The 137,112-nt window shown below is 43.6% G+C and overlaps 2 protein-coding genes across 5 annotated transcripts; both read left to right on the top strand.

Moving 5' to 3' along the window:
* The first annotated feature begins 17,548 nt into the window (after positions 1-17,548).
* Znf248 (zinc finger protein 248) lies at positions 17,549-34,161 on the top strand. 2 transcript variants are annotated; one of them, XM_045137299.1, is made up of 7 exons: positions 17,549-17,637; positions 19,636-19,679; positions 19,809-19,909; positions 20,008-20,049; positions 23,446-23,572; positions 24,116-24,211; positions 30,151-34,161. In XM_045137299.1, the coding sequence occupies exons 4-7, from the start codon at positions 20,035-20,037 to the stop codon at positions 31,644-31,646; spliced, it is 1,734 nt and encodes a 577-aa protein (XP_044993234.1). In that variant the 5' UTR covers positions 17,549-17,637; positions 19,636-19,679; positions 19,809-19,909; positions 20,008-20,034; the 3' UTR covers positions 31,647-34,161. The 2 variants fall into 2 exon arrangements, with proteins under 2 accessions (XP_044993234.1, XP_044993235.1); XM_045137300.1 differs by lacking the exon at positions 19,636-19,679 and having other exon boundaries at positions 17,562-17,637.
* On the top strand, positions 23,492-99,921 carry Bms1 (BMS1 ribosome biogenesis factor). 3 transcript variants are annotated; one of them, XM_045137298.1, is made up of 23 exons: positions 23,492-23,572; positions 62,391-62,596; positions 64,050-64,240; positions 65,921-66,000; positions 67,719-67,907; positions 68,811-68,953; positions 70,287-70,408; positions 70,962-71,155; positions 72,451-72,590; positions 75,491-76,227; positions 76,418-76,519; positions 76,678-76,835; positions 79,043-79,124; positions 85,496-85,569; positions 86,083-86,259; positions 88,296-88,484; positions 88,561-88,741; positions 89,217-89,275; positions 90,757-90,879; positions 91,661-91,808; positions 92,552-92,727; positions 98,819-98,980; positions 99,414-99,921. In XM_045137298.1, exons 2-23 carry the CDS (start codon positions 62,421-62,423, stop codon positions 99,636-99,638), a joined length of 3,828 nt encoding a protein of 1,275 aa, XP_044993233.1. In that variant the 5' UTR covers positions 23,492-23,572; positions 62,391-62,420; the 3' UTR covers positions 99,639-99,921. The 3 variants fall into 3 exon arrangements, with proteins under 3 accessions (XP_044993233.1, XP_044993231.1, XP_044993232.1); XM_045137296.1 differs by lacking the exon at positions 23,492-23,572 and adding an exon at positions 24,116-24,211; XM_045137297.1 differs by lacking the exon at positions 23,492-23,572 and adding an exon at positions 61,439-61,535.
* The last annotated feature ends 37,191 nt before the right edge of the window (positions 99,922-137,112 follow it).

Raw genomic sequence — 137,112 nt, 5'->3', positions numbered from 1 at the left:
CTTTCCCACAGAGCGGGCGGCCCCTCTCAGAGGGGGACTTCACATAAGGAAGCTCTGGGTGAAAAGAGCCCTTCCTGCCTTCCACTTGGCTGCCGGAGCTGCTTGCTGCCGTTCAGTGTGGAATGAAGACAAGCGTGGATTGAAGGCCCATGTGGATGGAAACCCAGCAGCTCCTCAGGAACCTCCAGGCCTTCAGTGCCAGATTGGGATTGCTGAGCATCTGGCCACGTGGACTAAGCAGCTACTGGTTCCGAGATTCTCAGGCCTGCAACTGCTATTGGACTGCCATAAGCTAATACAATAAGTTCTCTTTTAATATAATTCATTCTATCAGTTCTGTTCCTCTAGAGAACCCTGACTGATGCAGCAGATAAGCGTTTTGAAGCACTGAGCAATCTCCCCAGCCCAGCTTTTCTTGCATCTTTGTGTCTGACACCTGGGGCTCAGTTTATCAGCAAGTAGGCTCTGATAGCTTTGAGAATCCCACTCCCGCATGGACCTAAGGCATATGTCCTTTCTTCAGCCAGTTCTACTCTGTGCCTGTAGCTTTCCTCAGCAGATGTACCATGGTTCTGGTTTCTCCAACACCCTGAGGATTCGATTGGACCGCAATCTAACCTTCACTTTCACATATTTATGCAACAGCGTCTTGGAGCCTCCCTGAAGGAATGTGATTCTGCAACAAGTTGTCTGGCTTCTGTGACTTCCTGGAACTCTTGGGCAATCCTCAGGGACCTTGCTGCCACTCTTGCATCTTTCATGCCTGCAAAACCAGTGCCACGTGGATGATGCTGCCAAGTTCTGCTGAGAGCTTGAGATGTAGTCTGGCCAGTTGGGACCATAGCAGCAGTGGCCCCTGTGTGATTTTAAGGTTGATCCCCGCCGGGCGTGATGGTGCACGCCTTTAATCCCAGCACTCAGGAGGTACAGCTAGAAGGATCGCCATGAGTTCAAGGCCACCCTGTGACTACATAGTGAATTCTAAGTCAGCCTGACCTAGAGTAAGACTCTACCTTGGAAAAAAAAAAAGGCTGATCCTGAGAAAACCCTTCCCTAGGTGGACATTTTGGAGCTGGAATCACCTTTAGTGACATTCTTAGTTGAGGCTGTCCTTCCAAATGTATTTGTGTGGTTGTAAGAAGGAGACACCTTCTCTATTGTCCTAGTACAAAGGAGGAGCTTTCCCTTTAATGTTGCCCACCTCTTTAACTATTACAGCTGTTTTCTCTGCACCCACCTTGTCCACAACCTTTTAAAATTAGGAAATGACATTTTCCAGAATTGTTAGGAAATATATTTAGTACAACTTAAAAATAAAAATAATAAAAATAAATAAAAATAAAAAATAACTTAGGGGATGGAGAGACAGCTTAGTGGTTAAGGCACTCGCCTGCAAAGCCTAAGGACCAAGGTTCGAGTCCCCAGGACCCACATAAGCCAGATACACAAATTGGCACACGCTCTGGAGTTCATTTGCAGCGGCTGGAGGCCATGACACTCATTCTCTGTCTCTCTCTCTGCTTGCAAATATGTAAATATAACATTTTTAAAAATTTTATATAAAAATTTATACATTCCCCTTCCATAACATTCCATTCCCCTCTCCCCTTCCTCCTTCATAGAACCTGCTCTTCTTCCCAACTATCCCCTCTTCTATATTGATGCCTTTTTTTTTTCCTGCCCTCCTCCCTCAGCCATGACAACCTGTTGATGAGCCCAATATATACAAATCTCATGCAGGTAACAATGGCTTCTGTGAGATATGATACAACAACCAACTCTGTGTCTGGAAGCCAGCATTCCAAAGCGTTCCTCCCCATCCTTTGCCTTTTACATTCTTTCTGCCACTTCTTCCACTATAGTCTCTGACCCACTGGAGAGTATGACAGCGATGTCTCATTAAGTGCTGAGTGTTCAACTGCAACTTCTTGTTGAGCCCTGAGTCTCCCCAGCAGTCACTAGCATCTGAAAAGAGAAGCTGCTCTAATCAAAAGTCAGAGCAGCAATAACATATGGACATATACATAAGTATTTAGAGGGCAACTTGGCAGGCATAAAATATCCAGGTAGCCGAACAACAGGAGTAACTATGTGCTGGTGCTTCTGCTCTTCTTAGCCATAGGCTTTTGGCTTTCAGCATCCAGCATGAACTCCCCTGTATGCAGCAACCTCGAATCCAATTAGAGAAGAGCTGGTTGTCCCCATTGCAGACACGCCACTAGTGCAGAAGTGGGCACATCTTGCCTAGGCAGCAGGTGTGTAGCTCTTCTGGTTAAGACTGTTGATGACTCCACTCCCCAGCAGCCTGAATAGCACTTGCCAGCACCATGATTGGTAGTCAGGAAGAAGGCTTGCATCTCAGTGCTAGCTGGATTTCTCAGTGTCCTACATTGAAGCATGTGGTATCTAGCAGCAGGTTCTTGCCAATCTAGTTCTGGTGGGCCTTGACAATACCTGAATCATTTGGGGATTTCAAGGGACCCTTTAATCACAAACTCACTGGGAGGTATCCCATTCCTGCCACTGGAACAATTTATGGCTTCTGGGCACAGCATTTGTACAACAGGTTACTTCTGCCCAAACTGTCTTTCTTAACATATTGTGGGTTTTTTTTGTTTTGTTTTGCTTTTTGGCTTTTTTCTTTTTTGAGGTAGAGTCTCATTCTATTCCAGGATCCCTGGATGACCTGGAATTCACTACATAGTCTCAGAGAGGCCTTAAAGTCATGGTGATCCTCCTAACTCTGCCTCCCAAGTGCTGGGATTAAAAGGCATGCACCACCACGCCCAGCTTAACATTTTTTTTTAAGTTAGCTAACAATTAAATAGCTTTCCATACAGTTTATTTATAACTACTTAAGTTTTGACTCTCTTCCCACATCCTCCTTTCTTTCATCCTCATCTCCTGACCCTACTTCAATCTAGTATTTTATTCCTCTACTTACTTACCTACTATCCTCTCCTCTCAAGTTCTCCCCTCTCCTCTCTCCCTCGTGGTTCCACATGGTAAAGTTTTCAATACCCTAATGCTCCTTTCCTCTTCAAACTGAACATTCTTCATATCCGTATAAGACTTGTTTCTTTCTCTCTCTCCCCGCCTCCCTCGCTGTAGACCTGCATAAAAGCAGTGAGAAGTCACAATGACCCAGTCTGAAGATTATCCTGCCTTGAAAATTCCTCAGCCATACCAACTGGTCCATTATGTTGAATTCAGTCTCACTCAATTTCTCAGAAAGCTGGCAGAATGAATCCAGGTGTTTTTTGTTTTTTGTTTTTGTCAGAATTTAACACAAGTGGCCTCTAGCAGTTCCTAAGGGCATCCTATTCCCCCTCTGGAATACTATGTGCCAGGTTTCCACCTGTCAGCATTTCTCTCAGCATTCTGCTTTCCCAAACTCCCACTAGAATGTCCCTCAAGCTCTGCTTATAGCATTCTAGACTTTCTCTAGCATGCAGCTCTAAACACTTCCACATTCCTCTTACAAACGAGTTTCAAGGGCCTAAGAACAACATGCACAGGTTTATCACAACAAAAGTCTTATGTTTTTTTCCATACTGATTTTATGTATGAGTTACTTTTCCTGCTGCTGTGACAAAACACCGGACAAGGGGCTTACAGGTTGAGTACGCAGCCCATTATGGCAGGGTAAGCGTGTCGGGGAGAGCAGCTCTGGGAGTGTGGTCTGGGGAATACACGGCAGCTGAGCTACCACATCATGCCTGCTGTCAGGAAGCAGAGAGGGATTTTTTTTTAGTGTGTGACTCCAGCACATGCAGTGGTACTATCCATATGTCTTTCAACCTCAGTTAAACCTCCCTGGAAATGCCCTCAGAGACACATCCCAAACATTGTATACTAGGTAATTTTGAAATAACCTTCACAATTGCCTTCTCCATAACTTTTTTTTTTTTTTAGGTAGTCTTGCTCTAGCCCAGGCTGACCTGGAATTCATTAAGTAGTCTCAGTGTGGCCTTGAACTCATGATAATCTTCCTACCTCTGCCTCCCAAGTGCTAGTATTAAAGGCGTGTACCACCATGCCTGGCTCCATAAATGTTTTTTGTGGGGAGGGGGGCAAGTGGGAGGGTTTGAGATAGGAACTCACTCTAGCCCAGGCTGACCTGGAATTCACTAGACAGTCTCAGGCTGGCCTAGAACTCACAGTGATCCTCCTATTTCTGTTTCCTGAGTGCTGGGATTAAAGGCATGCACTGCCGCGGACTGACTCTCGGGGAGATCAGGACCGAGGGAGAACAAGGGCGAAGGCTCAAGGAGAACTCGGGATTCGGCGAGGAAATGACAGACAGACACACTCTAAGTTGAATATGCTGCTGCAATTTACTGAAGGTTTCATGAAGGTTTTATACAGATTGAACAAGGAAACTTAGCAAGCCAACAAGTGATCTCAGAAATCATTAATCTAAACAATCTTAAGTATTGTTCTGTTCTAAGCACCCATGTAACATTTATCAGGCAGGAAATGTACCAATTTTTTTTTTTTTTTTTTTTTAAGGAGGACGTCTTGCATCACTGACCACAGCTTTACATGAATAGAAGCTTGGGGCAGGAGGTATAAGGTGAACAATAGGTTATTTATTTCTTATAAACCGAGCAGAGAGCCATCTCTTTCCACTTATTAGATTATTTATATAATCCTCATATTCATTATAAAAGTGTTTCTATCCAAAAGACCACCAATATTTTAAGGCTGGCTTAATGCTTTCCAGGAATTCTTTTCTTTCTTATCTAGAGTATAAGCACCAAGGCTTACGTGTCCTTGCTAAGCGTTCCATAAATGGAAGAGAATGCCATAGCCTCCTTTTCCCTTCATAACTTACCCATCTGTCACCGAATTCATCATATCCTCCCTCATAAGGGAGTGGATCTAGGTATTTTCCAGCTCTGGGAGTCCACCTTGGTGGAGTCCACCATCTGCCTTTGATCAAGTACTGAACATACCCCCCAGGAAGCGTTCTGGTGGGAATGCCCAACTTTTGTAACTTCTTTTTTGCAGAATCGTCATGCTTCTTATGAACATTACCGATTAACATTTCTACTTTCACTTTCTCAGGATCAGTATTGTCTTCAGTCATCATAAGCTGTTTCTACTCTACACCATCTAAAAACTGTCCTAGAGTTAATTTTTTATTCCTAGTAGAGTTATACATTTTCTCCATTGTCCTAATCATAGGAGGGGCACATTCAATACTCAGATTGTTCCTTGTACTTTGATTGTGTGCATGATTACCAGTAAGCGTAGCGTAGAACTAGCTGTTCTTTGACAAACAACCAGAAGAAAGCAGAAAAGAAATAAAGCACAGAAAATAGCCCACTGGCGCCAGCAATTAGGTCGTCGTGACTTCTTATAGGCAGCAGGAACCACGACAGTAGCTGACTGCCAAGGGGTCACCGGGGGCATCCCTCCGAGGAGTGCTGGCCCTCCGTCCTCAGCTCTCTTCCAGTGTAGAGGCATCTTTGCTACACAGGCGAGGTCGCCGTGGACGTAGCAATGCACCACCATAACCAGCTATATAACTTTTATTAAGCTAGTGAACATGAAATTAAGGCACTCTCTATCCAGATTATATTATGGTAAGTCCACCTAGGGTCTATTTTGTGGCAACTCAGTCTTCTCTCACCTGTAGCCTCCCATAAATCTTGTGCATATGTGCCTTGTCAGCACACTGCTCAGTCAGTGATCAGATGAGTCTTCTCATAGATATAGAGAAAAATGAATATATCCTACATATTAGGTCAAAGGAGATGGTGAGGGCCCATATTTAGTCAAGGTGAAGGTGTCTTGCTAAAAGAGCTGAGTTTGGCTTCTATCTGGGCAAGGTCAGACTTGGGCAAAGGGAACGTGAACTCTGGCAGCACCCAATTTTTACCTGGGACCATATAGTGGAGGTTGATAAAAGTCTTCTTTGAGCCAAAAGCTGTATCTGGCTTTTACAGGCATTCCTTAAGTAGAAGGAACATCAAGGCCCTCTGGATATAGGGGAAGGTCTGAAGCCCCTTGGGTAGGTGGGCTTGGAAAATGGCCCGTGAAAGAATGTGGTATGAAGGAGGGGCTGTCCATGATCTCCTGGCCTTCTGAGAATGCCCTGGAAATCTGCCCAAACACACATGCCAGATTTTCAATAGAGCTGGATATAAATGCTCTGACTACCAGAAAGGTTGTGATAAGACAGGTGGCCCACACTGACAAGCTCTGTGGCTAGCTTGAGGTGTAGGATCACCCCTTTCTATGGCAGCTGCCACAGCCTGTGTCTTTCTGCTCCACCTGCTGCTTTTACTAGAGATCCATGTAATCACAGTGAACAGTAACCATGATACAAACTGAATACTATCCTGACTTGAAATTTCCTCCACCAAACATATTAGACCATTATCTGATTTTTGTTTGTTTTTCAAGGCAGGGTTTCACTCTAGCCCAAGCTGACCTGGAATTCACTATGCAGTCTGAGGGTGGCCTCAAACTCATAGTGATCCTCCTCCCTCCACCTCCCAAGCAGAGTGCTGGGATTAAAGTTGTGAGCCACCATGCCCATCTCTCTCTCTTTGAATTCAGCTTCACTCAAGTTCAAATTCAAGGAGAAAGGGGTTACAGTGGAAAAGGGACATGCAGTTAGTATTCTCCATATTAGCCTCTGAATTGGTGGATCAATTGGATTGGTGCTGTAATTAAAGAGTGTGGTATAAGACCATGTAGTATGACTTACAAAATTTTTTTTTTTATTTATTTGAGAGTGACAGAGACAGAAAGAGGCAGAGAGAGAGAGAGAGAGAGAGAGAGAGAGAGAGAAGAAGAAGAAGAAGAAGAAGAAGAAGAAGAAGAAGAAGGAGGAGGAGGAGGGGGGGAGGGAGGGAGAGAATGGGCGCACCAGGGCTTCCAGCCACCGCAAACAAACTCCAGACACACGCGGCCCCTGTGCATCTGGCTAATGTGGGTCCTGGAGAATCGAGCCTCGAACCAGGGTCCTTAGGCTTCACAGGCAAGCACTTAACCGCTAAGCCATCTCTCCAGCCTGTAGTATGACTTTTATCTCCAAGCATAATATAATCACACCATGCTATTTTCCTTCTTCTTCTTCTTTTTTGAGAAAGGGTCTCACTCTAGTCTAGGTTGGCATGGAACTCACCTTGCATCTCAGACTGGCCTCAAACTTGTGGCAATCCTCCTAGTTCAGCCTCTTGAGTACTAGGATTACAGGCATAAGCCACTATGACTTGCATTCACTGCTATTTTAGAAAGGTTGCCTCAATCTGGCAGTCATAAAAACAAAATATAATGCACTGAAAGTTCAGATTGAGACTGGACATCTTGTGGTGTCAGAAGTTGAGAAGTACCTTTAAAAATTGAGAGGGGGGGGTTGGAGGGATGGCTTAGCGGTTAAGGTGTTTACCTGCCAAGCCAAAGGACCCAGGTTCGATTCCCTAGGACCCACGTAAGCGAGATGCACAAGGAAGCACATGCATCTGGAGTTCATTTGCAGTCACTGGAAGGCCCTGGCACACCTATTCTCTCTACCCCCTCTTTCTCTGTCAAATAAATAAATAAATAAATAAAAACATTTAAAAAAATTAAGAGGGGGCCTGGAGATATGGCTTAGCAATTAAGGTGTTTGCCTACAAAGCCAAAGGATCCCAGTTCAATTCTCCAGGACCCATGTAAGCCAGATGGACAAGGAGGTGCATGTGTCTGTCTGGAGTTTGTTTGCAGTGGCTGGAGGCCCTGGTGTGTCCATTCTCTCTCTCTCTCTGCCTCTTTCTCTCTCTCAAATAAATAAATAAATTATATTTTTAGAAAAAAATTAAGAGGGAGGGCCAAAGAGATAGATTAGCAGTTGAGGTGCTTGCCTGTAAAGCCAAAGGCCCTGGAATGCCATTCTATCTACCTCTTTCCATCTCTCTTAACTAAATAAATAAAAATTTAAAAATCAATAAAAAAATTAAAACTGAAAAGTTAAAAAAAAAGTGGTCCTAGAGTTAATGTGTTTGAGCAACAGAGTCACACAGTGGTCTTTGATAAATGAAGAGTGACATGGAAAAGAGCTGACCCAAAAAACTGAGTAACAGGCCTAGGGAGATGGCCCGGTGGGTAAAGGCACTTGCTTACAAAGCCTGCTGTCCCAGGTTCAAGTTCCCAGATGTATAACATGGCACATGCATCTGGAGTTGGTTTGCAGCAGCAAGAGGCCCTCACACATTCATCCTCACTCGTTCACTCACTTTCTCTTTCAAATAAATACATACTTTAAAAATAAATTTCATTTTAAAAACCTGAATAACATGAATGGCTCTTCAGTAGATTTTGATAAGAAGTCAAATTCAAGGACTTCTGGTTAAGATGGCGGCGTAGGTACCACGCCAAAGCAGCCTAGGGGGGAAAAAGACCCAAAAAACTCAGCAAAATACACACTTTTACTAAAAACTGAGGTGTATAGGAAATTGAAGTGGCAGTGGAGAAGTAGAAGAGTTATAGAGCATCCAGAGCCCGCACAGGCGGGAAAAGCGGCTCCGGCAGCTCGGCCAACCGCCACGGCCGCGGCGCAGCAGAAAACCGCCAGACTCGGCTCGAGCCGCAGGTGAAGCCAGGTGCGGGATTTTCCCCTCACACCGCGCTCTCCGCAACTCGGAAACGTGAGGGGAGAGCGGCAGCGAGCAGCGGAGGAGAAGACCGCGAGGTAGAAGAACACATGGAGCAGCGAGACAACCAGAGCAGCCGCGGCTCCCTCCCCTCCCCCAACCCTGAGCCCAGCTCCAGTGAACACAGCAGCAGCCCGGGACCCGGCCACGCCAACTTGGGCTGACAGCGGGACCCAAGCAGGAGCAGAGTTTGGCAGCAACTTCAGCGGCTCCAGCACCGGTACCAGCGGCCCCAGCAGCAGCGGACCCAGGAGCGGCAGCGGCGGCAGATCCCGCAGCAGCGGCTTCGGGGGGAGCAGCAGCGGTGGACACGGCAGCGGCAGCTTCAGCAGCGGTGGTGGCTCCGGTGGTGGCAGCTATGGCAGCAGCAGAGGCAGCAGCAGCGGCTTGGTTTGCCCCATAGGAAAAGCAAGTGGCCAGCTCCAGAAATCAGAACAGCAGCCCGACGACCCAGGCAGCAACTTTACTGAGACCAAAATCCCCCAAGGTAACTGGGATTACACCAGGGAAGGGTCTCACTTGGTCACAAGCTGACTTGGATCCCTCAACAGACCAGAAATCTAAACCTCTTTGTTGATAGAGGATCTGGTCATTATAATAACTACTCTTGCATACATACTCAGGGCTGTTTTTGATTGAATGTGTACAGTGTTTAGTTAAATTTTAGAATCTACCTGTATTTTATTCCACTCAGCCTGCTTGAATACTCCTATAGCAGGGAAACTCAACCCCTAAGAACATCTTTGTAGATACTCTGAGAGTCTTAAGAGCCACACATAATAAATTAAGGTCCTACCCTGAAAATATATTACATCAAATCAATTGATACAGCTAAGAATACACAGCTAGCTAGAAAATCCAAGCATTAACTTAATCCAAGATGCAAAAATATATACATTATAACATAAGAAACACTAAAAAGCAAGACGATATAAATCCACCTAAAAGTATTAATGCATCAGAAATGTCCTCCAGTGAGAAAGAGTTAGAGGAAATGCCTGAGAAAGAGTTCAAAAGAATAATTATAAATATGTTCAAAGAGGTCAAAGAACACATGAAAACAATCAAAGAAGAAATCAAAGAGGAAATCAAAGAGGAAATCAAAGGAATCAAAGAAGAGGCAGGACACCAATTTAATGAAATAAAGAAGGCAATACAAGACATAAATAGGGAAATAGAAATAATAAAGAAAAACCAGTCAGAATTACTAGCAATGAAGAACACAGTTAATGAAATAAAAAACTCTGTAGAAAATCTCACCAGTAGGATGGATGAGGGAGAGGACAGAATATCTAAGCTAGAAGACCAGGTGGCAGACCTAATGCAGTCCAACAAAGAGAAAGACAAACTTATAGAAAAATATGAGTGGGAATTTCAAGATATTCGGGACACTATGAAAAGATCCAATATAAGAATTCAGGGCATAGGAGAAGGAGAAGAACTCCACTCCAGAGGCATAGTAGGCATCTTCAACAAAATCATAGAGGAAAATTTCCCCCAAATTGGGAAAGAGGTGCCAATACAGATACAGGAAGCCTTTAGAACCCCAGCCAGACAAAACCCAGAAAGAACCTCTCCTCGCCATATTATAATCAAACTTCCAAACACACACACCAAAGAAAAAATATTGAAAGCAGTTAGAGAGAAAAATCAAGTTACCTACAAAAGCAAGCCCATCAGGATTACAGCAGATTATTCAACACAAACTTTTAAAGCCAGAAGGGCTTGGAGTGATATATTCCAAGTTCTGAAAGATAACAACTGTCAACCAAGGTTACTTTATCCTGCAAAGTTATCCATTCAAATAGATGGAGAAATAAAGACATTCCATGACAAAAGCAGGTTAAAGGAGTATTTGAAGACAAAACCAGCTCTACAGAAAATACTTGATAGAATCCTCCATGCTGAACAAAAGGAAAAGCACACATATAAGGAACCTAGAAAAAACAAGCTATACTCAAATACCAGTTAACAGAAGAGAGCACAGGTAGAACCAGAAACACACACACACACACAAATGGCAAACATAAATACACACCTTTCAATAATATCTCTTAATATCAACGGTCTCAATGCCCCAACGAAAAGACATAGATTTGCAGACTGGGTTAAAAAGCAGGATCCTACAATTTGTTGTCTCCAAGAAACTCACCTTTCTACAAAGGATAGACATTATCTTAGGGTGAAAGGCTGGAAGACGGTGTTTCAAGCAAATGGGCCTAGAAAACAAGCAGGGGTTGCTATCCTAATATCAGACAGGGTAGACTTTAGTCCGACGTTAGTCAAAAAAGATAAGGAAGGTCACTTTATATTGATTAAGGGCACACTACAACAGGAGGACATTACAATCCTAAACATATATGCACCTAACATGGGGGCTCCCAAATTCGTCAAACAAACACTATTAGAACTAAGGTCACAGATAACACCAAACACGGTGGTGGTGGGTGACTTTAACACCCCACTCTCAGCAATTGACAGGTCATCCAGGGAAAGAATAAACAGAGAGGCATCTGGACTAAATGAGGTCATAGAAGGAATGGACCTAACAGATATATACAGGACATTTCATCCAAAGGCTGCAGAATATACATTCTTTTCATCAGCACATGGATCATTCTCTAAAATAGACCATATATTAGGACACAAAGCAAATCTTAACAAATTCAGGAAAATTGAAATAATTCCTTGCATTCTATCTGACCACAATGGAATTAAACTACAAATCAGTAGCAAGAAAGGCTATAGAGCATACACAAAATCATGGAAGCTAAACAATACACTACTAAATGATGAGTGGGTCAATGAAGAAATCAAAAAGGAAATCAAAAAATTTATAGAGTCAAATGATAATGAGAACACAACATACCAAAATCTCTGGGACACAATGAAGGCAGTTCTAAGAGGTAAATTTATAGCCTTAAGTGCCTATATTAAGAAATTAGAAAGGTCACAAGTAAACGAACTAATGCTTCGCCTTAAAGCCTTGGAAAAAGAAGAACAAGGCAAACCAAAAATCAGTAAACGGGAAGAAATAATAAAGATTAGGGCAGAAATTAATGAAATAGAAACAAAAAGAACAATCCAAAGAATTAATGAAACAAAGAGTTGGTTCTTTGAAAGGATAAACAAGATTGATAAACCCTTAGCAAATCTGACCAAAAGAAAGAGAGAAGAGACACAAATTAATAAAATCAGAGATGAACAAGGTAACATCACAACAGATTCCAGAGAAATTCAAAAAATCATAGGGACATACTATAAAAGCATATACTCCACAAAGTATGAAAATCTGAAAGAAATGGATGATTTCCTTGATCTATATGACCTACCTAAATTAAATCAAAATGAGATTAATCACTTAAATAGACCTATAACAAACATGGAGATCCGAACAGTTATCAATAATCTCCCAACTAAAAAAAGCCCAGGCCCGGATGGATTCACTGCTGAATTTTACCAGACTTTTAAGGAAGAGCTAACACCATTGCTTCTTAAGCTTTTCCAGGAAATAGAAAAAGAAGGAATCCTACCAAACTCCTTCTATGAGGCCAGCATCACCCTGATACCAAAACCAGGCAAAGATAGAACAAAAAAAGAAAATTACAGACCAATCTCCCTCATGAACATAGATGCAAAAATTCTCAACAAAATATTGGCAAACAGAATACAAGAGTATATCAAAAAATCATTCACCCTGACCAAGTAGGCTTTATCCCAGAGATGCAGGGATGGTTCAAATACGCAAATCTATAAATGTAATGTATTACATAAACGGGTTGAAGGACAAAAATCACATGATCATCTCATTAGATGCAGAGAAAGCATTTGACAAAATCCAACATCCCTTCATGATAAAAGTCCTACAGAGACTGGGAATAGAAGGAACATATCTCAATATAATAAAGGCTATTTATGACAAGCCTACAGCCAACATATTACTAAATGGGGAAAAACTGGAAGCTTTTCCACTAAAATCAGGAACAAGACAAGGGTGTCCACTGTCCCCACTTCTATTTAATATAGTTTTGGAAGTCTTAGCCATAGCAATAAGGCAAGAGACACACATAAAAGGGATACAAATTGGAAAGGAAGAGATCAAGTTATCATTATTTGCAGATGACATGATTCTATACATAAAGGACCCTAAAGACTCTACTAGCAAACTGTTAGAGCTGATCAAAACCTACAGCAATGTAGCAGGATACAAAATAAATACACAGAAATCAGTAGCCTTCATATATGCTAACAACAAACACACAGAGGATGAAATCAGAGAATCACTCCCATTCACAATTGCATCAAAAAAAATAAAATACCTTGGAATAAACCTAACCAAGGAAGTAAAGAATCTATACAATGAGAACTTTAAAACACTCAAGCGAGAAATTGCAGAAGACACTAGAAAGTGGAGAAACATCCCTTGTTCCTGGATTGGAAGAATCAATATCGTGAAAATGGCAATCTTACCTAAAGCAATCTACACACTTAATGCAATCCCTATCAAAATTCCAAAGGCTTTCTTCATGGAAATAGAAAAAACAATCCAAAAATTCATTTGGAATCATAAAAAACCTCGAATATCTAAAATAATACTGAGCAACAAAAAAGAGGCTGGTGGTATCACCATACCTGATTTTAACCTATACTACAGAGCCATAGTAACAAAAACAGCATGGTACTGGCACAAAAACAGACATGTAGATCAGTGGAACAGAATAGAGGACCCAGATGTAAGCCCAAGTAGCTATAGCCACCTGATATTCGATAAAAATGCCAAAAATACTCATTGGAGAAGAGACAGCCTCTTCAGCAAATGGTGTTTTGAAAACTGGATAAATATCTGCAGAAGGATGAAAATAGATTCTTCTCTCTCGCCATGCACAAGAATTAAGTCCAAATGGATTAAAGACCTTAACATCAGACCGGAAACTTTGAAACTGCTAGAGGAAAAAGTAGGGGAAACCCTTCAACATATTGGTCTTGGCAAAGACTTTCTGAATACAACCCCATTGCTCAGGCAATAAAACCACAGATTAACCACTGGGACCTAATGAAATTACAAAGATTTTGCACCGCAAAGGACACAGTGAAAAAAGCAAAGAGGCAACCTACAGAATGGGAAAAAATCTTCGCCAGCTATATATCTGATAGAGGATTAATATCTAGGATATACAAAGAACTCAAAAAGTTAAATAATAAGGAATCAAACAAGCCAATCAAAAAATGGGCTATGGAGCTAAATAAAGAGTTCTCAAAGGAAGAAATACGAATGGCATATAAGCATCTAAAAAAATGTTCTACGTCACTAGTCATCAGGGAAATGCAGATTAAAACTACATTGAGATTCCATCTCACTCCTGTCAGATTGGCCACCATCATGAAAACAAATGATCATAAATGTTGGCGGGGATGTGGAAAAAAAGGAACCCTTCTGCACTGCTGGTGGGAATGTAATCTGGTCCAGCCATTGTGGAAAACAGTGTGGAGGTTCCTAAAACAGCTAGAGATTGATCTACCATATGACCCAGCTATAGCACTCCTAGGCATATATCCAAAGGACTCATCTCATTTCCTTAGAAGTACATGCTCAACCATGTTTATTGCTGCTCAATTTATAATACCTGGGAAATGGAACCAGCCTAGATGTCCCTCAACAGATGAGTGGATAATGAAGATGTGGTACATTTATACAATGGAGTTCTACTCAGTGGTAAAGAAAAATGAAGTTATGAAATTTGCAGAAAAATGGATGGACCTGGAAAGTATTATACTAAGTCAGGTAACCCAGGCCCAGAAAGCCAAGTGCCACATGTTCTCTCTCATATGTGGATCCTACCTACAGATGACTGGGCTTCTGTGTGAGAATGAAAATACTTAGTAGCAGAAGCCAGTAAGTTGAAAAGGAGACATAAAGGGTGGAGAAAGGAAGGGAGGAGGGTACTTAATAGGTTGATATTGTATATATGTAATTACAATGATTGTAACGGGGAGGTAATATGATGGAGAATGGAATTTCAAATGGGAAAGTGTGGGGGTGGGGAGGGAGGGAATTACCATGGGATATATTTTATAATCATGGAAAATGTTAATAAAAATTAAAAAAAAAAAAAGAAGTCAAATTCAAAAGCTACCTATCACCTAGTCTCACTTGTTTGGCGTTCTGAAAAAGGTAGGATTATAGTACATACAGCAAGTCATCAGATGCCAAGATCTGGAGCAGGTGGGCAGAGTAATAATACTGGAATTAGAATAAAATCACTGAATCTATAAATGATTGATTGAATAAGCAAATGTTGGTAATGAAATTTTTCTTACACAAAGAGGTCCAAGTGATAAATATCCAACAGTAAACCGGGAAGCTGGGCAGAAGGCTGGCAGCTGGGACCGGAGCTTGGGTTCCCAGCAACCACATACAGCTAACCCGACAGCAGCGCATGCGTCTGTCGTCCCAACACATCCACAGCAGTGGGAGGTGGCGGCAGGAGGATCTTGACACTCATAAGCCAGTTAGCCTGGCATTTTCAGTGGCAAATAACAAGTGAGATCTTGTCTCAAACAAGGTGGAAGGGAAGGATAAACACCCTGAGGCTGTCCTCTGTCTCCATACTCATGCTGTGATGCACGTATGTATGCACACATGCACACACACACATGCACACCACAAACATATACATACTAAAAGAATTTTTTTTTTTCCAAGGTAGGGTCTCACTCTAGCCCATGCTGACCTGGAATTCACTGTGCAGTCTCCCGCTAGCCTCGAATCCACATCGATCCTTCTACCTCTGATTAAATGTGTGTGCCACCACACTCGGCTTCATACTAAGTTGTCTTTGTTTTCATTTTCATTTTATTTTTTTAAAGAATAAGTGACTCAAAAAGCCAGACGTAGCCGGGTGTGGTGGCACACGCCTTTAATCCCAGCACTCGGGAGGCAGAGGGTAGGAGGATCACCCTGAGTTCAAGGCTACCCTGAGACTACACAGTGAATTCCAGATCAGACTGGGCTACAATGAGATCCTACCTTGAAAAAGAGAGAGAGAATAAGAAGTGATTAAAATTCATAATAAATCACGACTAAAAAGATCAGGACCTGGGTGTGGTGACGCATGTCTTTAATCCCAGCACTCAGGAGGCAGAGGTAGGAGGATCACCTTGAGTTCTAGGCCACTCTGAGACTACCTGGGCTAGAGCGAAGCCCTACCTTGAAAAACAAACAAACAAACAAACAAAATGATCGGGAGGTTATGCACATAACAGAATGTATTTGGTTGTAGATAAAGTATGGTTGATTCTGAGAGATGAGAATACTTCCCTCAAGTTTGCCAGAAGTTGTTGACATTGACAGTTTCCTTAATTTTTGTGGTGTTGGGGATGCTTCCTGCTGTCACTGAGTAGGCATGGATTTAGATATGTGGTAACTAAGGAAAACTAGAGCTGCATCTTGGTAGCTGTGAGTCCAGGCTTGGCAGGTAGATTGGTGTGAGGGAACCAGGTGGGCTGTACCTCTATCTTTATAGCTACGCCTCCTCGTGGTCAGAATACCTCTTCATGGATAAACAGACTTGAAGATCAAATTAGCTGCTTCCTGCTACATCAGAAAATAGAGTGCCAGGACACTTTTCCCAATAGCTATAAACAAATACAACTCTGACACTTTTTATCATTTGCACTGTTGTTTTGGTGTCCCCTCTTCACTTGTGGACTTTGCAAGAGGACCACAGGAAGAAATATCCCAAAAAGGTCTGGTCTACCTTGGCTCAGGGAGGAAAAAAGGTCACCTTATCTCCAGGAACATGCTGCTCACCTCATAAGTATCCACAAAATTGGAAACTTCACAACACAAAACCCCAATGCTACCTGCCTCCCTCCCTCCTTGGGCAGCCCACTCCAATCATCTCCTTCGAAGGTGTGTTCTGTTTTGCTAAACAAACTTCTGCTTTATCTGTGTCTCTGGACTGAATTCTTTTTTTTTGGAGGGGGGAGTCGTACTGAGGAGAAATCAGCATATGGCAATTAATAGTGCATGCCAAACGAGCACCCTACCACTGAGCTATACCCTCAGTGCTATTTTTTTTTTGTTACTTATTTATTTGAGAGTGACAGATACAGAGAAAGAGGCAGAGAGAGAATGAGCACGCCAAGGACACCAGCCACTGCCAACGAACTCCAGACGCGTGCGCCCTCTTATGCATCTGGCTAACGTGGTTCCTGGGGAAATCGAGCCTCGAACCGGGGTCCTTAGGCTTCACAGGCAAGCGCTTTACCGCTAAGCCATCTCTCCAGCCTTCAGTCCTATTTTTATCTCATTGTATGATTTAGATCAGGGGACGACGTCTGAAACCGGTGGCTTGTGTGTTTCAGAGGATAACCACAGCAACTTCTCCCACTTTAGATTACTTCTACAGTTCCAGATACCTGTTCCACACCCACCAATGAAAACTCAGGCAACTCCTTGCCTTCCCGTATGGGTACACTGGTTTGGGTCCCCCAGCCTCAGGGCACAATGACACAATACCAACCACAGGCAAGAGAGATGCAGTCTTTGCAGCTCCTAATGAGGGAACTCTGCAGGTGCTTTCCGGAGGGCCGTGCTTGTTGCAGGGGGGCGGCGGGGGGGGGGGGGGGAGCCAGGCTGAGCAACGCGCTGACCCGTTCATGGAAGCCCTCCGCCGCCCTGCGTTTATAACTTAACTCTTCACGGAAGCCTGCCAGCTGGATGCCACTGCGAAGTGACCACCGAGGCCCACGCAGGAGAGGCAACCCTCCCCCTCCCCCGGGGGAAACGCTCGGTCCCCCGATCCCCAGCAGCGCTCCTCCCAAGCCCGGGGCCGAGGGGACCCCCCACTCCTCGTACTCCGATGGGCGCCCCTCCCTCTGCGCATGCGCACCCCCCGCATTCCTTCAGCGGCTCCTTCGCGGTCCTGCGGTCCCTCCTGGGAAACCATCCTTGGCCTCGGGGGTCCGCGCGGTGAGGCAGCGTCCGGTGAGCCCCGGCGGGCTGGGCGAGGGCCCCGGCGGGGGTGGGCGGGTGCCCGTGGGTCTCGGGGCGGATGGGTGTGTGTCGGAGGGGGTGGGGGAGGAGGAGGGGGAGACCGGCCGGGATGCAGCCGGTGCCCAGCAGTGGGGAGGAGTCCCCCCGCGGACTCCGCCTCCGCACGACCTGCCCGGGAACCGCGACATCCCTCGTCGGGGGAAGGGGGCTCGGGACGGGCGCGCGTGGCCCCTGCCGCCGCGGCTCAGGACTGGGCCACCTTGGCGGCGGGCGGGCGGGCGGGCGGGCAGCGGCGTGCCCAGGTGGAGGCTCCGCAGTGCGCCTGCGCGCGCGGGGGGCGGGGGCGTGGGGGAAGACGCGGGGGGCGGGGCCGAGCCCTGCGTGACGCGCGCAACGTGGTCGTGACGTCACGCGCGCGTGCCCCGCCCCCTCCCGAAGGGGCTGGGCTGCGGAGTGTGCGCCGGGCGCCGGATCGCCGGGCATTGAATGACTTAGGAGGCGGGCGAGACCTACGCGACCCTCCATGTCCCGTCCTGAGAAATCCGAATATCGAGAGCCTTTGCCACCGGGCAGGGGAGAGCGCTGGCCGCGAGCATCAGGGCCTGGGCAGGGCCCAGGCTACCCCCCCCCCCGGACAGCGAGTCCACCGCTGACCTTGGCCACGCAGGCTTGTAAACCAGCTGGGATTTGCTAGTTAGCCAGTCTGGACCTAACATGGGCAGGACTCAGGGAATGACTCCATCTGAAGAAAACGTGCAGATGAGAGAAAAAGAGGGCACCTCTGGGCTCCCCAGGGGTGCATGCATCTGCACACGTGCGTGCACCCACCGCGTAAAATCACCTGACACAAGCACATTGCCGCACCACACATCCCCTCCCTCGCAAAAAAAGAATAAATGTCATCTTAACTACTATATTTTAAAAATTGTTTTAAATTTATTTTTATTTGAGAGAGTTGGCATGCCAGGGCCTCTAGCCACTGCACACGAACTCCAGATGTATGCACCACCTTGTGCATCTGGCTTACGTGGGACCTGGAGAATCGAGCCTGGGTCCTTAAGCTTTGCAGGCAAGCCCCTTGACCGCTAAGCCATCTCTCCAGCCCCTTAGCGTATTTGTGTGTGTGTGTGTGTAAAGAATTCTGTGGATGATCCCAGGAAGATCACCTTTGTTGCTGGCCTTTGGACTGGTCGCTAGGGCCATGGTATTTGGAATGCAAAATGCTGGCCCAGCCAGGCTCTTAGGCCTTCATCTGATCCCCAGACCAGTTATTCCTTTTTACTTGCACATGTAGTTATTATGTGTAATGACACAATATCCTGAAGAGGTGGAAGACTTCTGGTGGAAGATCTGGGACAAGTTTAAGGAGAGAGAGATGAGCTGGAGCTGAGAGGAGTGGGCGTCCCAGGCTTCGGAATGTGGTTGGGTGTGAAAGGCTTACCAACCACAGCTCAGGAACTGTTGTCAGCACCCCTCCTTAAACACCCTGCACTCTGACCTCTTTGAACAGGGAATACGTCCCATTCAAGGACGGCATCTAGAGAGATGCTGGCGTTTGTACTCTCCCTGACAGGTCCTTTTGAGTTCATCAGCTGGGACTTTGAAAGATTAAGAAAATAGAACTGAGAAAGTCGTTCAATTCATGTTTATTTTAATGGCACAACCAAAGTGTACAGATTGCTGTCATTTTATCTCTTTTAAGTCAAATTTAGTTTCTTATTAAAAGATCTTTCTGAGAACTATAAGCAAGCTGTAACAAACATTAAAAAAATGTATCAGGCCAGATATGGTAGGAGGATTGCTAAGAATTCCAGGCCAGCCTGGGCTAGAGAGTGATTTCCAGGTCAGCCAGAGCTAGAGGGAAACCCTACCTTGAAAAATAGCAAAAAGAAAAAAAATATATATATATATATATATATATATATATATATATATATATATATGTTAAAAGTATCTTTCCTTAAATACCCCTATCCTTTTTTCCCATAGGTTTCTTGAATCTTCTGACTTCAAGCTATCAGTGGTGTTAGTTGGTAAATAGATAACAATATATTCTGAGATTCCCCCATATTTAAGCGTCAGTTTTGAAAACTCCACAATATTTCCTCCTCTAGGTTACAGTTATTTGTGAAACTTATGTTTTTAATTTCTCTGTATCACAGAACCTAAATTGGTAATAAATCAATAAGGGACAAATGTTTGCATTCACTCAGTGAACAGTACCATGTCTAAACTCAGCATATATTGGAGCCACACGGGACCTGTAAGTATCTTCTGTGTAGCTATGTAGGCAGGTGATCCCAGAAACTAGAAGGCAGACAAAGTCTCTCCTAACATCCTTCTTCCTTCCTTCTCCCTCAGCTCTCCCTCCTCCGCTAAGAGCAGAAGATGAAGAGATACCAGGTGAGTTTTTGGTTCATTTACTCTTTGTTCTAAGAATTTGTATTTTTTTAAGGGAGAAAATCAAAACAGGTGGAAGTTCACATAAAAGGGAACACAGCTACGTTAGAATATTCAAAGTAGGGCACTTGGCACAACTGCAGATTAGATGCAGGATTTTTAATTATATATATATATGTATTTTTCAGATTATTGTAAAATTTTCTCTATGCCCCTTCTGATACTAGCCCTGAGATAAATATGATATAATGCTTTTATTTATTTAAAGTCTTTTGGGGGTGTGTATGTATGTATATCTGTGTGTATTGGCATATGTATGCCATAGTATGTGTGCAGATCAGAGGTCAGTCTTTACCTCATTTGAGGCAGTCTCTCATTCAAGTTGTTCACCACTGCCTGCTGTCGGCATGTATAGCAGACAGCTTCAGGTTTGCCGAGACGAACTTCTGGACCAGGCACAGTTATGGAAGAAGGGATTTATTGAAGCTTACAGACACAGGGGAAGAAGCTGGCCTGCCTTCACAGGTTCAAGCAGAGAGGGAGAGAAGCACAAGTCAAATAGCCCAAAAGCCATACAGACCAGCACAGGTCTGGAACTCCAGTTAGGCACACTTTGCATATCTTTAGATTGGAATTGCAAACCCACCACCACACCTTAAGATCTGCCCACTGACACTGCCTCCAGTCAGGCGGCAGCAGAAGCTAACTACAAACTAATAAAACAGTGACTATATTGTGAATATGTCTATTCAAACTACCACAGCATGCTAGAATCCACTGAAACCCGCCAGGCTTCCTGCTTTTACATAGGGTATAGGGATCCACACTCATGCTGGAGAGGCAGTCTCTGTCTGCCCAGACCTTGAATTGTGTCTTGGTAGAACAGAGCAAGAGCAAGAGGAAGAGCAGAGCCTATGATTTCAGGGCTCCAGACTCTGAGGATGGAGCAGACCGCCCTGGTGTTTCTGTTCAATCTAGGAACAAGACATCAAGGATGTAGAGAAATGAAGGGTTACATGTTCTCCAAACAGCTCCTGGATATTTATGCCGGCTCATAGAGGTTTCTTCATAGACACGCAGGCACTTCTAGCTTATGTTTATAAATTTCTCATGTGCATTGTAATCTGAAAAAAAGAATATGGATTTATCAGCCGGGTGTGGTGGTGCATGCCGTTAATCCCAGCACTTGGGAGGCAGAGGTAGGAGGATCTCTGTGAGTTCAAGGCCACCCTGAGACTACATAGTGAATTCTAGGTCAGCCTAATGCTTGAGTGAAACCCTACCTCGAAAAAACAACAACAAAAAAATAGACTTATCCCATCCCCACCACTCACCTGAATTAATTTTAGAGAAAGGCTACAATTCATGGTTTAGGGCAGTGGATGTTTGGTCTTCGCCTCACTTGACTGTTGAGCACATTTGGTGGTATTAACCGTGGTCTGATTTGAAAATCTCCCTGATGCTGTGCTCTCCGCCCAAGGTTCCCATTCCTAACTGACTTCCTCTCTAACCTCGGCTCTTTGTCCCATGGTTTCCATTTCCGACCCACTGCTCTTTTCGTAGTAGGATTCTTGTGTGTTTAGGTAATTGATTATATTTTTGCATGTGTGTGATTGGTGGTGAATATGTGTATGTGACATAGGCGTGTATGTATGCAGATGTGCACGCCCCATGCACACATGTGCAGAGGCCAGAGAACGTTAGGTGTCCCTCTCTGTCACTCATCCGCGTATGTCCTTGAGGCGCAGTTTTTAGCAGCTGCTGAAACATCTCCCATAGGTTCTGCATCATTTTGCATTCCTGCATTTGCAGGTCATCATTTCTGATGACCCACGTAAGAACCTGAAATTAATGGTTTGAATAAATGTGTCATGGCGTCTTTAAAAAAACTTTATTATTATTATTTTTTAACTTTTATTTATTTATTTGAGAGCAACAGAGAGAGAAAGAGACAGAGAGAGAGAAAGAGAAAGAGAGAATGGGCACCCCAGGGCCTCCAGCCACTGGAAATGAACTCCAGACACAGGCGCCCCCTTGTGCATGTGGCTAACGTGGGTTCTGAGGAATTGAGCCTCGAACCAGGGTCCTTAGGCTTCATAGGCAAGTGCTTAACCGCCAAGCAATCTCTCCAGCCCTAAAAAAAACTTTTTATTTATGTTTTTATGCACGTATATAATTATTTTGATCATAATCCCCATCTCCCTTTCACTGACCCCTTCTTCCCAACTAGTCTCTCTTGTACTTTGATGTGTTTTATTAATTATTTGTTTGAGAGAGGGGGGGAAAGAGGCAGTAAGAGAGAGAGAGAGAATGGGTGTACCAGGGTCTCTAGCCACTGTAAAAAAATCTCCAAATATATGCACCCCCTTGTTCATCTGGTTTATGTGGGTCCTGGGGAACCAAACCTGGGTCCTTTGGCTTCACAGGCAAACGCCTTAACTGCTAAGCCATCTCTTCAGCCCCCTGATGTCTTTTTTTTTCTCTTGTGTATGACCCACTGATTTTAATTAGTTTTGCCTACATGTGCATGGATGCGGGATTATTTACCAGAGCATGTGAAGTTTACCAGTGGCTATACCAGTGAAGAAATTCACTTTGAAATTTTTGTTTATTAAGGTCAATATCTAGCTGGGCAAGATGGCATACGCCTGTAATCCCAGCACTCGAGAGGCAGAGGTAGGAGGGTGGCCATGAATTCAAGGCCACCCTGAGACTACATTCCAGGTCAGCCTGGGCTATAGCAAGACCATACCTCGAAAAACCAAAATAAATAAAGTCAATATCTGATTCGCACATGGGTCTGCTAATATTGCCTATTTTTTTAAAAAATTTGACAACAGGAGATGTATTGTTTTGGTGTATGCTTCTATAGTATTCATGGCAACTAGAACGGTTCCAGACCTGTAATGGAATCCTAGTTTGTATAAGGTATTCTGTATTACTCTGCACAGTGTAGCACATAAAGACATGCTGAGGAGATGGCTCAGTGGATAAAACACCTGCTTCTCAAGCTGGAGCACCTGAGTTCAGTTCCCAGACACCGTGGGAAAAGCTGTGATCCTAGCTGACACTGTGGGGTCAATGGGAGGCGAAGACAGAATTTCACGCAGGTCATGGGAAGCACAGCAAAGAACAGCAGGGCTAGAATCCACAGTAAGAACTCCTGCCTCAGATGAGGTGGATAGGCAAGGACCAACCCAAAACTTGCCCTCTGATCTCTCCGTATGTGCTGTGCATGAACTTACACACACTGATACGAACACATACATAATAAAAAATTTTTTAAAGGAGGTATCCGACCTGTCATTTTTTTTTTTTTCCCAGAAACTAGTTCTCCTAGATACTTTTGATATTGCCCAGGTTGACAACTCCATACAGTAAAAGAATGTTGTGTTTCAGGATCAAGTGTCATTCAAGGATGTGTGTGTGGATTTCACCAAGGAAGAATGGTGTCTGCTGGACCCTGCTCAGAAGGTGCTGTACAGAGATGTGATCCTGGAGAACTACAGCCACTTTGTCTCAGTAGGTAAGGATTGTTTTGTTTTTCAAGGTGGCTACCAATCACATGCATTCCTTAGTTGTTAAAAGGGAATTCCCCGGGGCTGGAGAGATGGCTTAGTGGTTAAGTGCTTGCCTGTAAAGCCTAGGGACACTGGTTTGAGGCTTGATTCCCCAGGACCCATGTAAACCAGATGCACAAGGTGGTGCATGCATCTGAAGTTCATTTGCAGTGGCTGGAGGCAGTGGCACGTCCATTCTCTCTCTTTCTCTTTCTCTCTCTCTCTTTCTCTCTGTCTGTCCCTCTCAAATAAATAATTAAAAATAAACCCAAAAAATAGTGTATAATCTGAAGCTGGAGATGCAAGGCTCTGAAATGACGGATCCCTTTTTTGCTGTGATCATAATGTGTTCTGACATCCTTGGAGATTAGTTTGTTTGGGTGCCTTCTTTGAGAAGAAACTGAAGATACACCTTTTTTTAATTTTTTTTTTTATTTTTAACCCTCCATTTTTGCAGAGTTCTCAAAGCTAAGCTCTTTAGCCCCATGCTGTGGTACTTTGTCTTACAGGGTACTGTGTTGCTAAACCAGATGTAATCTTCAAGATAGAACAAGGAGAAGATCCCTGGATACCAGACAAGGGATTCCCAAGCCAGTACCATCCAGGTGTGTTAGTGACTCTAGAGGCCAGTGAAAGCCAGAGAAAATTAATATTGTGTCACTGATTTAAGGTTTGTCACCTTTGGACGATTTTTCAGAATGCCTACTTTTACCCCAGACCTTTGCAAATGACCAAGGACAATTTCCCACACCCTGATGCCTTAATAGACTCTTCGATGTTTCTCTTATTCATAAACACTTTTTCTTGGGCATTTTGGAGTGACTTGTGTATATTCATAATCCATCGTCAGGTGGCTTCATCTTAGAGTTTTCTTGATCAGCTTCTCTTTTGTGAATGGGGGTGTGATGTGGTGGTGGTGTGTGGTGCCCCATGGCCTCGCATACATATATGTTCCACTCCATCAGTCTTCAACCTGGTCTCGTCGTGAACCAGAGTCTTGTTTTACTGATTCCAGAGCTTTCAGGGCTCCAATGATTCTCAGGTCTCTGTCCCCCTGCAAAAGTTGGGTTTCAGGCACACATGGCCACACAGCTGTTTACATAGCATCTGGAAATTTGAACTCTGGAGTTCTCCGGCCCCCTTGGGCCCTCATCTTTGTGCCAGAAGCCCACTCACCCACTGAGCCATCTTTCCAGCCCTGACTTTTATCTTTTGAATTTGTATGCCTTCTTTATATGCCCTGTGGACTTCTTTTGTCAGCTGGCATATATCCATGCATTTCTTTATATATTCCATTTAGCAAAGAAATGATAGTGAGCACTCACTGTGACCAGTTATAGTCTAGTAATTAACAGTAATAAGTAAATACCAGGCCTCATAGGATACATATTACAATGATTTACAAAACCATATATATTTTTTTCATACATACTATTAGGTAGTGGTATATACGATGAAAAGAGCTCAAACAGAGGGAAAAAATGATATGTACTATTTGGCAAGGTCAGAGAAAACTTTTTGAAGAGGACTGTGTTGTATGCAAAACTTCACTGGAATGAGAATGAGCTATATGGGTTAAGATGTTAAGCTATTTGGGTTCTAGGCAGAGAGAAGGAACATCAGGTGTCAGGCCTCTGGTGCGGGCGTGTTCTTGGGCTGTTCACGCAGTGGCAGAGAGACCAGTGTCTGGAAGTTAGGATACGTGGGCAAGGCCGGTAAGAGTGATGTTGTAGACAGTAGCTCCATGGGTCATAGGAGATCGAGTAATGTTATTTTGAGGCATGTGAGGAACACTAATGGGGGTAAATGTAGATCAGATTGAATCAGGTCTGATTTATGGCTGAAAAGGATCTTTCTGGCTTGTGTAGTAGCTGGTTGGTGGGTGGGTATGAGCAAGAAGAAGGCACCAGTTAGGAGACTGCTGTAGACTTCAGAGTAAAGAAGGTAGTGGCCAAGACCATGTCAGAGGTACCGAGTAATGCTAGGTTTATACAAACGCCTTGAAGATGGAGCTGTAAGGATTTGTGCTGGATAAAGCTTATGAGAGAACAAAGGGCTGGAGAGATGGCTTAGCAGTTAAGGCATTTGCCTGCAAAGCCAAAGGACCTTTGTTTGATTCCCCAGGACCCACATAAGCCAGATGCACAAGGTGGCGCATGCATCTGGAGTTCGTTTGCAGTGGCTAGAAGCCCTGGCGTGCCCGTTCTCCCCCCCCCCTCTTGCTCTCTCAAATAAATAAATAAATAAATAAATTTTAAAAAAGAGTATGAGAGAACAAGGAGTCAAGCATGACTCTAGAGGTTTATCTCAAACCACTAACTAAATTAGGAAGTCATTTAATGAAATGGAGAACACTATACATACAGGGAATGTGATTAGCAAAGGAGTTACTACAGATTTGATTTTGGACAGGAAAAGTTGGCAGATGTCTGTTCAAATCTAGCCTGTGAATTCACTGTGGGGCTGGAGGTATATCCAAAAGGTAGATGCCTCACTGGGGCTAGAACTTGATGTGTCTATTTGAAAGATATCAGTTTTCGATGGGGCTATGGTATGGGGATAGGTGAACTCTAGAGCCGAGGTTTGCAGATTTCTCTGCAAAAGATCACATACTACTTGTGTTGGGTGCAGTGGCCACTTAGCATCCTGGTTGCTACTACTGTCCCTCTGCGTCTCTCTACTCTCCTCATCCTTCCTCTTGTCTATTTCTTCCTCTCTTATTGTCTCTCCCACATTTTCCCTTTTAAGAACAAAAGAGTAACTTGCTGCATTGTCTTGTGTTCATAATTTGCCAGCTTCTTTTCCAAAGCATAGTAATATGTAGGCTAGAACAGTCCTGGGATATTTCCACATCACCAAGGCATTAAATACATCCATTAGAGGAGTGTCAGAAGGGAAAAGACAGGAGCCATACAAAACCCTGAGAGCCCATTTTCCAAGATCAAATATAGTCTGTTTCCCATCCTGCTAGTAACTTAAGTGGCAGCCATGGAGTACCTGTATTAAGCCTGTGTCAGCTGATACTGGCCTTGGCATACTTTTGTTATTTTGCTTTTAAAACCACTTCCCCCTGTTCATATGTTACTTTTCACTGGTCACACTCAGAAGCAGACTTATATGTACCTTCTCTCAGTCTTGACGTGGTCTGATTCCTAACTGACTGTTTTATTTAGGTATTTTTCACTTTTTTAAGATGAGGTATCCAGGTTTTCTTTCAGTAGCTTGACAGTAATTTATAGAAATAGGTGAAATTTAGGCTGAAGTGATGGCTCAAGGGTTAAAGGCATTTGCTTGCAAAGTCTGCTGGCTTGGGTTCAATTCCCCATTACCCACATAAAGTCAGATGTACAAAAGTGGCGCATGAATATGGAGTGTATTTGCAGTGGCAAGAGGCCCTAGTGTGTCCATTCTACCTGTCTCTCTCCCTCTCTCCTTCTCTCTGTCTCTCTCTCTTTCTCTCCCCCTTTGTCTTCTCTCTGTCTCCCCTACAAATAAATAAAAATATTTTTTTAAAAAAGAAGAAGATGAAATTTAAAGTCTTTTGTCATTGACCATTCTGACTCTGTTCTGCCCAGAATTTATAACAAGCCTCATATTTTTCTATATCATAAAAATATTTCTTTTCTCTCCTTTGTCTAAAATTTTTGTTCTTCTTTAATCTATTTTAGATAATACTGTATATGTAAATTATTTATATACTTAATGATAAGGGCTTGATAGTATTTCACTTATTTTAAATTAGAACACAGTTTTGCTATTACTAGTCCCTATTTTATGTCCACAGTACACCAGTGGCTTTGGCCCAAAATTTAGACCTGAACAGGTGACCGTTGCTTAGTGTTTTCTTTCCCAGCTGACATTTTGTTCTTTCAAAAGAAATGTCTCTTACTTTTCCTGTTCTGATAGGAATTGCAGTGTTGCTCACCTGTGCAGCCACATTTAAGAGTATCCTGAAGTAAGCTTCCTAAGTGCATATTGCCATACTCTGTTTTACATATTCCAACTGAGGAAGCAGAAGTTAGACATTCCTATACTCTGTTCTACGTGTTCCAACTCAGGAAGCAGAAGCTAGACATTCCCATACTCTGTTCTACATATTCCAACTGAGGAAGCAGAAGTTAGACATTCCTATACTCTGTTCTACGTGTTCTAACTCAGGAAGCAGAAGTTAGACATTCCTATACTCTGTTCTACATATTCCAACTGAGGAAGCAGAAGTTAGACATTCCCATACTCTGTCCTATGTATTCCAACTCAGGAAGCAGAAGCTAGACATTCCCATACTCTGTTCTACATATTACAACTCAGGAAGCAGAAGTTAGACATTCCCATACTCTGTCCTATGTATTCCAACTCAGGAAGCAGACATTCCCATACTCTGTTCTACATATTCTAACTGAGGAAGTAGAAGTTAGACATTTCTATACTCTGTTCTACATGTTCCAACTCAGGAAGCAGAAGTTAGACATTCCCATACTCTGTTCTACATATTCCAACTGAGGAAGCAGAAGTTAGACATTTCTATGCTCTGTTCTATGTGTTCCAACTCAGGAAGCAGAAGTTAGACATTCCCATACTCTGTCCTATGTATTCCAACTCAGGAAGCAGAAGCTAGACATTCCCATACTCTGTTCTACATATTACAACTCAGGAAGCAGAAGTTAGACATTCCCATACTCTGTCCTATGTATTCCAACTCAGGAAGCAGAAGTTAGACATTCCCATACTCTGTTCTACATATTACAACTCAGGAAGTAGAAGTTAGACATTCCCATACTCTGTTCTACATATTCCAATGCAGGAAGCTTAAGTTAGACATCTGCATGTGAACATTTCTCTGATCTCCTCAGAGGGTGCAGAAATAACAAGACTAGTAAGTAATTCTTGCCAAGGGCCAGACTCCAAACTTGACAGGGGCCTAGCATTAAGTCCAGGGTTTGTTTCATATTATAATGAATAAGATGGGCAGTAACTTCTTCTGAAGGACAGAGCAAGTAAAGTCTTACAATGGCATGCATGTCATAGCAATTTTTGCCTTATTATTACTATCACTTTTTAAATTAAAGAAGCATTTCAGTTAAGAATGTCTAGGTTCCAATGAGAACTAAGGCTGTAATACTTGTAGTTGGGGGAAGGCATTGTGCTACAAATCTGGTCCCTAAGTAGAGTTCCACAAAGATGGTTCATGGACATGTAGAATGTTGGCTTAAACACGTGAATCAATGAATGAAAAGTTTTATTTGTTTGCCTGTTTATTTTACTAGTTTATACCAGAATTAACAACTTTGATATATTGATCTTTGCAGGCAGTAGACTCAGAGCTGCCACATACCTAAAACAAATATTTTAAAATATGTGATTGGCATTTTTGTATTGGGTACCAGTAGTGAAATATAGCCTATATTTTATGATAAAGTGTACTGAGGGGTGGAGAGATGGCTTAGTGGTTAAGGTGCATACCTGCAAAGCCTAAGAACCTATGTTTGATTCCCCAGAACCCATGTAATCCAGATGCACATGGTGGTACATGCATCTGGAGTTCATTTGCATTGGCTAGAGGCCCTGTCTCCCTCTCTAATAAATAAATAAAATTAAAATATTTTTAGCGTTCTGAAGGTCTTAGTACCAGATACAGGAACGATTTTTTGATGGTCCCCACATAAAAGGCACTGGTGACGTTAAATGTTAAAGCAGTATATAAACGAAGAAAACCATGAAATAAAGACAGACTTAAACACTTAGATGTAGGGGGGAAAAATCATTGAGGGACTCATAGTAACCAGGATGTAAGATGATGGTTTAAGCCATTTTCTATCTCTGCCAAACCTGATTCTTCCTTTGTTAAATGACAGCTTAATCCATTCTCTGTGCATTTTCCTGTTCCAATTCAGATCATCTACACCTGCCACTCATCATGTGTTATGTTACCTCCTCTACCTTGCTTTCCTGTCAAGAAAACTTCTACACTCTGGGCCATCAGACCATTATTATGCACCTGAGGACATAGATATTTACAGAATTTTAATTTGGTATGGATAGGTAACATAGAAAAGCACAGAGTCAGGTGAGAATCTGCCCCAGTGTCTAAGTGTGAGGCATCAGGGCCCATCACTTCTGTTCCCACTCGGTCCAGTTCATGATCCAACACCTCTTGGCTACTATTAACTCTTCACTACCTCTCTTTGCAAAGTGTTCATGGTCTCTGGCGGGCTCACCTCATTGTCCTGACTATCCTCACTTCTAAAGCAGCCACTCTTTTTCTCTGTGCTGTTTATCTGACTTCACCTTTTGTGCCCAGTTTTGGTGTTTATATTTCTGAAGTTTTAGTGCTGTATCCATTACCCTGACCCTGCCTCCCCAGCAGCACGTTTGTGTTTTCCACTCAAACCAGGAGTAAATGACCATCTTGGATTCAGTTCACACCAGGAAGCTGAGTCTGAAAAAAAAAAATTGACTATAGGATAGGACATTTCTGTAAAAGTCAGAGTCCATCAGAGATATATTAAGATTCATAAGCTGTGGTCATTTTTTTTTTTCATTCTAGAAAGGAAATGGAAAGGTGGTGGCCTGTTAGAGAGCAGCCAGGAAAGTCAAGATGAACGCTTTTGGCAGCTCGTTTTCACCAACAACAAGAGAGTTTGTACAGAAAGTAGTGATAGCGTTAGAAAAACTCTAGGTCTGGACTTAGACCACATCTCTTCAAGAAATTTTCCCTTCAAAATATGTGACTCTTGTGAAATGAATGTGAAAAATATTTCAGGCTTTCTCATTAGTAAAAAGAACTATTGCAGAAAGAAGTCTGATAAGTTTAGCAATGTATGTGAGAAATCACTCCTTGATATTAGGCATGAGAAAATTCCTACAGGAGAAAAACCAAGTGAATACAATCAAAAAAGGAATGTTGTCAGTAATTGCCAGGATCTCACTCAGTCAATTCTTGACCAACCTTTTGAATATAGTGAAAATGGACAAGAGGAAGCCGCTCTCTTTACAAATCAGAGGCCTGAGATGGAGGAGACACTCTGCAAATTCACTGACTATGGAAGAATGTTCATTGACAATTTAAAGCTCAGTGTCTCTCAGAGAGCTTATTTGGAGATGGAGCCACATGAATGCAGTATTTGTAGGAAATCATTTTATATGGATTCACAATTTGAACATCGGAAAAGTCTTACAGAGGACGGTCCTTATGAATATAATGACTATGGGGAAATCTTCTGTGGCAATTCAACTTTTGTTATCCATCAGGAAGCTTACCAAAAAAAGGCTGAACAAGAGCATAAAGTGTGTGAGAAAGCTTTGGAAAAGTCAGCCCTCTTTAAGCACCAGATTGTGCATACGGGGGGCAAGCCCTCCCAGTACCACGAAAGTAGGAGTTGTTTCAGCAAGAAGTCCCACCTCCCCCAGTCTCGGAGAGCTCACTCAGGAGAAAAAACCTTTGAATGCGGTGAGTGCGGTAAGACTTTCTGGGAGAAATCAAACCTCACCCAACATCAGAGAACACACACAGGGGAGAAGCCCTATGAATGTTCTGAATGTGGGAAAGCCTTTTGCCAGAAACCACACCTTACCAACCACCAGCGAACACATACGGGAGAAAAGCCCTATGAATGTAAGCAGTGTGGGAAAACCTTCTGTGTGAAGTCCAACCTCACTGAACATCAGAGAACTCATACTGGGGAGAAACCCTATGAGTGTAATGCTTGTGGAAAATCCTTCTGCCACAGGTCAGCCCTAACTGTCCATCAGAGAACGCACACGGGTGAGAAACCATTTATATGCAGTGAGTGTGGAAAGTCCTTTTGTGTGAAGTCAAACCTCATTGTACATCAAAGAACTCACACAGGAGAGAAACCCTACAAATGTAACGAATGTGGGAAAACCTTCTGTGAAAAGTCGGCTCTCACCAAACACCAGAGAACTCACACAGGGGAGAAACCCTATGAGTGTAGTGTGTGCGGGAAGACCTTTAGTCAGAGGTCAGTACTCACTAAGCACCAGAGAATCCACATGAGGGTGAAAGCTCTTTCAACAGCCTGAATGTCCAGAAGACTTCATATACCTGTCCAATATGTACATTAAAAAAAATGAGATTAGAAACTGCCAAAGAATGCCACAAAGTTCTAGAAAATGCTACTTTATTTAAATATGTGAAGGCTTTCAAGAAAAAAAAAATAATAAAAGTTTTTCTTTAGAAAGTTTGTATTTAGAGGAAAGTATTCATTTAAGTAATGTGGTAAAACACAATGTCATCTTCCAAATGTGATGCCAAAATTGTCTTGCAATAGGATGAGTCACAGTCTATGTAGTCACAGTGGAGTCTGAAGCTAAAATTAATCTGAAGGACAGTAGCACTAAACATGCCTGTGACAAGCTTCTGATGTTTGTACACCTTATGTGAGTAGGGTGTTGTAACAGATATTTGAGGTGTACTTGATTTATATATTGGAGTCCAGACATGGTTGTGAGGAAAAAAAACAAGCCCTTAGTTTAGTAACTATAGTGATATATATATTAATATTTTCCATACTAAACACTGCCAGTATCTTTGTAGATTGATAGGATTATATATGTGTATATACATATGTGTGACTGTGTGTCTATAGATATGTATGTATATGTGAATATATTTGTACACATGTACCTACATCATATGCCCATGTCAAAATGTCACCTCACACTGACTTAAAAAGTGCTGCTGACTGTTAACCTTTCAGGAATTTTGTGAGCCACTTATGTTGTTTAAAATTCTATAAAGTTAAATTATATTGAAAACAAAGGAAGAAATAGCACACATAATCTCCTCCAAATAACTAGCTAGATTTCACTGCCGTCTCTGTTGTATATGATTGGATGTATCAAATGATATGCTGCTGCAGAGTTCTTTCTGACTCACGTGTCATCAGGGCCATCATGCTGTTAGGTTGATCTTAGAATATTTATACCATGAAAACTGACAAGATATGTATCTGGGGTTTTATTTTCTCAGAGAACCTGTTCTTAAATATTTACCAAAACACCTGTATATATAAAAAATATACTCAGAAAATTTGTAGTATAAGCTATATATCCTTTTTTTTCCCTATTTTCTAAAATAAGGAAATGAATATGGCCATTATTACTAAACTGCCTCTTTAGTAAAAAAAAAAAAAAAATAGCCAAAAGATGTTTTTGTGAGCCTTTTAATTACCTCAGAATAGTTCAGTTCTAAATATTATTAGTCTCTTGATAGCTTGGCCAGTATAAGTATTAAGTGAAATATTTTACAAAAATGTATCACCTATTTTAGACAGTTTCCTGGTATATGTAAATGAGAATGGTCATTAGCAAACTACCCTTTTAATGAAGATGTCAAACTATTTTTCTAAGATTTTTTTTCCAGCTACCTCTGTGTCAGACATATAAATGCTGTTAATAAGAATGGTATTTACATGAATTATGCAAAGGTTAACATTGCTGTAAATAGTAATAGTCACCACACTCTACAAATTAACAGTGGTGGTATGTGAGAAAATTCCCCTTTTGTACTCTTGGTATTTCATTGTGGCTGTATTTAGGAATGATATACATAGCCCTGGTTCTTGTACTCTAGGAACTGTGAACTTCTATTTAGAATTTAGGGTATCCTAATAATGCCTCTGCCTCTTTTGTGCTACTGCTCCTGGGGACCCCTGGAAACACACAGGGAAGCAGTTTAAGAGGTACTTAGCTACTCCTGGAAACACATGGGGAAGCAGTTTAAGAGGTACTTAGCTACTCCTGGAAACACACAGGGAAGCAGCTTAAGAGGTATTTAGTTACTCCTGGGAACACACTGGGAAGCAGTTTAAGAGGTACTTAGCTACTCCTGGAAACACTGGGAAGCAGTTTAAGAGGTACTTGGCCACCCTGGAAACACACTGGGAAGCAGCTTAAGAGGTACTTAGTTACTTCTGGAAACACTGGGAAGCAGTTTAAGAGGTACTTAGCCACCCTAGAAATACCCTGGGATGCAGTTTAAGAGGTACTTAGCTGCCTTCTTTGCTGAGCTGACGTTTGTCTTTTGCCTTCCTTGCCCCAGGTGATCTAGGGACTACAGCCAGATTAGCCTAAGGTAACCACAGACACCCCCATCTGACCATTTTGTTAGGATGAACATGTGAGCAATAAGATAAACACGCGGGAATGCTGTGCAACTTGCAGAATAGATCTCATCAGTGAATATTGTCATAACGTGAGAAGATGTGAGTGAGAGACACGAGAAGAAATTGTCCTTACTCCGATGCACTTTTGCATGTGTGTGTACATGCATCCTGGTTTGTCGTTGAGATCTGGGAGGGCAGTAGCCTGAAGAAGGCAGGGCACACAATGGGAAAAACTGACCCAAATGTGCTGTCCCTGAGCCCTCTACAGCTACACTGTTCTGGGACCTGTTATTATCGACAGCAGTAACTCCTTGTTCATTCTTAGGACTGCCTGATACTTAGAGCTGAAGGCATTCAAGCTAACAAGAGAGGAGCAGTTTTCTAGGAGTTAACAATCTGCACAGTGATTTGGGTGGAAGAATTTCTTTCTTTCTTTTTTTTTTTTTTTTTTGTTTTGTTTTTTGAGGTAGGGTCTCACTCTGGTCCAGGCTGACCTGGAATTAACTCTGTAGTCTCAGGGTGGCCTTGAACTCACGGCGATCCTCCTACCTCTGCCTCCCAAGTGCTGGGATTAAAGGCGTGCGCCACCACGCCTGGCAAGAATTTCTTTTGATGGTTTGATCTAAGGATGAATGCCTGTATAAGCCACGGTTCTTTCTGGTAAGAAACAGAATTGACCAACTAAAAAGATGGTAACAGTCGACTTGCTGCAGTGGTAATGTCCAGAAACAAGAAGATGTTGAACACCAAGAGACTAGTTTCTGCAGGAAGCCTCTCACATTCTGCACCCCCAGGGGACAAGGATGGAAACAACATGACGAGATCCCCATGAGAGCTGCTGTCATGGCAGACTTGTTGTCACTATCAGAGTCACTGGCACCGACTTGCTAGTAGCTTCCTTTGAAGAACCCAACCAGATGCGCCTGCGGGTGGAACCCAGGTAGGCCCAGAGCCGGGTGGAGGGAGAATCTGGGTGTGGAAAATGGAGACTACGCAGCATAGTGATCTTCATTGCTGTAAACTCTGTAAAAGTCTCGGCATTAGAAATAACGTTGTTGTGCTAATTAAAAGTTAAATGTTTCCACTTTGCTGTGATTTACTGTTGACATCAGTACGTTCCCTTTGGAGCTGAGTCCTGTCGCATGTGTGTCTATTTTTTTTTTAATATTTTTTGTTCATTTTTTATTTATTTATTTGAGAGTGACAGAGAGAAAGACAGATAGAGGGAGAGAGAGAGAATGGGCGCGCCAGGGCTTCCAGCCTCTGCAAACGAACTCCAGACACGTGCGCCCCCTTGTGCATCTGGCTACCGTGGGACCTGGGGAACCGAGCCTCGAACCGGGGTCCTTAGGCTTCACAGGCAAGCGCTTAACCGCTAAGCCATCTCTCCATCCCACGTGTGTCTATTTTTGGCGTGCAGGAAGAAGGCATTGTGTTGATTGCACCCACCGCTTTTCTATTTCTGTGGTGCTCCTCGGCCTGTGTGGTGTGAAGTAAGCACTTTTGCATTCTTCCAAATGTACTACACATTCGTCTCTGCACTTCTCAACTGATTCACCCTTTTCCTTGTTGGCTTGTGATGGCATGCTTATGTTAAATATTGCACTTACACGTATTACGTGTGGGTATCGCTTTACTTTACTGATTATAACTTTGTAGCAATAGAACCCGTTCTTGTCCCCTCAGAGTAGGCATCTGCCGTAGCTGACCACATGGGCATTGATTTGGGAATGAACATTTGTTCCAGAACAAGCCAGTGAGAACTCCTCCTAGAGGACCTTGGTTGGGAGGGGCCGCCATTGATCAGACGGTTTGTGGACTTGGTGCTGCCCGGAGTTTTGTCAAGAAAACACACTTGCATTGCAGTTGATTCAGAGTCATCTACGCACACGTGTACACCCACAGTGCATCTATGCACACGCGAGCACTGGAAGGATAAAAGAGAGGAACAGACCTCACTGAAATGACTACATTGAGTCTCCAGGGAATATCCGGAAGGATGAGTGTGCGTGCGTGTGGGTATCGCGGAAACCCGTTACCAACACGCTCATGAAATTTTCTGTTTCATCAAATAATACCCTAATTGCCTGTAATGTACTCCGATGCTTTCTTTTGTGTTCTAGGTCCCATTAAAATAAATACTTGTCCCCATATACTAAACTGATTTCACAACCAATGAATAATAGGTCGTCCCCTAGTATGCTGGGTGTGTGTGTTGTGGGGGGCGGGCAAACCAAGATAGGAAGTGCTTTGTCATAGGTTGTGCCTTCTGAACTCACTGAGCAGTTGTTTCAGTGCCTGGAAATTGTTTGCTGAGCCCAGTTTTGACCTGTTTTCTGTCTTCCTTCATCTGGTGTTCCATAGTATTTCCCATGAGCTTGCACTTGGCAGGTGGACGTCGAAACTTCTGGGCGCGTTCAGCCTCTGTGTCCTTCCTAGGTTTCTCCATCTCCCCCCTTGCTGGCTCTGCTGTCTCCCTTCTCCTCCCTCCCTCCCTCTCTCTCCTGCCTATCCCTCTTCCTGCATTTCCTCTTAATCTTTATCTGTCACTCAGTACCAGGCACTGCACGTTCTAGCCTCTTGCCTGTGTCTGCTGAACTCCACCTCCCTTTCCCAGACTCTCTCTTCTCAGACCTTACTGTGTCCTCAGCTACGGATTCCAGATAGGGCGAGGAATATTAATATCTTTGCAATGCTAGGCATACAGTCGAAAACTGAGCTATACCTCTAGCCTTCAGACACCATGTGTTGAGTAAGTTCTCCCCATTGTGGAGGAGGTGGCAGAAAGAATGGAGAGCCAAAGGAAGGGGAGGAGTGCTTTGCAATACTGTCTTCCAGACACACAGTGGCCGCGGCATTCATGACCTCGCTGTGGCTGACACTCCTTACACAAGGCCTGCATAATAGGTGGGGGAAATTATAACAACAAAATAGAAGAGAGACTAGTTGGAAAGAAGGGATTCAGTGGACGTAGGGTTTGGAAGGGGCAAAGGGGAGGGTGGCGTAAAGGGATTATGATCCTCGTATATTTTTATATGTACTGAAGTTGTCATTAAAAGGTTTACATTTTTTTGTTTGTTTTTCAAGGTAGGGTCTCACTGTAGCCCAGGCTGACCTGGAATTCACTACGTAGTCGAGGGTGGCCTCGAACTCGGGAATCCTCCTATCTCTGCCTCCTAAGTGCTGGCATTAAAGGTGTGTGCCACTACACCTGGATAGTTAAAAAAAATTTTTTAATTATTTATTTATTTATTTGAGAGCGACAGACACAGAGAGAAAGACAGATAGAGGTAGAGAGAGAGAGAGAATGGGCGCGCCAGGGCTTCCAGCCACTGCAAACGAACTCCAGACGCGTGCGCCCCCTTGTGCATCTGGCTAACGTGGGACCTGGGGAACCGAGCCCCGAACCGGGGTTCTTAGGCTTCACAGGCAGGCGCTTAACCGGTAAGCCATCTCTCTAGCCCTAAAAATTTTTAATTAGAAAAACGTGCCCTCAGATACTCTGGAAGGTAAGAAACGATGTTTAATTGTCCACATCTGGAGGACAAAGAGCTCTCAGGGTGCAGTTTCCTCATCTGAAAAAAAAAGGGAGGAAGGTTTTTTTCCCCCACCTGTAACACAGGCCAAGGATTCTCACTTTTCCCACCCTTCTAAGAAAGCTGAAGTGGTCACAGAAGCTCTGGTCCTCCAGGGGAGGTCAGAGGTCATGTGTGCAAGTCCCTTAGGAGCCCAGCTCTCATGACTCTCTGACCATGTCCCATCAGTCACACAAGCAACTTGGAAATGGTTGGCATCCACAACTGGCACCTGTGGCATGGTGGAATGTTCCCAGTCTGTGCAGTACTGGGTGCTCCTGGGCTGATGTCCATGCAGGTGCTCTCACCAGGAAATATATGCTCCTTGGAACTTAGCAATGAGTGTTCTTCCATCCAATCCATTCACATATGGGTTCAGTCCCTTGAAGTAACTTGATTTTTAATTCTACCTGGGCTTTTTTTTCCCCCCATACATTGTAACCCACATACATGTACCCATGGGAAATAATCCTCTGGAATCTTAATTTATGGGCATTATGAGTTTTAAGGATCAGAAATACCATTAAAAAAAATAGCCAGGCATGCTGGTGCACACCTTTAATCCCAGCACTTGGGAGGCAGAGGTAGGAGGATTGCCGTAAGTTCAAAGCCACCCTGAGACTACATAGTGAATTCCAGGTCAGCCTGAGGTAGAGTGAGAACCTACCTCAAAAAACAAAAACAAAAACAAAACAAAAAAAACATTAAATCCTATAATTACAGGCAAAACTATATATAATACCATTTCTAAAACACCCCTCTCTCTGTGCCTGGAATGAGACCATTTAAGGAGACCATGGCTAGGGATATTCAAGCTATATTTATAGTTGCTACTAAAGAGATAAACCATCTATATTGCCCTATGAGTGAATGACTATTACTGGTTTTATATAATTTGTATAATTTAATGACTCCTGTAGATATCCTATTATTGCAGTTGGAAACATTTAAAAATTCCTATAAGAATATTAATAAATTCTCCCTTTTAATTTTTTTATTCGTTATGTACATACTTATAAACAGCACATGTTGGTACCATCCTTACCCTCATCCTTACCACCCCTGAAGGGACCCTCCTGGTTGAGAATGCCAGTTATCCCCATGGGGATTGTGGGTCATGCATTGTGGGGGTAGACATCAGTTATAGGGAAGAGGCAATGTCTCTGTGCATAATACCCCAACTTGTGGCTCTAATAATCCTTCTGTCCCTTCTTCCACAAAATTCCCTGAACCTTGTTGGGTTTTAGGTCTGCTCCAGTGATAGGCTCTTGGAAGCCTCTGTGTCTCTGGATCTCTGGTTTGATAGGAGTTAAGTGTTCTCTGTGTCTATTTCCTTCACCCTTATGCTGGTACCAGGTTCACCAAGAAAGCAGCACTCTTGCTCATTTCCTCTATGGTTTCAGCTGGGCCCCTGGTGAGGTGTGATGAGATGATTCTCTGCTCAGATTCTGCGTCCATCTGCAAAAGAGAAGCAAATTCTCCAAAGGAGATTGAAGTCAGTGCTGGACAAATAAGATAACCATTATTATTATAGAGAAAATTTAATAGGTGTAATCCCTCTTGTAGCTGAAGATTGGTGGGAGCTTGATAGCAAACTTAAGTGTTTGGATGTGGTTCTGACTTGCTTCCCATTTCCAGCTATGGTTGCTGCTCTACTGAGCAAATCCATTAGCCAATCCAGAGCAGTTGGTTACCCACCATGGCTGTGTGCCACTGTTACACTTGGGTGAGTATCATGTCAGGTTGTTTGATTCTGAGTAGCTTAGACCTTGAATTGCTTGGACAGATGTTGGCGATTTTCCCCCAGTAGCTTCTATAGCACCTTCTGACATTAGATGACCTAACTGTTTGGGGACTGGCTCTCTTCCAGATTCCAGCCAGGTCTCTCCATGTTCTGTGCCAACAGCATATGGTGTGTTTAGCAAGAGGGTATTACCATTAACCTTAAAGTCTTTCTTCTTTTGGGAAACCTTGTGGGTCTCTCTGATCAACAGCTCATTGTGGATGTTAATGGCATCCTGGTACTGGGAGTTATAGGCCAGTGCCAAGGGAAAAGAAGGAAGAAAAGGATAGGCAATATAAAAGAGAAAGAGAAAAGAGAGAGAGAGAGAAACAGGAGAAAATTAAGGTTAGGCTTCATTATTCCCTCTCCAGGGCCCTTTGATTCAGGTGTTCTCTCTAAGGACCTGATGAAGGTTTAAACCTTTTAATCTGTCTTTTGGGATATTGGATCTTATGGTACCAGTTCCATTTGGGGCCAGTTTTGTGTCACCTCCCACCCTTACCCACCCCTCCAGCCCCACCTTCCCTATTATCTGGTTCTTGGTATGCCTATTAGGTCTCTTGGCATCTCAGGGTGATCCAGGTTAGGAACTACAAATGAGTGAGACCATGCAACAGTTGTCTTTCTGTGGTTGGGTAAGTTCACTGAGAATGATCTGTTCCAAGTTCAACCATTTTTCTACAAATTTCATTGTCATTTTTTTTCCTTACTGCTGTGTAGAATTCCATCATGTAGAAATACCACATCTTGGTTATCCATTCATCTAATGATGGATATCTGGGTTGATTCCAGTTCTTAGCTATTATGAATTGAGCAGCTTGTAAACATGGTTAAGCAAATATCTCTGAACTGAGGCATGGAGCTTTTAGGGTAAATTCCCAGTAAGGGAATAACTGGGTCTGTTGGTAAGTCTATAGTCAACCTTTTTAGGAGTCACCATATTGCTTTCCATAGTGGTTGTACCATCTTAACATTCCAATGGTGGTGCATCCATCTGGAGTTCATTTGCAGTGGCTAGTGACCCTAGTGTGTCCATTCTGTCCTTCTCTCCCTCTTCTCTTTCTCTCTCTATCTCTAATAAATAAAAGTTTTTTAAGGGCTGGAAGGATGACTTAATTGTTAAGGCACTTGCCTGCAAAGCCAAAGGACCCAGGTTTGATTCCCCAGGACCCATGTAAGCCAAATGCACAAGGGGGCGCATGTGTCTGGAGTTCAGTTGCAGTGGCTGGAGGCCCTGGCACACCCATTTGTTTTCTCTCTCCCTCTCTCTCTCTTTCTCTGTCAAATAAATAAATATAAAACATTTTTTAATTTTTTTAGAAGTTATTTCTTAAAAATAGTGGAACAACAGGCTGGAGAGATGGCTAAGCAGTTAAGGTGCTTGCCTGCAAAGCCAAAAGGCCCAGGTTCTATTCCCCAGGACCCACATAAGCCAGATTCACAAAGTGGTGCATGCATCTGGAGCTCTTTCACAGCAGCTGAATGCCTTGGCATGCCCATTCTCTCTCTCTCTCTCTCTCTCTCTCAAATAAATAAATAAATTAATTTAAAAAATAGTGGAACAAAATGCTATCACTTTGTTACATGTAGAATGCATTGTGGGAGTTTTGTCTGACATATTTTTTTATTTCGTTGGGCTTGATTTCAGTGCTCTTTTAGGATCCACATATACCTGATGGCAAGAGAGTATATGTTTTGTAAATTCTGTATTCTTTCCTTTCATAATATGTAACTTTTTATATTAGTTTGTATGGTCTTACTTGAGGCTTTTTAAGGACTTCTTAGGATTCTGTCATATGAATCAACACCATTTGTTTCACTTTTACCCTGTCAGGGCACACTTAGATGGCTTCTCATTTTTTTCACTACTTGTAAAATAACTAAGTGTAAAAGCACATATCTTTTTTCACTTAACTGAGTTTTTCTGAAATATACTTCTAAAAAGATACTGTCAGGCTGGAGAGATGGCTTATACCAATAATAAGGTGCTTGCCTGTGAAGCCTAAGGACCCAGTTTTGACTCCCCAGAACTCATGTAAGCCAGATGTACAAGGTGACATGTGCACAAGGTCACAGCATGTACACAAGGTGGTGCACACATCTGGAGTTCAGTTGCAGTGGATAGAGGCCTTGGGGGGGAGTCAGTTCTTTCTTTTTCTCTCTCTCATAAAAAATAAAAATGAACTGTCAGCTTGGCATAGCTGTGCACGCCTTTAATCCCAGCACTCAGGAGGCAGAGGTAGGAGGATCACCTTGAGTTTGAGGCCACCATGAGACTACATAGTGAATTCCAGGTCAGCCTGGGCTGGAGTAAGACCCTACCTCAAAAAAAAAAAAAAAAAAAAAAACTCCACAAACAAAAAAGAACTATCTATATTAAATGCTAAATTCACTATCAGTTCTGGTGAAAGTTACTCAAGGAAATCTGTATGAAATTCACTTTAAACCAAATCTTTAAAATGTGAGTACTCCAAATCTGTCTCCATAATAGATGTTATCCTCTCAGTTTTTTCCAATCTCATTTATATGATATAATGTTTCTTAAAAGGTTTATTTTCCAATTTTCTGGGAACATTGGTAGATTTTAAAATACTTGATTGTTTGTCTTCAGTTGACTCGTACCATTAGCCTAATTTTAATCGCTATATACATCATTTCATAATAATCATACAAGAGTATGAAGAGGTTGAATCAGTTACTTTCTTATGGCCAGGACAAAATACCTGACCAGATGCAGTTTAGGGAAGGAAAGGGTTCATTTCAGCTGACACGTCGCGGGGATTCTCATCATGGTGGGGCAGTCATGGCAAGAACAGACAGGTGGTGTCACATCAGGTCAGTGGGGAGGAATAAAGAGAACAAGACACCCACTGTTCTGCTTCAAGGCCTGACCCTTCCTCCACAAGCTTCCCAAACAGCACGGCCAACTGGAGATCAAGCATTCAAGCCCACAAGTCTATGGGGCCATTCTAAATCCAAACCACCACAGATGTTTGCTTGGGCTGTAGGCTCTTATAGTAAGAATCAAAGTGTATATATTTACCTTGGCATAGCAGCAGCAGCAGGAATGATACATAATTATTATTTTCAGTTGATATTACATATCAACGTGACAGTCATACACATTTTTTTTTTGGTTCGTACTCTTAAACTTGCCTATGGAAGGATTTATTTTACATTTTCAAATTTTATAGCCAAACCTTTTAAATTATTTTTGTCTGTGCAACTGTTATGCATTGTGGTGGTTTGATTCAGGTGTCCCCCATAAACTTAGGTGTTCTGAATGCTAGGTCCCCAACTGATGGAAATTTGGGAATTAGTACCACCTGAAGGCAGTGTTATTGTTGGGGGCGGGCTTATGGGTGTTATAGCCAGTGTCCCCTTGCCAGTGTTTGGCACACTCTCCTGTTCCTGTTGTCCACCTGGTGTTGGCCAGGAAGTGATGTCCACCCTCTGCTCATGCCATCATTTTCCCCTACCATCATGAAGCTTCCCCTTGAGCCTGTAAGCCAAAATAAACCTCTTTATCCCACAAGCTGCTCTTGGCTGGGTGATTTCTACCAGCAATGCCAGCCTGACTGCAACATGCATTTTCAACATTAGCATTATTAAACACTCATCATTTTTTGAGTACTTTGATAGTTTAAAACTTGTATTTCAATCAAGAATCACTGTGAAGAAAAGAAAAAAATAAAGAAAAGAACCTATGTGAAGTGTGCTCATTATAATATGTGAAATAAACATCTACATGTACCAGCATTTATTTCTCTCCATTTCTTTAAATGCCACTGTCAATGGTTAGGGCCAGGCGTGGTGGTGCACACATTTAATCCCAGCACTTGAGAGGCAGAGGTAGGAGGATCGCCATAAGTTCGAGGCCACCCTGAGAATACAGAGTGAATTCCAGGTCAGCCTGGGCTAGAGTGAGACCCTATCTTGAAAAACATATATATATATATGTTTTTATATATTATATGTTTTTATGTTTATATATATATAAACAAAAGTCAGTGGTTAACTTTATGTGTCAACTTGTCTAGGCTGCAAGATGCCCAGATGTTTGTTCAGTCATTATTCTGGTTATTTCTGTGAGGGAGTGTTTGGATACGATTAACAGTTAATCAATAGAATGAGTAAAGCAGGCAAGGGCGAGCAGACTTCAGCAATGGGCAGAGCTCTGACAGGATAAGAAGGGTAACTCACTAAGAAAGAAGTCTTGCCTGATGCCTTTCGATCGGCAACATCAAGACTCTTCCTGTGCCTTCAAACCTTACTTAGACATTGACTTTCTTGAGCCTGCTGACCTTCGAGACTGGGACGGCACCTGGGTTCCTGGGTCTCTAGCCTGACAGTTCAACCCACAGGACATGGAACATGTTATTCTTTATAGTCATACAAACCTTCTAATGATAGATAGATAGATAGATAGATAGATAGATAGATAGATAGATAGAAAGAAAGATAGATAGATAGGGAGATAGATGATAGATAGATAGATAGATAGATAGATAGATAGATAGATAATAGGTAAATAGATAGATCATAGATGGTAGGTAGATATAGATGATAGATATAGATAGATAGATGAAAGATAGATGATAAGTAGGTTGATAGATAGATAGATAGATGATAGGTAAAGAGATGGATAGATAGATGATAGGTAGGTAGATAGATGACAGACAGACAGATAGATAGGTAGATAGATATAGATAGACAAATAGGCAGATAGATGGATGAAAGACAGCATGTGCACGTGCATCTTATTGGTTACATTTCTCTGGAGAACCCCGACATACCCATGATTATCACATAGTAAATTCTCAGCAAGTATCTTTGATCTTTACAGTTGTAAAATACCTACTTTACATATTTAGGTTCTAGCCACTAAAGATGTCTTTGAGATCCTGCTTGGAGGCTCTAGCAGGGCAGCACTACCCACATACCCTTGACCAAAGGCTGGCCCTCCTCTATTCAGGGAAAGTGTGCCTCTTTGACCAAGCACGCGTCTTCAGGAGAGATACACAGGGAGAGCGAGGGAGGAAGGGGACACCTGCCCAGCCAGCCAGATCAGCCTAGTCAGCCCTGGCGATCAGTGGAGGGACATATGTCACAGCCAGATTGCCCTCACATCTAAAGAGGTCTCTGGATGAACTTCCATGGACATTACCACAAAACGTCTTGGTTTTCTCACTGCTTCAGATGAGGCTTACATCTTCTCTGCATCAGTAACTTTTTTTAAAAAAATATTTATTTATTTATTTGAGAGCGACAGACACAGAGAGAAAGACAGAGGGAGAGAGAGAGAATGGGCACGCCAGGGCTTCCAGCCTCTGCAAACGAACTCCAGACGCGTGCGCCCCCTTGTGCATCTGGCTAACGTGGGACCTGGGGAACCGAGCCTTAAACCGGGGTCCTTAGGCTTCACAGGCAAGCGCTTAACCACTAAGCCAGCTCTCCAGCCCTGCATCAGTAACTTGAAAGTGCAGATATGCTTAGAGATGAAGGGAAACAGAAGTCCCACATACCAGCACTCTAAAGGCAAGATCACACTGACGAAGAAGGGGCTTGAATACCTAAGGAACTAGTGTGCTGGGGGTATAGCTCAGTAGTAGAGTACATACTCAGCATGTCCATGGCTCTGGGCTGGGTTCAGTTCCAGCACTAACATGATGAAGATTAAGAAGAGAGAGAAGGAGGGGCAGGAAGAAAGAGGAGGAAAAAAAAGGAGGAAGGAAGAAGAAGAACTTATGATAACAGGAGAAAAGTAAATAAGGATTATAACAGATAGAATAAAATGAAGAATTAAAAGCAAAACAGAAGAGATCAAAATGAAACCAAATTGGTTATTTGGGAAAAAAAAAATCAATGAAATTGACAATCCTTTAGCTAGATAGATATAAAATGGGAAGGAGAGGGGAGACAAAGAGGGCTTAAATTACCAACAGCAGAAGTGACAACAGACATCGGTAGTATCTATAGACACAAATACTAAGAACAAATGTACTCTAACAAATTGAGCAATATTGATGAAGTGGTCAAATATCTACAAACAAAGCCTATTAACACTGCCCCACAAATGAATGTAAAATCCAAGTAGACAACCATTAAGAAAATCAAGCCAGGTGTGGTAGCACATGCCTTTAATCCCAGCACTTGGGAGGCAGAGGTAGGAGGATCACCATGAATTCAAGGCCACCCTGAAACTACATAGTGAAGTCCAACAACAGCAACAACAAAAAAAAAAAAAAAAAAAAGAGAGAGAGAGAGAGAGAGAGAAAGGAAGGAAGAAAGAAAGTTGAATCAATAACCAAAAAACCACTGGGTTTAATCCCAGCACTCAAGAGGCAGAGGTAGGAGGATCCCTGTGAGTGCAATGCCAGCCTGGGACTATGGAGTGAATTCCAGGTCACCCTGAATTGGAATGGACCGTACCTCGAAAAAAACCAAAAAAGCAACAAAAGCAAAAATGGATTTGGGGGCTGGAGAGATGGCTTAGCGATTAAACGCTTGCCCGTGAAGCCTAAGGACCCCAGTTCGATGCTTGATTTTCCCGGACCCACGTTAGCCAGATGCACAAGGGGGCACACACGTCTGGAATTCGTTTGCAGTGGCTGGAGGCCCTGGCATGCCCATTCCCTCCCTCTCTCTCTCTCTCTCTCTCTCTCTCTCTCTCTCTCTCTCTCTCTCTGCCTCTTTCTCTCTCTGTTACTCTCAAATAAATAAATAAATGGATTTGGTTTTATAAAAGTTCAATGCTTTTGCGCATCAAAACTACCAACAACCATTCTGTGGCAGCTCATAGGATGTAGGAAATATTTGCCAATCATATTTGTGGAAGAAGACACTGGGTGTCACTAAAGATGTGGAGAACATGAAAGTCTTATGCAGTGTTGATGGAAATGACAGATGGTGCAGCTGTTTTGTAAAATGGTGCCTCTGTGGTGGAGATTGTTTTAAAATGTGGAAAGGAGGGCTGAGGAGATGGTTCAGTGGTTAAGGGCACTTGCTTGCATAGCCTGCAGCCTGGGTTCGATTTCCCAGTACCCATGTAAAGCCAGATGCATGAAGTCATGTGCACATTCATCTGGAGTTTGTTTGCAATGTCAAGAGGACCTGACAAAACCATATGTTCTCTCTCTGTCTCTATCTCTCTTTCCCTCTCTCTCATGAATACATTAAAAAAATTGAAAATAGACTTACCATATTGTTCAATAGTTTTACTTCTGAGTATCTGAAAGACAAAAGGTGTTGTGCAACTCTGTCTTTGGAGAATGAGAGTGACCTAGCCATTGCCATCTTAAAATGAGAGCAGCTGCAGTTACCCACACGAGAGCCTCACAATTCTTAGTCCGCTGACATTCCCTCATGGGAGGGTGGGGAAACTTAGGAGATTCCCTGGGTAGCACACAAGGTGGCTTAGGAGGTTGCAATGATGCATGGGTTTTTATTTCAGACCAAATGTGGTCAAACATCATGTAACAGGTTCTATTGGATCAATGACATCATAGCTGAACTGGTCATAGAATATAATTCCAAGACATGCAGCTACAAGCTTTGTGCAAACCTGTGGAAACAAGGAACACTGCTGAAACTACCCTTCTGGTGGGCTAGAAGAAGTTTCACAAAGAAACCAGGCCCAGATGATATTCTAAAACACGAAGTCTCTATTGCACAAGGCTTACAGGAGACAGCTTGACCCTGCGTCTCCTCCTTACCTGTGCGGCGGCGCCCTCCTTGCATGTTCTCTGGTCAGTGCAGCCATAGGCACAAACACCCCTGAACAAACAGCATTCTGTTCTACATTTGTACTTTCTTATCACTGACTGACTGCTAAGGAATTTTCAGTGTGTGCCCCAAAATCATGTAACATTAGAAACTTGTAACTCACCAGTAGTGTAAAGAATTCAAGGTGAAGTCAGACTGCCTGCCATACTGTCTATAAAACCTCGGAGCTATCAGAGCTCAGCACTCGGGCTTCGGAAGTTGTTTGCCGTTCCCCCGAGTCCATGTTGACATTTATGATCATCCCTAGTACCATCTCTGTGTGACTCAGTTTCCTGTGAGAATGCTACTGCTTTTTCATTTGATTAATGTTTAGCAAAACACGTTAACTATATGAGTGTGTTGAATGTGGAAACATAATTTTATTTGTAACATCTAATGCAATGTAGATGCTATGTAATACAGTATTGAGCATATAATGAGAAAAGTGTACATGTTCAGTTGAGAGGCAATTTCTTTTTCCCCTCCCCATTATTACCTTCCATCTCTCATGTGTTTGATTGTATCCCCTTCTTTTTTATTAATTTATTTTTTATTGACAAGTTGCATAATTATAGACAATAAACCATGACAATTTCCTCCCCTCCCCCACTTTCCCCTTTGCAACCATACTCTCCATCATGTCCTCTCGCTCTCTCAGTCTCTCTTTTTACTTTGATGTCATGACCTTTTCCTCCTAATATGATGGCCTTTTGTAGGTAGTGTCAGGCACTGTGAGGGCATGGATATCCAGGCTATTTTGTGTCTGGAAGAGCACGTTGTAAGGAGTCCTACCCTTCCTTTGGCTCTTACATTCTTTCTGCCACCTCTTCTGCAATAGATCCTGAGCCTTGGAAGATATGATGGAGATGTTTCCATGCTGAGCACTCCTCTGTCACTTCTTTTCAGCACCATGGTGCCTTCTGAGTCATCCCTGGCATCTGAAAAGAGAAGCTTCTCTAACTAAAAGTAAGAGTAGCATTAATATAAGGGTATGAACATTAAGAGAAGTGCTTACCAGGCAGTTTGGTGAGCATAGTATATACATTTAGCCAGACACCAGCAGACATCACTCCCCTAGGGGTCATATCCCTGTCATAGGTTTTTCAGTATCAGGCATGTATTCCCTTACATGTGGTGGGCCTCCAGTACAATTAGAGAGTGGTTGGTTTCCCCCATAACAGACATGCCACTATTGCACCTGTTGGCTCATTTGGCTTGGCAGGCCAAATTTAAGTTTTGCAGTGTCCACTGTTGTTTATCTCCACTGGTGATTTCTCCTTTTCATGGAACTGCATGCAGTGTAGCAGTTTCCAGCTTTCTGTCAGCTGGTCTCCAAGGAGGAGGTTTTCACCTCAGCTCCAGCAGGATTTCTCAGTGGTCTTGCAGCCCAAGTATGTGTAGTCTTCAGCAATATGGTCTTACCATCTATTCCTGATGGGAAACCAAGAGCCTTGGCAATGGCATGTCATGTTTTGGGGACATCAGAGACCTCCCTGGCCAACAACTCACTAGAAGGTATCCCATTCCTGGCACTGAAAATTTTCTAGTAACAATCTATGGCTTCTGGGTGTGCTGTTGTCCAAAAAAGTAGGTTTCCATATTCCATATTCATATCCTCTTAGATTTTGTTTAACCCTCCCTCTACCTTTCCATTACTCAGTCTCTTCCCCTGACCTCACTTAGGCCTTTTCACCTCCCATTAATCTGTTCTTCTACTTACAGATATGCAATACCATTCCTTTAAGTCCCCCCTTACTCCCTCCTTTTAGCCCCTTTCTAGCTTACTGGGCTCTGTTTAGTGAGTTTTATTCCAACTCACATACAAGTCCAAACATCTGTAGCTAGTATCCACATATGACAGAGAACATGTGGCTCTTGGCTTTCTGGGCCTGAGTTACCTCACTAAGTATAATGCTTTCCAGGTCCATCCAATTCCCTGCAAATTTCATAATTTCAGTTTTATTTACCACTGAATAGAACTCCATTGTGTAAATGTACCACATCTTCACTATCTACTCATCAGCTGAAGGACTTCTAGGCTGGTCCCATTTCCTAGATATTGTGAATAGAACAGCAATAAGCATGGATGTGCAAGTATCTGTAAGGTAGTGAGAAGAGTCATTAGGATATATGCCTAGGTGTGGTATACCTGGGTCATATGATAAATCTACTTTTAGCTTCTCTTTCCTTCTTTTTTTGTTTTTGTTTTTGGAGGTAGGGTTTCACTCTAGCTCAGGCTGACCTGGAATTCACTATGTAGTCTCAGAGTGACTTGGAACTCACAGTGATCCTCCTACCTCTGCCTCCCAAGTGCTGGGATTAAAGACATGCACTAAAAAAAAACAAATAAAAATTGGGCTGGAGAGATGGCTTAGCGGTTAAGTGCTTGCCTATGAAGCCTAAGGACCCCAGTTTGAGGCTCAACTCCCCAGGACCCACATTAGCCAGATGCACAAGGGGGCGCACGCGTCTGGAGTTTTTCTGCAGTGGCTGGAGGCCCTGGCATGCCTATTATCTCTATATATATATCTGTCTCTTTCTGTCTGCTGTTCTCAAATAAAAATAAATAAATAAATAAAGGCATGCACTACCACACCTGGCTTATTCTCTCTTTCTTTTGATCAGATTTGCTAAGGGTTTATCAATCGTGTTATTCCTTTAAAAGAGCCAGCTCTTTGTTTCATTGATTCTTTGTGTTGATTTTTTGTTTCTTTTCATTAATTTCTTCCCTAATCTTTATTATTTCTTCTCATCTACTGACTTTTGGATTGCCCTGTTCTTCTTTTTCCAAGGCCGTAAAGTGGAACATTAAGTTGTTTACTTGTGACCTTTTTTATTTCTTAATATAGGCATGTAAAGCTACAAATTTGCTCTTAGAACTGCCTTCACTGCATCCCAAAGGTTTTGGTACATTATATTCTCATTATCATTTGAGTCTATGAATTTTAAATTTCCTTCTTGATTTCTTCACTGACCCACTCATCATTTAGTGGTGTATTGTTTAGTTTAATGATTTTGTGTATGCTCTGTAGCTTTTCTTGGTACTGATTTGTAGTTTAATCCCATTGTGATCTGATAAGAGTACAAGGAATTATTTCAATTTTCCTTTCTTTGTTATGATTTTCTTTGTGTTCTAATATATTATTATATTAATATACTATTTTAGAGAATTTTTCATGCACTACTGAAAAGAAGATATATTTGGCAACATTTGGATGAAATGTTTTGTAGGTATCTGTATCTGTTAGGTCCTTTTGTTGTATAACCTCATTTAATCCAGATGTTTCTCTGCTTATTTTTTGTTGGGATGACCTGTCAATTGATGAAAATGGGATATTGAAGTTACCCACTACAACTGTGTTTGGTGTTATCTGTGACCTTAATTCTAACAGTGTTTGTTTGATGAAATTGGGAGCCCCCATGTTAGGTACATATACGTTTAGAATTGTAATGTCCTCCTGATGGAGTGCTCCTTTACTGAATATAGTGACCTTCTTTATCTTTCCTAACTAATACTGGTTTGAAGTCTACCCTGCTAGATATTATGAAAGTGACACCTGCTTGTTTCCTAGACCCATTTGCTTGAAACACCATTTTCCAACCTTTTACCCTAAGATGGTGTCCATCTGTTGTGGAAAGGTGTGTTTCTTGGAGGAAACAAATGAAAGGGTTCTGCTTTTTAACCCAGTCTGCAAACCTGTGTCTTTTGGTTGGGGTATTAAGCCCATTGATGTTAAAAGTTATTATTGAAAGGTGTCTTTTTATTCTTGCTATTCTTATTTTATAGTTCTTCCAGTTTTACCTTTACTCTCTTGTATTAACTATTCTTTGAGTATGGGTTATTTTTTTCCAGGGTCCTTGTGTGTGAGTTTTTCTTTCTCTTCAGCATGGAGGATCCTTTCAAGTATTTTCTGTAGAGCTATTTTAGTGTTCATATATTCCTTTAGCCTGCTTTTGTTGTGGTATGTCGGTATTTCTTTGTCTATCTGGATGGATAGCATTGCAAGATAAAGTAATCTTGGTTGACAGTTGTTATCGTTCAGAACTTGGAATACATCTTTCCAAGCCCTTCTGGCTTTTAAAGTTTGTTTTGAGTAATCAGCTGTTATCCTGTTGGGCTTGCCTTTGTATGTGACTTGGTTTTTCTCTCAACTGCTTTCAGTGTATTTTCTTTGGTTTGTGTGTTTTGTAGTTTAATTCCAGTATGATGGTGAGAGGTTTCCTGATTTTGTCTGTTTGGCATTCTGTAGGCTTCCTGTATTTGTATTGGCATCACTTTCTCTACTTGGGGGAAGTTTTCTTCTGTGATTTTGTTGAAAATATCTGCTATGCCTTTGGAGTTAAATTCTTCTCCTTTTACCATGCTCTGAATTCTTATGTTTGATCTCTTCATAGGTCCTAAGTGTTTTGAAATTTCCATTCATGCCTTCCTGTTAGTTTTCTTTCTCATTGTTGGACTGTATTAGATCTGCTACCTGGTCTTCTAGTTTAGATATTCTTTCCTCTCCTCAATCCATTCTACTGGTGACACTTTCTACAGAGACTTCCTCTGTTTTAAATTTCTAATATTTCCGATTGGTATTTTTTCATTATTTATATTTCCTTACTCGTGTCTTATATTGACCTCGTTATTTAATTAATTTGGCTTCTGTGTTTTCTTGGGATTCCTTCAGGAGCTTTTTTCTTTGATTCCTTTGATTTCTTTCAACATATTTAGTCATTTTTTTTTTCAAATCTTTGTCAGGCATTTCATCTAAAGTAATTTCAGTGGAGGCCATTTCTTTCCTTCCTTTTCTTTTTTTCCTTTCTTTTCTTTTGTTCTTTTCGAGGTAGTGTCTCCCTCTAACCTAGGCTGACCTGAAATTCACTATGTAGTCAGGGTGGCCTTGAACTCACAGTGATTCTCCTACCTCTGCCTCCCAAGTGCTGGGATTAAAGTCTGCACCACCATGCCCAGCTCAGTGGAGGTCATTTCTTATGGATTTATATATTATTCATATATTTATTTTGGTTTTTCCTTTTTTCTTTAAATGTCTGTAATGGCCTGAGCTATTTTTCTTTTCTTTTCTTCGCTTATTTTTATTTATTTATTTGAGAGCAACAGACAGAGAAAGAAAGAGGCAGATAGATAGACAGAGAGAGAATGGGTGCACCAGGGCCTCCAGCCACTGCAAGCGAACTCCAGACGCGTGCGCCCCCTTGTGCATCTGACTAATGTGGGTCCTGGGGAATCGAGCCTCAAACCAGAATCCTTTGGCTTCATAGGCAAGCTCTTCACTGCTAAGCCATTTCTCTAGCCCTTATTTTGGTTTTTCAAGGTAGGGTCTCACTCTGGTCCAGGCTGACCTGGAATTAACTATATAGTCTTAGGGTGGCCTTGAACTCACAGCAATCCTACCTCTGCCTCCCAAGTGCTCAGATTAAAGGCATGTGCCACCACACCTGGCTGGATTTATAATTTTTGGTGGGATTGTATTGTCTTGATTTTCTTTGTGTGTGAGTTTCTTATAGTGTAATGTAGAGGTTTTTGCATCTTGAGTTAATGTGATGCTTGGGTTTTCTAATTATTTGCAGTGTTCTCAGTCATATAAATCCGACTTTATATATCTTCAAGGTAGGAGTTCAAGGTGCCAGGTGCAGCTCTTATACTCCACAAGAAACAGCAGAAATGACCCTAGTTGTTGAGTTTTCCTGCTGTTCAAGTAATGTAGTAGACTTGGTGGAGCAAATTCTAAATTAAACTGATCAATAAACACATTTAATCAAAACCAGCACAGATTATTTATACAAGCATGGGGATTAAAACAAACAGACGATCTAATACAGCCAAAATGCCTAAGCATGTGTATTGCCCCATACCCTTAATCCTACCAACTAGGGGCCTGAGGTTTCTGGTCTGATATTGGTTGCAAGTCAGCCTGTGGCTGTATCAGACTCTGTCCTCAATAATGATCGAAGAAACAGACAAAGGCCTGGAAATCAGGAAACATCAATGGCAACAATAGTCAACACCAAGATACAGCTTAATTGAGAATGGTGAAGCCGACCAAGAATATGTTACTCACATGTATTACATAACCTTTCCTGACATGGAGAGATCAGCACTTCCAGTGTAGGCCTATGTATCTGACTTTGTGTAAGTAGGCCCTGTTACCTTTTGGGATGGCTTCCAAAAATCTCACCCATGCTGAGTGCCCGCCTTCATCCCTCTTGGTTGTGCTGTGGGCTCTGTTAGGCTGCTTGATCACTGGATCTGGTGTTCTGATCACCTATACTGGATGCCGTGTGGCCAGGGGTGAATGAGTTCTCCAAAGGTTCACATCCCTGACGGTTGGGGGAGGGGAGGCTGTGCCTGGAGTCGTCCTGGAGCTGCTCAGCTGGTCCCTGCTGTCTTGCCCTTCTTGACTTTTTGAGAACGCTGATGTGAGTGAAAAACCCCTTCACCTGGTTTGTGCTGGCTGGGCAGGCAGGTGCACGGGCACATGGGCCGGGGATGATGGACACTTGCTGGGATTCTAGCCAGTTTCCTCCTTTCTGGAAGATCTGTCTCTGTCCCACTTCTCTGCTGTGGTTGATAATAACTTATGCATCTTCACTTTTTGGTAGAAGAGTGTATTTGCTGTGCTTTGCTTATTTCCATCCCTGGGCTGCTTTGGTGTGGGTACTATACTGCCATCTTCCCTGAAATTCATGTCCCCCTTCTTTTTTTTTTAAAATTATTTGTTTATTTATTTATTTGAGAGTGACAGACACAGAGAGAAAGACAGGTAGAGGAGACAGGTAGAGGGAGAGAGAGAGAATGGGCGCGCCAGGGCTTCCAGCCTCTGCAAACGAACTCCAGACACATGCGCCCCCTTGTGCATCTGGCTAACGTGGGACCTGGGGAACCGAGCCTCGAACCGGGGTCCTTAGGCTTCACAGGCAAGCGCTTAACCGCTAAGCCATCTCTCCAGCCCCATGTCCCCCTTCTTAAAGCCTCTTTTCCCCCCTATGTCTTGAGCCTCTTTCTAACTTCCTGACTTCTACCCACACTTACTCCCACTTAAACTCACATATTTAACATTTAGAGACTAGGATAAGCCTGTAAGAGAGAGCATACAGTACTGACTTTCTGAGCCATTTTTCTCTTACAAATTTCATAATTTCAGTTTTTTATAGCTGAATAAAATTCCATTGTATATGTATACATTTCCATTAGCCACCCATTAGTTTAAGGACATCTAAGTGGATTCTATTTGTTGTTATTGTGAAAAGACCTTCCATAAGCTGGGTATGGTTGCCCATGACTTTAATTCCAGCACTCTGGAGGCTGAAGTAAGAGGATCGCTGTGAATCTGAAGTCAGCCTGGAGCTACAGAGTAAGTTCAGATCAGACTAGGCTAGAGTGAGACCCTGCCTGAAAAAAAAAAAAAAAACAGTAAAAAATCTACAATAAACATAAATGTGCAGATATCTATATAGGATGTAGACAGACTCCTTTGGCTTATATATATACCCATGAGTGGTATAGCTGGGCCATATGGTACATACATTTTTTTAGTATTTTTTTTAGGAACTTTCATATTGATTTGCATAGCCGCACTAGTTTACTCTCCTACCAATAATGGATGAGTACCTTTCCCTCCACACTCTCATCAGCATTTGTTGTTACTTGTTTTCTTAAGGGGAGCCATTCTGACTGAGATGAGATGGAATCTCAAGGTACTTTTGATTTTAATTTTTATTTCCATGATGGCTAAGAATGTTGAACACTTTAAAAAATATTTATTGGCCTTTTACATTTCTTTTGAGTGTTGTATATTCAGTTTATTGGCCCACTTATTGGTAGAAAGTTTTTTTAATTTTATTAATTTTTTGAGTGTGTTGTGTGTGTGTGAGCAAATGGCACCACGACACATATATGGGAGTCAGAGGACAACCTCGGGTATTTTTCCTCTCCTTCCACCTTCTTTCACGGCAGCATTTCTCTCATTTTGTTGCTTGTGAGCTTCTGGCTTCTCTTAGCTCCACCTCCCAGTGCCAAAGACATGCTGGAATTTCAGATGCTTATGCCATTTTAAAAAATACTTTACTTTTATTTACTTATTTATTAGAGGCAGAGAGAGAGAGAGAGAGAGAGAAAGAGAGAGGGAGGGAGAGAGACAGACAGAGAATGAGCACTTCAGGGCCTCTAGCCACTGCAAACAGACTCTAGATTCATGTGTCACCATTGTGCATCTGGCTTATGTGGGACCTGGAGAATTGAACCTGAGTCCTTAGGCTTCACAGGCATGCGGCTTAACCGCTAAGCCATCTCTCCAGACCCCGCTTATGCCATTTTTCATCCAGCTTTATGTGGGCTCTGAGGAGCATCAAACTTGAGTCATTAGGTTTGCAAGCAAGTGCATCTAACCGCTGAACCAATCTTCCCAGATCCTATGAATAGGCAGTTAAAAAAAATTTTTTTTTTGAATAGGCAGTTCTGATGGAGTTTAATTTTTGCAATTCTTTTTAAATTATTTTAATTTATCTATTTGAGAAAGAGAAATAAGGGGAGAGAGAGAGAGAGAGAGAGACAGAGAGAGACAGAGACAGAGAGACAGAGAGTGAGAATGGGTGTACCAGGGCCTCCAGCCACTGCAAACGAATTCCAGATGCGTGAGCCCCCCCCGCCTTGTGTATCTGGCTTATGTGGGTCCTGGGGAATTAAACCTGGGTTTGACTTTGCAGGCAAGTGCCTTAACCAACAAGCCATCTCTCCAGCCCAATTTTTGCAATTCTTTATACATTCTAGATATTAATCACTTTGTTAGAGACATAGCTGGCAAAGGTTTTCATCTATTCAGTAGACTATCTGTTCACTCTGTTGATTGCTTCTTTTGCTGTGCAGAAGATTTTTAAGTTCATCTAAACCCTTTTGTCAGTTCCTGGGGTAATTTCTGTGCTATTGCAATTCTATTCAGGAATTTGTTGCCTATACCTGCATCCTGACGTGTTTTCCTTAGGCTTTCCTTTTGCAGATTCGCCATCTCCAGTTCTAAATTAAGGTATTTGATGCACTTTGAACTTTAACTTTTGTGCAGCTGAGAGAGGCGAATCTCTATGAATGACATCCAGTTTTGCCAGTACCATTTATTGACTAGACTGCCTTAAGTTTTTGATCCCTTTGCCAAGTATTAGGTATCTAGATGGGGCTGGGGATTAAGTAAGTTGGCAGAGTATTTGGCTGGCATACACAAAGCCCTGGGTTCAATCTCCAGCATTACATAAACTAGGTGTGGTGGCAAACACCTGTATTCCCAGGAAGCAGGAGGATCAGAAGTTCAAGGTTATTCCCCTACATACTTTTTGGACAGCCTGGGCTACATGAGACCATGTCTTAAGAAAATAACTCAGGTATTTATTTCTGTAGGTTTATCTCTGGGTCCTCCATTATGTTCCGTTGGTTTCCAAGTCTGTTTTCATGGTCATACTACACTGTTTTTTTATATCTGTACAGTATCTTTTTAAAAAAATGTTTTATTTATTTGTGAAAGAGGGAGAGAGAGAAAGTAGGGGGGGGAGAGAGAGAGAGAGAAGGAGAGGGAGAGAGAATGGGCATGCCATGGCCATTAGTCACTGCAAATAAACTTCAGTCATGTGTACCACCTTTGCGTCTGGCTTTATGTGGGTCCTGGAGAACTGAACCTGGTTCCTTTTGGATTTGCAGACAAGTGCCTTAACTGCTAAGCCATCTCTTCAGCCCGTCAGTGTAGTATCTTGAAGTCAGGTAATGTGATACCATCAGCAGTGCTCTTTGTTTATAATTGCTTTGGTGGTCCATTATCTTGGTTGCATACACATCTTAGCATATATTTTTTTCTTTCTGTGTAGAATGTCATTGGAATTTTGATTGGGATGGTGTTGAATCTATAATTACTTTTGGTTGTATATGGCTATCTTCACAACATCATTTATTAATTTTTATTTATTTATTTGAGAGAGGGAAAGAGGCAGAGAGAGAGAGAGAATGGGCACACTAGGGCTTCCAGCCACTGCAAAGGAACTACCCCTCTGGTGCATCTGGCTAATGTGGGTCCTGGGGAATCAAACCTGGGTCCTTTGGCTTTGTAGGGAAGCACCTTAACTGCTAAGCCATCTCTCCAGCCCCCACATCATCATTTCTGACAATCCAGGAACATGAGCAATCTTTCTATTGTTTCATATCTGCAGATTCTTTCTTCAGTCTCTAAAAAAAATGTTTTTGTAGTACTCTTTCTCTTCTTGATTAGGTTGATTTCTGAATTTTAAAAACTTTAAATTATTTATTTAGCCCCATCCCTGGATTTTTTGAAGCTATTGTAAATGGAATTTTCCCCTTAACTTCTTTCTGAGAAAGTTCATTGTTAGTGTAAATCAAAGCTACTGATTTTTGAGCTAGAGAGATGGCTTTTGCATTTGCTTGCAAAGCCTGTTGGCCTGGGCTCAAGTTCCCAGTACCCACATAAAGACAGATGCACAAAGTGGCACATGTGCCTGGAGTTTGTTTGTAATGGCAAAAGATCCTGGCTTGCCCATTCCCATTCTCTCCCTCAAAAAAAAAAAATAAATAAATAAAACTAGGCTTGGTGGTGTGTGCTTTTAATCCCAACACTCAGGAGGCAAAGGTAGGAGGATCACCATGAGTTCAAGAGCACCCTGAGACTACATAGTGAATTCCAGGTCAGCCTGGACTAGAGTGAAACCGTACTTTGAACCCTCCTCCCCACAAAAAGGACTGAGGGGTTGGAGAGATGGCTTAGCAGTTAAAGACCCAGGTTCAGTTTCCCAGTGCCCACATAAACCAGATGCACAAGGTGGCAGATGCATCTGGAGTTCATTTGCAGTAGCTAGAGTCCCTGGAATGCCCATTCTGTCTCTCTATCTGCCCCCCCCCCCCCCTTAAATAAATGAAATAAAAAATAAATATTTTTTTTTAAATTTATTTATTTATTTGACAGCGACAGACACAGAGAGAAAGACAGATAGAGGAAGAGAGAGAGAGTGGGCGCGCCAGGGCTTCCAGCCTCTGCAAACGAACTCCAGATGCGTGCGCCCACTTGTGCATCTGGCTAACGTGGGTCCTGGAGAATTGAGACTCAAACCGGGGTCGTTAGGCTTCATAGGCAAGCGTTTAACCGCTAAGCCATCTCTCCAGCCCAAAAAATAAATATTTTTTTAAAAGCTACTGTTTTGTATGTTGATCTTGTATCTTGCAGTTTTAATGAGAGCGTTTATTAGATCCAAAAGTTTTCTAGTGGAGCCTGGAGCAGAGAGGTCTTTTAACTATAGAATAATGTTTTTTGAAAATAAGAATACTTTAACATCCTTTCCTATTTAGAAAAAAAAAAAATTATTTGCAAGAGGAGGGGGCAAGAATGGCCACATCAGGACCTCCAGGCACTGCAAACAAACTCCAGATGCATGTGCCACCTAGTGTATCTGGCTTACGTGGGTACTGGGGAATCAAGCCCAGGTCCTTTGGCTTGCAGGTGCCTTAACCACTAAGCCACATCTCCAGCCCTCCTTCCTACTTTTATCCCTTCATATCTTTTTCTTAACTTATTGTTCTAGCTGAGACTTTGTGAACGATATTGAATCAAAGTGGAGAGTGTGGGCACTGTTGTCTCGTTCCAGATTTTGGAGGAAATGGTCTTGGTCATTCATTTAGTATAATGTTGGCTGTAGGGTTGTGGTGCATAGTATTTATTATGCTGATGTATATTCCATCTATTCCTAGAGTTCACTGAGGCTTTCATTGCCTTGCATTTAACTTAGAAGTCAGCTACTGATTTTGTTTGTTTGTTTGATGTAGAGTCTTGCTTTAACCCACCTGGAATTCACTAAGTAGTCTCAGGCTGGCCTCGAACTCATCAGAGATCCTCTGGGATTAAAGGCGTGTGCCACTACACCCGGCTGAGTTTTGTACATATAAAGGCATTTCAGAAACAACAGAGATAATTCAACATCATCTTTTCCAATAGTTCATTTCTTCTCTTTTCTTTCTTTTTTTAAAAAAATACTTTATTTTCACTTATTTATTTGAGAGAAGGAGAGAATGGGCACACCAGGGCTTCCAGCCACCGCAAATGAACTCCAGATGCATGCGCCACGTTGTGTATCTGGCGTACATGGGTCCTGGAGAATCGAATCAAGGTCCTTTGGCTTTATGGGCAAGCGTCTTAGCTAAGCCATCTCTCCAGCCCTTCTCTTTTCTTTTTTGAGGTAAGGTCTCCTCTAGCTTAGAATTCCAGTCTGATCTGGAGCTCACATCAATCCTCTTACTTCTGCCTCCTGAGTGCTGGGATTAAAGGCGTGTGCCAGCATGTCTGGATCATTTCTTTTTAGCACTGAAAATGAATCAACTGTCTGGATGTACCAGAGTATATGTATGTACTCATCTATATGTTATGTATTTTGGTGACTATCAAGTTTGACAATTGTGAATTCAGGTGTTATAAACATCTGCATGAAAGTTTTTGTGGACATCAGCTTTTTAACTCCTTTGTGTAAAGAACAAGAACTGTGATTGCTGAATTTTATGGCTTAGTATGTTTAGTTTAAAAAAATGTTTTTTTAAGTTAACTAATAAGGAATCAAACAAGCCAATCAAAAAAATGGGCTATGGAGCTAAATAGAGAGTTCTCAAAGGAAGAAATATGAATGGCATATAAGCATCTTAAAAGATGTTCTGGGCTGGAGAGATGGCTTAGTGGTTGAGCGCTTGCCTGTGAAGCCTAAGGACCCCAGTTCGAGGCTCGGTTCCCCAGGTCCCACGTTAGCCAGATGCACAAGGGGGCGCACACGTCTGGAGTTTGTTTGCAGAGGCTGGAGGCCCTGGCGCGCCCATTCTCTCCCTCTATCTGTCTTTCTCTCTGTGTCTGTCGCTCTCAAATAAATAAATTTAAAAAAAAAAAAGATGTTGTATGTCACTAGTCATCAGGGAAATGCAGATTAAAACTACATTGAGATTCCATCTCACGCCTGTCAGATTGGCTACCATCATGAAAGCAATGATCATAAATGTTGCCGGGGATGTGGAAAAAGAGGAACCCTTATACACTGTTGGTGGGAATGCAATCTGGCTCAGCCATTGTGGAAATCAGTGTGGAGGTTCCTAAAACAGCTAAAGATTGATCTACCATATGACCCAGCTATAGCACTCCTAGGCATATATCCTAAGGACTCATCTCATTTCCTTAGAAGTACGTGCTCTGCCATGTTTATTGCAGCTCAATTTATAATAGCTGGGAAATGGAATCAGCCTAGATGTCCCTCAACTGATGGGTGCATATTGAAGATGTGGTACATTTATACAATGGAGTTCTACTCAGCGGTAAAGAAAAATGAAGTTATGAAATTTGCAGAAAAATGGATGGATCTGGAAAGGATTATACTAAGTGAGGTAACCTAGGCCCAGAAAGCCAAGAGCCACATGTTCTCCTTCATACGTGGATCCTACTAGCTACAGATGAGTGGGCTTCTGCGTGAGAAGGAAAAAACTCAGTAGCAGAGGCCAGTAAGTTAAAAAGGAGGTATAAAGGGAAGAGAAAGGAAGGGAGGAGGGTACTTAATAGGTTGGTATTGTATATATGTAAGTAGAATGATTAAGATGGGGAGGGGATATGATGGGGAATGGAATTTCAAAGGGGAAAGTTGGGGGGGGAGGGTATTACCATGGGATATTTTTTATAATCATGAAAAATGTTAATAAAAATTTAGAAAAAAAAATGATTTCTAAAAATTTGTTTGCAAGCAAAGAGAAGAGAGGTAGGCATAAAAATAATGGGCCCGGCAGGGCCTCTAACTGCTGCAAAGGAACTCCAGAAGCGTGCACCACCTTGTGCAGGTGGCGGGTGGGGAATCAAACCCATGATGTTAAGCTTAGCAGGCAAGCGCCTTAACCATTGAGTCATCTTCCCAGTCTCCCCTTCTCTTTTCTATCTCCCTTCCAAATATTCTTTTTTTTTTTAAATTTTTATTAACATTTTCCATGATTATAAAAAAAAAATCCCATGGTAATTCCCTCCCCCCCGACTTTCCTCTTTGAAATTCCATTCGCCATTATATATATATATTTTAAAGCCGGGCGTGGTGGCGCAGGCCTTTAATCCCAGCAGAGGTGGGAGGATAGCCGTGAGTTCGAGGTCACCCTGAGGCTACATAATGAATTCCAGGTCAGCCTGAACTAGAGCAAGACCCTACCTGGAAAAAAACAAAATAAATAAATTAATTAATAAAATAAAAACAGGGCAGTTAGAGAACTAAAGTATTAGAGAAACAACAAAAAAAAAAGGAGATTCCAGTTCTGTCACCTTTGACGACGAGCATGTTGATTTGCAAGTGGAATGAGTCCTTTGAACGAATAGGGGGCTGTGGTGGTGCCCAGGGCTTCCCCACAGGGTCGAGGGATTCCTGGGGTGGAGAAGGAGCGGGCGTCAAAACCAGCGCCCGCGGCGCCCGCGTGGCGGTCTGAGCGGATCAGCAGCTTTCCCGGGGCCGTTTCCCTCCGCCGGCCTCTTTCTTCCGTCCCTTGTTTCCCTCCGGCGAGTCTTAGCAGAGGGGCAACTTCCGCTTCCGGTGGCGTGCGTGCGTGCGTGCGGCCCGAGCGCTTGGGGGAGACTGGTGGCGGACGTGCGCTCGGGACCGCGTCGGTGGCTGTGGAGGGAAGCGAGCCGTGTGGAGGGTAAGGTCGGCCCGCGGACCCCCGCACGGTGGCCGGCCGGGTCCCGGGGACTTGGTGCTGCGCCCGGAGAGGCCGTGGTGGGCTGCTTATGGGAATCCACGGCTCCTTTCCCAGTAGACTTCTAAAAAGCGCTTTCGCCGGGGGGCTGCGGGATGTTTCTGTCCCGTACAACTGGTCGTCAGGATGTTTGGAACTTTTTGTCAAAATCTATTTTACTTCTGATTAGGAAGTCGCTATTAGGCATCACTAGTTAATGTCTGGACCTGAGTTGTCCAGTATAGTAGCCACTAGCCAGAATGTTTCTATGTAGATTTAGAATTAAAATAGATACAATTTAAAAGATTTTTGGAGCCACATGTGGTGACTTTCTTTTTTCTTCCAGTTTGCCCTATGCACATTTGAGGTTTTTTTTTTTTTTTTTTTTTTTTTTTTTTAGGTAGGGTTTTATTGTGGCTCAGGCTGACCTGGAATTTATTGTGTAGTCACAGGGTGGCCTTGAACTCATGGTGATTCTCCCACCACACCCAGCTCCCTAGGTCCATTTGGAATGTGATTAATAGCAACTTTGTTGAAAAACTGCAGGCAGAGTGTATTTCCTTCATCGCAGAAATGGAGCATAGCTGATGGATTTAAGATGGACAGAACATAGGTTAATCATGCCTTAGTAGAGGCAACTCATCGAATTTAGGGCATAACAGAGAAGTAAATTTTGAGAGTAATTATCAATCAGTTTCGACGTCCTTTGAGCGAATGAATACATCCTCATTTCATAAACAAGTGAAACTTACTGTCTCACCCCCTTGTCGTCCTGACTCTTAACATACCTCTCCCAACTTGCCACCCCATTCCGTGTAGGTAAAGGCTGGTAGGTAGTAAGTAGCCAGCATGGAGACCAAGGATCAAAAGAAACACAGAAAGAAACATAGTGGGCCTAAAGCTGAGAAGAAAAAGAAACGGCATCTGCAGGATCTTCAACTTGGAGATGAAGAAGATGCCCGGAAGAGAAACCCCAAAGCTTTTGCAGTTCAGTCTGCTGTGCGGATGGCTCGATCCTTTCACAGGTATGTCTAGCTGGAATCTCGTGATTGTTCTATTTTATTCGTTCTTAAATGGTAGCAACCGCCCACAAATGACATTTGGCTTGTGAGTCTAACCCACCTCTGAAGGACATAGGCGTGCTTATATGCGGCTTTTTTGTTGTTGTTTTGGTTTGGTTTTTCGAGGTAGGGTTTCACGCTAGCCCAGGCTGTCCTGGAATTCGCTATGTAGTCTCAGGGTGGCCTCGAACTCACAGTGATTCACCTACCTCTGCCTCCCCAGTGCTGGGATTAAAGGCATGTGCCATCATGCCCGGCTCATATGTGGCTTTATTTATTTATTTATTTGGTTTTTTGAGGTATGGTCTTCCTCTTCTAGCCCTGGCTGACCTGGAATTCACTATGTAGCCTCAGGTTGGCCTCAAGCTCATAGCAGTCCTACCTCTGCCTCCCAAGTGCTCAGAGAGAACGGGCATGACAGGGACTCTAGCTGCTGCAAGCCAACTCCAGACTCATGCACCAGTCTGTGAAACTGGCTTTACGTGGGTCCTGGGAAGTCAAACTTAGGTCCTATGGCTTTGCAGGCAACACCTTACACTGCTGAGCTATCTCTCCAGCCCTTTATATATGGCTTTTAATAGAATATCAGAAGTCTTCTCCAAGGAAGCTTTTTTTTTTTTTTTTTTTTGGTTTTTTGAGGTAGGGTTTCATTGTAGCTCAGGCTGACCTGGAATTCACTATGGGGTCTCAGGGTGGCCTTGAGCTCAAGGCGATCCTCCTACCTCTGCCTCCCGAGTGCTGGGATTAAAGGCGTGCACCACCATGCCCGGCTGTAAGGAAGCTGTTTTGCCTCCACCATCTGTTACTCATTTTTCTGGTGCAAGAGAAAAAGCCTGTAGTATTTAATTTATGAAATTTGTCCCTAAACTTTAAATAATCTCTATGATGCTAAGTGTATATATTTTTAAATAATATAAGTACTAAGAGAGCTGTATTTAGGGAGTCATTGTTATATATCCAGCAGTGCTCTTTAGACATTGAATTAAGTTCTCCCAGTAGCTTTAAAAGTATGGGGACTACTTCTGTCTGCATTTTGTGGTACATAAACCAGGCTCAAAGAGCAAGCTCTCCCCAATTAGGTAGCCAGTTGATAGGACAGTCAAGTTTATCTCCAAAGCATCTGCTCTTGTGATGATATACTCAGTCTTTGTCTTTTGGCTCCTTTTAAACATCAAAATCATCCCCAAATATTCACATTTGAGGTATATTTGCTTTTCAGCTATTTTTCAAATAATCTGCTCCCTCTTTGCTGAAGAACAGTTATTTGGACTATGGTCAGAGTTAACCAGTTAGTTACATCCATGCATTGTCTGTTCTCTATAAAAATTTGTACTTAAAAGGTTTAAGACCTGTGTCTCGTATTTTTATCGTATTTTGAAAGTTAATGTACTTTTGGTGTGTTTGTTTAAACAAATAGGACTCAAGATTTAAAGACAAAGAAGCATCACATTCCAGTAGTGGATCGCACACCACTAGAGCCACCACCAATAGTGGTGGTGGTGATGGGGCCTCCGAAAGTCGGGAAGAGCACTCTGATTCAGTGCCTCATTCGGAATTTTACCAGGCAGAAGTTGACCGAGATCAGAGGCCCTGTGACCATTGTGTCAGGTGAGGTGCTGCCACAGAGCTGGTGTGGCAGGTGGCATTGGCTGAGGGCCACCGTGTGTCTCTGTTACTCTCATGCTGAAAATGTTCTGGCACCTAGTCATATCATATCACTCTTCTGCTTTTACTGGCTTGCCTGTAGCTTCAAGAGGATGAGTTTCTAGAGAATAATGGTGATGTGTACCGTCTTTTTCTGCTGCTTGGTTGGCTTTGCCAAGATGTGCTTCTTGGAAAGGCACACGGGGAGCACATTATTTTAACAGTGAATACCTCTTATGTACCATGAACACCTGCTTGCCCCTTGGAAGCTACAGTTCTTTTTTTTTTCCTTTGAGGTAGGTAGGTTTTCACTCTAGCCTAAGCTGATCTGGAACTCACTCTATAGTCCCAGGCTGGCCTTGAACTCCTACTTCTTGATCTTACCATCTTTGCCTCCTGTTGCAGTCAGGTTTGCGTTGCTGGTAGAAATCACCCAACCAAGAGCAGGTTGTGGGGGAAAAAACAGGTTTATTTTGGCTTAAAGGCTCAAGTAGGAAGCTCCATGATGGCGGGGGAAATGGTGGCATGAGCAGAGGTTGGACATCTCCCCCTGACCAACATCAGGTGGACAACAGCAACAGGAGAGTGTGCCAAACACTGGCAAGGGGACACTGGTCCCCCAACAATACACTCCACTCCCTCCAGGAGGTGTTAATCCCCAAATCTCCATCAGCTGTTAATCTAGCATTCAGAACACCTAAGTTTATGGAGACACCTGAATCAAAACCACCATACCTCCCAAGTGCTGGGATTAAAGGTGTCCACCACCACACTTGGCTTGAAAGCCACATTTTTGTGGCTCTTTTTTTCCTGTAAGGATTTGTGTGCTTTGGATGGTGCTCACCTATCTTAAATTTAAAGGAAAATGAAGCAAACTCACAAAATGGCATGAAAGAAACAAGAAATGGCTAGTTTAGTAGGTGTAGAATAGGGCCAAGGCCATTTTTTAAAAAACTTTATCCATTTCTCTGCAGGGAGAGAGAGAATGCGAATGGGCACACCAGGCCCAGTGCCGACACAAAACAAACTCCAGATCCGTGTGCTCCTTCGTGCATCTGGCTTTACATGGTTACTTGGAATCAAACCCAGACACTCCAGGCCTTGAAAGCAAGTGCCTTTAACCACTGAGCATTCTCTACAGCCCCCATTCTTTATCTTTAAATATCCTCATTTTTAAAAACTTAATAGAGAAATAATTATGCCTTGAACATTCTGGTATGCTACATCTGAGGATTTTTTTTTAGAGGTAGTATGGGAAAATCTGATAGTTAGGAAACTTGTGCTGTGTTAGGTTTGGAAGTCTTTCAAGCTGTAGTGAGAATATAGGAACATTGGATCAAGGCACTGGCCTGGTAGTGAACAGCCAGACCACAGTTGTGGTGAACCCTGCCCAGCCAGAATTAAATATATTTGAATACTTTCATTTATCTAGGAAGAGTTGATACATGTTACTATTAATGAGAGAGTATGGCAAGGAACCTAACGTAAAATTGATATTTGCTAGTTTTCTCCTATAAAAATGTGCCTCTAGGACATTCCTATCAAGGTATACAGTGCTTTACTGTGTGTGTTAAAATAAGATATTGAGACAGTGGAAAGTCCTCAGTATTTAAAAAAAATAAAATGTTATCTTTTCATTTACAGGTAAAAAGCGCAGACTCACCATTATTGAATGTGGTTGTGACATTAATACAATGATTGATCTGGCTAAAGTAGCAGATCTGGTAAGTCAGTGTGACAACTTGGCTTCTTGGTGGCGGGACAGTGTGAAAAGTTTTCTGCTTCTGTTTCTTTTCTTTTTTAAGTGATCCAGCTTTCTTCCCTTCCCCAGTGCTGGGATTGCAGATATGTACCTCCAGCATTTTATGTGGCTGCTGGGGATCTGAACTCAAGTTCTCATTCAGGTGTGATAAGCTCTTTATCCACTAAGCCATTTTCTTAGGACCATATTAACTTATACATATTTAGTTGAGAGAGAGAATGAATATGGGCATATTAGGGCCTCTTGCTGCTGCATATTCCAGGTACATATGCCACATAGTGTACCTGGTTTTATGTGGGTACTGATGAATTTAACCCCTACCAGCAGTCTTTGCAAGCAAATGTCTTTAACTGCTGAGCCTTCTCCTCAGCCCTATTTAAAACATATATATGTGTGTGTGTTTATATTTATATTTGAGACTGTAAATGAACTCCAGACACATGTGCCACCTAGTGCATCTGGCTTACATGGGTACTGGGGAATTGAACCATGTCCTTAGCCTTTGCAGGCAAGCACCTTAACTGCTAAGCCATCACTCCAGCCCCACCTATTTTATTAGAGTGCGGGAGGGCACGCCAGGGCCTGTACTCACTGCAAACAAAGTCCAGACACATATGTCATCATGAGCATCTGGCTTTTGTGGGTACTGGGGAATTGAACCTGGATCTTTGAACTTGAGTTCAGATCCCCAGGCTTTGTAGTCAAGCACCTTAATTGCTAAGCCATCTCTCCAGCCCCCAGTTGTTTTTTTAAATCATTTCATTCTTTGGAGGGGTGGGGGCTTTTTTGGTTTTTCAAGGTAGGATCTCTCTCTAGCCCAAGCTGACTTGGAATTCATTGTGTAGTCCCAGAGTAGCCTCAAACTCACAGCAATCTTCCTACCTCTGCCTCCCAAGTGCTAGGATTAAAGGCATATGCCACCACATTTGTCTGACTTTTTTTGTTTGTTTTTGATGTAGAGTATTGCTCTATCCCAGGCTGACCTGTAATTCACTATGTTGTCTCAGGCTGCCCTTGTACTCCCAGCGATCTTCCTACCCCTGGCTCCCAAGTGCTGGGATTAAAGGTGTGGGTCATCATGTCTGGCCTTAAATCATTTAATTTTTAGATGTCAGAGACTTACTGTTTGGCTTTCAAATGTCTTGCAAAAAAACTCCTAATTTTTTCACATTCTGATTCTCAAGTAGTGGCTGAATTGGGTTCATCTTGTTCTGAGTTTTGAGGTGGAAGTTTATGTCCTTGTAGGCATTATCCAGTCAGGGGCACTTTCTGTCAGCTGGGAATCTAGCACTTGTCTGAGTCTACAGCAGGAGTCAACAATCTAATTGCAAAGGGTGGCGAGTAAATATTTCAGGCCTTGTGGTTCATACACGTGCTGTTACTGCTGTGGATCCCTGCAGTTGCAGCGCGAAAGAAGCTGTAGGTGTGTACGTGAGTTGACAAGGCCGTGCTTCTAAAACAAGAAACAAGTGATGGGCCATAGTTTGCTGACCAAGTTGTCACCTCAGAGTTCACAATCAAGTTAAAAAAAATCAAAACTAATAATGTTTTAAGAAAATTTATGATTTTATGTTGGAGCACTTGTATGGCTGTCTTGGGCCAGATGTGTCCTGAGGCATTGAGTTGGACAGGCCTGGTCTCTTTTGGTACTGCTCTTGAAAAATTGTGTTCTGTTTTTAGGTTCTGATGTTGATAGATGCCAGCTTTGGGTTTGAGATGGAAACATTTGAGTTTCTAAACATCTGTCAAGTACATGGCTTTCCTAAAATTATGGGAGTTCTTACCCATCTGGACTCCTTCAAGCATAATAAGCAACTGAAGAAGACAAAGAAGCGGTTAAAACATAGGTTCTGGACCGAAGTCTACCCGGTAGGAAGAGTATTACTGTTGATAGAGTACCGTCACTGCACCCATTTAAAAATAGCCAGCATGAAGAGTCAGTACTGACATCTCTGCAGTGTTTACTTCCCAAGTCACTCTGTGTGTGTGATTCCAGTCCCTGAGCTTTCCCCCTCAAGATGGTCTTTGTATTTTAGTTTTATTTATTTAATTTATTGGCTTTTCGAGTAGGGTCTTGCTGTGGCCCAGGCCAACCTGGAATTCACTATGTAGTTTCAGGCTGGCCTCGAATTCATGGCAATCCTACCTCTGTCTCCCAAGTGTTGGGATTAAAGGCATGTGCCACCATGCCCAGCTTTTGTTTTATTTTATTATTTTAATTTGAGAGAGAATATGGGCACACCAGGGCCTCTAGCCACTACAAATAAACTCCATAATGGATCACCTTGTGCATCTGTCTTATGTAAGCACTGGGGAATTGAGCCTAGCTCCTTAGGTTTTGCAGGCAGGTGCCTTAACCACTAAGCCATCTCTCCAACCCTCAAGACAGTCTTTACCTGGGCCTCTTGGTGCGTCTTTTGCCTCTGTATTGCTTAAATGCAACAGCGTGAACTCTGTTGGTCATGAATTAAGACTACATCAGAAATTCCTCCCTCACTTACTGTTGTGGCCTATTAGTCACAGAACCCTGTGCTCACCTTGCCCACTGCTTTCCATGCCCAGATCCATGCTTGTGTGTGCAGTGACGCCCGCTGTGCTGAGGGGCCCTCATCTGAGCCTTCTGAAGAAGGCGGGCTGGCTTTGGAAGCATCAGCGCAGAGGTGCTTCACTCACGATCTTTCTTAGGGTGGCTCCTTATGTAGGCCTTTATTTTATTCCAGTATTGACATGACTTCAATCCAAATTCAATTTTTACTTTTTAAAAATGTTTAGGGTGCCAAGCTCTTCTATCTTTCTGGGATGGTACATGGAGAGTATCAGAACCAAGAGATTCACAACTTGGGCAGATTTATTACAGTTATGAAGTTCAGACCTCTCACATGGCAAACATCTCACCCTTATATCCTGGCAGACAGGTAAAAAATTGTGATTTCTTTTTCTTCCTGGTCTATATATTTCCAAACTTTCAGCTTTTAACTCTTTAAAAACTACATATTTTATTTATTTGAGAGGGAGAATGGGAGCCAGTGTCTCTGTTCCAGTCAGGTTTGCATTGCTGGTAGAAATCACCCAACCAAGAGCAGCTTGTGGGAAAAAGAGGTTTATTTTGGCTTACAGGCTCGAGGGGAAGGAAGCTCCACAATGGCAGGGAAAAACAATGACATGAGCAGAGGATCCTGGCCCACATAAGGTGGACAACAGAAACAGGAGAGTAAGGGGAAACTGGCTATAACACCCATGAGCCTGTCCCTAACAATACACTGCCCCAGAAGGGGTTAATTCTCAAATCTCCATCAGCTGGGAACCTAGCATTCAGAACACCTAAGTTTATGGGGGACACCTGAATCAAACCACCATATCCTCCAGCCACTGCAAACAAACATATTCCAGATGTAGGCACCACCTTGTGCATCTGGCCTATGTGGGTACTGGGTAATCGAACCTGGATCCTTTGGCTTTGCAGGCATGTGACTTAAAAGGTAAGCTATCTCTCCAGCCCACCTTTTTAATCTTTCTAAGTTTAGAAAACCAGTAAGTGCTTATTTGTTCGCTCATTGAAGAGGGCTTTGTGTTCACAATAAATTAGGAGGTGTTTAGACAGTGAGAGTGAAAGGCTGGGGTTCAGCTTGCTGGTAGAGTGCTTGTGCAGGCCTTGGTTTCTTCTCATGAGAGGGAGCAGGCGGGCGCGGGGGAGACAAGGCGGGAGGGCTTTGGAGCTGTCGCTTTGCAGTGTTGCTGTCCCTGTACCTGGTGCTCCAGCAACTCATTGTGCCTACTTCCCTTCTTTTGCGTTTTTCTTCGTGTTTTCTCAGCCTGGCATACCCTTTCTTGGACGAATCCAAGTTTCCTACCCCCAGCAAAACAAAACAAAACACCCAAACCCTCAGCTTGCAAGTTAACCCTTTTACATAAAGACTTTTCTTAGCATGTTTTCTATTCTCTGCTGACTCTGCATGAATATCACTTCCCTTTGAGGAGGAGTGCATACAGATTTGTGTTTGCTTCTTCTGGTAGATGGTGAACCATACTTCCTTAGTTCTGTGTTCTGTAGTTTTCTAAACAATGTGCTCAATGAGAAACAGTGTTTGTGCTACTAGGGATTGAACTTAGCCTCATGTCTGCTAGGCAAGAGCTCAATCACTGAACTACACCCCCAGCAAGAATAAGACATTAAGGGGTCATCATATGAAGAGAATTATAAGAACATTTTATATTAATTTCTGCTCTATGGTTGTGGTTATTTTCTAGAATGGAAGATTTGACAAACCCTGAGGATATCCGGACAAACATCAAGTGTGACCGAAAAGTGTCTATTTATGGATATTTAAGAGGAGCACACTTGAAAAATAAAAGCCAAATTCACATGCCAGGTGCTCATTCTCTTGTCATACATACCGTATCAAACTCTTAGTATGGCTTCGTTACTAAGGGAAACTGAAAAATGGCCAAACAAGCCAGAGCCGCCTTGCTGGAGATTTTAACAATAGTCCAGCTGTACATTTTGTGGCAAAGGTGGTGTCTACTTCCATTGTTGAATGATGCCATTTTAGTACGAAACCTTCAAACTCAGGAGTGTTTTTTTTTTTTAATTTTTTATTTATTTATTTGAGAGCGACAGACACAGAGAGAAAGACAGATAGAGGGAGAGAGAGAGAGAATGGGCGCGCCAGGGCTTCCAGCCTCTGCAAACGAACTCCAGACGCGTGCGCCCCCTTGTGCATCTGGCTAATGTGGGACCTGGGGAACCGAGCCTCGAACCGGGGTCCTTAGGCTTCACAGGCAAGCGCTTAACCGCTAAGCCATCTCTCCAGCCCACAAACTCAGGAGTGTTTTTGCCCATAGTTGACACTTGTTTTTTATGCTATTCTTTGCTTTTGCACACTTCTTGTCAGGTAGAGTTGCTTATTGGGTGCTGTCTTGCAGGTGTAGGAGATTTTGCTGTCAGTGACATCAGTTTCCTGCCAGACCCCTGTGCTCTTCCAGAGCAGCAGAAGAAGCGCTGTTTAAATGAAAAGGAGAAGCTGGTTTATGCACCCCTCTCTGGAGTCGGGGGCGTGCTGTATGACAAAGATGCAGTCTACGTCGACCTTGGTGGCAGCCATGGCTTTCAGGCATCTGTAAGAGCAGAGCATTTGTTCTATATTCTCCATGTTCTTTCTAAATCTTTTTACTTAAACATTTTGTTAACAACCTCTGTACCTATGGAAAATATACCATGATCATCATCTCCTCCCACCACCCTCCCTTTTCCCCTTACCTAGTCTCCCCTCTACTGAATCCCTTCTTTCCAACTAGTCTCTCCTATTTTGATGACATTTCCCCCCCTCTTATTATGCAGGACCAAGCAGAAAATTAAGCCCTAATCCTTTATAACTCTCAGATAATTGTCTTTGTGGGTGCCATTGACTTGTGTGGCTCATCTTGTTCCAAAACCAGGGTTTTCCATCCCAAGTAATTGTCATATATGTATACACACACACACACACATATTTAAATATTTTTATTTATTTGCAAGCAGAGAGAAAAGAATGGGTGCACCAGGGCCTCTTGCCACTGCAAACAAACTCCAGGTGCACGTGCCTTTGTGTGTGTGCTTTCACTGGGGAATTGAACCCAGGCTGTCAGGCTTTGCAAGCAAGCGCCTTAGCCTCTGAGCCATTTCTCCAGTCCCAGTTAGCATTCTTTTTAAGTGGACTTTAGATTTTTATGTGTTAGCTTGAAATGGGGTTTTATTGGGTTAATGCTTGCTTCATCATTGATAATCGAAGTGCTCCTAGTGAAGTGTTTAGTTACCATGGAATTTAATGATGAGGGGGATCAATTTTAAGGTTTGGTTTCCTTTTCTTTCTTTCTTTTTTTTTTTTTTTGCTTTTGTTTTTGTTTTTCAAGGTAGGGTCTCACTCTGGTCCAGGCTGACCTGGAATTAACTATGTAGTCTCAGGGTGGCCTTGAACTCATGGCAATCCTCCTACCTCTGCCTTCCGAGTGCTCAGATTAAAGGTGTACGCCACTACACCAGGCTCCTTTTCCTTTTTTAGTGTTGGTGTCTGTGAGCCTGGGCGGGGGTGGGGGTGTGTGTGTGTGGAGACTGGGGAGTGTCCGTCCATATCTTCTGTCCAGTTTGCACTCCTTGCTGTGCTCACCAGGCTGCTGGCCTACAAACTTGAGAGTCCTGCAGTGACACTGGGATGACAGATGGTAATGACTGAGGACCTGAGGTCAGGTCCTTACACTTGCACAGCAAGCTCTTTACCCACTGTGCTGTCTTCCCAGCCCTGCCATAGTTAAGCCACTGAGGCAGTAAGAAGGCTTTTCAGAACGACTTAGGGTAATTTTGAGAAACTGATGAGACCAATGTATCTCTAGAACCATTGTACTTTCCTCACTTGCCCTTTCTTACTGGCGCTGACAGGAGGAGACTGGACCCACCCATGAACTGGTGCAGAGTCTCATCTCTACCCATGCCACTATTGATGCCAAGATGGCTTCAAGCAAAGTGACACTCTTTTCTGATTCCAAACCTCTGGGGTCAGAGGATATAGATAACCAAGGGTAAGTCTACTTTTTTTTCTAATTTCTAATTAAAAAATTATTAAAAATTTTATCACCCATCATTCTGCCAACATAACATTTCTTAAAAATATTTATTTATTTGAGAGAGAGAATGAGAATGGGCACGCCAGGGCCTCCAGCCACTGTAAAGGAACTCCAGATGCGTGCGCCCCCTTGTGCATCTGGCTTACGTGGGTCCTAGAGAACTGAACCAGGATCCTTTGGCTTTGTAGGCAAACGCCTTAACCACTAAGCCATCTTTTCAGCCTATAACATTTTTTTGTGTTTTTTTAAATTTTATTGGGGATTAATTCCAAGTTTGTTGTTTGACTGTATATATTCCTGTATTACTCAGGGTGTTTTTTTTCCACTTACACAATATTACATGGTGGTGTTTTTCTCATGAGGTAAAATACTTGTTCTCAACAGAAATATTGGGAATATTCCTGAGGTACTACAAGATCTTTTCCATAGGTTGTTTTTAGTTTCCTAGAAGACTTAAGGCACTTGGCTGTCTTTTGGTGGCCAAAATTCTAGGGCAGTGCTGGATACTTATTTATATGCTGTCCAGAGCCACTTACCTTGTCTCTGAAAGTATTCCTTAGATTTTGTTAAATCTCCAGGAATATGTGTCTTGTTCCCAGTCTGGGCAGGGAACTTGTATACTTACGCCTATTGGTGTTTGCGAGACACTGATTTTGTTGTATTGATTCATTCCTGATCACCAGTCTGAAAATGATTGAGTTTTCTAGCATGTAATTTGTTACAGTTCAGAACATGCTCTCCAGTACTACACCATGACCATATTTGTTCTCATTTATTAATAGATCCTGAGCATTTTCTCTTTATTTTTTTTTTCAAATTTTTATTAACAACTTCCATGATTATAAAAAATATCCCATGGTAAAACCCTCCCTTCCCCCACTTTCCCCTTTGAAATTCCACTCCCCATCATATCCCCTTCCCATCTCAATCAGTCTCTCTTTTATTTTGATGTCATGATCTTTTCCTCCTCTTATGATGGCCTTGTGTAGGTAGTGTCAGGCACTGTAAGGTCATGGATACCCAGGCCATTTTGTGTCTGAGGGGCATTTTCTCTTTCTATACCATTTTGTTGTTATCAGTGTATTCTGAGTTATCTATTCTTATACTTTTAGTTTTTTTGTTTGTTTGTTTTTTGTTTTTCGAGGTGGGGGTCTCACTCTAGCCCAGGCTAACCTGGAATTCACTATGGTGTCTCAGGGTGGCCTCGAACTCAAGGTGATCCTCCTACCTCTGCCTCCCGAGTGCTGCGATTAGAGGTGTGTGCCTCCACCACTGGCTATCCCTTTAGTTTTTTATAGTTGGTAGTTTCATAATGTTGTAACATTATAGCATGACAATGGATAGTTTTAATTTTATTTAGTAGTTTTTGAATCTCAGCAGTTCTCTGTAAATTAATGGTTTTGGTGACTACAAATGGCAGTTTTCTTAATCTGTCATTCCCTTCACATTTGTTAGCTGGCATTCTCTGCCTTCCCCACCCTTATTCTCCATGGTGCTGGGGTTCAAGTTCAGGGCCTTGTACTGAGTTGTGTCCATCCCTAGATCCTCCCCCCTCTTTTTTTTTTTTTTTTGTTCATTTTTATTTATTTATTTGAGAGTGACAGACAGAGAAAGAGGCAGAGAAAGAGAGAGAATGGGTACACCAGGGCCTCCAGCCACTGCAAATGAACTCCAGACGCATGTGCCCCTTGTGCATCTGGCTAACATGGGTCCTGGAGAGTCCAGCCTCGAACTGGGGTCCTTAGGCTTCACAGGCAAGCACTTAACTGCTAAGCCATCTCTCCAGCCCCAATTGCCATTTCTTGATTAGCCAATTATTATATAAAAATGTATGTGCCGGTATACCCTTATTCTTTAACAAAGCTTTCATCCCCCCCTCCCTTTATTTCAAATGGACTTTTGTTTTATTCTGCACATTGCTATCCCATTAGTGTATCTCAGATTGGGCCACTTGAGTGCTCAGTCTTTTTCCTGTGTTCCTTTGAACATGCATACCTTACTTCCTCATACAGCAGGATGATCCAGGCTTACATTGTCCTTTCCTTCCCTGCTTTGGAACTGGAGTCAGTATTGGAAAAGATAGCTAACACTAACTTCCCTTTTGAACAGTTTTTCTTAAAATTGATTTCTTTTTTGTTTGTTAATTATAAAAACTCTTGTTATTTTTCCTCTTTAAGTGCTTTATAGATGTGTTAGGAAATTATGCATGAGTTTTCTTATTAACTGTTCCAGTGCTAAATTATCTTTGAGAATATGATGTTTTTACAGTACTGAGGATTGAACCCAGCACCTTGAACATGCTAGGCAAACTCCCTGCCACTAAACTGTGTAGACTCAAATTCCCCATATATATGTTTTTTAAGTTTTATTTGGGAACAGGGTTTCACTAAGTTGCCCAGGCAGCTTAGAACTCACTGTGCAGTCTAGGCATGCACTGTACTTTTTATCAGTCTATCTCTTAAGCTAAGACTATGGGCCTGTACCACCAAGCCAGGTTTTTGTCATCTTTGATCCATTCCTTGACATCGTATGTTCTTTTGAATTTTTATTAGCCAATTGCCCTTTCTCTTTTTTAAATTATTTTTTTATTTTTATGTATTTATTTGAGAGCAACAGACAGAGGCAGAGAGAGAGAGAGAGAGAGAGAGAGAGGGAGGGAGGGAGGGAAAGAATGGACGCGCCCCCCTTGTGCATCTGGCTAATATGGATCCTGGGGAGTCAAGCCTCAAACTGGGATCCTTAGGCTTCACAGGCAGCGCTTAACCACTAAGCCATCTTTTCAGCCCCAATTGCCATTTCTTGATTAGCCAATTACTATATAAAAATGACTTATTTTGCATTTACTTGGAATATAGGCTGTGGATGCCAAAAGAGGAAAAGCAAATGGACATGAAAACTGGTCGAGTACGCCGGAAAGCCATTTTTGGAGATGAGGACAATGAGTCTGGAGAGGAAGAGGATGAAGAAGAAATGTCTGAAGATGACAGGATGGAAAATGGCTCTAGTGATGATGAGACGGCTGAGGAAGAAGATACTGAAGGAACTGGGGATAAACATGAGAGTCAGGGGGTCAAACGGCAGAAATTGGAGGACCAGGAGGATAGCGAGGAGGATTTGCCAGCCTTTGCTGATAGCGATGATGATCTTGAGAGGAGCTCTGGGGAAGAGGAAGAGGCCGAGGAAGCTGACGAGAGCAGTGCTGATGATGGTTCCATTGCAGGGGAAGAGACAGACACTTTGGAATTAGAAGATGGTAAAACAAGACTGCCAGCAGGCCGTCTGAGTGACCATGGGAACACAGAGAAATCTTTGCCAGTGAAAAAAGCAGCTCTTACCACTTCTGATTCTGGCCATTGCACGGCTGAAGAGGCGTTTCCTTCTGAAGACGAGTCTGGAGAGGGCTCGCTGAGCTCAGAGGAGGAGGACTCAGAAGATGAAGAGGCTGCTAGGGAAAAGCTTGCAAAGTGCTCTCACGTGGGCAGTGGGAAAACCCTGGGGTCAGAAAGCTTAAATGACAAGGACAGTGACATTGAAGACTTACTCAAAGAGGAAGATCACAAGGAAGAAAACAGCTGTTCCACAGAAACTTCAGGTAACTTCCACAGAAACATCAAGCATGCTTGAATTTACTTAGCTGCTTCTGTAAATTGGCACTCACTGCTGCTATTGGTTGGGTGTGCGCATCTGGGGTTTGTCAGCTGTGTCATACATGGACATTAGGGTGATAGGGCTTTGCACTTGGAGGATTAATAAGCAGGTGTGACTGGATGTTGGTCTTTCAGGTGCCCTCAGGTGGAAGGAAGACCTTTCTAGGAAGGCAGCAGAGGCCTTCCTAAGGCAGCAGCAAGCAACTCCAAATCTTCGAAAGCTCATTTATGGGACAGGTAAAGATCCCTGGTTCCATAAATGTCTTATAGAAGGGACCTGCAGTCACTTGGTTTCTAAGATGTGTTGTCTCACTGGTTGAAGGTGATGAGTGTCACAGGGTTGCAGTTTTTGTTCTCACCTTCACCCCCCCCCCCCCCCCCCGTGGTCTCTTTAGTGACAGAGGATAATGAAGAAGAAGATGGAGTCACTGGAGAAGAGCTTGGAGGGTTGTTCCATGTCAATCAGCCTGACAGAGAGTGTAAACACAAGGCTGACTCTTTGGACTGTTCCAGATTTCTTGTTGAGACACCACATGATTGGGATTTAGAGGAGGTAACTAATCTTTTGAGAGTCAGTTGTCTTTAGTAGCTGGGGGTCTTCTGTAAGGAAAACCACAAACTGCTGTTGGATTGTCCAGAAAAGCAAAATCAGACTGATTTTTCAAAGATGATTTTTAAAGTGTTTTATAATTTTTTGTTGCTTTTAAAAACTTTATTGACAACTTCCATAAGCATAGACAATATAACATGAAATCAAAGTATTTTAAAGGGACAGGCTTAAATGTAGTTGATGTGTTTCATTCTGTATGCCAGTTACCTTTATTTATTTATTTTTGTTTATTTTTATTTATTTATTTATTTGAGAGCGACAGACAGAGAAAGAGGCAGAGAGGGAGAATGGGCACGGCAGGGCCACCAGCCATTGCAAACAAACTCCAGATGCATGCGCCCCCTTGTGCATCTAGCTATTGTGGGTCCTGGGGAATGAAGCCTTGAACCGGGGTCGTTAGGCTTCATAGGCAAGCACTTAACTGCTAAGCCACCTTTCCAACCCCCAGTTACCTTTACTGATGCTTATTCTCCAGGCCCATAGGAGTTTTCTTCCTGTTGGTGCCTAAGTTCTGTTGATACTTCAAGGCTTCCTTGTTCTCTGATGTGATGTGCCTAACATCATCTTTTTTTTTCCAATTTTTTTTCTTTTTTTTTTTTTTCGAGGTAGGGTCTCACTGTGGCCCAGACTGACCTGGAATTCACTATGGAGTCTCAGGGTGGCCTTGAACTCATGGCGATCATCCTACCTCTGCCTCCCGAGTGCTGGGATTAAAGGCGTGTGCCACCATGCCCGGCACTAATTTTTTTTTATTAACAACTTCCATGATTATAAAAAATATCCCATGATAATACCTTCCCTCCCCCCACTTTCCCCTTTGAAACTCCATTCTCCATCATATCCCCTCCCCATCTCAATCAGTCACTTTTTTATTTTGATGTTATGATCTTTTCCTTCTATTATGATGGTCTTGTGTAGGTAGTGCCAGGCACTGTGAGGTCATGGATATCCAGTCCACCATCATCTTGAATGCTTTTGACGCCACATTTGAGATCAGCCATAGGAAGTGCAGTTTTTTTGTGCCGAAAAATTCTCAGCATAAGGATGCTTCTTGCTATGATTTCATCGCTGTTTTTAAGCCTTCCCCATTGGTAAGGCTTGGATTGATATAGATGTTTTCACTCTTATTCAGGACCACATTGTAATCACACCTATATCCATAGTTTTCCACTGGAGAATTATTTCCTTGTTAAAGCTGAAGGTAGTTAAATTAGAAAATCACATAATTGCTCATTTCATTATTGCACACATGATGTAAGAGTAGCATTACATGTTAGTTACGATCCGATTAGAGAATATAGGATTTTTCCCCTCATGTTTTCATTATTCTTTCCAAAAGTGGCTGTACACTTTTACATTCCCACCAACAGTGTTTATTTGTTCCAAACTATTCACATCCTCACCAAGAGTTACTATATCTGTTTTTGATTACAGCTGACATAGAAGATGTAAAATGTCATATTTTTGGTATTAATTTGCATTTTTCTGATAATGATTACAGGCATTTCATGAGATTATTGACCATTTGTGTGTGTGTATACATACATACTTAGAAGAAATATCTATTTATATTATTTGCCTATTTTTAAAATCAGGTTATTTGGCATAATACTTATATATGTATTCTGGATATAGATCCTTTATTTTGTATATGATTTGCAAATATCTTCTTACCATTTTATAGGAGTTCATGCTAATATGGTAGGTATGGATTAATACATAGCAAGACCAACTTTGTAAATGCTAGTTTACTACATTGTCTTAGAAATTGTAATATATTTGAAAATTAGTTGAAGTAGTACATATCTGGTTACATATAAAGTTGATGGACATGTTTTAGATCTGTTTTATACTGTCAGTGTTTAAAGTTGTCTCTTATGCCCTCATGGAATGAGGATATCCATGACAGTATTTATATGCTGATATATTTATTTTGTTGGATCTTTTATATAGGCAAAGCTGATTTGGAACTCATTATGTAGTCTAGGTTGACCTTCAGCTTTGCCTTAGTCTCCCAGATGGTAGGATTAAGTCATGTACCACCAAGCTCAACTTAAAGTACTTTGAGAAATAGTTAAAGACAAGTTATTACCTACTACCATTTCTCAAAAGCAGTTGTTTTGTGGAAATAACTGATTTTTCTGTGTAAGGTTATGAACAGTATCCGAGATTGCTTTGTGACAGGAAAGTGGGAAGAGGATAAAGATGCAGCCAAGCTCTTAGCAGAAGATGGTAAGTAAGGGCTGCATATGAATCATAGTCAAGGTGAAAAATACGTGTTCTAGTGCTTTGGGAAACTGATATTTATGGATAATATCCTGGTCTCTCCTGTAATAGTGTTCTCGTTTCCTCCTCTTGGTTACCCTACTTGTTGGATAGGGACCTTAAAGAAACATGAACAGATGCTGTATGTGTGTGTGTGTGTGTGTGTGTGTGTGTGTGTGTGTGTGTGTAAATAGTACTCAACATTTTTCCTTTGATGACAGATGTAGTAGTTGTATGGGGAATATAAAATACAGTCAGATCATTCCCCAAAGCACAGCTTACTAGAATCCTGCCACCCTTTGTTAACATTTTAGTATACTTCCTACTGGTCATTTAACATGACATGTACATAAATTTATAATTATCATCAGTGCCACATTATAATTCAAGACAGTCCTGTTGCTGTTTTAAGCATTTTGTACTTTATTCATATTATAGTAGACCGATGTTCTTTATAGCTGGTATGTGCGACAGTGAGAAACCCTGCCTCAAAACACAGTGAAAAGGGGCTAGAATGTAGCTGACTTGTAGATAGAGTGTTTGCCTAGCCTATGCATAGACCTTGCATTTAGTCCCCAGTGTGTCCTTCTGTCTGTCTCTTGGTCTGTCTGTCTCTCTCATTCTCACCGCACACAGCTTGTGAAGATTTATTTTGGTCTTAGTTTTCAGAGGCTGTAGTCCATAATTGATAGGTCCAGCTGTTTTTTGGCCTGTGGCACAGCAGTGCTTCATTGTAAAAATGTGTGTTTCAGGAAGACTGCTCTCCTCACAGTGGCTAGGAAGTTGAGAGAGCAGAGGGCGGTTTAGTCACAGTATTCTACAGGGGCACTTCCTCAGCTAAGCTCCACCTCCCAAAATTTCTGCCATCTGTAATGCCTTGTGCTGGGACTATGCCTTCAACACATGAGCCTTTTGGAGACATTTTAAATTCAAACTATAGTATCTGTTTTCAGCTCTGTTAATTTTGTTTTGTATATTTAAGGCTCTGTGACACCACATTTATGATGTCTTTGTGATGGATTGATCCTTTGTCGTTATAGAGTTGTGTTCACTTCCTTTTCACCTCAAGATACTTGGCAGATGAGATCCTCAGCAGAGTTTTAGTCACAGATTCTTGCATCCCAGAGGAGGACCTTGCACACTAGGTAGGGTTGCTCTGGATTTCTCTCTGTTGCAGAGTAAATAGCTAAGGGCTTTTGGAGGCAGGTTCTGTTGGTGACAAAGCATAGCATGACCATGGTTCCCATAGAAAGGTGTGGGGGCTTGTTGGACACCAACAGGACTGTCTTGAATTATAATGTGGCACTGATGATAAGTACACGTCATGTTAAATAAACTTAGCAGCTGGCAGATAGGTAAAGGGAGACTTATGAGAAGATGTAGGTGGTCCTGCTGACAGAAGGACTAGCCAGGATGTGAGCCTTTCCCACCAGGTGGTAGAGTGCTCTGTGGCAGAAGTTGGGAAACGTATGATGAGGCCTTTTGGGTCCTGGGAAGCTTGAAGGTGTCAAAGCAGCATGTGGAATTTTTGTGCTTCAGTTTAGTAATGGCCGTGTGGTGGTTTGAATCAGGTGTCCACGTAAACTCCTGGGTTTTGAATGCTCAGTCTCATGCTGATGGCAGTTTGCGAGGTGGAGCCTTGCTGGAGGAGGTGTGTTTCTGAGGGTGGGCTTAGTTAGGAGTGTTCTAGCCACCTTCCGCCATCATGGAGCCGAGTCTTCCTCGCACTTTGCAACTACAGTGGAAATAAAAGGATGGAGAGATAGACTGTGTCAACTTTTTTTTTTTTAAGAGCACTGCAGAGCTGAGAAGATTTTATTTTGTCAAAACCAGAGGGTCTGTTGGAGCTACTTTCTCGTTGCTGGGACAAAGCTACTGACCAAAACAGCTGACGAGAGGAAAGTTACCTGTTTTGGCTTAGTCGTGAGGCGAGCTCCGAGATGGCAGGACAAAATATGGAATGAGCAGTAGCTGGACATCACCTGTGCCACAGAAGGTGGAAAACAGCAGCAGGAGAATTTGCCAGGCTCTGGCAAGGGGGAGCTGGTATGCCACCCATCAGCCCACCCCCGGAAACGCACCTCCAGCAGTGCTGTAGCTCTCAGGTTGTGCCAGCTAGGAACCTGCCCTGCGTTGTAGTCACCCCTTCGGTGTGCTCTTTGGTGCACTCGCATCAGTTACCTGGTGACACAGAGTTGCTTCAGTCTGAAGTTTTGTTATTTGTTTGTTTTCCTGTCTTGTAGTGGCTGCCCTAAGTAATACAGTATACAAGTTGTATACAATTAGCCAATACAAATAGGCTTCTGCTACCAAATTTTGCCATTTTATTTTCTTTATTTTTTTATTTTTTGGTTTTTCAAGGTAGGGTCTTGCTGTCACCCAGGCTGACCTAGAATTCACTGTGTAGTCTCAGAGTGGCCTCAAACTCTCAGCAGGCCTCCTGCCTCTGCCTCCCAAGTGCTAGGATTAAAGGCATGCAATACCACGCTTGGCTCACATTTTGCCATTTTTAAAGTGTAGAAACGGGCTGGAGAGATGGCTCAGTGGTTAAGGTGCTTGCCTGCAAAGCCTAAGGACCCAGATTTTTTTCCCCAATACCCACATAAAGCCAGATGCACAGGTGGCGCATTCATCTGGAGTTCATTTGCAGTGGCTGGGCCCTGGCATATCCATTCTCTCTCCCTCGCTATCTCCCTCCCTCCCTCTCTCTCTCCCTTTCTCTCTCTCTCACGCATACACAGTAACCAACTGAGGTAACCAGTCAGGTTAAATAAAATATTTTAAAAGTGTTGAAACCTTTGATACCTTCCATTTAGGCCTCTTTACCTCCTCCGCTTATACTTACCATTGGGCAAGTACAAGTTGGTCTTACACTGATTTTAAAACTTCATTAAGAGGGATCATCAGTTGTATGTCTCCATATGTCTGGTCCCTTTATTGTTGGAATATGGTCCTATATTCCTCCATACATAATTTTCTTTCTGCTTAAGACTTTTTATACCCATTTTTATGGGTCATCTGCTACTGACAAATTCTTACAGTTTCCCTCCCTCTTAAAGTGTCGTTTTTCCTTTGCCCTTCTGAGGCACCGTTTTACTGACCATAGGACCCAGTTGTCAGATCTTGTTGTTCAGCACTTGGAAAGAGTTGAGCCACTTCTCTGGCCTCCATGATTCAGAGGAGCATTATCCTGTCACTCGAATTGGCATGTCCCTAATTCAGGTATGCTGTCATGACTTTCTGGCCACTTGAAGACTTTGTTTCTTCTTTTAGTTTTCAGAAGTTTTAACTGATGGAGATTCCTTTGCACTTAGTTGAGGTTCAGCTGTGTCCTCAGCTCTGGGCTGAGGCTTGTAGCTCAGTGGTAGCATAAGCAAGCCTCTGCGTTTGCTGTTCAGCCCTGCAGAGAGAGAAAGGAGAAAGATTTGGGATGCGCCAGTGGTGGTTTTTCCCTCCTTTTGCAGCCCTAGTCTTCTGGCAGGCTTTAGGCCGTGTGAATGTTGAGTCGTAGTATTGTCCCTCAAGCCCACGAGTCTCTGCCACGTTTCAGACTGTTCTGTTTTCAAGGGTGGGCCACTTTCTCCTTTGTCTCACTTTTTTTTTTTGGTTTCTCAAGGTAGGGTCTCACTGTAGCCCAGGCTGACTTGGAATTCAGTATGCAATCTCAGGGTGACCTCAAATTCACAGTGAACCTCATACCTCTGCCTCTCAAGTGCTGGGATTAAAGGTGTGTGCTACCACGTCCGACCTCAGTTTGAATCTTTAGTTTCTACGCTGAGGTTTCCTCTTTTTGTTTGCTTATTTCCATAAGAGTTGTAGCGATTGTAAAGCCATTATTTATTTATTTATAGTTTTGTGTGTGTGAGAGGGAGAATTGGTGCATCAGGGCCTCTAGCCACTGCAGTCAAATAGCAGGTGCATGTACCACCTTATGTGCATGTGTGAACTTGTGTGCATGCATCACCTTGTGTATCTGGCTTACATGGGTTCTTGGGAGTTGAACCTGGGTCCTTAGGCTTTGCAGGCAAGTGCCTAACCATTAAGCCATCTCCCAACCCTTAATTATTTATTTCATTTTAGTTTTGGTTTTTCAAAGTAGGGTTACATTTTAGCCTAGGCTGACCAGGAACTCTGTAGTGCTAGGCTGGCCTCAAATTGTGATGATCCTCCTACCTCAGCCTCCCAAGTGCTGGGAGGAAAGGCCTGTGCCACTGTGCCTGACTCAAAAATACTCGTGTGTGCACGCATGCGCACCAGGAGCTCTTGCCACTGCAAATGAACTCAAGTTGTGCATCTGGCTTTACGTGGCTACTGGAGAACTGAGCCTGGGCCTGCAGACTTTGCAAGCAAGTGCCTTTAATTGCTGAGCCATCTCCCCAACCCCAGCTGAACCATTTTTATAGTGGTTGCTTTAAGCTAGAAGTTATTAGTAACAGCATATGATTTATTTCAGAGTTGGTACATTCAGTTATTTTTTCCAGGTTCAAGGTAATTTCCTATAGTCTCCTACACAATTTGACTATTAGTCCTATGTGATCCCTTCCCCCCCAACCCCACACTCCCCACCTGCCACCCTGGGAGTGGTCAGGCTGTTTAAGTTCAGCATGTAGGGCCTGGGTCTTTGTGGGCCATGTTCAGTGATAATCCCAGAGCCTGTTTGTGCAAGAGCCTTAGGCAATGCAGGCACGTGCTCTAGTTAGATGTCTTGGCCTTTAGGGCTGGTTTGCTTGTTGGGGATGGGAGAGAGCCTCTTTGTTGGTCTTGCCTACCACGTAGAATTTTGTATTTTAGTGATGCATGGGGATCTCAGATCCTATGGAGTCTTTGCCAGTAGTGACCCTCATCCAAGTAGATAACTTGGTGGTGCAAAGGAGGTTTCTTCAGGCTTTCCCTCCTTATTGTCAGTGGCATCTGTGTCCCCCCTGGCTGGTGCAGCCCAGTTTACCTGATGTTGGTAAGGAGATCTGTGATCTTGGGAAGAGGGAGCTTTCCTGGGCTCCTTTCTGTTGCTAGGTGGAGGGTTAGGGAATGTTGAGTCAGGGTCACTTGGCCACTAAGTCACTCATCTAGCCATGTAGTCCCCTCACCAGGTGGTCTGTTTTTCTTTCTCCTTTTCAGAGCTCTTTGGTTGTCTCTTGTCTCTGCAGTGTTTCTCAATTTTACACTTACATAGGAGGAGTAAAGAGATACACATCCTCTCCTCCAGACCAGAGATCCTCAATGGTGATTTCTTATAATTGTCCTAAAAGGAGAATTGGCACCTTGAGTGATACTGAATTTTCATTTCCAAATCAGAATATGTCATTATTTGTTCAGATAAATTACTCACAGCGCTGCTTTCCTTGTACTGAATGCAGTTAAGGTGTGTGTAATGCTGAAAGCTCTGGCTGGTATAGAAAGCAGTGGCTGATAGCATTCCTGTTGGTCTTAGTGAAAATGAAAATGAAAGCTGTTTAATTTCTTATATAAAGTTCCAACACATTTCTTGTTGAATTTACACTTCAGTATTTTCTCCTTTTTGTTGTTTTAATTACAAATACAAGCTTCTCATGTGTTACTATGGTGGTGTTTTTTTCTTATGTGAGAGTTTTAATAACCTTCTAAATGTTGCTCCCAAAGGAGTTTTAACTAGTCTTCTTTTAAAAGTAGGACCTATAACTGAACTCAGAGCTTTTAAAATAATGAACAAATAGATGAATAAATGAATGAACTGTGTCTATGGATTCAGCAATGTCTGGAGCTCTACTTTGATCTTACTTCCCTCTCCCTCTCCCTCTCCCTCTCCCCCTGTGTCTCTTTCATTGTCTGTGTGTGTCCTTTTTTCTTTCTTTCATGTCAGGTTCTCCCTCTAGCCCACACTGACCCAGAACTTAACTCTGCAGCCCAGGTCTTGTACTTACGGCCACCCTTCTACCTCAGCCTCCCAGTGACCTCTATGTTTGCTTTAAGTTTTAGGTTTTATTACGAAATTATGTTGTGTTGGTTACTGTCAAAGCGATGGGCCATTAACAAACTGTGGCTTTTTACTCACTGTTTGAAATTCTGGCTTGTGGGGTGGATCTCACCTTCAGGGCTGTGTTTGCCTTTTCTGTGCCTCAGATTGGTCCATTGCCTCTATTAGAAATACACCCCCTAGCTAAGTGAGATTTCAAAGCACTGAAATGAAGATGGGCTAATTTTTCCTAGACAAATAAATAAACTGCCAAAAAGAAGGCTCAGTGGCCATACAGTGATAGAACACCACAAGTGAGGTTCGGATTGCAGCCTGCCTGGGGCTGGGGGCTGCTAGTGTTGCAGACAGGCCTCGTCTACAGAAGAGTCATTCCTTCTTTTTCCAGAGGAACTTTATGGTGACTTTGAAGACCTAGAAACTGGGGAAGTGCACAAGGAGAAGCCAGCCTCGGATACTCAGGTATGGCTATGTCTGTAGCCACTGCCAGCTTATCTGCAGTCTGTGTGTCCTGAGAGACACGTGCTTTGCTTCTGCATGGACTCCTTTCTAGAAGTGTGAGGCTCTAGAGAAGATAAAAGGTGCCGTATTTGTAGTCTGGGTGCCACTTGCTGTCCTTCTTTCCACAGCCTTTGACTAGATTCACCTCAATGTCATTCATAGATGTTTTAGCCTGAGTCTTCCTTTTGTCATAAATTTCTTATACTCGAGTGTGGTTAAAACATATTCCTCACTGTTTGTGTTGGTTCTTTAGAAGGTATCTCAGCATCTAGGTTTTGGAGAGGCCCACTTTGCAGAGCTGACATGCGCCTCCCGCACAGCACCTGTTGTTCACAGCCACGTCTGTGCTTTGTTCACGATGCTCATGACTGAGATCTTTGTAGCTCAATAGAACTTTAAAAAAACAAAGTCCTTTACTTATTAAAGAAGAAAAGACTCCATAAACCTTTACACTTGCTCTTCTGGGAATTTAAGATTGAAGATACGGACGACGAAGTTAAGGGAGAAGCTGAGGATAAGGATGAGGAACTCACCAAGAAAAAGCTTTTGAATAAGAAGAGAAAATTGAAGGAGCTGTTCGATGCAGAGTATGATGAAGGAGAAAGCACGTATTTTGACGATCTGAAAGGAGAAATGCAGAAACAAGCCCAGGTAGGAAATGCTGTCGCCTCCTCTGAGGGCAGCCCGTCGCAGTGTGCGGCACGGCTGCCTCATCTACTCCCTGCGGCCTGAGCCGCCCCCATGTCTTCATTTGGATTCCTACCTTGAGATGCACATGGGGTGCGGATTCAGTGTTCTGCACTTTCTATTTGCTGGTGTTGCTTTACTTTTTTTTTTTTTTTTTAATTATAAAGTAGCAAAATTTCTTACAGCTTTTCATACAGAGTTTTGGTTGTTTCCCACCTCCACACCCTCCTTCGACCCATCTCCCATCCCCCCACCCCTGCTGAGACCCTTCTACCTTCATATCGCATGTGTTGCGTTACCCTCCCTTAAAACCTCTTTTGCATCTCTCTTAGGATCTTTTCTTGTTTCTTGGTGTCTACACGCACTCATTCCCACATGAATATACATATAAAAATTAGAAGATAGGATCTGCAGATGAGAGAATGTGTGGTGCTGGTTTTTCTGAACCTAGGTTAATAATATTTTTCAGTTCCATTGATTTCTTGCAAATTTCACAATGGCTAAATAAAATTCCACTGAATTTATATACCACATTTCATTATCCATTCATCAGTTGATAGATACCTGGCCTAGTTCCATTTTCTTGCTGTTGTGAATAAAGCAGTAATAAATATGGATGTGCAGGTATCTCTGAGGTAGTATAGTCAGTTGGATATATGCTGAGGAGTAGTATACCTGAATCATATGGCACTTCTATTTTTAGTGTTTTAGGAACCTGCAAACTGATTTCCATGGTGGCTGCACCAGTTTACATACCCACCAGCAGTGAATGACTGTTCCCTTTCCCCACATCCTCACCAATATTTGTTGCCATTTCTTTACTTTAAAAAAATTATTTATTTATCATTAGAGAGAATGGCTCCACCAGGGCCTCTACCCACTGCAAACGAACTCCAGACATGTGCACCACCATGTGCATCTGTCTTATGTGGGTTCTGGGGAATCAAACCTGGGTCCTTAGGCTTTGCAAGCAAGCACCTTAACCACTAAGCTTTCCCTCCAGTCCGTCATTCTTTTTGTTTGTTTGTTTTTTTGAGGTAGGGTCTTGCTCTAGTGCAGGCTGACCTGGAATTCACTATGTAGTCTCAGGATGGCCTCGAACTCAATGGCAATCCTCCTACCTCTGCTTCCCCAGTGCTGGGATTAAAGGTGTGCGCCACCACCACCACCATGCTTGGCTTCATTTCTTTTCTTAATGACAGCTTTCCTAACTAGAATGAAATAGAATCTCAAAGTAGGTTTAATTTGTATTTCCTTAATAGTTGAATGCTTTTTAAAAAACTGTGTTAGACATTTGTATTCCTTACTTTGAGAATTCTGTTTAATGAAGTTTGGCATTGAGTAGAGGGGTAGTTCAGCAGTCTGTCGGGACCGCGTACTGATGCTGATCACTTACAAGATGCTTGGCAGTGTGACTGAGGGGTTGGATTTTACATGTCACTTAGTTTTAACTTTATGGCCCGCTGTGGTGGTGTACACCTGTAATCCTTACACTCAAAAGATTGAGACAGGAAGACTGAAAGTTCAAGGCCAGCCTTTGTTATGTAGTGAGACTATCTCAAAAATTTCTTGTATTTAAAAAACTTTTAATAGCTACTTGTAGTCTCTCACAGTTCAGGGCAGAGTAACAATAAAAGGCTGGTGTAGGTGTAAACGCTGAAACACAATTGACTGGAAGTTCTTCTAAACTGAATTAGGAAACACGTCAGCTGGGGGTAAGGATAAGGGAGGAGGTGTGAGTATTTGAAGACCAGGGTATGCAGGGTTGTACTAAGTCACGGGGGCGTGAGGAAAGAAGGTGGAGCCCGAGGAAGCTGTTACTAGCCTAACCCCATCCAAGGATCCTTCTGCAGTTACTTACTGTGTCTTAGAGCGACAGAAAACACATGGAACATGTGCAGAGCAAACCATGGAGGTGAAGCAGGTTATTTTTATTGTGTTTATTAAAGGTAACAGCAGTATGGCTTTTACAGTATGCTCCCTCCCCGTCTCATCTGTAGCTTAACCGGGCTGAATTTGAAGATCAGGAGGATGAAGCCAGAGTACAGTATGAAGGCTTTCGACCTGGGATGTATGTCCGAATCGAGATTGAAAACGTCCCCTGTGAATTTGTGCTGAACTTTGACCCTCACTACCCAATTATTCTGGGTGGTTTGGGCAACAGCGAGGGCAACGTGGGGTACGTGCAGGTAGGTGGCCTTTGCTGCTTGCTCGACGACGGGTTATTTGGATGTGCACTCTCTTGTTGACCTCTTCTCTCTCCAGATGCGTCTGAAGAAGCATCGCTGGTATAAGAAAATCCTCAAATCCCGAGACCCAATTATTTTTTCCGTGGGGTGGAGGAGGTTTCAGACCATCCCACTCTATTATATTGAAGACCACAATGGAAGACAGAGGCTTCTAAAATATACCCCACAGCACATGCACTGTGGAGCAACCTTTTGGGGTAAAATGTGATAAGTTACTTGTAAGATTAATTCATACTGTAAAGATGCCATCATTATAATTCTCTCTTCCTTCCATGATTTGTGAATTTATTTATTTATTTATTTATTTATTTATTTATTTTTATTGAATTTTTTTGTTTACTTTTTATTTATTTGAGAGTGACAGAGGGAAATGTGAATTTATTTTATTTTTTTTTAATTTTATTTTTATTAACATTTTCCATGATTATAAAATATATCCCATGGTAAATCCCTCCCTCCACACCCCCACACTTTCCCTTTGAAATTCCATTCTCCATCATATTACCTCCCCATTACAATCATTGTAATTACATATATACAATATCAACCTATTAAGTATCCTCCTCCCTTCCTTTCTCTACCAGAAATGTGAATTTATAAGATGTATCACTTTGAGGGAAGAGGCTGGACTATAAACTTGTGGTTCACTTTTTATTTTCTGTTTTCTTTAAGGTCCTATTACCCCACAGGGGACTGGGTTCTTGGCAATACAGTCTGTCAGTGGTATAATGGTAAGTATGTGGGTCGTTTTATTTTATAGACTATGAAAATGAACTGTGTAAATGAAACTAAGTTGAAACCAAGCCTTAGCATGCAATGGATAGTAAATTTCTCTTTGCTTTTAATGTTCCTGTATCTCTCTCTCCTTCCCTTCTTCCCTCCCTCCCTTCTTTCTTTTTTTTTTTTTTTTTTTTTTTTAATTTTTATTAACATTTTCCATGATTATAAAATATATCCCATGGTAATTCCCTCCCTCCCCACCCCCACACTTTCCCGTTTGAAATTCCAGGGTCTTTCTATATAGCCTAGGAAAGTCCAGAACTCACAGTCCTAGGCTCGTCCTCTAAATGCTGTAATTAATGATGGGCAGGCATTACTTTGCCTGGCTTTCCCCTATCTGGTTAAGCAGGGCGTGGAAGTAGATAGAACAGGGAGAACAACAATGGTACTAATTACATTTTTTCTTTTTCTTTTGGTTTTTCGAGGTAGGGTCTCACTCTGGCTCAGGCTGACCTGGAATTCACTGTGTAGTCTCGGTGGCCTCAAGCTCACAACAGTCTTCCTACCTCTGCCTCCCGAGCGCTGGGATTAAAAGCGTGCACCACTACGCCCGGCTTCATTTTTCATTTTACTTTTGTGCCTTCTTTGGACTGATGTAAAGGAAATGATTAAGTAGTGCTGTCCATTGCCCAGTGTCGTACTGCCTTCTAAGGACACACTGTAACAAGCTGGACACGAGACTACTTGTGGGTTGAATAGGGCTCACAGTCTTTGACTGGGGAGAGCATACTCCGCTGGCTCAGCTAGCACAGGAGAAATCACAGTGAGGAGCACATCGGCCCTGGAGGTCCAACGTTCAGTTTTAAAATACTACTATTTAACTTGCCTTTTCCTCTTGGATTGAAATTGATCATTATTTTGAATCTATGGTACTGTGCAATTACTCTTAGGAAAGTGTCTAAGTCATCCTCATGGCATACCCTTTTACAGTTTAAGATTACTTTTTGTTAAAACTTCACACTTTGTAAAAATGCCAGGCTTGGTGGTTCATACTTGTAATTCCAGCACTTGGGAGGTAGAGGCAGGAAGGTCCCGAGTTCAGGGTCATACTCTAGTACATATATAGTGAGCCTGGGTTACATTAGACTCTCAAAAAAAAAAAAAAAATATCAGGGCCTATTGTGGTGGCGCACACCTTTAATCCCAGCACTTGGGAGACAGAGGTAGGAGGATTGCCATGAGTTCGAGGCCACCCTGAGACTCCATAGTGACTTCCAGGTCAGCCTGAGCTAGAGTGAAACTATACCTCTGGGGGGAAAAAAAGTATATAGCTAAGCAAAGAAGTAGTTCTCTTTTATATGCTTACATGTCTCAATCTTTCTCTAACAAAAAGGAAAGGAACGTTGGTGATTTATTGCATCATAGAGAATTGCAGTATTTCTTCTACTGATGTTACTTATTTCTGTATTCAAATTTTGGGGTTTCCTTTTAGCCTGAGTTTCGTATAGCTGCCACTGGAGTTGTCCTTGATCTGGATAAATCCATAAAAATTGTGAAGAAATTAAAATTAACTGGTTTTCCATATAAAATCTTCAAGAATACTTCATTTATTAAGGTTTGTATATACATACATTGACATATCTATAAATGTATATATTACTAAAGGAAGAATGTAGCATAAGTTAAGGATATCTTATTTACTATGTTTAGAGCCAGAATTAGTTCAAATTTGGGTGTTTTTTTTTCTTTAGGTTTTGGAATATTTATGTATACATAATAGGATGTCTTAGGGATGGGACCCTAAGTCTATCCAAAATTCAATTCTGTTTCATACACATGCTAACCATATAGATACAAAATTATTTTATATAGTATTTCTAGTATGCTTTCTTTTTGATTTGGAATCATTAAATGGGTAACAGTCTATGGCTCCTGAGTGTTCCATTGTCCAAAAAAGTAGGTTTCCATATGATTTACTTATATCCTCTTTAGATTTTGATTAGCCCTCCCTCCACCTTTAATAGTCTAATTTAAAAAAATATTTTTTATTTATTTGAGAGAAAGAGAAAGGCAGACAGAGAGAAAGAGAGAATAGGCATGCTAGGGCCTCCAGCCGCTGCAAATGAACTCCAAACTCATGCGCCACCTTGTGCATCTGGCTTACATGGGTCCTGGGGAATTGAACCGAGGTCCTTTGGCTTTGCAGGCAAACACCTTAACTGCTAAGCCATCTCTCCAGCCTCCTAGTCTAAATTTTGATGTTAGTAACTTTGTTTCTTTTTGAAGCCCTCTAATAAGGTGGTTCTTGTGTTTTAACTTGTGATGCTGTATTTATGAGTGAAGAGGAACAGTATATGATGTTAAGTGTATGTGTTTCTATTTCCATTTGCTTGTAGGGAATGTTTAATTCTGCCTTGGAGGTGGCCAAATTCGAAGGTGCTGTGATTCGAACTGTCAGTGGAATAAGGGGACAGATCAAGAAGGCACTCCGGGCTCCAGAGGGAGCTTTCCGGGCCACCTTTGAAGACAAGTTGCTGATGAGTGGTAAGTATCCTGTGTGGGGTGTTCCAGGCACTGTTGATTATAGTAGTTGGTAGGTGCTCTGTCCAGTTGGAGCATCCTATACTTGGCTGATTCACCTTGTCTCTTCCCTCTTGGTTTGCCCTCATCATTTTGTGATATTTTCAAGTATTTTAGTTGTAAAGTTCCTCTTCAGATGCTATGCAAGCAATAGAACTTTGAGAGGTGTGTGTGTGTGTGTATTGGATACAAATCTTTTGAAAATGATACAGTAGGGCTGGAGAGATGGCTTAGTGTTTAAGGCACTTGCCAGTGAAGCCGAAGGACCCAGGTTTGATTCCCCAGAACCCACGTAAGCCCAGATATACATGGTGGCGCATAGGTCTGGAGTTCATTTGCAGTGGCTAGAGACCCCAGCACACCCATTCATTCTCTCTCTCATAAATAAATAAATAAAAATTTTAAAGGAAGATTTTATTTTTAGAGTAATCAAAAAATGTTTTATTAGTTATTTATTTATTTGAGAAAGAAATGGAGGGAGGGAGAAAGAGGCAGAGAGAGAGAAGGGGCATGTCAGGGCCTCCAGCCACTGCAAATGAACTCCAGACACATGTACCAACTTGTGCATCTGGCTTAAGTGGGTCCTGGGGAGTTGAACCTGGGATATTTGGCTTTACAGGCAAATGCCTTAACCGCTAAGCCATCTCTCCAGCCCCAAAACATTTTTTAAAAACTATAATGATAAGGTAAATTTCTTCTACTTCTAGATATTGTCTTCATGCGAACTTGGTATCCCGTCTCCATTCCAGCCTTCTATAACCCAGTAACATCTTTGTTGAAACCAGTGGGTGAGAAAGACACTTGGTCAGGAATGCGGACAACTGGTCAGCTCAGGCTCACCCATGGTATCAAACTAAAGCAAAACAAAGATTCTTCATACAAGGTAAAGATAACATGCATGTCTGTGTCAGTCACACGTGCTCTCTAGATAGTATCAGTTGCTTTTAATTTTTTTTTTTTTTTTTTTTTGAGAGCAACAGACACAGAGAGAAAGACAGATAGAGGGAGACAGAGAGAATGGGTGCCCCAGGGCTTCCAGCCTCTGCAAACGAACTCCAGATGCGTGCGCCCTCTTGTGCATCTGGCTAACGTGGGACCTGGGGAACCGAGCCTCGAACCAGGGTCCTTAGGCTTCACAGGCAAGCGCTTAACCGCTGAGCCATCTCTCCAGCCCTCAGTTGCTTTTATATGCAGTGTCTTTATATATTTATTTTAACTTGACAATTTTATATATTTATATAATGCATTTTGGTCATAATCCTATCCAGTTACCTTCTCTTGTGCCCACTGTTTAATTTATTCTTTTGAAAGAGAGTGTGGGCATGCCAGGCCTCTGGCCTCTACAGACAAATTTGAGACACATGTGCTACTTTGTGCATCTCACTTTATGTGGGTACTGGAGAATTGAACCTGGGTCCTTTGGTTTGTAGGTAAGTGCCTTAACTGCTAAGCCATCTCTCCAGCCTGCCCACTATTGTTTGTTTTTTTTTTCCTCCTGCAATATATGGATTGACCCCAGGGCCTTACATATGCTAGGCAAGTGCTCTACCACTGGCTACACCACCCTCCCTGTAATGTCTTATATACTTTAAATTTTCAAATACAAAGTCTAGTATTAATTTTAATATATTCATGTCATATTTGAAAAGAAATATAAAAATGATGGCAGTGATTTTTCTCTGGATTGGAAATAGGTTTAAACTTTGGGTAAAATCTTACTGTATATATCTGAAGCTTACAAATGACATTATGGGACCATGCTGCTGGCTACCGTAGTGCAGTCGAGGAGCACGCCTGCCGCCTCACGTAGCTTTTGTTTTCGTATGTGGGTAGCACAGACGCACTCCGAAATCTGCTTAACAAACCTCCCAGTGCACTTGGTTTCAGGTAACTGTTCTCTTGGTCATGTTGGCTCGGTAGCTATACTCATCCTACAGTTCTGTTTCCCTTCAGCCATTTTTATGTCTTCTTTGAAGAAACATTTGTTTAGGTCCTTTGCCCATTGTTTTTGTTGTTTTATTGATAATTTATAACTTTTGTTGGTAATTTTTATATACATTCATAATATATTTTGATCAAAGTTCCCTCCCATCACTGTCTTTTGCCCTACTTCCCCACATCTCTTCCACTAAACCCCTTCCTCACTCTAATCAGTGCCTCTGCTATTTTGATGTCTTTATTTTTGCCTTCCTTCCTCATCCATGATGGTAGTTTGATGGGCCCAAGCTGTGCAAGTGACAGCTGCCACTGTGAGGTCATGAGTGCAACAGAGTGTCTCTAGTCTCTGCTTCTTCTATTCTTGGTTTTTTGTTTGTTTTTTGTTTTTTTTCAAGGTAGGGCTCCACTCTAGCTCAGGCTGACCTAGAATTCACTATGTAGTCTCAGGGTGACCCCGAACTCACAATGATCCTCCTACCTCTGCCTCCTGAGTACTGGGATTAAAGGCATGTGCCACCATGCCTGGCTTTTTGTTTTTTTAAGTTTTATTCATTTGCAAGAGAGAATATGGGTGCACCAGGACCTCTTGCCACTGCAAATGAACTCCAGATACATGTGCCACTGTGTGCATCTGGCCTTACATAGGTACTAGGGAATTGAAACTGAATCCTTTAGCTTTGCAAGTAACTTGACTTAAGTTTATTGTAATGGAGAGGAAAGGCATGTATGATGTGTTTTTTTTTAAACTTTTTTTTTTGTTCATTTTAATCTATTTATTTATTTGAGAGTGACAGAGACAGAGAAAGAGTCAGAGAGAGAGAGAATGGGCGCACCAGGGCCTCCAGCCACTGCAAACGAACTCCAGACGTGCACCCCCTTGTGTGTCTGGCTAACGTGGGTCTTGGGGAATGGAGCCTCGAACTGGGGTCACCTTCAAGTAGAGATAATTTTTTCTGATTTGGATATTTTATTCTTATCTGATTGCTCTTACAAGTACTTCCAGCACTATATTGACTAGAAGTGGTACTAGCAGGCATTGATGCCCAGCACTGAATATTACAGGAGAGCTTTCAGTTGTTTTTGTTTATTATATTATTGTGGGGTTATCATATGACATTTCCTATATTGAAGAACTTTGTTTTTGTTCCTTAACTATTTAAAAGTTTTTTTTCTTTTCTTTTTTGTTGTTTTTTGTTTTTTTGAGGTGGGGTCTCACTCTGGCCCAGGCTGACCTGGAATTAACTTTGTAGTCTCAGGGTGGCCTCAACCTCATGGCAATCCTGCTACTTCTGCCTCCCAATGCTGGGATTAAAGGTGTGCGCCACCACACACTCAGCTGTTTAAAAGTTTTATTAAAAGAGTGCTGCCAGGTTGGAGAGACTTAGTGGTTAGGGTAGTTGTCTGCAAAGCCTAAGGACTCATGTTCAGGTCTTCAGGTCCCAGGTAGGCCAGACACACAGTGCTGCAAACACACAATGTACACATGCGCACAAAGAGGCACATGTGTCTGGAGTTCCTTTGCAATGGCTGAAGACCCTGGCGTACCTATTCTTTCTCTGTTTCTTTCTTGCTCTAAAAAAAAAAAAAATGCTACCAATATGCAAGATGCCTATACAATTGAAAAAAAACAATATTAAAAAGCCAAAAAAAGCAGATGCTGAGGGTCTTTACCCTGCTTCTGCCTTCTCATGGGTAGAACTCTGTTTTCTCTCCTCCTCCCTTTAAGCGCTAGGCTTCCCCATTTCTGGGAATCCCGCTCATGCCTCTTCTTGAGCATGAAGACTATCTTTTTTAAGATCTATCTATGATCTAATAAAATTTGAAAACTTTTTTTTAAAAGGGATGCTGGACTGTGTCAGGTTTGTTTTCTGAACAAATTATGTGGTCTTTTTCCATTTTGTTAATGTGATATGTTACATTGATTGGTCTGCATGTGTTTGATTTGCCTTGCTTGCTATGAATAAATCCTACCTGGTCAGTGGTCAGCATGTATAATTTTTTTTTAAACTTTGTATTGTTTTGTTTCATTTTGTTTTGAGATAGGGTCTCACTTTAGCTCAGGCTGCCCTGGAACTCACTGTGTAGCCCAGGCTGGCCTTGAACTTATGGCTAGGAGTTTATAGAATTTATTTTTTCTAAGAAATCTATTCTTGGTTGTTTTGTTTTGATTTCTTCATTTTTTGGTGTTTCAAGGTAGGGTGTCACTCTAGCTCACGCTGATCTGGAATTCACTATGTAGTCTTAAGGTGGACTCAAACTCAGTGATCCTTCTACCTCTGCCTCCTGAGTGTTGGGATTAAAGGTGTTTGTCACCACACCTGACTTTTTTTTTTAATTGTTGTTTTCTATCTTCTAATTGGTTTATGTCTGTTCTGATCTTTATTATTGCTCTCCTTTTAGTTTTTCGAGGTAAGGTCTTACTGTAGTCTAGGCTGACCTAGAATTCACTATGTAGTCTCAGGGTGGCCTCGAACTCAAAGCAGTCCTTCCTACCTCTGTCTCCTGAGTGCTGGGATTAAAGGTGTGTGCCACCATGCCCAGCTTCTGCCCTCCTTCTTTTGCTCATCTTTTTCTAGGTATTTGAGGCATACAATGTATGACAGTTTATTTGGAAACATTTTTTAAAATTAATTTATGAAAGAAAGGTAGAGATTGAACATGGACCCATGAGGGCCTCCTGCCATTGCAAAGGAACTCCAGAAGCATGGACACTGGGAGATTGAATCTGGGTACTTTGGCTTTGCAAGCAAGAGCCTTTCACTGCTGAACCATCTCTCCACCCTGAGATCTTTTTTAATGTATGCATTTACCACTATAAACTTCTTTGTTAGAACTACTTTGGGGCTGGGGAAATAGCTCTGTCAGTAAAGTGCTTGCTGTGCAAATATGAAGGCTTAAATTTAATCCTTATTAAAAAAACAAAAGCTGGGGACTGTAGAGATGGCTTTGTGGTGAAGGCACTTGACTGCTAAGCCCAAGGACCCTGGTTCGATTCTCCAGGTCCCACATAACCCAGATGCACATGGTGGTGCATGTGTCTGGAGTTCATTTGCAGTGGCTAGAGGCCCTGGCATGTCCATTCTCTCTCTCCCTCCCTCTCTCTGTCTCAAATAAATAAATCTTAAAAAACAAACAACAACAAAAAAAGCCAGACATGGTGATGGGAACATAAAACCTCAGTGCTAGGAAGAGGTGGTAGGACTCGGGCCAGTCAGCCTTGATGAATTGGCAAGCTCCAGGCCACTGAAATGCTCAGTAGAGAGGGGAGGGAGGGAGGGAGGAAGGTAGAGGGGTGAGACACAGCTTTTGAAGCATCTCAGAGGTTGTGATGTTGTGTCTCCCTTGCCATTTGTCTTGGTGTTTTTTTTATTAACAACTTCCATGATTATAAAAAGTATCCCATGGTAATATCCTCCCTCCTCTCACTTTCTCCTTTGAAACTCCATTCTCCGTCATATCTCCTCTCCATCTCAATTAGTCTTTATTTTGATGCCCTGATCTTTTCCTCCTGTTATGATGGTCTTGTGTAGGTAGTGTCAGGCACTGTGAGGTCATGGATATCCAGGCCATTTTGTGTCTGGGGGGAATGTGTTTTAAGGAGTCCTACCCTTCCTTTGGCTCTTACGTTTTTTTCTGCCACCTCTTCCGCAGTAGACCCTGAGCCTTGGAAGGTGTGATAGAGATATTGCAGTACTGAGCACTCCGGTCACTAGTTTAGTTTTTGTGAGGTAGGGTCTCACTCTAGCCCAGGCTAACCTGGAATTTACTGTGTCATCTCAGGCTGGCCTCAAACTCATGGCAGCCTTTTTACCACTGCCGCCTCAGTGCTGGGATTAAAGGCATGCACCACCCCGCCTGACTTGTCTTGATGTTTTAGTTCCTCTTGATTTCTTCTACCATCTGTTGGTGGTTTCCCATCCTTGTTCTATTACTGATTTATTGTTTCATACTTTTGTGGTTGGAAATGAGCCAATTTAATATTCTTTTTTAAAAATATTTTATTTATTTATTTGAGAGAAGGAGGGAGGGAGGGAGGAAGAGAGTGGACATGCCAGGGCCTCCAGCTACTGCAACAGAGCTCCAGATGCGTGTGCATCTTGCTCACTTGAGTACTAAGGACTCAAACTTGGGTCTTTAGGTTTCACAGGGAAGTGCCTTAATGCTAAGCCATCTCTCCAGCCCAATTCAATATTCCTGAATTTATTTATTTATTTTCAAGGTAGGGTCTCACTCTAGCTCAGGCTGATGTGGAATTCACTGTGTCATTTCAGGGTCGCCTCGAACTCGCAGCGATCCTCCTACCTCTGCCTCCCAAGTGCTGGGGTTAAAGGCATGTGCCAACACACCCTGCTAATATATATATATTTTTTATTTGAAAGAAAGAGGCAGAGAGAGAAAGAATGGGTGTGCCAGGGCCTCTAGCCACTGCAAACATGCTCCAGATGAATGCATTTTGTGCATATGGCTTATGTGGGTCCTGCAGACTCAAACCTGGGTCTTTTGGCTTTGCAGGCAAGTGCCTTAACCACTAAGCCATCTCTCCAGCCCTTGAATTTTTTTAGAGTAACTGAATATTCATGCACTATTTAAATCTCACTTGTTTTCTGCCAGATTTTCATCAGAAGGGGAAGAGAGATTGATAGTCAAATAGGAAAGTATTCTTGTTGTCTGGAAGATAAACACCCCAGTGCTTCAAAGATAAAAGTCCAATTTTCCATTAAGTGAAACAAACTGAATCTATTCCTGTGTCTGTTAAGGACCCCTCCTTTAAGTCTCCCCTCGGTAGAAATGAGCGCATTTAATTTCTAAGATTTGTAAATACCATGTGTATATCCTTGTATTTTCTTAGGGATGTTGATCTCCATTGAGGTAGACCATATTGGATGGGTGATTGAATCCTGATGCTTAGTAGTTAGCAGACTATTGTTACTGATCTTGAGGAAAAAAGTCAGTCTGTCGGAATTTTATACAATGTTTTAAATATACTTAGGTCTTAATTTAAATATGTCATTGTCTTTGTTTTATTCTTTTTGCAGCCTATCCTGAGACAAAAGAAGCATTTCAATTCACTGCACATTCCTAAAGCCTTACAAAAGGCTCTGCCATTTAAGAACAAGCCCAAGACCCAAGCAAAGGCTGGCAAGGTGCCGAAGGACAGGCAGAGGCCGGCCGTCATACGGGAACCTCATGAGAGGAAGGTACTGTCAGTAGAGAGATTATTTCCTGTAGAGATAGAAAGCTGTGTTTTCATTAGCACTGCTGGCATTTCTGCTGCATTCTGTCTTTATCAAGAGAGGATTAAGACCAGACTTAGGCAAGGCCCTAGAACTAGAAGTCAGAGGGAAGACCAGGGTCCATCTCTAGCCCTTTGGCAGAGTGACATTAGAGGTGGTTTTATGGTAAAGATGAAATACACCTGTGCAAACTGATTCCTAGCTCGGGCTCAGAGTTCACTAGATTAACCTGCAGACGAGATCGGGCGTGTCCGGGGTGGTATGGCCGAGGCTAGTTACCTGTGAGCGGGAGTGAATCCCACGTGTGAACTCACTCTCCTGCGGAAGCCCGGCAGTGGGGTGGTGGGCGGACGCGAGTGAGGGTGGTCTGGCGCTCACTGTGTCTCGTCCTTGTCAGATCCGGGCGCTCTTGGACTCTCTGAGCACCGTGTATAAGCAGAAGATGCGGAAAGCCAGGGAGCAGCGGCACCTGCACAACAAGGAGCACGCGCAGGTGAAGCAGAGGGAGGAGGAGGAGAAGCTGCGGCGGCAGAAGGACCTCCGGAAGAAGCTCTTCCGGCTGCAGGGTCAGAAGGAGAGGAGAAGCCAGAAGTCCAGTCTGAAAGGAGCCGGGAACAGTTGAGCTGTGCCTTCGGAACGGAGGGCCATTCTTAGAGCCGCAGCAGTGGGCGGCTTGAATCCCTGTAATGCTTGTGACAAATCGGGGTGAGAGGCCAAGGAAGACCTCTCCGTTAGATCCGTCATCAAGCTATGTCGTGGGAAGGTCTGTGGAAAAGACTGCTGGTAGGCCATGTCTCATTGTCAGCATCAGTGACGGAGCCTACGGTTACGGGAATCACCTCACTCCTTTCCCCTTGTGTCTTGTTATTTTGTACTATGAAAGTATTAAAATATTTTCCTGTTAATTTTGGCTTAGTGGCTTAATTAAGGATGTGACAGTTATTTGCAAAATAAGGACTTACTCTACCATCATCATGAGATTCCTAGGAGGAAAAATATTAAGTCAAGGTCTCAGTTTCATGTAAAAGGCAGGTGAATGTGTTTTTTTTTTTTTTTTTTCTTCCTTCCTTTCTTGTGGGGGGACATTTTTGGTTTATTTATTCTTCAGTCCTTGGTTCTGGTAGACATTTCATATCTTCTTTTTGGGGGGGGGGTTTGCGGTAGGGTCTCACTCTGGTCCAGGCTGACCTGGAATTAACTCTGTAGTCTCAGGGTGGCCTTGAACTCACGGTGATCCTCCTACCTCTGCCTCCCAAGTGCTGGGATTAAAGGCGTGCGCCACCACGCCCAGCTTAAGAAGAACATTTTTTTAGAAAAGAACATTTTAGGGCTGGAGAGATGGCTTAGCGGTAGTTTTGTATGTCATCTTTCTACTGTGCCTATACTCATCTTTTCTTATGGATTCAGTTTTAGTATATGTAGTCAGTATAATCAAAAGTAATATATTGCCATTTTTTGTTTTGTCTGTTTACTTGTTTGTTTAGTTTTTGAGGTAGGGCTTCACTTTATCCCAGGCTAACCTGGAACTCACTCTGTAGCTCCGGGCTGTCCTTGAACTCACTGTGACTTTCCTACCTCAGCTTCCCAAGTGCTAAGGATTTAAAGTTGTGTACCACCACACCTAACCCATTGTGTATACTAGTTGTGTGTAATATAATAGGTTTCATTGACATTTTTAGACACACATAAAATGTACTTTTATCTCCTTATTATCCTCTCTTATCTGGCAGAAGGCAATGGGTCCCTCTGAGGAAGATTGGATTTGAGCAGGTTTACAGGGCTCTCCCAGAGGGGAGTTACTTCTGGTATGCTCAGAATGTTGGTGTCCCCTCAGAATGCATATGTTGAAACCTAATCCCCAGTCGTGTAGTATTAATAGGCCTGTTGTAGGTGGTACAATTGCGAAGGCCCCCCTTCCCCCCACAAATGGGTTCGCACCCTTGTGGAAGAGATGGAAAGGCTGCTTTTCTCCCTCTCCCTGTTGAGGATGCAGCTAGGCATGAGGACTGAGGCAGAAGAGGCAAGCCTTCACCAGACAGCGAGTCTTCCAACCTATCTGAAGTAGGACATCAGGCCTTCATAGCAGAAACATTAAAATGAGCTCACCTTCACTCAGGCAGTTCTATGTTTGTAAAGTATCGCAAGTGTGAGAACACCTGGAGAGCCTCTGACATTCTAGAGTAATCATCGGAGGACACTTGTTTGTTTGTAGAAGGTTCTGCTCAGATCAAGTAGGCTTCATATCAGTTTCACATCTAGGGACAGTACACTTATTTTCAGTGAGGCAAAAGGAAGAAAGATTTACATTGGCTTATGGTTACTGTTGTTTAGGTCCATGGTTAGCTGTTCCATTGTTTGTGGATCAAAACCTGACTGTGGGCGGGGGTGGTGGTGGTGGTGGTGGTGGTGAGTACCATTAATCCTAGCACTTGGGAGGCAGAGGTAGGAGGATCGCCTTGACTTCGAGGCTGCCCTGAGACTACATAGTGAATTTCAGATCAGCCTGGGCTAGAGTGGAAACTCTACCTTGAACCAAACAAAAAAATCTGATGGTCGAAGGGCATAGTGGAGCAAAGTTACTCTGTGGGGGCCAGGAAGCAGAGAGAAATACAGAATTGTGCCAGGGATGAGATGTTTTTCCAGGGCACACTCCCAGTGACCTACTTCCTCCTACTAGGCTGTGTCCTAATTTCCACCATGCACAAGTACCCTCAGGGTGTTAGACCATCAGCGACATTCTCCACTGGTAAACGCGGAGCCCTCACCCTCACGGTTTCTGCCAAAGCCCTGCTGGACATTGCTACATTGGGAACTGCACCCAAAGCACAGGCTGACGCATGAATTTGGCTGGATCCAACTTTGTTTCTTCCATCACTACACCAGTTTTAACATACATTCCTGTATGTATTTTCTGATGTTTGTGTAAGTTAGTATACCACAGTTGTAACTACCCTGTGGTCACACTTCATTGATACCATGGCTATGGAGTCCTGCTGCACTTTGAGTTCATTCGTAGATCTAGAAGCAAATGGAGAAAAAAAAAATCCTGTGTACCCACCTTGCTTGGGTTGCAACTCTTTCTACGCAACAGAAAAAGACTCTTAAGGGGTGTAGGAAGTTAGAGAAGAAGAAATACATTAAAGAAGGAAAGGCTTACACTGCTCTGAGCACAGGTTGAGAGATCACTGAGAAACAAGTAAAACTCAATGCCAGCTTTAAATTAGTGTTCTTACCAATTCTGCTATTGCTTGATATTTTTGATGTCCACCTATGAGAGAAAAGAGCCTTTCCTGATTCCTGAGGCAGTGGATGCTCTGGGGGTTTTTCATTTCTGCCAGTCCGCTGAGCACAACGTGCCCGCATTAGTATCTAAATTTGCATGTTTATGAAATGATGGGAGGGGCTTGGCCTCTTCCTCGGTTCCCTGGAGGGTAGCCTGTCTTCCCTTGGGCGGAGCGTTGGCCCATCTTTCAGCTCGCCGGGTTGCCTTGACCATGTCGTTTCTGTGCTTGTTTGTTTGACAGCCCGTGTGTACGTCCGTGGCTGGGTGTCACTGTTAGAGATGGCCTTTCCTGGGACGACACTGGCCTCTCAACACGTCGCCTGTGGTTCTTTCACTAGAGTTCTTAACCACTCATTCACACAAGCCTGATGGTTTTATTCGTGGCCTTGTAGTTTTCTGTGTCTTGCTTGAGAGTTTTTCCCTGCCCCCACTTTTTCTTCATTTTCCCTGAGTTGTGATTAATGGTAATAATGCTCTCCTATTTGAAATATCCTCGTTCTACAACTTACACCTTTTCTACGTCTTCAATGCTGTTTCCATCTGTACCGCTCGCTCTGAATGCACCTGATCTTGTGTATACTTTCAACGCTTGTTCTGAAAATATTTTAATTACTTTTATATTGTCTTTTAAAATAATTATTGCCTTTTGATTTTATGTTTATTATTTGTATTTAATTTAATTATTTTGAAAGACTATATGAATGGTTTAGTTTGTAAGCATTCCAACAATACAAAACATAGAATAAAATAGAATAAATGTATGTTCTTGTTTCCTCTCTGAGTGCTAAGGCTCTGTTATTGCTGAGCTATACCCCAGCTCCATGTTTCTTGTTCAGTTATCACCCAATCTCCTTACTTTCCCCTCTTCATAATTATTCCAGGGCAATCTGTTCTCTGTGGGTCTTCCAGATCAAGCTCTCTCAACCCTTAGAGCCATGCAACGTTACTTTCCGCCTGCTGGTGTCTCTTCTTTTGTAAATACGTAAATATGCACCACATCTACCAACCCAGACAGGGTTGTCAGTGCCGGGTATTGCGTGGAGGGCCTCACCCAGGTTAAGACAGCACTCTGCTGCCGAGCCACACCCATACGCCTGGAAATTTTCTTTTTTAACTCTTTTTAAAGAAATGTTTATTTATTTATTTTATTATTTTATTATTTATTTATTCAACAGAGAGAGAGTGGGCATGCCAGGGCCTCCAGCTGCTGCAAACTAACTCCAGATGCGTGCGCCCTCTAGTGCATCTGGCTAACCTGGGTCCTGTGGAATTGAACCTGGCTCCTTTGGCTTTGCAGGCAAACACCTTAACTGCTGAGCCATCCCTCCAGCCTGAAATATTTATTTATTTTTATTTAAGAGAAAGGGAGAGAGACAGAGAGAAAAAAAAAAAGGGGGAGCATTAGGGCCTCTAGCCATTGTAAACGAACTCCAGACTCATGCGCCACCTTGTGCATCTGGCTTATGTGGGACCTGGAGAATCAAACCTGGGTTCTTAAGCTTCTCAGGCAAACACCTTAAACGTTAAGCCATCTCTCCAGCCCTCCTTTTTAACTGTTAAGCATGAGAATCTTTGCATGTCATTGCACTCTGTGTTTGTGTGTGTGTGTGTGTGTGTGTGTAAGATCATCGTTCAGTTTGTTATCTTGTGCCTAAAACCACAAGCTCCCCATTGTCTTTGGTACATCAGAACCTACCACCTCTGTGCCTGGAAACCAATGGAGCTCCTGAATATGTCTGGTTATGTTTGCAGTCTGTTGTGTGTGTGTTTTTTTTATTGACAACTTCCATTATTGTCAACAATATCCCATGGTAATTCCCTCCCTCCCCCCACTTTCCCCTTTGAAACTCCACTCTCCATCATATTCCTTCTCCCTCTCAATCATCCGTTTATTTATTTTAATTATTTTATTTTATTTTTCTGAAAATCAAAATGATAGTTTATTTTCACAAAATGAGTTTATTAAGCCGGGCGTGGTGGCACATACCTTTAATGCCAGCACTCGGGAGGCCGAGGTAGGAGGATCGCCATGAGTTCGAGGCCACTCTGAGACTCCATAGTGAATTTCAGGTCAGTCTGGGCTACAGTGAGACTCTACATTCTTTTATTTTTATGCCCTGATCTTTTCCTCCTATTATGATGGTCTTGTGTAGGTAGTGTCAGGCACTGTGAGGTCATGGATATCAAGGCCATTTTGTGTCTGGGGAGAGCACGTTGTTAGGAGTCCTACCCTTCCTTTGCCTCTTAGATTCTTTCCACCACCTCTTCCTCAATAGACCCTGAGCCTTGGAAGGTGTGATAGAAAGATTTCAGTGCTGAGCATGCCTCTGTCACTTCTTCTCAGCACCGTGATGCCTTCTGAGTCATCCCAAGGTCACTTGCAATCTGTTTTGTGCCTCTTGTACTGTTCAGTTCTCCTGAGTGCTAGGATTAAACGCATATACCACCACGCTCAGCTGTTTTCTTGATGTTTAGTTTTCTTAGTTCTTTGTATTTTCTAGATATTAATCCTCTGTCACATGTATAACTCGCAAAGGTTTTTTATTTCCCCATTCTGTAGGCTGCTATTTTACTCAAATGACAGTTGTCTTTGCTGTACCAAAGCTGCTGCTTTTCATGAGATCTGATCTGTTGATTGTTGACCTTATTTCTTGAGCTGACAACAATCGTATTCAGAAAATCCTACCCTATGGCTGTATCTTAAAGTGTTTCCTCTACTTTTCCCTCTGCAGGTTCAGGCCTTATCTTAAGGTATTTGATCTACTTGGAGTGGATTGTTGTGCAGAGTGAGAGATAAGGCTCTAATTTCATTCTTCTGCATGTAGATATCCAGTTTTTCCAGCATCATGTGTTGAAGAGACTGTCTTTCCTCCAGTGTGTATTTTTGGCATCTTTGTCAAGAATTAGTTGGCTATAGCGGTGTGGACTTCTGTCAGAGTCCACTGTTCTGTTTCATTGATCTGTACATCTGTTTTGTGCCAGTTTCATCCCATTATTTATTTATTTTTTAAAAAGACATTTTATTGTCATTCCATTTTTATTACTGTAGAGCTGCAGTATAATTTGAAATAAGATAGTACCTGCAGCAGTAATCTTTTTGCTTGGGATGTTTTTGGTCATCTGGGACCTTTCTTGTTTCTACATGAATTTTATGATTATTTTTTCTCTTTCTGTGAAAATGGTGCTGGAATTTTGACTTTAACAGCTAACCCATCACTCCAGCCCCATACTGTTGTTGTAGTATCTTTGTCTGGTTTTGATATCTGAGTGATGCTGACTTAACAGAAAGTGTTTGGAAATATCCCTCCCCCTTCATGAAATAGTTGAAGTATTATTTTTAGTTCTTTCTAAAGGTCTGGTAGAATTCTACAGTGAATTTCTCTGGATCTGGGCTTCTTTTTGTTGTGAGATTTTATTTATTGCATATTATACATCTGTTTAAATTATTGATCTCATCTTGGATTAATTTTCATGTGTCCTGTGCATCTAGAAATTCATCCATTTCACTTTTATTATTTAATTTTGTGGAATGTAATTTTTTTTTTTTTTTTCCAAGATAGGGTCTCTCTCTAACCCAGGCTGACCTGGAATTCCTTATGTAGTCTCAAGGTGACCTCAAACTCATGGCGATTCTACCACTGTCTTCTGAGTGCTGGGTTTAGAGAAGCACACCACCATGCCCATCTGGAATGTAAAATTTTAAGGAACTTATGATTTTTTTAAATATTTAAAAAATATTTTATTTATTTATTTGACAGAGAAAGAGAGAGAATGTTCATACCAGGGCCTCCAGCCAGTGCAAACGAACTCCAGATATGTGCGCCCCCTTGTGTATCTGGCTAACATGGGGAATTGAACCTGGGTCCTTTGGTTTTACAGGCAAACGCCTTAACCACTAAGCCATCCCTCCAGCCCAAGAACTTATGATTTTCTGAGTTTTGTTGGTATCTGTACCTGTGGAAACAAACTGCAAAGAGCATGACCTATAAAAACCTTTGGGATATGTCCTGAGTAGCATATAGGAGAAATTATATAGTCTTGGGTATGCCTAAGCAAAACTGATCAAGCAGCACAAGAAAGTTCCTTCAGGAGAACAAATGTTTTTTTTAATTAAATTTACTTATTTTTGATAATTTTATACATGTATACAATGCATTTTGATTCTGCTTCCCTCAATTACCCTTTCTCTTCCTCCATCTGGAAAATGGAATATGAATGGAAGGGGATGATCCCTCTGTGCAATGCAGATGTTTACTGTTGCCTAAGGAATGGGGTGATTCCTCTGTGCACTGTACCATAACCTTCCTGTATCTCTTTGTTTCTAAATATCTTGCTCAGTTCTGCCTACGTGACCTCTGTCATCTTGTAATATCCCCCCTTGTTTAACAGTATGCAACTTTGTGGTTTAACTCCCAATCCTGTTTTTACTAAAAATATCATGTGGTTATTTCCAGTAAAATCTGACACTCCCAACAGATCAGGGCTGCATCCTGAGATCCTGAGCTCTGGGATGCAGACTTAGTGCGCCAATTTTCTTATTTTCCTTTCTTTCTACCCAATAAAACTTTTCCTCACGTTCTGTGAGTTGATGGTCTTACTTGTGTGACACCAGACCCCATAACACATCCCCTCCCACAAACCCTTCTTTCTTCACATTAGATCCCCACCCTACTTCCATGCCTTGTGTATTTATTTATCTTGTTTAACCTGTTGACTTACACTAGGTTGTTTGAATAATCATGGGCAATCCTCCAGAAGATATGCCTCTAAAGGACACGAATCACCCATCTGTCTTGCATGTGAAAAATTTTAATACACAGATTTCTCTATAAATACCAATTTTGTTGAATCATATAATTTTAATAGTATACCATATTGTCACTGAGTTTCAAAAAAATTCTGTTATTTTTATTATGACTCCAAAATGAGCCCTTTCTTGAAGATTGAGGACCATTTTATTTTATTTTTTTAAAGATTTTTATTGATTTATTTGAGAGTGACAGACAAAGAGGCAGATAGAGAGCGAGAGAGAGAATGGGCGCGCCAGGGCTTCCAGCCACTGCAAATGAACTCCAGACGCGTGCGCCCCCTTGTGCATCTGGCTAACGTGGGACCTGGGGAACTGAGCCTCGAACCGGGATCCTTAGGCTTCACAGGCAAGCACTTAACCGCTACGCCATCTCTCCAGCCCCCATTTTATTAAAGTTTGAGAGGAAAACTGCCAGGCAGGCAAGCTATAACTGTCAGCAACCACTGTTGGTAGGCAGATGGATCGGAGGAAGAGAGAAAGGCATTTTGCATTAGGCTCCCGAAAGCAGGAAGGTTCAGCAATAGAGGTCAGCCAGCAGCTGCGCGGTGGTGGTAGGAGGCCTTCAGAGACAATGCTGAGGAAGCCCAGCTTGTCAGGGTAAGTGTACTGCAGACTTTGGTCACCAATGAAGACATAGAAAAGGGGAAGGGGAGAAAAAGTTACCGTTTTGAGTTAGACTCAGAAAAGTGGGCAGGTTTAGCAGCAAAGGTTTGCAAGCAACTGCATCTGTATGGAAGAAGAGGTTACTGCAAGTTTGCCTACATGATCTCCTTAAGGAGATAATTATTCCTCCCACCTTCTTAGGGTATTTTCAGATGAATCCACTTTCTTGAGGGTAGTTGTCTGGCTGGGTGATTGGCAGGGCCAGCTGCATTAACTCTTAAGGGAGGGAACAATGGTATGTGTAAAACATGTCTTCACCCAGAGCAAGAGATAGAACCCAGATTCTATTCTTGTGACCAAGAGGAAGTAGCTTTCCCTGTTTCACTTCAACAAAGCCCTCCGCCCTCCCTCCCAGTCATAAGGTATTCAAATCTTTTTTTCTTTTTCTTTTTTTGAGATAGGGTTTTGCTCTAGCCCAGGCTGACTTGGAATTCACTATGTAGTCTCAGGCTGGCCTTGAATTTACAGTGATCCACCTCTGCCTCCTGAGTGCTGTGCAGGTATTTGAAGCTTTAGGAGGTCATTTGTGGTGCTTTCCTTTCTTAAAATTGGTGTTGCCAGGAAAACAGGAGGTGGGGTTCAAATCTGATCATGAGGAAGGGGCTCATTCTCAATGGCCTCCAAGCCTGCTAATGTCTGTCTAGCTACCTAACATCCCATCCCCCAAGAGTGGAGACCTTAAGATAATTTAGGGTCTGGAGTGATGGCTTAGTGGTTAAGTGCTTGCCTGTGAAGCCTAAGGATCCTGGTTCGAGGCTTGATTCCCCAGGACCCACATAAGCCAGATGCACAAGGTGGTGCACGCATCTGGAGTTTGTTTGCAGTGGCTGGAGGCCCTGATTCATCCATTCTGTGTGTGTGTGTGTCTGTCACTCTCAAATAAGTAAACAAAAATTAAAAAAATATATTCTTTAAAAATAATTTAGGAGGGGCTGGAGAGATGGCGTAGTGGTTAAGGCCCTTGCCTGTGAAGCCTAAGGACCCAGGTTCGATTCTCCAGGTCCCACATAAGCCAGATGCACATGAATCTGGAGTTTGTTTGCAGTGGCTAGAGGCCCTGGCATGCCCATTCTCTCTGTGTGTATCTCAAATAAATAAATGAAAATAATTTTAAAGTAATAATAACTAGCTGGGTGTGGTGGTGCACACCTATAATCCCAGCACTCGGGAGGCAGAGATAGGAGGATCGCTGTGAGTTTGAGGCCATTCTGAGACTACATAGTGAGTTCCAGGTCAGCCTGGGCTAGAGTGAGACCCTACCTTGAAAAATCAAAATAAGCCGGGCGTGGTGGCGCACGCCTTTAATCCCAGCACTCGGGAGGCAGAGGTAGAAGGATCTCCGAGAGTTCGAGGCCACCCTGAGACTACATAGTGAATTCCAGGTCAGCCTGAGCCAGAGTGAGACCCTACCTCGAAAAACCAAAAAAAAAAAAAAAAAAAAAAAGAAAAAGAAAAATCAAAATAATAATGATAATAATAATAATAACTAAGGAGATGGGTGTTAAATAAAACTGGCTACTTTGGGCTGAAAGGGGGCATGGAAGAAGGGTTTAGGCTGTCCACTCTGCTGACCCTCTGGCTGTGGAGCATGGTCAAGGAGGCCCAGCGATTCCTGCAGGGCCGCCTGCGGGCAGATTCACTCCTGCCGGGCTCTCTACGTGTGTTAGTAGAAGAAGTCCCCGGATGTCCCAAAGTGCATCTTTGACATTGACTTTTTCTTGTTTCTACTTTTCATTACAAGCTGGTGAGCGAATGTGATTTGTATGATTTCTGAGGAACCTGTTGGAATTTCCTTGCTTACCCACGCTGACAGTCCATTTATCCAAATTTGATAAAAGAGCTTAAAAAAATAAACCCTTTCTGTTGGGTATGGGTTCAAATCTCTCTGTAAATATGACCTAAAGTACTCTTCTTGGCTATTCATCTCTGCCGATGCCTGTTCTGGTCTGGATAGGAGGCGACCCTTGCTCCCACACAGGCTCTCTCTCCCCTCCTGACTTCCACGTGGCCAGAACTTTCTGTACTTCTCTCTCTTAACCTAACAAAGTCTCTCTAAACCTTAAAAAAAAAAAAAAAAGGAGTTAAAAAATGAGTGATGCACACCTTTAATCCCAGCACTCGGGAGGCAGAGGTAGGAGGATCACCGTGAGTTGGAGGCCACCCTGAGACTACATAGCAAATTCCAAGTCAGCCTGGACTAGAGTGAAATTCTACCTCAAAAACATTAAAAGAAAAAAAAAAAAGCTAAAGGCAATTCTAATATTTTTCACCTATATGTGTATGGTGCCCTTCATTCGGAACGCATCTTTAATTCTATCCAGGATGATCCTGTGTTTGCTTCAGCTGATGGATGGGGGAATAGAATAGAATCTGGCCAAGTACCTGTTTCTCCAGGACTGGTGAATTTTCACTCGCTGTATTACACAAGGTTCTTCAGAAGGATCAGAACTACCAGAAGGACGATTGTCTTACAAGGGATCCATTCGGTTAGCTTACACAACCCAGGCTGGGCAGTCCAGTCATGGCTGTCCTATCTGCGCACTGGAGAGGCTGAGAACGGGGCAGCCCCGTGAGTTTGGATGCCTCAGCAGTCCCAGTGTGACGCCTAAGACCTGGAGGGTTCCTGGGGGGGCTGTTGGTCTTCAGTTCACCTTGGAAAGCCAAAGAAGCGGGTTTCCGTGTCAGCGATAGGTGGCAGCAACGGGGGTAGATGTGCTCAGGAGCAAGGAGAAGGGCAGCTCAACAGAGGGCTGCTTGCTCCTGACAGCGTGAGCTCCGCTCTGGCAAAGGTCTCCCCACACTCAGTCAATCTTTTCTGGAAATGTCCCCACAGGCCTGTCTCCTTGATTTCCAGTCTGATCAAGTTGAGAAGAGAGATTTGACTATCACATTTGCCCAGTTGTCCTGCAAGTGAACTTTTTTTTTTTTTTTTTTTTACCTACCCAGGTGAGAGCGGGAAGGGCAGCGGTGGGTCTGAGAGGTTTTGTGTGTGTGTGTGGAGTGGGGTGTGGGGCCCCCCCACTGAGACATGGTCCACTTGGCTGCTTTGTGATTGATCTTGTCAGTCAGCTGGCTTCTACCCGGCATGGCTCCGGAACCAAGTTGGGGATTGTGGCAGGCAGCTTCAGGCTCGCTGAGATGAACTTCCAGACCAGGCACAGTTATGCAGGGAGGGATTTATTGAAGCTTACAGATCCAGGGGAAGTTCCATAATGGTAGGCATTGGCCCCCTCTTAAAGGACTAGGCAGAGAGTAAAACCAAAAAAAGCCAAAAGCCACACAGCACATCACATTTCAGGAACTCCAGGTGGAACTAGGCACTTGGCATATCTTTAGATTGAAATTGTAAAGCCACCACCACACCTTAGGACTGGACCGACCCTAAGATCGGACCAGTGACACCGCCTCCAGCCAGGTGGCTGCAGATGCAAACTATAAACTAATAAAATACTGAATATATTGGGGGCATCTACTCAAACTACCACAGGGATCACCCTCCTCTAGATCCCAAGTCCTCCTATGGGCTACTGCTCTGGGAGAACTGGGAAATATCTTGAGGTGGTGGTGGTGGGGGGGATCTTTATTCTTCCTGTAGCCCTGGGGCGCCTGGCTAAAGCCCTGACTCCCTTGCACTGCATCCAGCCTGCCCCTCCTCCCTCCCTGGTCTCTCACACAGGCCCCACTTCTCCTCTGCAGAGTGGTAGCCCCCCCCCATCCCCCGTGGTCCTAGAATGTGGAATCTTTTTGTTGTTGTTTTGGTTTTTCCAGGTAGGGTCACCTTTTAAGCCCAGGCTGACCTGGAATTCACTATGTAGTTTCAAGCTGGCTCCAAACTCACAGCGATCTCCCTACCTCTGCCTCCTGAGTGCTGGGATTAAAGGCGTGCGCCACCACACCCGGCAGAATGTGGAATCTTCGAAAGCAGGGGCTCAAACAGATACTTGAACACCTGTGTTCAGAATCGCATTGTCCATTGTAGTTAAAAAAAAAAAAAAAAAAGGAACTGGGCTGGAGAGATGATTCAGTGGGTCTCCAAGGCCTAAGGACCTGAGTTCAATTCCCCAGCATCCACATAAAGCCAGATGCATAAAGTGATGCATGCCTCTGGAATTTATTTGCAGTAGCCAGAGGCCCCGCTGTGCCCATTCTTTCGCTCTCTCTCTTTCTCTATCTGCCTCTCTCTCTCTCTCTCTCTCTCTCTCTCTGTTAAATAAATAAATAAATATTTTCAAAATGGAAGCAACCTAAGTGTCCACTGGTGAACAGATAAACAGCGTGTGATTAGACATCCAGTGAGAATTATGGAGCTTCACAACGGAAGGGAAGTCTAACACATGCCACAGCATGGACGAACCTTGAAGACATTATGCTGGGTAAAATGAGCCAAACAGGAAGGAACTATGGCTAGACCCCTGTTACGTGAGGTAGGGGCCAATCAGAAGCACAGCAATAGCAAACAAAGCCTGGTGGTGTTTCGGAGCTGTGAGTACCGGGACAGCAGGACCTGGGAACACATTCCGGACCACTGGATTAGACACCAAAGGGGGCTAAAGCTTATGTTGTGTGTATGTTACCACGATTTAATTTCTTAATCTTTATTTTTATTTATTTTTTAAATTAATTAATTTTTTTTTGTTTTGTTTTTGTTTTCGAGGTCGGGTCTCATTTTAGCCCTGGCTGACCTGGAATTCACTATGGGGTCTCAGGGTGGCCTTGAACTCACGGCGATCCTCCTCCCTCAGCCTCCCTAGTGCTGGTATTAAAGGCGTGCACCACCACGCCCAGCTAATCTTTATTTTTATTTATTTGACAGAGAGAGAGAGTGAGAGGGAGGGAGGGAGGGAGGGAGGGAGGGAGGGAGGGAAGAGGCAGATAGAGAGAAAGAGAAAATGGGTGCCAGGGCCTCTAGCCGCTGCAAACAAACTCCAGATGCATACACCACCTTCTGCATCTGCTTACAGGGGTCCTGGGGAATTGAACCTGGGCTTTGCAGGCAAACGCCTTAACCGCTGTTGCAGTCAGGTTTGCATTGCTGGCAGAAATCACCTGACCAAGAGCAGCTTGTGGTGGTGGGGGGGAAGGTTTATTTTGACATATGGACTCTAGGGGAAGCTCTATGATGGCAGGGGAAAACGATGGCATGAGCAGAGGGTGGACATCACCTTCTGGTCAACATCAGGTGGACAATTGCAACAGGACAGTGTGCCAGACACTGGCAAGGGGACACTGGCTATAACACCCATAAGCCCGCCCCCAACAATACACTCCCTCCGGAAGGCGTTAATTCCCAAATCTCCATCAGCTGGGAACCTGACATTCAGAACACCTAAGTTTGTGGGGGACACCTGAATCAAACCCCCACAACCGCTAAGCCATCTCTCCAGCCCTACAATTTAATTTTTTTCCAACAGCATTAATCTCAGAGCCAGTCTGTCTGTTTCCTTAGTGGAGTCTCCCAACCTGAGCCCTGAGTCATTCCCAGCAGTAGGTCCTCACTCATCCATGGAGTCGTGTGGATCTGAAGGCCATGCGCTGGAGCTAATAGGGCAGAACCCCAAGAGCAGTGTGGCTGCAGCTGGGGCAATCTTACTGAGGCTCCCCCATAGAGGGGTGGAAGGTGAGGCTCAGTTTACCTCGAGACCTGTCAAAACTTAACACATTGACAGTGGGTCTTCCCTCCCTCTTAGAGCCAGCACCCACTTCCTTGCTCTCCATGTCCTACTTGTCCTGTGTCTCAAGAACCTTGTTGGGCTGGAGAGATGGCTTAGCGGTTAAGGCGCATGCCTGCGAAGCATAAGGACCCTGGTTCGACTCCCCAGGTCCCCCGAGCAGACACTCACCCTGGGCCCTTCGCATGGGATGCGGGGATCCTCGGGTTCCCTGTCTATACAGTGCACCGAACAAGGGCATACCAGCTCCAACGTGAGTGCTTTTGTGACTAGAAGCAGCATCGATTCCCACGTGGGCCAGCGTGAGCGCAGGAAAAGGGGGGCGGGTCGCGCATACACCTGCGTGGGACTGCGCGCGAGCGTGCAGGTGTTGAGTGGACACACCTGGGACTGTGCATGATACCTGTACCCGTCCGGTTTTCAGCAGCGCTGGGACATTGCTCTCTACATCCCGGAGGGTTAGAGGACCAGCGCGGACCTTGATGCTTGCCCGGGGACCTCCTTTAGGACCTCTTCTCTGGGAGTTACACGAGCGGCCACGAGGTGGCGCCACAGACAAGCGCTGAACAAGCGGGGTTAGCAGGCTTCCCTTAGTCTCCCGAGGACGGAAAGCTGAAGGTTGGGACCAGCTCAAGACTCTGATTCAGGCATATAATGACCACTAACCTCAAGAACTAATTGCTGGGCTGGAGAGATGGCTCAGAGGTTAAGGCAGTTGTCTGCAAAGCCAGAGGACCCAGGTTCAATTCTCCAGGACCCACATAAACCAGATGCACAAGATGGCACATGCATCTGGAGTTTGTTTGCAGTGGCTGGAGACCCTGGTACACCTATTCTCTCCCTATCTGCCTGCCTCTCTCTCTCTCTCAAATAAATAAATGAATCATTTTTTTAAAAAAGAATAATTGCTAGTCACACTTAACTGATTAGTTAATGCTTTTGCTCCTAGGGGCTGACATGCATTCTCATTTTATTTCTCCAATATCTGGAACTTTGCATGTTACAAGAAGGGGAGAAAGGATTCTCTCCTATGTTGAGCTAAATAAAAGTACTATAGAGCTGACGTTTGTCGGTTGGTAGCTGGAAACATCTTTGAGCCTGACGTCCTGTACACAGAACGAATTATTTTTGGTATAACTGCGCGCACACATGCACGTTCATGAGTATGTGCACGGGAAGATTGTGCCCATGGACAACGTGCGTATGCATATGCCTGTGGCCATGCGTGTGGTTGTGTGTGCGTGCATGTTTTCACGAGTGTCTCTGCACACGTATTTGTGTGTGCGCGTGCTTGCAGGAGAGTAGGTTGACGCTGGAGAGGGGTAGGGCTGGAGAGGGGCGCGGAGGTGACTGGAAGGCAGTAGACAGCGTGCATTTCAGGTCTAGGAGAGAAGCGACAGCCTAGATGCATGGGGGGAGGGGCCATGTTTTGAGGGAGGACATAAGGCTGGGGGAACCCATTTACAGTAAGAACTGAGAAAGCTGACCTTCGCTTGATCCTACACTTCTGAGGATAGGAGAAGCAGCATGGCTGAGACAGAACCAGGCAGGAGGAGGAGAAAGAGTATTGGAGTCAAGGGCAGCTGGGCCTGCAGGTGGAGACTTCCCTTGCAGCGCTGTGCCCTAGAAGGGGGCCCAGGGGGATACGCATGACCGTGGTGATGCCTCGGGGCCTCCTTAACGTGGCTGAGACTGGCATTCAACAACCAGTGTTGGGATTGCACTGAAGAAACACGTCAGTTCCTCCTACTATACTTTAAAATAAATTCCAGATGTGTTGAATTTTTTTTTTTTTTTACAAGCAAAAACAAACAAACTCAAAGGTTGTGCAGCACTTTCTCAGTAAGTGCTAGGCTCTGGATTCAATTCCCAACTTCTCTCACTCTCTCTTTTTTTTTTAAGATGGCTAACTTGGGGCAATCCAGGGGCCAGGAAATCGTCAGTGAACATAGACGGAGGGACTGCTGATGGTCTGGGGCCTCTGAGGCCGGAGTAAAAACATGCTGACAACTTGGAGTGGCCCCCTAGGGAGCTCCTCTGTCGGGTGGCCTGCCTTGTAGGTTCAAGCCCCTGAACCAGGGAAGAGGAACACCGAGACACAGCGGTTGCAGTTCCAGACATGGACACAAGGGGCCCCCCATCACAATGGTGTGAGAAAGATAGCAAGGAGCTGCTGGCCAGAAAAGGATTCTAGGAACCCTCCCCGCCACACCTCCCTAGCTCTCCGCTGGAGAAAAATCCAAGTGAAAATGCCACGAAGCAGTGGCAGTAGAGGAGAGTGTCCCAGAGCAAGCCCAGGTGAGGGAGGCTGCAGAGCAGGTCCGCTCTGCCAGTGTTGGGATCTGCAGCCACCTGACCTCAAGAGTATTAGAGGGTGACTAAGTTGCTGTTTTTGAGTGTCTTCTTCTCCTCCTCCTCCTCCTCCTCCCCCTCCTCCTCCTCCTCCTCATTATTATTATTATTATTATTATTATTATTATTATTTTGAGAGAGAGAGAGAGAGACAGAGAGGCAGAGAGAAAGCGAGAGATTGGGTGCACCAGGGCTTTTCAGCCGCTGTGAACAAATGTGGCATTGCATGTTTGAGTTGCTGTTGTTGTGTCTGGCAATAAGTGGGATCTAGAAGATTCAAACAGGAATTCTTAGGCTTTTCAGGCAAGCACCTTAACCGCTAAGTCATCTCTCCAGCATATATATATATATATATATATAATATATATATATATATATATATATATATATATATATATATATATATATATATATAATTTTTTTTTGAGGCAAGCCCAACAGACAGCAAGCCCAACAGACTGGCCTTTTTTATGAGGGAGAGAGAGGGAGGAAGGGAGAGAATTGTTTGGTGTGTCAGGGCCTCTGTCACTGTAATTGAACTCCAGACTGGTGCATCAACTTGTGCACAGATGCAACCTGGTGTTTGTGTCACCTTGTGCATCTGGCTTACGTGGGATTTGAAGAGTTGAACATAGGTCCTTTGGCTTTGCAGGCAAGCACCTTAACCACTAAGCCAGCTCTTCAGCCTGAGTACCTGATTTTTTATATTAAATTTATTTATTTGAGAGAGAAAGAGGGAGGGAGAGAGAGAGAAAGGAAGGTAGGGAGAGAGACTGGGTAAGCCAGGGCCTTCAGCCACTGCAAACAAATTCCAAATGCATGTGCCACCTTGTGCATGTGGCTTACGCAGGTACTGGGGAAGCAATCCTGAGTCCTTAAGCTTCACAGGCAAATGCCTTAACTGCTAAGCCATTTCTCTAGTCCGAATGTCTTTATTCATCCTGTATTTGTACATTTGTTCAATAAACTTGCTGAGAAATTCTCCTACAACATTTTCTCCCCATGGTCAGTGCATGGGAATATGACCCCTTGTCAGGGGACATTTAGAAAGAGTGTTCTTAGAGAAGAAACTAGGAGAGACATTATCACAGGTCTTGGTCTCTTATGAGTTGGATGTAGGAGTTGCGTCCCAAGGGTGCTGGAGCTGCCAAGCGTGGGAGCCGTTTGGAGGTTCCATCCTGCCCAGGCACCAAGTCCTCCTCCGACCAGAAACCCAGCGTCACCTGGTGTTCTCTGCCTGTGCCACCTTGCACCAGACTCTACATTGAGTGATTTACATACATTCCTTTTTTTTTTTAAACCTCAAAATAGGGCTGGAGAGATGGCTTAGCGGTTAAGCGCTTGCCTGTGAAGCCTAAGAACCCCGGTTCGAGGCTCAATTCCCCAGGACCCTCGTTAGCCAGATGCACAAGGGGGCGCACGCGTCTGGAGTTCGTTTGCAGTGGCTGGAAGCCCTGGCGCGCCCATTCATTCTCTTTCTCTCTAGCTATCTATCTACCTCTCTGTCACTCTCAAATAAATAAATAAGTAAAATGAACGACGAAAAAGTCTTTGAAAATAAACCTCAAAACAACTCCATTTTGCATATGAAAAAAAACCGAGCCACAGAGAAGTGCCGTGGTTGGGTCCATCCTGCATCTTCCAGCTCAGGCTGCACAGCTGTCCGTATCCTGCAGTCTACGCCAGGCTCTCTGTAGTCCCCGAAGCCTTCCCTCTGCTGGGCTGCGGTGCAGATGGGCTGGGGCAGGGATGTGGAAGCAGAGCTTTCCCTGCACAGAGGGAGCAACTCTGCCACAAAGCTGGGCAGGACTTGGTGGCGTGTGTCGGGCTCAGATCTTGCTTCCTGCAGCTCCTTGGCTCTCCAAGATCTGTACGAGGAGGGCCCATGACATGGTTCCACTGGGCAGATCAAACCAGGGGCCTGGGTGTGGCAGGTACCTTCATGTAACCTGTACGAGGCGCAGACCCTGGGCTGTATACATAGACGTAGTAGCCTGCCAGCTCCGTGTCCCACTCCATCCATGCAGGGTGCCGGGGGGCTCCTTTGATTTCCCACCGTGGGTCCCGGGATAGGCCGTCCCTCCCGCTGTATCTCACCTTGGTTGTCTCAGTTCTGCCACGTGTGAGCAGCAGCCTTTCCAGAAGTCACGTCCACAAGGGAGATGTGATTATGGGGTGACCCTGTTAATGAGTCAGGAAGTTCTCTCAATAGTTCTCTCATCTGCAGCTGACCCCCAGGGTGTGCACACCGCCCCAGGATCACAGCCTTCCTTTGGGGCGTCCACACGGCCCCGGGCTCACGGCTTTCCTCCAGACAGGAAGGATGCAGGGTCCTCCAGAGACCAGACCGAAAAAAGAGCCTGTTCTAGGACCACCTTCCAGGGCCTCTTTTTCACCCTCCCTCCCCTTGTCTTCAGCTCTGATTCTTGTTCAGAATCACCGAGTTTTCGTCAGTGTAGAAAAGGAATGTCACAACGAGAATCAGCACTTTCGAGAATTCTCCAGAAAGTAGTCTTTTCCAATCAAGGGTCCTTAATGAAACATGGTAAGAAGAGAAGAAATTTGGGGAGAGTCCAGGACACACTCTCTCTCTCTGTCTTTCTCTCCCTGAGTAATTTGAGCCTGAGTGTGGTGTTCGTTCCCGGGTGTCTTCTCAGGATTGCTGGGGGTCTCCTCAACAGGCCTCTGAGGCAGAAGTGTTTCAGGGGGTGAACAGAGAGGTGTCTGCTATCTCAAATCTCCTGCCCCCTGCTTGCCCCTCACTGTCCTCAGAGACGACATTTTTGTTTGCAAATGCAGCAACAAGCAGAGATGGGCAGTGTGGAGGGGCGGTATGCTGCCAGGCTAGAGGGTCTAAGTTTACCCAGCAAGGTAGGGGCAAGACCACTGGGGACAGGTCACAGAGGGCCAGGAGCACCCCTCGGGAAGGGGAGAGCAGGGGGCATCGGAAGCACAGTGGGACCTAGAAGATGGAGGACCTTCTTCCATGCACACCTAGTGGCTGGTTATGGTTGGCTATGCTCACGGGGCTTCCTGTTGGATCTGTGGGGCTGGGCGGGGCTGGCTGGGCCTCCTCACTTCCTGCATGTCTCTCTCTCTCAGATTGCATGAGTATCAGAGATGGCCACTGACATCCCCACGTCTCCCTCAAGGCCTGGCCTCACTGACTTCAGCATCACTCCACCCTCCGGCCCAGAGTCGAACCACACAGTGTGGCTGCTGCTCAGGTGGACAGTTGGGCACAGGACACTGGACGCCTCGAAGGACACGGGGAAAGGGAGGGCACAGTGTCCAGGATGATAACGGTGACATGGCTATGTCATAGTCCTGGCCCTTGTCAAGCGTGACTCACAATGTCTCTCTCTCTCTAGCTTTTCTGTTGAATACCGTGGAGATTTCAGGCCTGAGAGGAGAGGTGGGGTGCTTGCTCCCCCGCCCCAAGGGTTAAAATGCAGCACAGGTAATTAGGGAAACCCCCCCCCCATATCACGTGCTAGGACCTTCACCTCTCACTGGGTCCCTAGAACTATCTTGTCACTTATGTCCCATCTCCCCTGAAGATAATGGGGGCTCACTGACCACCCCAGGTGATCTTACCCAGATGGCCTCTTCCAGCAGAGAAAAATGACATGGCCCCTGTCTGCAGGACGGCGCTGTGAAAGGAAAGGGGTTTTGGTGGAGGGCCCAGTGAGCAGCGAGGGATCTGTGTTCCAGCCACGCTGCAATTGCTGCTTCACGATGGGCCTTTCCAGGCGGGGCTGGTGACATGCCTCCTTTCTGCAACCTGCCTTTGTCCCTCTGTACCCCCAGTCACTTGGCAGCAAGGGTCTCTATGCCTCAGATAAGGGACCAAGACCCTTGGGAAGGCAGCAGCACCCCCTCCCGCCCCCTCACCCCCCAGCCAGGAAGGGAGAGCCATGGCTGCTCTCATTCGCTCGTCACTGGAGTCGTTCCTTGTGTCCGTGCCAGTCATGGGAAGAAAAGCAAGGCTGGGCTGGGAAATCAGCAGCTGTGGCCCTGATTTTTATCCATTTCTGACAAAATTGAAGCTTGGCTTAGGTACTAAGTGATGAAATGTGTCAGAGAACCAGAACCCAACATGGTGTTTCGATGAGGTTAGGGTGAAATTATGTCGCATGAAAGAATGTTCCTTCAGGATCTCTCCACGAGATAATATGCCTCCTGGAGCAGGGTTAGGCAAACTGGCCTTTTCCAACAAATGATTACGACTTCTGGTCCTGGACTGCCTTTTCAGCATGGCTTCCAGGAAACTCAGTAACAAGTTTTAGGCTCAACTCCAGACCTGTTTTCCTTTGGCTGGTTCTCTGGTATAGCTCCTGGTTTCTCTCATGTCTTCACTGCATCAGCCTATTGTTCATTGCTTGCCCACAGCTGCCGATCTCTAGAAGTTGTGCGTTAAAGAATGAATTAACAACAGGGTGTGAGCAGCTCTCTGCCAAAGCTGTGGTTATGACAGCTGGGAAGGAAGGACAGGAGCTCTCCTGGTCAGGGATGGGCCCGATCGGGGTTGACCAGCACCTGGGGGAAACTTGGGCCACAGCAACCAACAGTGCCCAGGTCCGCCTGGTTGAGCTCAGCAGCTTGGCAGCAGCAGGATCAGGAGTGATGTGTCCAGCAGGGGGAGTCGTGCAGCTGCAAGAGGCCAAGAGGGGCAGGGCTGGGAACAGGGGCTGGGAAGACCCCTTTCCTGAGCCCCAGAAGCTCCCACCCAGCGTGTCCTCCACCCTCTCCGCTGTGCTGTAGATTCTGCACCTGTCTTTTCACGACTTCCACCAGCCACCCGTTGCCGCCTTCCTGCAGGGTGTCCTGAGGTCTTTGGAGGGGTCTGGCAGGGGTGGGCTTGCTGTGTGCCTGGCCCACAGGGTAGGCAGTAGTAGGTGACTCCTGCTCTTTGGCAGAGAGCCGGAGCCCACCGAGACTTCTGCGCGGGGAGCTGGGGACCTCTGAAATCTTTCTCAGATGTGATGTGAGATGAGAGGTGCTTTGGTTAGGGAAGACTAGAGGTTCCCTGTTCCTACCCACCTCACCGCAGAGCTTGGATTTAGCTTGGGAAGGTAACTTGTCTCCAGCCTCCCTTATGAGTGAGTCACCATCTGGAAGTCACCTGCTTTTGTTTTGGTTTTAACCAGACTCCAAGTGCACAATTCCGGATCATTGCCACAGCTCGTTCTTCCCTTCCCTTCCCTTCCCTTCCCTTCCCTTCCCTTCCCTTCCCTTCCCCCTCCCTTTCCCTTCCCCTCCCCTCCCCTCTCTTCCCCTCCCCTCCCCTCCTCTCTCTTCCCTTCCTCTCCCTTCCCCTCCCCTCCTCTCTCTTCCCTTCCTCTCCCTTCCCTCTCCTCTCCTCCCCTTACCTCTCCTCTCCTCCCCTTCCCTCCCTCTCCACTCCCCTCCCTTTCCCTTCCCCTCCCTTCCCCTTTCCTTTCCTTTCCTTTCCTTTCCTTTCCTTTCCTTTCCTTTCCTTTCCTTTCCTTTCCTTTCCTTTCCTTTCCTTTCCTTTCCTTTCCTTTCCTTTCCCTTCCCTTCCCTCCCCTCCCTTCCCCTCCCCTTCCGTCCCCTCCCCTCCCCTTCCCTCCCCTCCCCTTCCCTCTCTTCCCTTCCCTCTCCTCTTCTCTCCTCCCCTTACCTCCCTTCCCCTCCCCTTCCCTTCCTTTCCTTTCTTTTCCTTCCCCTCCCCTCCCCTCCCCTCCCCTCTTCTCCCCCTTCCCCCTTCCCTTCCCTCCCTCGCTCCCTCCCTCCCTTCCACGTGGGAGGGGCAGTGTGCAGTGCCAGCAGTTAAACCACTTTCACTTCATCATCTTAAAAAAAAAATTCTCAGCAGAAGCAATTGGGAAAATTTACTGGCTTGTCAGATGAGCCATTGCTCATCAGACAAGAGAAAGGAAAGCAAAAAGGTCATCAATTCATGGCAGCATCTCAGGAAGGGATTAAATCATTTAGAAGCATGTCCTTAGAAAATCATTGAGGCCGGACATTGCTGTCTTCCTCGGCCTGCCCAGCAAATCCAGCCTCTCAATGCGAAGTGAGGCGGGTGCAGGTGGACAATCGCCCAGTCGAAAGGCTCGGAGTGGAAGTCTAGGTGGACTGTGTGCAGTGTGTGTGTTTAATAAACACCCTTGTGCCTCCACGATGGGTGTTTGTGTGTAGTTGGTTGCGCAATCATTGTCTGTCTGGGAGGGTGTTCAGTTTTCTTCTGTTTTTATATTGTGACTTCCCACAAACTCACCCAGTTAAATACGGGAATAAATAAGTGTGATTCACCACAGGATTCCAGCAGGCGTGGTAGGGTTTCCTGGGGTGTGCTGTCTGTCTCGCTCCTCAGCACCCCCGGCACGGTGTGTCCTTGTTCTTGCTGGAGGGCAGTGGTGAGCGTGTGAAGTATTCCGGGTATGCATTTCCCAGTGGTTGGGAGCACTGGAGTCCCTGGTCCTGAGCTCACAGCTCAGCACCCTTGCAGGCAGCTGTTGCTAACCCTCCTGGGCCTATCCTCTTGGGGCCATGTGAGCTGCGAATGTGTGGTGCCGAGCCTATGGTCAGATGCATAGGTGAGGTCCTCTTGGTCATCCTCAAAGGGCCCGATATTGGGGTGTGGTCGGTTTCAGCAGAATGTGGGTGAGACCAGGCACGAGGCACGAGGCGTGGGAAGTACAGTAACGGAGTGGCGACACCAGCCCTGGGCACCGGGCATCTGCATGCCCCAGCGCTCCAGGTGTGTCTCTGAGGGCGTTTCTGCAAGCCATTCCCAATGGGGGAGGGCACCATGCCATCTGTTGAGGGCCTTAGTAGAGCAAAAGGGCAGAGGGATGGGGGCTCTCTCCCATCCTGCCTGCAGCATGGGCTGCAGCATGGGCTGGGCTTCATGCCATCCCCCGTCCTGGTGCCTGTGTTCAGAGGAACCTGAACCACTGCCCTCTGGCCTGCAGACTTCTTAGCCGCCTCCTTCTCAGTGGTTCTCATCATACACATTTTTTTTATTTTTTGAGGTAAGGTCTCACTCTAGCCCGGGCTGACCTGAAATTCGCTATGTAGTCTCTCAGGCTGGCCTTGAACTCTCAAGGCCTTGAACTCCTACCTCAGGCCTCCTGAGTGCTGGGATTAAAGGGGTGCACCACTACGCCCCACATTTGCAATTTATACTTATATCTCCTACTGGTTATGTTCCTCTGGAGACCCCTGATTAATACAGATGTGATGTAGTCACCAGCAATGAAAACCAAACCACACAAACAAAAAAAGCCAGGGGAGTCTTTGGAGTGGACCAGGAAACCTGGGGAAGAGTCATCACTCCATGCTCTCCAGAGGTCCAGCAGAGGCCGCCCTGCTTTTGCCCTCTTGGGCTCATGTTCTTGGCGGAGGCCGGTGGGCAGTGAGGAAGCGTAGAGAGGAGAGCAGGTGCTGCCCACCTCCTTCAGCTTTGCAGATACGTAGAACCGGAGCAGTCTACAGAGTTGTCAGGCCCTGCTAGGAGACTTCCCCAGACAACACAGCAGGCCTCGGCTGAGCAGACATTGCACCTCAGTCATGTTTTGGTCTTCTAGGAGGCCAGAAGGTGTGGCCAGGTAGTCTAGGGCCTTGATCCTCAGATATCCTGAGCTCCAGCCACTGGACTCCCGAGATCCTCGGAGCGTCCTACCCCTGCTTGTCCTCCCCACGGTGTCCTCCCTTCTCCTCTGCACGCGAGGACACCAGCTTCCCTCCAGCCCCAGGCTGAGCCTGCCTTGCCTCTTCACTCCATCTGAGCGCTGGGAACTCAGCGGGCCAACAGTGTTGACCACATCCATGGCCTGGTGAGCCCTTCATGGTCTCAGCTCACAGGAATCCGAGTGTCCCTGCAGCTGTCTTTGGTGACCGTCACTTGGGCTTCCCGTCTGCTGGCTCACGGTCAACTCTGGAATCTCATGGCTTGTGGTCAGTCCACAGCTCTCCCTCGCCCTCGGCACTGTCACTTGCTGCTGGGCTGCTAGGGACAGTGTCCCCTTCTGCGTGAATGAGGTCGGTGGCTGATGTCTTGGAGGACCATCTGCAGGATCTGGAGCTATGGGATGTGCTCACTTCCTGCAGGGGTGAAAGGTCCTTGACGTCGATGGCAGCCTCCATTCGGACGTGTCCTCGACATGGCCAGGGGCAGGAGGGAGAGCTCCAGCCTGGAGTGTCCTTGTAGACTACCAAAATCCAGCAAAGACTGCTATGACGTAACAACCATCAATGAAAACCCTGGCAACCTTCAGGCCATCGTCACCTCCATGGACCTGACAGTCACTCTAGAAGCCAGGGGCCCAGGCTTGCCCTCCTGGGACTGAGCCACTGAATGCTTGGGATTCCCTGGAGAAGCAGAGGATGGGTCGTCGTCTGTGTGTGAGGTGATGGTCATGGGCCTGTTCCCATTGAGCAGAACATCTAGGGTATCTGGTCCCACACTCTACTCAGGGGTTCAGGGCTGATCCTTCAGGGTGTTCTCCTGCCCTCACCTCTCTCTGGGGCCGGTAGGTGAGCAGGTGTGAGTCAGTGGCTCTCCACGCGTCCTCCTTCCCAAGAGCGACGTGTCCACCTTTCATGCTGCCTGGAGAACCGTCAGCGGGAAGCTCCATGGACTACACTAACTTGGTGGGGATGCAGACGTCAAGCCCACTGCCCCTTCCTGGCAGGGTGGTCAAGCTTACTGGGAGCAGGTGGGCACAGACAGCCTGGGGAGCACATGGAAGATTTTTGGGAGGGTTCCGAGGGTTCCCCAAGCAAATCCCAGAGTGGGCTGGACCATCCCTGAGGAGGGTCAATGAGCTATCCAGCTGAGAAATGCGCAGGCTAGGGGCACAAGAGGCAACTTGTCTCGTTGTCAGGAACGACCTTGATTTCAGCAATGACAATCCCGTGATCAACCCCCATCCAGATGTGCTCCCTGGGTGCCACGCAAAATGCAGTGTAAGGGTAGGATCAGGTGGGGCTCGGGAGGTGATAACCATGCCCAGGAGCTTGAGCCTGGCAGCGTGAAGGAGACGAGGAGGGACTGAGTGCTTCAGGGACGACCATACTTCCAAAGGAGACAGTTGGTGGCAGAGGGAAGTGCCAAAGACTCCTAGTGGCAGAAAGAGGTAAGGAAGACCGTAGGGCTCAGGGGAGGTAGGGAAGGACCCAAGGACAGAGGGAGATGTGGAGGAGCCTGGAAGAGAGGGTGTTAGGAAGATCCCTCTGGTCGGAGGCAGGTCGGCCTGTCCCTGGACTTCCGTGTTGTGCAGGCTGGACTCGAGGTGAACCAGGCTGCGGGGAGTGTGTGGTGAACAACGCTTCCAGGGAACTGACCAGCTGTGACATGGACCTTAGGGACTAGAGGAATCTAGTCTGCACTTGGACAGGACTGATTTACAGGAGGACCCAGAATGCAGGCACCTGGATTGGTGCAACCCAGCGAATTGGTCATCAAAGGCTGTGAGACGGCTGTAAGTGCCCAGGCAGTGGGGGAACAGGGAGGGGGGTGGCGGGGGGTGCTGGCAGGAGAGCCAGAGGTTTCCCGAGGTAATAGGTCCCAGGGACACAGTCACTGTGGAGAGAAGCAGAGTGACTGTCAGGTCCATGGAGGTGACAATGGCCTGAAGGTTGCCCAGGGTTTTCATTGATGGTTGTTACGTCATAGCAGTCTTTGCTGGATTTTGGTAGTCACGGGCCTGTTCTCATTTAGTTTAGTGACACCTTTCCCCATTTCGGATGCAGGCATTTGGTGTTTCCATTTCAATACTGCTTGGGCCACATCCCATATATTTTGACATGCTGTCATTTCTCCAGTGTATTTTTTCCCCCTTTCTTTTGGCATCTTTGTCAAAACTCAAGTAGTTGTGGTCGGGTGGGTTTATTTTCAAGTCTTCTATTCTATTCCGTTGTTCTGGAAATCTATTTTGTGCCAGTGCCATGTTATCTTTATTACCATGGTTCTATAGTCTATTTTGAAATCGTATATAGTGAAATGTCCAGTACTTTTTTTTTTTTTTTTTTTTTTTTACACAGGATTGCTTTGGGTATGTGCTTCCCTGTAAAACTTATAACATTTTTTCCTGTTTCTGTGAAGAATATAATAGTGATTTTGATAATATTACATTAAATTTGCGGTTGTTTTTGTTAGTATAGCTATTTTCACAATATTAAGTCCCTCAATCCATGAGCATGTGAGTTCTTTTCATCTTTTAGTACCTTTTATTTGTTTATTCACTGTCTAAAAACTTTTCATTGTAGAGTTCTTTCATCTCCTTGGTTAACTTTATTTTGAGATCTTTTAAAATGTTTTTATTTATTTATTCATGAGGAGAGAGAGAGAAACAGTGATCCAGCAAGAGAGAGAACGAGTGAACCAGGGCCATTTTCACAATACTAATTCTTTCAATCTGTGAACATACATCTATTTTCTAGTATCTGTCTCAATTTCCTTTTATTTACTATTATTATTATTATTATTATTAATTTTTTTTTTTGAGGTAGGGTCTTGGCTGTAGCCCAGGCTGACCTGAAATTCACTATGTAGTCTCAGGGTGACCTTGAGCTCATGGCCATTCTTCTACCTCTGCCTCCCGAGTGCTGGGATTCAAAGCACGAGCCATCACACCCGGCCTCAATTTCCTTTTGTAGTATTTAAAAATATTCGTAGTATTTCTTTGTAGAGATCTATCACTTCCTTCAGTAGATATCTTATTATTTTCTTGGAGACTACTGTGGAAGGGGTTGATTCCCTGACTTCTTTCTCAGTATATTTGTCACTAGCATATAAAAAGGTTATTGGTTGAGTCAGGCATGGTGGTTCACACTGTTAGTCCCAGCACTTGGGAGGTTGAAGAAGGAGGATCACCTTACATTTCAGGCCATCCTGGGCTACAGAGTAAGTTCCAGGTCAGCATGAGCTAGAGTGATCCCCTACCCAAAAAACAAAAACAAACAGGCTACAGATTTTTGTGTATATTCTGTCACTTTACTGAAAGTGTTTATCATATCAGTTTGAAGAATGAAGTCTTCAGGGTCTACTATGTATATAATCATGGAATTTTCCAGACTTGGTTACTATGACTTATTTTTTCCTATTTATAGCCCCATTATTTATTGCTCTTTTCTTATCTTCCTAGCTAAGACTTCAAATACTATATTGAGATAAGAGTGAAAGAAGTGGACATCCTTCTCTTGTTCTTAAACTGAGTGGAAATAATTTGAGTTTGTCTGCATTTAGCGTGATGTAGGATATAGTTTTGTCATATGTAGCCTCTGTTATGTTAAAATATGTTCTCTCCTTTTCCATTCTCTTCAGAATTTTTATTATGAAGGAATGTTGAATATTTTCAAAGACTTTTTCTCTACCTGTTGAGATTATTATGTGATTTCAGTCCTTGAGACCACTTATGTGATGTATTATGTTAACTTATTTGCATATGTTGAACCATCCTTGCATGTCTGGAATGGAACCACATTGATTCTGATGAATGATCTTTTTGATGCATTCTTTTTTCCTTTTTCCTTTTTTTCTTTTTTTAAAGTAGGGCCTTACTCTAGCCCAGGCTGGCCTAGCACTTACTCTATAGTCCTAGGCTGAGCTTGAGCTAATGGTGATCCTCCTACCTGCTTCCTGAGTGTTGGTGTGTGCCACAACACCCTTGATGAGTTCTTGAATTCAGTTGCACCTATTTTATTGAGTTTTTTTTTTTTTTTGTTTTGTTTTTTGAGGTAGGTTCTTACTCTAGCTCAGGCTGACCTGGAATTCACTATGTATTCAAACTCACAGTGATTCTCCTACCTCGTCCTCCTGAGTGCTGAGATTAGAGGTGTGCACCACCGTGCCTAACTTTATTGAGAATTTTTCATCTATATATTCATTGGTAAGATTAGTCTATAAAATATTCTTTTTAAAAAATATTTATTTATTTGAGAGAAAAAGAGGCAGAGAGAGAGAGAGAGAGAAAGAGAGGGAGAGAATGGGTATGCCAGGGCCTCCAACCACTGCAAATGAACTCCAGATGCATGCACCCTCTTGTGCATCTGGCTTATGTGGGTCCTGGAGAATCGAACCAGGATCCTTTGGCCTTGCAGGAAAATGCCTTAACCGCTAAGGCATCACTCTAGTCCTATGATAATATTCTTATAATAATATGGTTTGGTGTCAAGAAATACAATCATTATAAAGTTACTCAGGAAACTTTTCTATTTTGTGGGATTATCTGAGAAGGACTGGTGTAAGCTGTTCTTTAAAGGTTTAGTAGAATTCTTCAGTGGGTCTGAACTATGTTTTTAAAAATATTATTTATTTATTTGTTTGAGAGAGAGGGGGGAGAGAGAGAGAGAGAGAGAGGGAGAGAGAGAAAAATATGAATGGGTGGGTATACCTGGGCCTCTTGCCACTGCAAATGTGTTCCAGACATATGTGTCAGTTTGTGCATCTGGCTTTACGTTGGTACTGGGGAATCAAAACTAGGACATCAGACTTTGCAAGTAAACACCTTTAACCACTGAGCAATCTCTCCAGCCTGTGGACTTATTTTATATGGTAGATTTGTAAGTACTGCTGCAATGTTGTTATTTGTTATAGATTTGTTTAAGTTACTTACCTCCTTTAGGTTTAACTTTGGCAGGTCATAGGCATGTAGAATTCATCCATATCTTATAGATTTTCCAGTTTAAAAAATAATTTAATTATTTGTAAGGAAAGAGAGAGAGAGAGAGGAGAGAAAATGGGCATGCCAAGACCTCTAGTCTCTGTAAATGAACTCCAGATGCATGCACCACTTTGTGCATCTGGCATCATGTGGGTACTGGAGAATTGAGCCCAGGTTGTTAGGCTTCACAAAGGCCTTGACCACTAAGCAATCTCTCCCAAATTTCCAATTTAGCCCAAATTTTCCAAATTTAGTAGAGTATAAACTTTAAAGGTATATCAATGATTTTCCAATTTCATTGATATTTGTCATAATGTCTCTCTTTTTATCTATAATTTTATTGATTTGGGTATTAGCCCTTTCTTTTGTTTAGTTTGACTGGTTTTGTCAATCTTGTTTATATTTTCAGAGAACCAACCCTTCATTCTGATGATGAAATCCATGTTTTTCAATTCTAGCCCATTAATTTCTGTCCTGGTTCTGGTTATTTCTTCACGTCTATGCTTTTTTCCAGTGCTCTAAGGTACATTATTAACTCACTAATTTGAGACCTCTCTAATTTTTGTTTTTGGTTTTTTTGAGGTAGGGTCTCACTCTGGTCCAGGCTGACCTGGAATTAACTCTGTCATCTCAGGGTGACCTTGAACTCATGGCAATCCTCCTACCTCTGCCTCCTGAGTGCTGAGATTAAAGGTGTGCACCACCACGCCCGGCTCAAACCTCTTTAATTTTTTGATGTAAGCATTTATAGCTATGAACTTCTGCTTCCATAATGGAATGATTTTATTTTCTCTGTAAATTATAGTTATGACAGTTTTGCTGCATTATAGTAATCTGGATTGGAAACTGTCTTTCAGAATTTGAAATACATCATTCCATGCCCTTCTGATTTCTCATGTTTCTGCTGAGAAATAAACTTGTTCTGATGGGCCTGCCTTTCTATGTGACTTGATGTTTCTCCTCTCACAGCTAATACCCTTTCTTTGCTCTCTAGAATTAGTGCTCCAGCTATATGAAGTGGAGCTTCTTTTCTGGTCCTGCCCATGGCTGTTATACATGTCTCTTGCATTTGAAAGAGCCTCTCTTTCTCTAGATTTGGGAATTTTTCTGCATGATTTCATTAAAAATATTTCATATACCTTTGGCATGAAGTTCTTCTCCTTCTATACCCATAATTCATAGACTTTGTGTTTTCATGGTGTCTCAAAGATCTTGCATGTTCCATTTGTATGTTTTTAATTGTCATTGTCCTTGATTGAATATTCCATTTCCTCTACTTTGTGTTCGAACCTTGATGTTTTGTTCTGCTCATGCTTCATTCTATTGGTGAGGCTTTACACTGAGCTTTATTTATTTACTTTTATTTGCAAGCAGAAGGAGATAGAGAGAAGAGAAACGTATGAAGAGAATGGACATGCCAGGGCTTCCAGCACTGCCAATGAACTCCAGATGCGTGTGCCGCTTTGTGCAACTGACTGCACATAGATTCTGGGGACATGAACCCCAGCTGTTTGGCTTTGCAGGCAAGAGTGTTAACTGCTGAGCCATCTCTCCAGCCCTATACTGAGCTTTTAATTTTTTATTTGTTTGTTAGAGAAAGAAATATAGAAAGAGAAGAAGAGAGAATGCATGACAGGGTTCTTACTGCTGAAGACAAACTCCAGACACACGTGCCACTTTGTGCATCTGACTTAGGTGCATACTGGGGAATTAAACCCAGGCCAGGTTGACATATGACTTTAAGCAATATTGTTTTTAACAATAGTTGTTTTGTTGTATTTTTTTAAACATAAAACTGACTTAGAAGATTTGGAAAATGCAAAGAAAAAATACAATGAGGAGACTCACACTAGGTCAGTCCCTCCTGCAGGTCTTTAGGTATCTGCTGTGTGTGCACGTGTGTACACTTTGTGTTCTCCTGAGTGCGCTCATGTGAAGATGCTGTTTTACAACATTTTTATTCTGACTTCTTTTTTTTAAATAATAAACAAGTTTATTTATTTATTCATTTGAGAGAGAGAGAAAGGGAGAGAATGGGCACACCAAGGCCTCCAGCCACTGCAAACAAACTTCAGATGCGTGCACACCCTTGTGCATCTGGCTAATGTGGGACCTGGAGAATTGAACCAAGATCCTTTAGCTTTGCAGGCAAGCACCTTAACCACTAAGCCATCTCTCCAGCTCTACTGTCTTGACTTTAATCATGACATCCTTTTTTTTTCTTTGTTAATATATGTAACAGTTACTCTTGTGGCTGGAGCAAAACAACTCACAGCAGTTTTTAGAGGAAAGGGTTTATTTCTGCTTACAGTTTCAAGGGGAAGCTTCATGATGTCAGGTTAAGCATGGCAGAGCAGAGGCAGAGCATCACCTCTTGTCACATCAACTGGGAGGGAGCAGCAAGAGTGAGCTCTCTCTAAACACCCAGTAGAGCTGGACTAATGAACCTCAAAGTCCACTCCAGTGGCACACCTCCTCCAGCAAGGACCCTCCTCCCAAAGGCTGCACCAGCTGGGGATTGAATGTGAGAGGCTTAATCACAAACACATGACGCTACAGGGGACGTTTCACATATAAATCTCCATGTGCTACTTTATGCATCTGGCATATGTGGGACCTAGAGAATCAAACCCGGGTCCCCCAGCTTCACAGGCAAGTGTCTTAACCACTAAGCCATAAGCCATCTCTCTAGTCCTCTTTTGTGATTTTTTGTTTGTTTGTTTGTTTTGAGGTAGGGTTTCACTCTAGCTCAGGCTGAACTGGAATTTAATATGTAATCTCAGGGTGGCCTTGAACTCATGGTGATCCTCCTACCTCTGCCTCCCAAGTGCTGGGATTAAAGGTGTGCACCACTATGCCTGACTTTTGATTTTTTTTTTTTTAATGCCATGAAATGTTTGGGATTTACCTATACTGGTTCACTGGCTGTAATTCACTCATGCTCACTACTATGAAATTGTATTCCATCTATATGTGCCTACAGCTTATTTTTCTTTTCTTCTTCTTCTTCTTCTTTTTTTTTTTTTTTTGGTTTTTTGAGGTAGGGTCTCACTCTAGCCCAGGCTGACCTGGAATTCACTATGGAGTTTCAGAGTGGCCTCAAACTCACGGTGATCCTCCTACCTCTGCCTCTTGAGTGCTGGGATTAAAGGCGTGCACTACCACGCCTGGCTACAGCTTATTTTTCAATCTTGATGGTCACAGGAGTTGTGTTCATCTATTTTTTTAATATGCTAATGGTCTTGTGTAAGTGCTGTGCATGCCCCATCACATATGCCTGCACTCTCCATCACTTCAGCATGCTAATGGCTTTGGCAGCTCCGGCTCTGGAAGAACTGAGAGGTAAGTGATGAAATTTTCTTTGTGTTTAAACTTTAAAGCTATTTAAAGCTATGAATTCACTTCTCAGAGAAGTCTTGGCATTCTTCCTTTGATTCCAGTATACTCTTCAATGCAAAAAATTATTCATGAATGAGTCTCAGCCAGCCTATCATAGAAGTAGCTGAAGGAGAATGGTACAAGGTTCTCATTGCATGGATGTCAACTTCTCCCTTTTTCTGTGAGGACGGAGTCATTTCCCTGTGCCCCTCTTCCATCCTTGTACTGCCTTTCAATCTGGTTGAGTTCCTGTCCAGGAAGCAGATACAAGAGATTTTTAACAGGACTCTAATGCTTTCACATGTCTCCAAAATCGAGGAGAACTCACTGTCTGTACCATGACTTTCCTAAATTAAATAACATGTGAAAGTTTTAGACCACTAAGAGACTGAGATAGTGGGGGCTATCATTAGTGCACCTATTTCTTATGGTGGAATGACAAACCAAATCAATAAACAAACGCCACTATGATTACAATCACAAGTCTGTGAGGTAATAAGGGTTCAGCAATCCTGCTGCAGACTGCAGGGCTTTTATTTATTTATTTATTATGTTTTTATTTTCGAGGTACGGCCTCACTCTAGCTCAGGCTGACCTGGGATTCACTATGTAGTCTCAGGGTGGTCTCGAACTCATGGCAATCCTCCTACCTATGCCTCCTGAGTGCTGGGATTAAAGGCGTGCGCCACTGTGCCAGCTTGCAGACTGCATTTTAAAAGGTAGAAGTCAGCTACTTCAGACACCACCTGCCCTGGGCTCAGTCCTCTGATGAGTGTGAGCACTTGCTTCAAACACCAAAAGCTTACAAATCCACCCCGTGTCCGAGTGTGCATGCACCCTGAGCTTTAGGGTTACTAAGGTGAATCTCTGAACATTCTGCTCCTAAGGTTCCCACTTCATACTCTCTTTCCTTTTCTACCTCTTCTTCTCACCCTCCTTCTCCTGCTTCTTTCCCTCCCCATTTCCTTCTTTCTTCTTTCTTCCTTCTTCCTTCTCCTTCTTCTTCTTCTCCTCTCCTCTTCTCTTCCTCTCCCCCTCTCTTTCCCTCCCTCCTTCCCTGAGCCATTTGAGAAGAAGGAATTCACTATGTAGTCTCAGGGTGGCCTTGAACTCAAGGTGATCATCCTACCTCTGCCTCCCAAGTGCTAAGATTAAAGGCATGTGCCATCATACCTGGATAAACATAATGGATTAGTCACAGAAGACAACGTCTTTCAGATCTTCCAACAGCCCCTTCTCAGCATGTAACTATCAAGTTAAGTATATCTTTGGGTTGTATTATGTTAGAATGCTTGATTTACTTTGCGTGCGTGTGTGTGTGTGTTTAATTTTTTAAATTTTTATTTATTTATTTGAGAATGAGAGAGAAAGAGAGAGAGAGGGAGAATGGGAGCATCAGGGCCTCCAGCCACTGCAAACGAACTCCAGATGCATGTGCCACCTTGTGCATCTGGCTAACGTGGGTCCTGGGGAATTGAGCCTCGAACTGGGATTCGTAAGCTTCACAGGCAAGCGCTTAACCACTAAGCCATCTCTCCAGCCCCGTGTGTGTGTGTTGTATGCCTGCGTGTGTGCCCATGTGGCACCTGCAGCAGGGTGCACTCGCCTGTGGTTGCCAGTTGCCAGAGCAGAAGTCAGGTGTCCCGCTCATCACTCTTAAAAAATTTTTATTTATTTATTTGACAGAGAAAAAGGGAGGGAGGGGGAGAGAGAGAGAGAGAGAGAGAGAATAGGCACATCAGGGCCTCCAGCTACTACAGACTCCAGATGCGTGCACCCCCTTGTGCATCTGGCTAATGTGGGTCCTGGGGAATTGAACCTGGGTCTTTCGGCTTTGCAGGCAAATGCCTTAACCACTAAGCCATCCCTCCAGCCCTCACTCCATCACTCTTATGAGTGCTTTTATTGGAGTTGGAGCCTCTTGCTGACTGTGGAGCTTTGCTGGAATTGCCGTTTTCACAAGCCCTGGCGATTCTTGGCTCCCTGTTCCTGACAACGGGACTGGCGTTACAGATGTGTAGCCCAGCTGTTTATATGGTTCCTCATGATTGAATCCAGCAGCCTCTCAGGCTTCCTCAGGCCTTCGCGTTTTCACAGGAAGTGCTCTTAACTCAGAGCCATCTCTCTAGTCCTAGAACACTTGAGTTTTTTAAAACTGCTGCTTATTTGAGTTGCATAAAAATATTTAAATATAATTTGGATTGCGATTAGCACAGAATTTCTAAAAATTTTTGAAATGGCCCTCAACATACTTCTGTGATTTTGCACTGCATATCTATGCAAAGTGGTGTTCTCTGCAGTAGCAATTATAAAATCAAAATATTGATCAACTTGGAAGAACATTGAAGATGCTCTCCATCTTGCAGTATCAAATATTCAGCCAAGATCTAGTCCTTTGCACAGAAATAAGCAGGCACATCCACCTCATTAGTATGCAAATTTGCTTTCATCTTTAATAAATGTTAAATGATATATATTCCAAAGAATTCTTTTTTTTTTTTTCTGGTTTTCTGAGGTAGGGTCTCACTCTAGCCCAGGCTGACCTGGAATTCACTATGGAGTCTCAGGGTGGCCTCGAATTCACAGCAATCCCCTTACCTCTCCCCCCCTGAGTGCTGGGATTAAAGGCATGTGCCACCACGCCTAGCTAGAATTATCTTTTTTAAAAAAACATTTTGGGGCTGGAGAGATAGCTTAGCAGTTAAGGCGCTTGCCTGCGAAGCCTAAGGACCCATGTTTGACTCCCCAGATCCCATGTAAGCCAGACACATACGGTGACACATGCACAAGGTGGCATAAGAGTCTGGAGTTCAGGGCTGGAGAGATGGCTTAGTGGTTAAGCAGTTGCCTGTGAAGCCTAAGGACCTTGGTTCCAGGCTCCATTCCCCAGGACCCACATTAGCCAGATGCACAAGGGGGCGCACGCATCTGGAGTTTGTTTGCAGTGGCTGGAGGCTCTGGCATGCCCATTCATTCTCAGTCTCTCTCTCTGCCTCTTTCTCTCTCTGTCTGTCACTCTCAAATAAATAAAATAAAAATGATTAAAAAAAAAAAAAAGAGTCTGGAGTTCAATGCAGTGGCTGGAGGCCCTGACAGGCCAATTCTCTCCCTCCTTGATCCTCTCAAAGATATTTTATTTGCAAGCACAGAGAGAGGAAGGGATGGAGCAAAAGCAAAAGAGAGAGAGAGAGAGAGAGAGAGAGAGAGAGAGAGAGAGAGAGAGAGAGGGAGAGAAAGAGACAAACTCCAGACACATTTGCCACTTTGTCCATATGGCTTTCTGTGGGTGTTGGGGAATCAAATTCAGGCCATCAGGCTTTGTAAGCAAGCACTTTTAACCACTGAGCAATTTCTCCAATCCCAAAGAATTATCTTTAGATAATTTTTTTTTGTATTTGATTTGTCTATGAATTTTATATCTAAGTTCACATAGACATTTCTGGGCCAAAGGGAGTTGTGATTGTAAAATGTTAAGAAATCTTGTTCTAAAATTATGACACAATGTATTTTATTACTGAAATTTTTTTTTTTTTAGTTTTTATTTATTTATTTGACAGAGAGAAAGAGCGGGGAGAGTGAAAGTAAGAGAGAGAGGGAGAATGGGTGTGCCAGGACCTCCAGTCACTGCAAACGAACTCCAGACACGTGCACCACCTTGTGCATCTGGCTAACATGGATCCTGGGGAATCGAACCTGGGTCCTTTGGCTTTGCAGGCAAACACCTTTAACTGCTAAGCCATCCCTCCAGTCCTTTCTTATTTTCTTTGACTGTATGCTTAGGCTATCTCAGATTTGGCTGGTGGAAACATTTTCAATCTGGATCCTGTGTCATTTGTTAATCCCTACCTAGGCTTCAAGCAGTTTCAGCCGCAATAAAATGTTCCAGGCTCATAGAGTGTGTACTCAAGGTTCTTCAGAGAATCAGAAGTAATGTATACACACACACACACACACACACACACACACACACACACACACACACACTTATCATAGGAATTGGTCCACATGATCATGGAGGTTACCTGCTGGTATAAGTCCTGGAGCCGGAAGGCGTGAGAACCAGGCGCCTTCATGTCCAAGGACAGGAGAGAATGGATACACAACCAAGAGAATGGGAAAGGATTCCAGCCTCCTCACCTCTTTTTCTTCTGTCATGTCCTTAGCAGATTGATGATCAACAGTCACATTGATTATTGCGGATCAGACTCTTGACTTAGGCTCACCGTTTCTTGGGGAGGGGACAAATCCTATAGCCATAGCCCCAGGAGCCCCTAGCTCAGTCAGGTTGGTGTCTGAAGTCCCGTTTTGCGTTCAGCTACTTTCCAAGGAATCCTTGGTTCAGCTGAGTGGGGTGTGGCGCTTGGACTCAGATGTGGGAGCAGGGTGAGATTGCTGCTCCTACAGCAGCATGCGCCCAGGCCCTTCATTGAGCGGAATAATGGGTTGTTTTGTTCACATTTAAAATTGAGAGTTTATTTTATAAACTAATTCTCATCTAATATCACAGGTCATTATAAGGACCCAGTCCACAATTTTGTTTTCTTCTCTCCATTGCTCATTTTGCTCACTTCTATACTGCACAAAAATAGCTTCAGAATTTAATCTAGGCTTCAAATTTATTTGTAGGCAATCTTCTATTATGTTTAAAATTTCTTCCCTTGTTTTTTTTTTTTGCCTTGCTATTTCTTATTTTATTCATTTATTTATTATTTATTTATTTATAATTATTTTATTGTCTTCCCATTTATTTTAATGTGCTAATCAGGATTTCAAGTTGTTAATTAGTTGTACTATTGTTCTGTTTGTATCCTCTTACTTTTTGTGATCATTTTGTTTTAGTCTGTTTTTGGGGTATGCACATGTGTGCATGTGTGCGTGTGTGATGTCCCACGAGGACATGTGAAGAGGCCAGAGGACGATGGCAGGTGTCTTCCTCTTTGCTCTTCCCCTCATTTCCTTGCGTTAGAATTTTCGTGGAGCCTGGAACTCACACTGGGTGTTGGTTGGACTGGCTGACCAGTGTGCTACAGCAATCCTCCTGTCCCGCCCAACTCCATTCTGGGGGTTCAGGCCTATGGGGGCCACACTTAGCTTTGTATGTGGGTGCTGGGGATTGGACTTGGATCCTTATGATTAGCAAGCACCTTGGAACCATCTCTCCAGCCTCTGTTCGAGTCTCTGTCCTTTCTGTTGACTCATTTATTTTTATTTTTAGCTTTCTGAAATGCAGTTAGTTCACCAGGTTTCAGTCTCTCAAATTATGAATTTTCCTGTAACAATCAACTAAACGTTTCCTATTACCTTTC

The sequence above is a fragment of the Jaculus jaculus genome, chromosome 18, assembly GCF_020740685.1.
Source record: "Jaculus jaculus isolate mJacJac1 chromosome 18, mJacJac1.mat.Y.cur, whole genome shotgun sequence".
Classification (NCBI taxonomy): Eukaryota; Metazoa; Chordata; class Mammalia; order Rodentia; family Dipodidae; genus Jaculus; species Jaculus jaculus.
Note: the sequence above shows the minus strand (reverse complement) of the source record. Positions and strands in the feature narration are given on the sequence as shown.

Coding starts and splice junctions, on each gene's coding strand:
- Znf248 (XM_045137299.1), top strand. Junction 23,573..24,115: donor CAGCCACTTTGTCTCAGTAG/GTAAGGATTGTT, acceptor TTTGTCTTACAG/GGTACTGTGTTGCTAAACCA. Junction 24,212..30,150: donor CCCAAGCCAGTACCATCCAG/GTGTGTTAGTGA, acceptor TTTTCATTCTAG/AAAGGAAATGGAAAGGTGGT.
- Bms1 (XM_045137298.1), top strand. CDS start 62,421: ATGGAGACCAAGGATCAAAAGAAACACAGAAAGAAACATAGTGGGCCT. Junction 76,228..76,417: donor CTGTTCCACAGAAACTTCAG/GTAACTTCCACA, acceptor TTGGTCTTTCAG/GTGCCCTCAGGTGGAAGGAA. Junction 86,260..88,295: donor AAATGCAGAAACAAGCCCAG/GTAGGAAATGCT, acceptor TCTCATCTGTAG/CTTAACCGGGCTGAATTTGA.